Here is a 144,179-nt window from a genome sequence, read left to right as displayed (position 1 = left end):
TATCCGCCTCCGGAGGCCAGAGCGAAAAGGGTGTCGACCCCCTCTGTCCGCCCCGTCACTGGAAGCAAAGGAGAAATGGAAAGAGAGTGTGAAGAAGAGGAGGGTGGCAGTGGTCGAAGTAGTGGGGGTAAGCCCAAGCACCCCTTCCTGAGAACAGAAAGTGAAATAATCTGCCTGCTAGCCTGAAGCGACGATCGCTTCCTCCCTCGCCGTCGGCGCCGGAGCAGAAGCGGCCCTGCTGTCACCATCCTGTCCTGGACGGGACCTTACCGCGAAGGGAGGACGGGAGGGGGGGTCAGGAAGGGAGAGAAAAGGGCCGCGGTCCAAGGCCCGCTCCCCGTTTCCATGGAAACCTCACTCACACGCCGCCGCCCCCCTTCCCTCCCCGATGGCGAAGGAGGGGGGGGGAGTATAGCTGTCAACTTTTCCCTTTTCTTGCGAGGAATCCTATTCAGAATAAGGGAATTTCCCTTAATAAAAGGGAAACGTTGACAGCTATGGGGGGGGGAGGAGAAGTGGGCGAGGGAAAGGGAATCTCCGGGGGCCGTCCACACGCACCTGCTCCCAGGGCGGGCCCCCGCCGGGTACAAGGGGCATTCGATCTCGAGGGAATCCAGCCAAGCGGAGCCGGAGGAGCACAAGGGCCGACCAGCACGGCTCCGCCGAGCAGCAACGCAGCGCAAAGAACAGCGGCGGTGGCAGCACTGGCAGGGGCAGCCCGAGTGTGAGGACGAGAACGAGCCGCCGCCGACTGCTGCTTGCTGCGGGGCCTGCCGGGAAGTGTAGTTCGGCCGCCCGGCCGCCCCCACGCCCACCCCGAGCCGGGCCCTGCCCTGCGGCTTACGCCTCCCCGCCTGCACCGCGGCGAGCCCTGCCGTGCGAGCGGGGCGCTTTGCTCTGAGCCAGCCGAGTCCGGAGAAGGAAAGAAGGGGGGAGGAGTGTTGGGGGGGTTGAGAGGAGGAGGGGCCTCGCGCCCTGCCCGGGGAGGGGCTGGGCGAGGGCCTCCCCTCTTTCCACCCCCCGGGGTTACCCATTCACACGCACAAAACCAAGTCCTCGGGTGGTACTGGGCACCCATCCCAAAAATATGCACGGTTAGCTCTCCACACCGATGAGGTCACGGGACTGGAGAGAGAGAAAAGAGATGGGGTCGGGGTACATCATACATCGCGGGGGGGGGGGGAGTTAGGTGTTTTCTGATGAGAGATCTACAATTTTGGGTAATCAAGCGGGGGCCTGAAAAGATAAAGGGGGGCACAAGGAACCCGCGTGGCGTTAAGGGAGGGGGAAGTGGAAGCCCCGGGTGCGCACGGAGCCCAAGAGAGTCAAGCGGCGTTGCGGGAAAAGGTAAAAGCTGGATCTAGACGGATCCTCGTGAATTCATATGATTTTTTCATTCAAATTAAATAAAACCACCATGATACTGTAGACTATGTCTTACTCTGTAGACAGCATCAACAAAATCATGCATCCACTATTTCGTGGGGCCACAGGAGCGCAAAAGCATGGTTTAAAAACACGGATCCTCATGGATCCTCATGATTTTTGCACTAGATCAGCCCAAAGTCACCATCAGATCAAACATCATGGCCATGGGCACAGCATCCACCACAAAAATCACGGATCCATGGCTTCCTGGCCATACCGTGGCTCAAAAACGTGGTTTTGAAGCACGGATCCTCATGGATCCTCACGCTTTTTGCATCGGGCCAACCCAAACTCACCGTCAAATCACATACAGGTGAAACTCAGAAAATTAGAATATCATGGAAAAGTTCATTTATTTCAGTAATTCAACTTAAAAGATGAAACTAATATATGAGATAGACTCATGACATGCAAAGCGAGATATGTCAAGCCTTTGTTGTTGTTTAGTCGTTTAGTCGTGTCCGACTCTTCGTGACCCCATGGACCAGAGCACGCCAGGCACTTCTGTCTTCCACTGCCTCCCGCAGTTTAGTCAGACTCATGTTTGTAGCTTCGAAGACACTATCCAACCATCTCGTCCTCTGTCGTCCCCTTCTCCTTGTGCCCTCCATCTTTCCCAACATCAGGGTCTTTTCCAGGGAGTCTTCTCTTCTCATGAGGTGGCCAAAGTATTGGAGCCTCAGCTTCACGATCTGTCCTTCCAGTGAGCACTTTATTTGTCAAGCCTTTATTTGTTATAATTGTGATATTATGGCACACAGCTGATGAAAACCCCAAATTAACAATCTCAGAAAATTAGAATATTAAATCAAATCAGCAAAACAAGGACTGCAAATAGAGCAATATTGGACCTATGAGAAGTAGAAGCATGCATATGTACTCAGTACTTGGTTTGGACACCTTTTGCATCAATTACTGCCTCAATGCGTGTGCATGCACACGAAAGCTCATACCAAGAACTAACTTAGTTGGTCTTTAAGGTGCTACTGGAAAGAAAAAATTTTTTTTTTGTTTTGACTATGGCAGACCAACACGGCTACCTATCTGTAACTGCCTCAATGCGGCGTGGCATGGATGCGATCAGCCTGTGGCACTGCTGAGGTGTTATGGAAGACCAGGATGCTTCAATAGCAGCCTTCAGCTCTTCTGCATTGCTCGGTTTCATGTCTCTCATCTTTCTCTTGGCAATTGCCCCATAGATTCTCTATGGGGTTCAGGTCAGGCGAGTTTGCTGGCCAATCAAGCACAGTAATCCCATGGGCACTGAACCAGGTTTTGGTACTTTTGGCAGTGTGGGCAGGTGCCAATTCCTGCTGGAAAATGAAGTCAGCATCCCCATAAAGCTCGTCTGCAGAAGGAAGCATGAAGTTCTTCAAAATCTCCTGGTAGACGGCTGCGCTGACCCTGGACTTAATGAAGCACAGTGGACCAACACCAGCTGATGGCATGGATCCCCAAATCTTCACTTCACACTGGACTTCAAGCATCTGGCATTGGAAACTTCACACTGGACTTCAAGCATCTGGCATTGTGTGCCTCCCCATTCTTCCTCCAGACTCTGGGTCCTTGGTTTCCAAATGAGATGCAAAAGTTGCTCTCATCAGAAAAGAGGACTTGGAACCACTGAGGAACAGCCCACTTCTTTTTTTCCCTTTAGCCCAGGCAAGATGCTTCTGACGTCGTTTCTTGTTCAGGAGCGGCTTGACAAGAGGAATACGACATTTGAAGGCCATCTCCAGGATCCGTCTGTGTGTGGTAGCTCTTGATGCACTAACTCCAGCCTCAGTCCACTCCTTGTGAAAGTCCCCAACACTTTTGAATGGTCTTTTCCTGACAATCCTCTCCAGGCTGTGGTCATCCCTGCTGCTTGTGCACCTTTTTCTTCCACACTTTCCCCTTCTGCATAACTTTCCATTAATGTGCTTCGATACAGCACTTTGGGAACATCCAACTTCTTCTGCAATTACCGTTTGAGGCTTTTCCTCCTTATGGAGGGTCTCAATGATGGCTTTCTGCACAACTGTCAGGTCAGCAGCCTTCCCCATGATTGTGCTTCCTACTGAACCCATTGCAGGTGTTATGGATTGAATAGCTACTGCACCTTTTCACAATATTCTTACTTTTGACAATATTTGCAGCGCACAACCTTGTTATTACCAAAACACTATTTTGACGGAAAAATAAATTTAAAACTACATGGAGGCATCCTCTGTCAAACCACTGGCACCTCTTAGACTATGTTATTGTCCATACTAAAGATCAACGTGATGTGTTCCTTACCAGAGCTATGACGAGCGCCGACGCCTGCTGGACAGATCACCAACTAATACGTGCCACGATGGCTATCAAGATTATACCTCAACGTAGGCTTCAGGGGAAAAAACCAAGGCGCAAAATGAACACTGAAGCCCTTCAAGTTCCCATTGAGCGGGATTGCTTCTAAACGACTCTTAAGGACCATCTGCTTTCAGAATTCCCTGATAACATTGAAGAACACTGGACCAAGCTAAAAACATCCATTATTGCAGTCTGTGAACAAACTATTGGATACCAAACCAAGAAACACCAGGACTGGTTTGATGAGAATGACAGTGAGATTGAATGCATGATTGACAAGAAAAGGAAGGCATTTCAGATCTGGCAAAGGAGAAGAAGAAGAAGAGTTTGGATTTGATATCCCGCTTTATCACTACCCAAAGGAGTCTCAAAGCGGCTAACATTCTCCTTTCCCTTCCTCCCCCACAACAAACACTCTGTGAGGTGAGTGGGGCTGAGAGACTTCAAAGAAGTGTGACTAGCCCAAGGTCACCCAGCAGCTGCATGTGGAGGAGCGGAGACACGAACCTGTTTCCCCAGATTACGAGACTACCGCTCTTAACCACTACACCACACTGGTGATAGAAACTGTGCCACTAAGAAAAAAAAAACCCTATGCCAATGCTAAGAACCAGAGAACTAAAAAACACCTGGTGGATGAAAAAAAAAAAGCTCAAGAGATCCAGCACTTAGCCGACACTCATGATGCACAGAGTCTCTTTAAAGCCACAAAGACCATCTATGGACCAATAAATCATGGCATATGCCCCCTATGCTCAGCAGATGGTACCACACTTCTGAAAGATAAAGAAGCTATTGTACTGTGCTGGAAAGGACACTACGAACATCTCCCTAACCACAACTCCCCCATAGCTGCTGAGGTCCTCTCACAAATCCCGCAAAAACAAATTAGAGATGAGCTTGCAGTATCTCCAAATCTGGGAGAGTTGTGTACAGCTATTAACCAAGTGAAAAACAACAAAGCCAGTGGACCTGATGGGATACCTGCTGAAATCTTCAAAGTGGGTGGAATTGAACTTACACAACAACTTCACAAGCTCATCAAAAAATCTGGGAGAGAGAAGCGATCCCAGCAGACTTCAGGGATGCCAAAATTATCAATCTCTTTTAAAAAAGGTGACAGAACTGATTGCAGAAACTATCTAGGCATCTCTCTGTTAGCTGTGGCCGGCAAAATTCTTGCAAGGATCTTAGCAAACGGTCTCTTAACATTATCCGAGGTGACCCTTCCTGAATCCCAAAATGGTTTTCAGCCTTCTAGGGGGACAGTGGACATGATTTTCACAGCTCAACAACTTCAGGAAAAATGCAGAGAGCAAAACCAACCTTGGTACTCACACCATGCCGCCAGTTCTAGTGGTGCATCCAGCACCTCAGGGGCGCCCCTTGCTTGCTTCTGAGAAGAACTGGCTCTGCATTCCATACAAAATGTTGTTGTGCCTGCTGTTTGCTACAGAGACGGAAGATTCCTTCCCCCAGGTTTTGGCCCTGCTCAAGAACCAGTTAAGCACTTCCATGCCCCATTCGTTTAAACTGCAGAATAAACTTGACCCTTCCATGAATCCCATTGAAATCTATAACATTATTCAGTTGTGTCTCAGCATATTTATGGGAAATGTCACTATTACAAAGAGTTTGGAAGAAGAGTTTGGACTTGATATTCCTCCTTTCACTCCCCTTAAGGAGTCTCAAAGCAGCTAACAATCTCCTTTCCCTTCCTTCCCCACAACAGACACCCTGTGAGGAGCTGCATGTGGAGGAGTGGGGAAGCGAACACAGCTCACCAGATTACGAGTCCACCGCTCTTAACCACTACACCACACTGGCTCAAAGACTAATAGATTGCAGCTTAAAAAATAGCAACAATATCTATCTAATGGAACAGTGCAGCGTACTAGCTAGTGTCATAGAACCATAAAATCATAGAGCTGGAAGAGACCGCAAGGGCCATCTAGTCCAACCCCCTGCCATGCTGGAACACACAAGCAAAGCACTCCTGACAGATGGCCAGCCAGCCTCCACTTAAAAACCTTCAAAGAAGGAGACTCCACTACTCTCCGAGGTGGCATATTCCACTGTCCAACATCCCTTACTGTCAGAAATTTCTTCTTAATGTTTAGGTGGAATCTCTTTTCCCATAGTTTGAATCCATTATTCTGCATCCTAGTCTCTAGAACAGCAGAAAACAAGCTTGCTCCCTCTTCAACATGACATCCCTTCAAATATTTAAACATGGCTATCATGTCACTCCTTAATCTTCTCTAGATTAAACATATCCAGCTCCCTAAGTCTCCCTAAGTCTCTCCTCATAGGGCTTGGATTCCAGACCTTTTACATTTTGGTCACCCTCCTCTGGACATGCTCCAGCTTGACAATATCCTTCTTCAACTGTGGTGCCCAGAACTGGACACAGTATTTCAGGTGAGGTCTGACCAACCAGAATAAAGTGGTAGCATTCCTTTGCTTGATCTAGACACTATACTCCTATTGATGCAGCCCAGAATCACATTGGCATTCTTAGCTGCCACATCACACTGTTGACTCATGTTCAGCTTGTGGTCGACTAAGACTCCCAAATCCCTTTCACAGGTACTGTTGTCAGGCCAAGTGTCCCCCACCTGCGCATTTCATTTTTTCTATCCAGGTGTAGTACCTTACATTTCCCCCTATTGAACTCCATATTGTTGGTTTTGGCCCAGCTCTCTATGTTATTCAGGTCATTTTGAATTCTGACCCTGTCCTCTGGTGTATTAGCAGCCCCTCCCAGTTTGCAGTCATTTGCAAATTTGATTAGCATGCCCTCTATTCCATCATCCAAATCATTTATAAAAATATTCATAGAATCATAGAGTTGGAAGAGACCACAAGGGCCATCGAGTCCAACCCCCTGCCAAGCAGGAAACACCATCAGAGCACTCCTGACATATGGTTGTCAAGCCTCTGCTTAAAGACCTCCAAAGAAGGAGACTCCACCACACTCCTTGGCAGCAAATTCCACTGTTGAATATTGAATAGCACCAGGCACAGGACAGAACCTTGTGGAACCCCAATAGTCATTTTTCCCAGGATGAAGATGAGCCACTGATGAGCACTCTTTGGGTTCAGCCCATCAACCAATTACAAATCCAGCTACATCACAGAAAGGAGGGGCTGAGGGAGGAGTTGTGGTAACCTGAGTGTCCTGTCACCTGGCTGGTTCCCCCTTTCCCCCTCCCCATGAGTACTTTCCAGGTGACAGAGGGGAGTTTGCAGTTTCCTGCCCCCAGAGGGAAGAGCTGATTATTGTCCTTTGTTCCAGTCCGTGCTGAATCCACTCCCATATGCAAGTTCTTTGTGATCTTGATGGTCTTCTGTCTAGGACCATCAGGGTTGGCATAGCAACTGAGTACTTTCCAGGTGACAGAGGGGAGTTTGCAGTTTCCTGCCCCCAGATGGAAGAGCTGATTATTGTCCTTTGTTCCAGTCCGTGCTGAGTCCACTCCCATATGCAAGTTCTTTGTGATCTTGATGGTCTTCTGTCTAGGACCATCAGGGTTGGCATAGCAACTGGGCAGGGCTCCTGTGTATGTGCTGGTATGCTCAAGGGATTATGGCTGCCCTGTATCAAACCTTCCCCGTTTTGTAGTCCTTCCTTCATGGAGTAAAATAAAAGTGGAACAGTGCAAATCCAATGTACGGTTGATTTTCTATTAATTTATAACAGAAGCGTAGCGTATGTAGTGTGTGTGAAGTTTGCACAAACTGAATGATTGGGGGGGGGAGGTTCCTGAGACAGTTCGGAGGGGGAAAGGGGGGACCAGCCAGGTGACAGGACACTCAGGTTACCACCACAACTCCTCCCTCAACCCCTCCTTTCTGTGATGTAGGTGTGATGTATCTGAGGGGTGGTCTTAGGTTACACCCCTTCTGTGATGTATGTATGATGTTTCTGGGGGTGGTCTTGATCTACAGGGTGGCAATTTCAAAAGTCTTTATAAGGCCTTGCACACCATTTTTCTGGGTCCTTCCTCTCTCCTGCAAGTGAGGGGAGCACCCTGTTGCAACAGTTCAATAAAGGCCAAGCCTACAGCTGCTGTTTTGCTCCAAATAATCCTGGTTGGTGTCTTTGTTTTTGTCCAAGGGAGCCCTCGGATTTTTCCGTTAACACAGTAGCTTTGTCTAGCCCACATTTTACTAGCTTTTTTGCAATAATATCATGGGGGACCTTTTCAAAGGCCTTACTGAAGTCAAGGTAAGCTGGTACAAGGGAAAGCAGGATTGTAATTACTGTAAAAATTACTGATCACTTTGGATCAGCAGTCTCAACCTAACCCGCTATGTGGGGAGAGCCACGTGTTCCTTTGGCCACACCTTACGCCAAAGAATAAACGGACATAAATCGGACATCAAGAATCACAAGACAGAGAAACCAGTAGGAGAACACTTCAATCTCCCAGGACATTCTATACAAGATCTCAAAGTAGCTGTTTTACTACAAAGGAATTTCAGAAATAGACTGGAAAGAGAAGCTGCTGAATTGCAACTCATTACCAAACTTAAAACCATGGAGAGACCTGGTCTGAACAAAGACATTGGATTCTTATCTCATTATACATGACAAAGCCATTTTTCACCTTCTCACCCCTTGCTTTTTCCTGTAAGACCTATTGCAGTTGTTAAGAGTCGTCAACAGGCTCATCACAGCTATCTGCCAATCACCCATTCCCACCACCCTTCTGAGTAATACCCCTCCCCACCTTCTCACTATATAGAAGGATCTGGCAACTTCTGTTTCCGTGTATCTGAAGAAGTGTGCATGCACACGAAAGCTCATACCAAGAACTAACTTAGTTGGTCTTTAAGGTGCTACTAGAAGGAAAAAAATTTTTTTTTATAAAGGCACTTAGCCAATTTCTGCCACAGAAATTCTGAACAGAAACACTCTGCAGGTTCAGTCTCCAAAAGAAACTACTCTATGGTCTCTGTGTTGGAAATAGGAACAGATCTTGCTCATCACCAACCTTCCCTCCACAAATCAGTATCACTATGAGGCTGAACTGAACAGCTTGCTTCAGAGTTTTAAGAGATACGTTTCTGTGGTGTAGTGGTTAAGAGCGGTGGACTCTAATCTGGTGAGCCGGGTTCGCTTCCCCGCTTCGCCACATGCAGGCTGCTGGGTGACCTTGGGCCAGTCACACTTCTCTCTGAACTCTCTCAGCCCCACCTACCTCACAAGGTGTCTGTTGTGGGGGTGGAAGGGAAAGGAGATTTTTAGCCACTTTGAGACTCCTTCAAGTAGAGAAAAGCAGGATATAAAAACCAACTCCATGAATAAGAATTCTATGGAAAAGGACCATCCCTGCCATGATGATGAAAACTATATGTTTGGATTTTGCTGTATTATACCAACCTGTGGAATATGACAGTTCACAGTTTCAAAATCTATTTGGCCACAGTGGGTTGACAGTCTGGACACACGAAAACCTCTGGAAGATCTTTTGAATCAATGCCTATGCAAAAGCAGTGGTACCAGTCCTTGCAGTTTCCTTCACAGTAAACCATAGTTAGGTCACCACTGGGCCTCCTGCACCCTTCCTTCAAGAAATATAGTGACCAGCAGCCTTCAAACAAGGAAGGTAAAATATCTGAGCAATAGGTTAGTGTATCCTTCCATGCCTCTGGGCATGATCGAGACACAGTAATGTGACTCTCTTTCAAGATTTGTCTCTTCTTGGGAGGAACAGCATCAATTTCCACTTGAAAATATTTGTCTTGTCCTTCAAAATAGGTTTTCCCACTGTACTGTATTATTTCTTTTGCAATCCAGGGTCTAATGGCAGCCATATCCTTTTGTATGAACTGTAATTGGGCAGCAGAAGTAATCAGATGGGCAATGGTACATGTGAAAGGACCGTAGTCACTGGAATTACCTTGCCTGGGTATATCAGTTGGTGCAAAAAATGACCAGTCTGCAAAACTAGGGATATTTTGAATCCATCTCATACAGACATGCTAAGAAAGATGTTATTGCTGTTGGGATACTGCCAGGGAGATAATGGTCCATCTGAGCCCCCAAGCTCGGTGCCGGACGATCCATCGACCTCCCGTAGTCACGCAGTACCAGCAATTTAGCGACACTAAGCCTCTGGCTTAGTGCACACTCAAACAGCAGAATTCACACAGCAAAAGTTGCACAGCAGGACAGCATATTTACAGTTTATTTGGCGTTGGTCAGAACAAAGAAAACATGACCGTCTGCTCCGACTGCTCAGGCAAGACAGCAGAAAACGAAAGGAACAGATAACATAAACATCCTGTGAACAGGAAATACGCAGGCTGTGACACAAACATCCTGCTCCCTTTTAAGGTGGAACGGAAATATCCTAACATCCTCCCCCTTCCCGTGTAACCTGTAGTACCTGTAGTTCAACCCAATTGCAACCTTTGTACATAAACCTTAAGTTGTCCTCTGTTAACAACCTTAGACAACAGATCAGCAGGAATTTCATTTCCTGGCATGTAGGACACCTGAATGAGTCCTTTCTGAATACACTCTCTTGCACGATGTAGCTTAATCTGCAAGTACTTGGTCCTTTGCTTGCAACTCTCCGAGTTCAGCAAAGCCAAACTGGATCTATTGTCTTGATACACTTGTATAGGACATTTCACAGAAACCCCAATGTCCTTAAACAGTTGCATCAACCATTCACAATCCATGAGTGAAAATGACAGAGCATTGAGTTCTGCTTCACAGGAACTTAGGCTAACTGTCGTCTGCTTTTTGCACAACCAGTCAAACAGGCAGTGGTTGTACATGTAGCATACTCCAGAAGTGCTTGTACCATCCGTGGTGTCACTTCCAAAACTTGCATCTGCAAAGATTTCAAGACCTCCAGTCTTCTGACTGGTGAACCTCAGCCTGTAGTGCATAGTCCCTTTCAAATACCGGGCTATGCGCTTCAGAGCTTTCCAATCCTGAACAGTAGGATTGTTAGCATGTCTGCTAAGCAGGTTAGTGCTTACAGCAATGTCAGGTCTTGAACATCTAGCAATGAAATTCAACTTGCCTAGAATGCATCTGTACAGCGTTGTGTCAGAAAACGCTTCAGCAGTACTGTCTACCTGGTAACCTGTCACCATCGGTGTGTCTGCTGGGTTTGCATCAACCAAATTCAACCTGGTTAATACATCAGCAATTTTCTGTGTTTGGTGTACCAGAAAATTACCTGCTTGGTCCCTCTCCACCTGCAGAGAAAGATAGTTGGATACCTCACCAAAATCCTTCATGTCAAAGTGCTCCTTTAGCTGAGCTAGGGTGCTTTGGTAGAAAGCCTGATTCTTCCAAAACATCAGAAGATCATCAACAAAACATAAACAATACAGTTTGTTTTGCCCCTCCTCCTTGACAAACACACACGGATCAGCTTTGCCCTGGTGAAAACCTAGAGAAAGCAACGTTTCAGTGAGTTTTGTGTTCCAACACCTGGCACTCTGCTTGAGACCATATAAGGATTTCCGCAGTTTACAGACCATTCCCTTCTGTATCTGCATCCCGTCAGGTGGAAGCATGTACAGCTCCTCCCCTAAAATCCCGTACAAAAAAGCTGTATTTATGTCATGATGGGAAACATGCAGTTTCTCCTCTGCAGCGATCTTGAGCATCAGCCGAATGCTCTCATATTTGACCGTGGGTGAGTAGGTCTCGTGGTAATCCTGCCCTGGTACCTGTGAAAAACCTCTGGCAACCAATCTGGCTTTGTGTCTGACAACCTTGCCATTCTGGTCTGTCTTGGCCTTGAAGACCCATTTGCTGCCAACCAGTCTCATTCCTGGGACTACCGGTACCAGCTCCCAAGTTTGGTTCCTTTTCAAGGAATCAACTTCAGCCTTCATGGCATTAAGCCAAGGCTCAGCATCTTTAGAGGTTAACTCCTGGACCTCTTTGAAGCTTGAAGGTTCCCACACCTTCTCTGAGCTACTAAGAACAGCAGTTGCTGTCTTAGCAAACTCATCAGCAAATCTCTTTGGAGGTCTGCCTTTGGTCGCCCTTTCAGACCTGCGAACTAGACGCAAGTCTTCTGGACTTATCTCCTCCTTCTTAGGAGAAAAGTGACCAATGGTGAACAGTGGTTCTTCCAGTTCATTGTCAGACTCATCAGACGGTCTGACTGAAGCCTTTGCGCTCTTGTAGTCTGCTGTGTCATCACTGTCACTGACAGCAGCAGCAGCGCCGCCCACTGAACTGGAATCCGAACTCTGATCATCATCATCATCATCATCATCATCATCATCAGTTTCCTCAGCTTTCTCAGCATGATCTGCTTTTTTCACATCACCTTCATCCTCCTCTGGGTAACTCTGGAAAATTCCCACATTTTCCCCCCACTTAGGATTGTACTCAACACTCCTTGTGAACTTTATGGATTTTGAGTTAGTCATCCATACTCTGTATGCACCTTTTTCGTACCCCATGAACAAACCATGTGCCCCACGCTTCCCAAGCTTGTTGCTTTGTGGGGTGTGTACCCACATGTCAGAACCAAAGATTCTCAAGTGCTTGGTGTTAGGTTTCCTACCAAACATTTTCTCATAGGGAGTGCAGCCAATAGGTGATGACAGTCTGCAATTAAAAGTGTAAACAAAATTCGAGAGAGCTTCCCCCCAAAACTTCTCAGGGAGGTTGGCATCATGCAACAAGGTTTTTATTCCTTGCAGCAACGTTTGATTTGCTCTCTCCGCAAGCCCATTCATCCATGGCGATCTAGGCGTTGACAAGTCATGCTGGATTCCCTTCTCAGTCAGGAAAGCTTCAAACTGCTGAGAAGTGAACTCCCCGCCCCGATCAGTAAACAGACAGCCAATACGTTTACCATGAGCATTCTCCAACCAAGCACAGAATGCCTTGAACCTAGGAAATGCTTGCGATTTCTGCTCGAGCATAAACACATGAATGTACCTGGAAAAAGAATCAATTAGAACCATGAAGTACCTTGCTCCTCCCAAAGAGGGCGCTAGAGGCCCAACCAGGTCTGCGTGAACTAGCTGGTAGGGTTTGGAAGCCTGCCTGCTAGACTCCTTGCCTTTTGGAGCAACCTTCACCTTGTTCTCTGCACAAGATACACATTTCATGTGAAATTTACAAGGTTTGATGTCCAAACCTTCAACCAACTCAGGCATCTTGGCTAGCGCTTGCCAAGAGAGGTGACAAAACCTTCTATGTGCATCGTGAATGCATCCTGCATGAAGAACCTTGTTAGTTTGTGCAACACAACAAGAATCAGCATTAGATATAACAGCATTGTCATCATAAGTTAGACAGAACAAACCATCCAACAACTTTGCATGCAAAAAGTCCTCTTTGCCTTTTCTGATGACACAGACAGTCCTCTTGAAGGTAATCTCAAAACCACGCCTATTCAGCTGTGGGACACTAAGCAAATTGTCCGCAGCTCCTGGAACAAAAAGTACATCTCTGATGGTAGTATGCAGACTTGCAAGTTTCACAGTCCCAACTCCTGCAGCTTGCAAAGTCCTTCCATCAGCCAGGTGGATCTCTCCATCTTGAGGTGTGAAGGAGATGAACAGATGGCGGTCTTTGGCGATATGGCGCGTGCACCCTGAATCCACTATAAACCTCGCCTTGGCCTTCGGTGAAGCAGTGCCAGCAAACAAAACCTTGTTTTCCACTGGCATGGGCTTTTGCTGCTTGCCCCCCTGCTCCTGGCCATCAGACGTGCCTTTAGCCTTTGGTGGAGCTGTGCCAGCAAACATAACCTTGTTTTCCACTGGCGTGGGCTTTTGCAACTTGCCCCCCTGCTCCTGGCCATCAGACGTGCTTTTAGCCTTTGGTGAAGCTGTGCCAGCAAACAAAGCCTTGTTTTCCACTGGCGTGGGCCTTTCACCCCCCTTCTGCTTCGGGCCATCTGCAGGCATCCGTCTCTGTTTACTTCTGGCCTTCCGGCCTCTGCAAAGTTGACCTTGGCTCCCATGGGAAACAGAGCTCTCAGCTGCCAACTCCTTGGCTCCCCCTGGAGGCTGGAATGCTGCCTGGGATGACATCACAGTCAGCTCCCCCTGCAGCTTGCAACCGGTGCCCTCGGCATCCCTGCATTCACTCGCATTCTGGGAAACAGCCAGGACCTCCGATGCAATCAAACTCTGGGCTGGGATGACTGGCAGATGGGCTATCTTCAAAGCATTCCACATCTGACGTGCAGTCGTGTTGCCAGCTAGCGTAGCAATTTCCTCCAGAGAGACGGACAAGACTATTACGTCTATGGCTCTCGAATTCTGAGCCTCCCATCTCCCTGTCAGAGGAACTGGAGGGGCTTCACACACAGTTTGCCACACTCCAAACTGACGCAGCAAACTCTCACACCATTTTGCCCAGGTCTCATAATTGTTCCGATTTAACTTTGGGCACTCAGCAGCTTCAGAGGCTTGGAAAAACTCCATTCCAGCTCTTAACGTCAGCCGTGAGTCTTCTTCACTTCAGAGACTCCTTATCTTGGCACCCATAAATCACGAAGCCTGCTTGGCTCGGCTCCCAGGCCAATTAGGCCAGCCGGACATCAGAGACTCTTGCCGCGGCAAACAGAAAAGCCTCATTTGCTTTTGCTTTTCCACACATACCTCAGCAGTCTGTCGCAGTCTTACTCTCCTGCAAGTGCCGTGAATCTGGGCCCATAACCTGTTGTTGGGATACTGCCAGGGAGATAATGGTCCATCTGAGCCCCCAAGCTCGGTGCCGGACGATCCATCGACCTCCCGTAGTCACGCAGTACCAGCAATTTAGCGACACTAAGCCTCTGGCTTAGTGCACACTCAAACAGCAGAATTCACACAGCAAAAGTTGCACAGCAGGACAGCATATTTACAGTTTATTTGGCGTTGGTCAGAACAAAGAAAACATGACCGTCTGCTCCGACTGCTCAGGCAAGACAGCAGAAAACGAAAGGAACAGATAACATAAACATCCTGTGAACAGGAAATACGCAGGCTGTGACACAAACATCCTGCTCCCTTTTAAGGTGGAACGGAAATATCCTAACATCTGCATCAATCACAGAGTGGTTCAATCCATGTTTGGAATCTAGGTAGAGCATGGTCTTCCTTTTCAAAATGATTACTATCAGTATCCAGTGGACTTCTCTGTCATTTACTGGAATAATCAAAACATCTTTCTTTAGCACTCCAAATCTCAAACAGTTCTTCAGAGCTTGCACTGGCAATCTTTGACATATCTGCATGAAGTGGCAAGTAAATGGGAAAATTGTTCCATCGTGACCTAGCTCTTTGGCCATGATCACCCTGGAGGCAAGAAAGGCATCTATTATGCGGTCATTTATCCAGTTTGATCCTTTCAGTGTGTTTATGTCATAGTCATACACACAGATGTTGCCAACTGAACCCACAAGTCCCATGGTTTGTAGACTGAGTGTGGGGAAGGTACAGTTGTGCCATGGGGGAACTGATGTACAAATCAGTGATTTGTCTAAACACTTCTCACTGTGTGTTGAGAATATGGGGCTGCTATCAAAAGAATCAATATCGGTCACTGTCAAATCCTCTTTCCCACTTTTTGGAGTGGAGGTCATCTGAGGTTGAGTGCTTTCCAGGTGTCTCATAGTCAGTTGGTGATCTTAAGGAGTCCAACCCCTCAGCAGCCCGCACTGAATCAGATGCTGGAGCTACTGTTACCTTTTCCTGCAGTCTGGGGAACTTTCTTCCCGATCTACTCTTCTGTCTTTTATTTCGCTTCAACTGTGTGAGCTGCAACTGGCAAGGCTTCCCTGGTTCTGGTGGCATGCCGATAGATTTTGTGGCAGCTATAATATGGTAACAAGTCCTGGATGATGGGCGCGCACACAATGTCCTGTACAGACTGTGTATGCATGGCAGACTGTACGGATGCTGCGTGTGCAGCAGCCCGTATGGTCGCCAGGAGAGCGGCTGCCCGTACAACTTGTACGGCCACTGTGAGAGGGGCTGCCTGTATGGACGCTACGCGAGCAGCAGCCTGTACAGTCACCGCGAGAGCAGCTGCCCATACGGCCCATACGGTCGCTGCGAGAGGGGCTGCTTGTACAGTTACTGCAAGAGCGGCAGCCCACACGGACGCCGCACAAGCGGCAGCCAGTACAGCAACCGTACTGTCACCCTCCCCCCAGCATGGCACCCCAGGGCACCACCACCCCGCTGCCCCTTCGTATGCCCCTGCAGCCAATCAAATGTACTATGAACAATTTGAAGTCATGCTGGGCACAATTCACCACTAATCCTGTTCTTTTTCTAAAAACACGTGGTGGACTCCAGGAAAGCTGTCAGCAGGCACCATGATGCCCATGGGCACCACGTTGGAGACCCCCTATTTCAAAGTTTGCACTGACAAAATCTGTTGGCAAGAAAACTTGCAGTTAAACCTCCATTTATAATTACCCCCCCCCCCCAAAGCAACCAACTTTTGTCCCAAAATCATTTGTAGCTGAATTGATGCAAGACAGATGATTGTTTTTCATGGTTACTTTGGTGGTCTCCATCTAGTTGGTTTGATAATTTACATTCACAGGTAAGATCATCACAATCTCTGCCTTGGATATTCTTGAAGTTTAGCAGCGTCAAAAATTTCCAGGTGCAGTTTTTCACAGTGGAAGCTATGAATATGAATGTCATTTTAATACAATGATCTTGCTAATGCAGAACCATTTCAGATAGAGTTTTTATTTTGGTCAATCCATGAACATAGGTGTGATCTTACAATATAATTTGGTGGAGTCCATTTAACAATCATGACGATCCATGAGGATCAAAGTATTGAATATAGTGTTTGTTCCTTGGCTGTGCTCTGTGGTTTTTGTGGTTCATTCTGTGGTCATATATATCATGTGTGATTGGATAGTGATTTCAGGGTGACCAAACATAAAAAACCTAAGGATCCATGGGGATCTGTGCTTCATGAGAATCTTTTTACAGCATGGCAGTGCCCCAAATGATCTGGCCATGAGCAGCATAGGTGGTTGGGTAATGAATATGGGGCTACCCAGAAAACTGTGGAGCCGTAATTTTTTAAAAAATATATATATTCAATTTTATAAGGATAGGGAAGTACAGAAAGGGAAAAGGGGGAGGGGATAGATAGATAGATAGATAGATAGATAGATGATAAATAGATTAGAAATTTAAAAGACCTATAAAGATTATCAAATCTTACAAAGTACTGATGATGATGATGATGATGATGATGATGATAATAATAATAATAATAATAATAATAATAATAATATATTTGTACCCTGCCCATCTGGCTGGATTTCTGATAATAATAATGATAATAATATATTTGTACCCCAGCCACTCTGGGCGGCTTCCAAAAAAATGAAATAAAAATACATTAAAAAGTCACATATTAAAACGTCCCTAAACAGGGCTGCCTTCAGATGTCTTCTAAATGTCAGATAGTTGTTTATCTCTTTGACATCTAATGGGAGGACATTCCACAGGGCGGGCGCCACTACCGAGAAGGCCCTCTGCCTGGTTCCCTGTCGCTTTGCTTCTCGCAGTGAGGGAACCACCAGAAGGCCCTTGGTGCTGGACATCAGTGTCTGGGCAGAACGACGGGGGTGGAGACGCTCCTTCAGGTCTACTGGGCCGAGGCCATTTAGGGCTTTAAAGGTCAGTACCAACACTTTGAATTGTGCTCGGAAATGTACTGGGAGCCAATGTAAGTCTTTCAGGACATGTGTTATATGGTCTCGGTGGCCACTCCCAGTCACCAGACTAGCTGCCGCATTCTGGATTATTTGTATTTTCCGGGTCACCTTCAAAGGTAGCCCCACATAGAGCACATTGCAGTAGTCCAAGCGGGAAATAACTAGAGCATGCACCACTCTCGTGAGACAGTCTCCGGGCAGGTAGGGTCTCAGCCTGCGTACCAGATGGAGCTGGTAGACAGCTGCCCTGGATACAGAATTGACCTATGCCTCCATGGACAGCTGTGAATCCAAAATGACTCCCAGGCTGCGCACCTGGTCCTTCAGGGGCACAGTTACCCCATGCAGGACCAGGGAGTCCTTCACACCAGCCCACCCCCTGTCCCCCAATAACAGTACTTCCATATTGTCAGGATTCAACCTCAATCTATTAGCTGCCATCCATCCTCCAACTGCCTCCAAGCACTCACACAGGACCTTCACCTCCTCCACTGGTTCTGAGTTGAAAGAGAGGTAGAGCTGGGTATCATCTGCATATTGATGGACACCGAGCCCAAACCCTCTGATGATCTCTCCCAGCAGCTTCATGTAGATGTTAAAAAGCATGGAGGGGAGGACGGAACCCCGAGGCACCCCACAAGTAAGGGCCCAGGGGTCTGAACACTCATCCCCCCCACTTTCTGGACCCAGCCCAGGAGGAAGGAGCGGAACCACTGAATAACAGTGCCCTCAGCTCCCAGCTCTTCTAGGCGGTCCAGAAGGAAGTTATGATTGATTGTATCAAAAGCCGCTGAGAGATCCAGCAGAACTAGGAAACAGCTCTCACCTTTGTCCCTAGCCTGCCAGAGATCATCAACAAGCGCGACCAAGGCAGTTTCAGTCCCATGATGAGACCTGAATCCCGATTGGAAGGGTTCCAAATGGTCTGCATCCTCCAGGCATGCCTGGAGTTGTTCAGCAACCACCCGCTCAATCACCTTGCCCAAGAATGGAAGATTTGAGACTGGGCGATAGTTGGCCAAATTGGCCGGGTCTAAAGATGTTTTTTTAAGAAGCAGTTTAATGACCGCCTCTTTCAGCAGGTCTGGGAATGCTCCCTCACAGAGGGAAGCATTCACCACCCCATAGAGCACATCACCCAGCCCTTCCCAGCTTGCTTTTATTAGCCAGGATGGGCAAGGATCAAGGAGACAGGTGGTTGGTTTCACGCATCCAAGCAGCCTGTTCACATTCTCGGGGGTAACAGATTGAAATTGATTCCATACAACTTGACCAGACAGGGCTCTAGCACTCTCCCGCCCCGGCCTGCTCCCACGGTGGTGTCTACCCTCCTTCCGAATATGAGCTACTTTATCTGCAAAAAAAATTGCAAAATCGTTGCAGGAGATCTTGGGGTCTTTACAAGGCCCTGGTGGTAAAGGTGGTTCCGTTAAATTGCAAACCACCTGAAAGAGTCTCCTGCTACTATTTTCTGCAGATTCAATATGGCGGTGAAGAAAGTCTTCTTTGCCGTCACTATCGCCACTTGGTAGGCTCGACGTTGAGCTCTAACCTGTGTCCGGTCCAATTCAAAATGAGTTTTCTGCCACCGGCGCGCTAGCCGTCTCAGCGATTGTTTCCTCGCCCTCAGCTCCAAAGAAAACCATGGGGCTGTCCGGGCTCCATGCAATCGGAGAGGGCGCTTCGGAGCCAGACAGATGATAGTCCTGGTTAACTCCGCATTCCAGCGGGCCACCAGGGAATCAGCTGAAAGGCCGTCAACATGGGATAAAGGATGCTCTACCACTCTCTGGAAACCATTTGGATCCATTAAGTGGCGGGGGCGGACCATCCGAATTGGTCCCACCTCCCTGCAGAGGAGAAGGGTCACAGAGAAGTCCAGTTGCACCAGGAAGTGATCTGACCATGGCACTTCTTTTGTTTCACTTTTACTTAGTGTCAGATCACCCACGTCACTAGAGGTGAACACCAGGTCTAAGGCATGTCCGTGACTATGAGTTGGGCCAAACTTATTCAGAGACAGCCCCATGAAGGCCATGCTTTCCACGAAGTCCCAAGCAGCCCCTTGTAAGGTCGTGTTGGCATGGATGTTAAAATCCCCTAGGACAACCAAACTAGGAGTCTCCAGGGGAACATCCACCATGACCTGAAGCAGCTCGGGCAGGGAATCCTTGGTGCAGTGGGGATGTCAGTACACCAAAAGGAATCCTGTACTGCCCCTATTGCCCAACTTCCAGAACATGCACTCAGAGAACTGGGTCTTCTCAGTAGGACGCCTGGTGCAAGTTAGTGACTTCCTAAAAATCACTGCACCCCCCCCCCTGTCCACTTGACCTGGGTTGCTGTGTGTAAGGGGAACCTGGTGGACAAGCAGCAGCTAGGACAGGACCATCTGCTTCATCCAACCAAGTCTCTGTTACACATGCCAGGTCAAGTCCTCCATCCACGATCAAGTCATGGATGGCAGTGGTCTTATGAATCATTGACCTAGCATTGCACAGCAGCACCTTCAGGTCATGTGGGTTTCCCTGGTTGAGCGCAAATATAACATTGAATCACAATGGTACAAAATAACTCAGCAAGCTGACATTTATCAAGAGTTAAACAAAGGTTAGTGTACTAAATATTATTTCCTATTCTAGGTAGTTTGTTATTGGAGAAATACCTTATATGATTATAAAAATCTAAAGCAAGAATTATTTTAAAATATGATTTCATTTCTAGATCAGACAGACAAGATTTCTTCTACTATATATTTCTTTCTTTATCATATACGCACAAAGCTATTTTTAAACAGGAAATATTTTTGTAACTAAGGTCTATTATACAAATCCATACAGATGTTCATTTTGTTACGGTTCTGTTAAGTTGTATACAAATTATAAAGATGAGTCGATTATTTACTAAATTGGCGAATTTTGCCATTACGGCATATTCTGATAGTTTCTCTTTCCATGCATCTATTTCAGGACATATGTCAGATTTCCATATGTTAGCCAACACCACTCTGACTGCTGTGGTCATATAACTAAATAGTTCCACTGACGATTTCACAATACAGTAGCTGAAGGAGTCATTCCCAACAGCATAGTTTTGGGGTCCAATGCAAATTTAGGGGGTTTTTTTACATTTTTTTTTCATTTCGAAATGAACTTTCCTCCAAAGCTTTTTGGTCTTTTCACAGGTCCACCATAAATGCAAGAAGATTCCTTAAGGTCTGTGACATTTCCAGCAATGTCCATTCATTGCATTATTCATCTTCTGTATATTTTTCAAAGTTATATACCATTGAAAGAACATTTTTGTACAGTCATACCTCAAGTTACGGCCGCTTCAGGTTATGTGTTTTTGGGTTGCGGACCACGAGAAACCTGGAAGTACCGGAATGGGTTACTTCCGGGTTTCGCCGCTCACACATGCACAGAAGCGCCAAATTGCGCTGGCGCCTGTGCAGATGTGGCGTTTCAGGATGCGAACGCTGTGGGTTGCGGACGTGCCTCAGTCACGGGTTATGTCTGCAACCCGAGGTTCCACTGTACCAATTTTGTTTTAGGGCTTAACTTGCAGTAAATTTTATTCCTTTATTCATAATTGTTCTCATTGTTCCACTGTAAACTGCTCTTAAAATTTTTGCATCCATTTTGTCATATAAGGTTTTGCTTGTTCGGGCTCGGTGTCATATTTGAGTAATAGCTTATAAATTCTACCCAAAAGGTAGAACTCTGTTATGATGGACTCAAATTCTGTCTTTTCACTGATTTAAATGTTTGCCATAGAGTCTTTCTTGAATCTGGATATTAGTTGACAGTATGTAAGCAGTTTCATATTTTTCCTCCTATTTAATACTTTGGCATGTATTTGATCTGTTCTTGAATATGAACCATATCTTGGTCATATATTATATATAGTCATATATTCTCCTTTCGGCTCTAATAATAATTTTCCAGTGAAGACATGAACAGTGCAGGTAAGGGGATTTTTGTAGTGCAACTCATGATTTTTGTGGTGAGGATCCATGAGGATCCACGTTTTTGTTCCACGGTACAGCCAGGAAGCCGTGGATCTGAGTTTTTTGTGTTGCAGGATGTGCTCCTGGCTATCACATGTGATTTGACAATGAGTTTGGGTTGGCCCAATGTAAAAAGCATGAGGATCCATGAGGATCCGTGCTTCAAAACCACGTTTTTGGGCCACGGTATGACCAGGATGCCGTGGATCTGAGTTTTCTGTGGTGCAGGTTGTGCCCCTGGCTATAACATGTGATATGACAATGAATTTGGGTTGGCCCAATGCAAAAATCATGAGGATCCATGAGGATCCGTGCTTCAAAACCACGTTTTTGGACCATGGAGTGGCCAGGAAGCCGTGGATTCGTGATTTTTGTGGTGGATGCTGTGCCCCTGGCTATGATGTGTGATTTGACGGTGAGTTTGGGGTGGCCCAATGCGAAAAGTGTAAGGATCCATGAAGATCCGTGCTTCAAAACCACGTTTTTGGGCTACGGTGTCGCCAGGAAGTTGTGGATCCGTGATTTTTGTGGAGGATGCTGTGCCTGTGGCCATGATGTTTGATCTGATGGTGACTTTGGGCTGATCTAGTGCAGAAATCATGAGGATCCTTGTTTTTTAACCATGTTTTTGTGCCATTGTGGCACCACGAAACAGTGGATGCGTGATTTTTTGGGTTCTGCCTACAGACTAAGATGTGGTCTAGAGTATCATGGTGTTTTTATTTTGTTTCAATATAAAAATCATATGAATTCATGAGGATCCATGCCTTGGATCCATGTTTTTGTGGTGCTGCAGCGCGGCAAAGTGTTGGATCCACGTTTTTTATAGTCCAGTCTGTAGGCGTGCCTTGCAGGTGTGATTTGACACTGCATTTGTTGGGGTTATTTTTAAAAAAGGGGAGGATCCATGAGGATCCGTGTAGATCCGCCTTTAACCCAGACCCTGCGCTTGCCAATGTAGGCAACGCCGGGAAAAAGGTAAAAGGTGGATCTAGACGGATCCTCGTGAATTCATATGATTTTTTCATTCAAATTAAATAAAACCACCATGATACTGTAGACCATGTCTTACTCTGTAGGTAGCATCAAAAAAATCACGCATCCACTGTTTCGGGGGGCCGCAGGGGAGCAAAAATATGGTTAAAAAACACGGATCCTCATGGATCCTCATGATTTCTGCACTAGATCAGTCCAAAGTCACCATCAAATCAAACATCATGGCCATGGGCACAGCATGCACCACAAAAATCACGGATCCACAGCTTCCTGGCCGTACCGTAGCCCAAAAACGTGGTTTTGAAGCACGGATCCTCATGGATCCTCATGATTTCTGCACTAGATCAGCCCAAAGTCACCATCAAATCAAACATCATGGCCATGGGCACAGCATGCACCACAAAAATCACGGATCCACAGCTTCCTGGCCGTACCGTAGCCCAAAAACGTGGTTTTGAAGCACGGATCCTCATGGATCCTCATGATTTTTGTATTGGGCCAACCCAAACTCACCGGCAAATCACATATAATAGCCAATGACACAGCCTACACCACAAAAAACTCAGATCCACACCTGCCTGGCCATACCGTGGCTCAAAAACGTGGTTCCGAAGCATGGATCCTCATGGGTCCTCATGATTTTTGCACTAAATCAGCCCAAAGTCACCATCAGATCAAACATCATGGCCATGGGCACAGCATGAACACAAAAATCATGGATCCACGGCTTCCTGGCAAAACCGTGACCCAAAAACGTGGTTTTGAAGCAAGGATCCTCATGGATCCTCATGATTTCTGCACTAGATCAGCCCAAAGTCACCATCAGATCAAACATCATGGCCATGGGCACAGCATGCAACACAAAAATCACGGATCCACGGCTTCCTGGCGAAACTGAGACCCAAAAACGTGGTTTTGAAGCACGGATCCTCATGGATCCTCACACTTTTTGCACTGGGCCAACCCTAAATCACAGTCAAATCACACATCATAGCCAGGGGCACAGCTTGCACCACAAAAAACTCGGATCCACGGCTTCCTGGCGAAACTGAGACCCAAAAACGTGGTTTTGAAGCACGGATCCTCATGGATCCTCACACTTTTTGCACTGGGCCAACCCTAAATCACAGTCAAATCACACATCATAGCCAGGGGCACAGCTTGCACCACAAAAAACTCGGATCCACGGCTTCCTGGCCATACCGTGGCCCAAAAACGTGGTTTTGAAGCACGGATCCTCATGGATCCTCATGATTTTTGTATTGTGCCAACCCAAACTCACTGTCAAATGACACATCATGTGAGGAGAATCAGAACTTACAGGGTTAAACAGTTCTGTGTGATGTCTCACATTCTGAGGCGTGGTTATGTTCACATACGGGAATCTTTCTTTGTGTGTGAGTTACTTTCGTTTTTGGCTGAGAGGCGAGAAGGATGCCTGCTCTCTCACCGGGACTGATTTATGATGTTTTTCTTCTCATTAAAGGCTGTTAGAGATTAGCAAGAAGCCTGCGAAAAGTCTGATTTATTAGCCACACACAAGGCAACACTTTCTGCCACTGCAGAACTCTGCTAAGAGCTGCAAAGAGAGCTCAAGTTTTTTCTATCGGCACAGGCGTCCATCGGCACAGGGGAAGTGTGCCGGGCGCCATCTTATCTCAGCACTTCATGGCCATGGACACAGCCTGCACAACAAAAAACTCAGATCCACGGTTATCTGGCAATGCCATGGCTCAAAAACGTGGTTTTGAAGGTTGGATCCTCATGCTTTTTCCATTGGGCCACCCCAAACTCACTGTCAAATCAAACATCATGTACAGGGGCACAGCCTGCACAACAAAAACTTGGATCCATGGCTTCCTGGCCGTACTGTGGTACAAAAACGTGGTTTTGAAACACGGATCCTCATGGATCCTCACGCTTTTCGCATTGGGCCAACCCAAACTCAACATCAGATCACGCGTCATAGTCAGGAGCACAGCTTGCACCACGAAAAACTCAAATCCACAACTTCCTGGACACTCCATGGCCCTTCCTCCTGGGCTGTGTCCAGAAAGTGGTGGTGGGGGGATGAATGTTCAGGTCTCATTATGGGACTGAAACTGCCTTGGTCACGCTTGTTGATGATCTCTGGCAGGCTAGGGACAAAGGTGAGAGCTGTTTCCTAGTTCTGCTGGATCTCTCAGCGGCTTTTGATACAATCAATCATAACTTCCTTCTGGACCGTCTAGAAGAGCTGGGAGCTGAGGGCACTGTTATTCAGTGGTTCCGGTCCTTCCTCCTGAGCTGGGTCCAGAAAGTGGGGGGGATGAGTGTTCAGACCCCTGGGCCCTTACTTGTGGGGTGCCTCGGGGTTCCGTCCTCCCCTCCATGCTTTTTAACATCTACATGAAGCTGCTGGGAGAGATCATCAGAGGGTTTGGGCTCGGTGTCCATCAATATGCAGATGATACCCAGCTCTACCTCTCTTTCAACTCAGAAGCAGTGAAGGCGGTGAAGGTCCTGTGTGAGTGCTTGGAGGCAGTTGGAGGATGGATGGCAGCTAATGGATTGAGGTTGAATCCTGACAATATGGAAATACTGTTATTGGGGGACAGGGGGTGGGCTGGTGTGAAGGACTCCCTGGTCCTGCATGGGGTAACTGTGCCCCTGAAGGACCAGGTGCGCAGCCTGGGAGTCATTTTGGATTCACAGCCGTCCATGGAGGCATAGGTCAATTCTGTATCCAGGGCAGCTGTCTACCAGCTCCATCTGGTACGCAGGCTGAGACCCTACCTGCCCGGAGACTGTCTCACGAGAGTGGTGCATGCTCTACTTATCTCCTGCTTGGACTACTGCAATGTGCTCTACTTGGGGCTACCTTTGAAGGTGACCTGGAAACTACAACTAATCCAGAATGCGGCAGCTAGACTGGTGACTGGGAGCGGCCGCCGAGACCATATAACACATGTCCTGAAAGACTTACATTGGCTCCCAGTACATTTCCAAGCACAAGGGGCTTCTGGTGGTTCCCTCACTGCAAGAAGCAAAGCGACAGGGAACCAGGCAGAGGGCCTTCGCGATAGTGGCGCCCGCCCTGTGGAATGTCCTCCCATTAGATGTCAAAGAGATAAACAACTACCTGACATTTAGAAGACATCTGAAGACAGCCATGTTTAGGGACGTTTTTAATGTGTGACTTTTTAATGTATTTTTATTTCATTTTTTTTGGAAGCCACCCAGAGTGGCTGGGGTACAAATATATTATTATCATTATTATTATCAGTAATTTGTAGGATTTGATAATCTTTATAGGTCTTTTAAATTTCTAATCTATTTAGCATCTATCTATCTATCTATCTATCTATCTATATATCTATCCCCTCCCCCTTTTCCCTTTCTGTACTTCCCTATCCTTATAAAATTGAATATATATGTATTTTTAAAAATTACGGCTCCACAGTTTTCTGGGTAGCCCCATATTCATTACCCAACCACCTATGCTGCTCATGGCCAGATCATTTGGGGCACTGCCATGCTGTAAAAAGATTCTCATGAAGCAGAGATCCCCATGGATCCTTAGGTTTTTTATGTTTGGTCACCCTGAAATCACTATCAAATCACACCTGATGTATATGACCACAGAATGAACCACAAAAACCACAGAGCATAGCCAGGGAACAAACACTATATTAAACACTTTAATCCTCATGGATCGTCATGATTGTTAAATGGGCTCCACCAAATTACATTGTAACATCACACCAATGTCCATGGAATGACCGAAATAAAAACTCTATCTGAAATGGTTCTGCATTAGCAAGAACATTGTATTTAAATGACATTCATATCCATAGCTTCCACTGTGAAGAACTGCACCTGGAAATTTTTGACGCTGCTAAACTTCAAGAATATCCAAGGCAGAGATTGTGATGATCTTACCTGTGAATGTAAATTATCAAACCAACTAGATGGAGACCACCAAAGTAACCATGAAAAACAATCATCTGTCTTGCATCAATTCAGCTACAAATGATTTTGGGACAAAAGTTGGTTGCTTTGCGGGGGGGGGGGGGTAATTATAAATGGAGGTTTAACTGCAAGTTTTCTTGCCAACAGAGTTTGTCAGTGCAAACTTTGAAATAGGGGGTCTCCAACATGGTGCCCATGGGCATCATGGCGCCTGCTGACAGCTTTCCTGGAGTCCACCACGTGTTTTTAGAAAAAGAACAGGATTAGTGGTGAATTGTGCCCAGCATGACTTCAGATTGTTCACAGTACATTTGATTGGCTGCAGGGGCATACGAAGGGGCAGCGGGGTGGTGGTGCCCTGGGGTGCCATGCTGGGGGGAGGGTGACAGTACGGTTGCTGTACTGGCTGCCGCTTTTGTGGCGTCCGTGTTGGCTGCCGCTCTTGCAACAACTGTACAGGCAGCCCTTCTCGCAGCAACCATATGGGCTGTACGGGCAGCTGCTCTCGCGGCGACTGTACAGGCTGCTGCTCGCATAGCGTCTGTACAGGCAGCCCCTCTCACGGCGGCTGTACAGGCTGTACGGGCAGCCGCTCTCCTGGCGACTATACGGGCTGCCGCACGCGCAGCGTCCATACGGTCTGCCATGCATGCACAGTTCGTACAGGACATTGTGTGCGCGCCCATCATCCAGGACTTGTTACCATATTATAGCTGCCACAAAATCTATCGGCATGCCATCAGAACCAGGGAAGCCTTGCCAGTTGCAGCTCACACAGTTGAAGCGAAATAAAAGACAGAAGAGTAGATCGGGAAGAAAGTTCCCCAGACTGCTGGAAAAGATAACAGTAGCTCCAGCATCTGATTCAGTGCAGGCTGCTGAGGGGTTGGACTCCTTAAGATCACCAACTGACTATGAGACACCTGGAAAGCACTCAACCTCAGACGACCTCCACTCCAAAAAGTGGGAAAGAGGATTTGACAGTGACCAATATTGATTCTTTTGATAGCAGCCCCATATTCTCAACACAAAGTGAGAAGTGCTTGGGCAAATCACTGATTTGTACATCAGTTCCCCCATGGCACAACTGTACCTTCCCCACACTCAGTCTACAAACCATGGGACTTGTCGGTTCAGTTGGCAACATCTGTGTGTATGACTATGACATAAACACACTGAAAGGATCAAACTGGATAAATGACTGCATAATAGATGCCTTTCTTGCCTCCAGGGTGATCATGGCCAAAGAGCTAGGTCACGATAGAACAATTTTCCCACTTACTTGCCACTTCATGCAGATATGTCAAAGATTGCCAGTGCAAGCTCTGAAGAACTGTTTGAGATTTGGAGTGCTAAAGAAAGATGTTTTGATTATTCCAGTAAATGACAGAGAAGTCCACGGGATACTGATAGTAATCATTTTTAAAAGGAAGACCATGCTCTACCTAGATTCCAAACATGGATTGAACCACTCTGTGATTGATGCAATAACATCCTTCTTATCATGTCTGTATGAGATGGATTCAAAATATCCCTATAGTTTTGCGGACTGGTCATTTTTTGTACCAACTGATATACCCAGGCAAGGTAATTCCAGTGACTACGGTCCTTTCACATGTACCATTGCCCATCTGATTGCTTCTGCTGCCCAATTGCAGTTCATACAAAAGGATATGGCTGCCATTAGACCCTGGATTGCAAAAGAAATAATACAGTACAGTGGGAAAACCTATTTTGAAGGACAAGACAAATATTTTCAAGTGGAAATTGATGCTGTTCCTCCCAAGAAGAGACAAATCTTGAAAGAGAGTCACATTACTGTGTCTCGATCATGCCCAGAGGCATGGAAGGATACACTAACCTATTGCTCAGATATTTTACCTTCCTTGTTTGAAGGCTGCTGGTCACTATATTTCTTGAAGGAAGGGTGCAGGAGGCCCAGTGGTGACCTAACTATGGTTTACTGTGAAGGAAACTGCAAGGACTGGTACCACTGCTTTCGCATAGGCATTGATTCAAAAGATATTCCAGAGGTTTTCGTGTGTCCAGACTGTCAACCCACTGTGGCCAAATAGATTTTGAAACTGTGAACTGTCATATTCCACAGGTTGGTATAATACAGCAAAATCCAAACATATAGTTTTCATCATCATGGCAGGGATGGTCCTTTTCCATAGAATTCTTATTCATGGAGTTGGTTTTTATATCCTGCTTTTCTCTACTTGAAGGAGTCTCAAAGTGACTAAAAATCTCCTTTCCCTTCCACCCCCACAACAGACACCTTGTGAGGTAGGTGGGGCTGAGAGAGTTCAGAGAGAAGTGTGACTGGCCCAAGGTCACCCAGCAGCCTGCATGTGGCGGAGCGGGGAAGCGAACCCGGCTCACCAGATTAGAGTCCACCGCTCTTAACCACTACACCACAAAAACGTATCTCTTAAAACTCTGAAGCAAGCTGTTCAGTTCAGCCTCATAGTGATACTGATTTGCGGAGGGAAGGTTGGTGATGAGCAAGATCTGTTCCCATTTCCCAACACAGAGACCATAGAGCAGTTTCTTTTGGGGGCTGAACCTGCAGAGTGTTTCTGTTCAGAATTTCTGTGGCAGAAATTGGCTAAGTGCCTTTATAAACATTCAGCTTCTCAAATCGAACACCATCATGAAACTTTCAGGTGTAGCTGTTGGAGGTGGAGGGCAGAGAAGGTGCTAGTCCTTACCTCCCTCCTCCCAGCCCCATGATCAGTTGCCCAATGGGCTGAATTTCAGGGCTTTTGTATGTAAAGGGCAAGCTTGTTCTTTACTTGTTTATACTCTTTAAACTTGGGAACAGATATTTGGCTCCATGATCAAAATGACCAAAAGGGTCAGCTTCTAGAGGACTGGAAAGATCATGATTGTACTTCTCCTACCCTCAGCCTTAACTCCATTGAGTATTTTTTGTTATGAGACTAAGTGTTTGGGGCTGATGCTGTAGCATTCTTGTCTGGGGGCTTGGATAGAAAAACAGAAAAGTGACCCTCACCTAACTCTCCAATGCCCTTCAACAAGAATGCTGTAGGAAATATTGCTAAGCCCAAAGGGAGGCAAGAAATTGCTTCAGCTCACCCTGTTAATGGAAGAGCAAAAGCTATGCGTATGTCATTCTCATTCAGTCTGCTTTCAGGACTGATTTTAGAACCCTCTTATATCAGGCCACATGGTCACTGGAGGTGGCCCCATCATGCAGACTTGTCTATCCACACAGGGACCATCTATTTTTATTTTTTTCTGATACTGGATTTTAAGTTACAGTTACATCTTTTAAAACAGCTGTCAGTATATCACACTGTATTCCACCTGCCTTCCAAAGGAACACGTGGCTCTCCCCACATAGCGGGTTAGGTTGAGACTGCTGATCCAAAGTGATCAGTCATTTTTACGGTAATTACAATCCTGCTTTCCCTTGTACCAGCTTACCTTGACTTCAGTAAGGCCTTTGAAAAGGTTCCCCATGATATTATTGCAAAAAAGCTAGTAAAATGTGGGCTAGACAAAGCTACTGTTAGGTGGATTTGTAATTGGTTGATGGGCTGAACCCAAAGAGTGCTCATTAGTGGCTCACCTTCATCCTGGAAAAAAATGACTAGTGGGGTTCCACAAGGTTTTTTCCCGGGCCTGGTGCTATTCAACATTTTTATAAATGATTTGGATGATGGAATAGAGGGCATGCTAATCAAATTTGCAAATGACTGCAAACTGGGAGGGGTTGCTAATACACAGAGGACAGGGTCAGAATTCAAAATGACCTGAATAGCATAGAGAGCTGGGCCAAAACCAACAATATGGAGTTCAATAGGGAGAAATGTAAGGTACTACACCTGGATAGAAAAAATGAAATGCACAGGTGGGGTACACTTGGCTTGACAACAGTACCTGTGAAAGGGATCTGGGAGTCTTAGTCGACCACAAGCTGAACATGAGTCAACAGTGTGATGTGGCAGCTAAGAACACCAATGCAATTCTGGGCTGCATCAATAGGAGTATAGTGTCTAGATCAAGTGAAGGAATGCTACCACACTATTCTGGTTGGACAGACCACACCTGAAATACTGTGTCCAGTTGAAGAAGGATATTGTCAAGTTGGAGCATGTCCAGAGGAGGGTGACCAAAATGTAAAAGGTCTGGAATCCAAGCCCTATGAGGAGAGACTTAGGGAGCTGGATTTGTTTAATCTAGAGAAGAGAAGATTAAGGAGTGACATGATAGCCATGTTTAAATATTTGAAGGGATGTCATGTTGAAGAGGGACGCGGGTGGCGCCGTGGGTTAAACCACAGAGCCTAGGACTTGCCGATCAGAAGGTTGGCGATTTGAATCCCCGCAATGGGGTGAGCTCCCGTTGCTCAGTCCCTGCTCCTGCCAACCTAGCAGTTTGAAAGCATGTCAAAGTGCAAGTAGATAAATAGGTACCACTCCGGTGGGAAGGTAAACGGCGTTTCCGTGTGCTGCTCTGGTTCACCAGAAGCGGCTTAGTCATGCTGGCCACATGACCCAGAAGCTGTACGCCGGCTCCCTCGGCCAATAAAGCAAGATGAGCGCCGCAACCCCAAAGTTGCCAAGACTGGACCTAATGGTGAGGGGTCCCTTTACCTTTACATGTTGAAGAGGGGGCAAGCTTGTTTTCTTCTGTTCTAGAGACTAGGAAGCAGAATAATGGATTCAAACTATGGGAAAAGAGATTCCACCTGGGCGTGGTAATCCAGTCAGGGAAAAAGGGAGGCAGACTATGTTTAGGGCACCGTTTCCAGCCCCTTCCCCTTTTCGGGGTGAGCATAGTGGATCCTAAAAAGGGCTGCTCAGTCATGGATACAGCTGCTGAGCTGCTCAACTGCCTCATTCCTTGAGTCAGAACGACTGACCGCCCATGTGTCGGTTCATGACTAGGGGCTTCACATTCCTGCCTCCGTAGCCATTTAGTGATCGCCATGGGGGGGAGGGTTTGGGGGGGTTGGGTTGGATTTTTGGAAGACGCCTGTGCATGAATTTATTTTATGTGTGTAGATCAGTGCACGCTGACCAACGCACAGTCTTCGCAGTAGGGCTCTGTTCTGATGGCATGAGTAGTCACGACGAACTGGAGGATCCTATCTGCTGCAGCCTTCATCCACCTTCACAGCCGTTGTAACACACTGCGTGTTATCACCTGCCTGTTCTGCCGTTGAGGACTTCTTGGATCATTCTTTGTCTAGCTCCTTCCCTGTTATGTACTAAGCTTGGATCCTAGAACAATAGGCAAGTAGGATCCTAGAATGCAAGAACTGATTGGCTTGCAGGAAAAGACCAATCAGGCTCCAGGAGGGAAGCAGAATCAGCCAGTCAGACGGGACTCATTGTGTAAATAATGTATATAAAAGCCTGAGGTTTGGGGGGAAATTCAGTCACTGTTTTACAAGCTGCAATAAAGAGAATGTAATCACTACAGGACTCTGGGCATATTTAATTTACTTTGACCTTACTGCTGGGAGTACGAGATTCCCAACGGCTTCGCTCACAAGGGTCATAGGAATGTGCAAGCCCACTCACCATGACAAGTGAGAGAACTGAGATAGATTGCACCGAGCCCTGGTCTCATTAGACAAAGCGTTCCACCAAAAAGGCTCTGGCTCTGGTTGAGGACAGCTGGATATGTTTTTGGGCCAGGGACCACCAGTAGGTTGCTGTTAGATGAGCGTCACACTCATGGGGGGTGTATTGGAAGATAATTCCCACAGATAAGAAAGGTCACAGACTGTTTAGGGCTTTAAAGATTAGCACCAAAACATTGAACCTGATTCAATACTCCACCTGGAGCCAATCCAGCTGATGAACAACCAACTGGATGTGGGCTCTCCACAAAGTCCAATTAAGAACTCATGCATCTGCATTTTAGATCATTTGGAGTTTCTGGAGCAGTCTCAAGGGTAGCCCTGCATATCTCTCTCTCTCTCTCTCTCTCTCTCTCTCTATATATATATATATATCACATTTATACCCTGCACTCCCCGGCTCAGGTGTACAGCAAGTTAAAGTAGTGTAATCTGCAGGTGACTACTGCATGGATCACCATGGCTAGGTTGGAAAGGGACAGGTACGGTACCGATCACCTAAGCTGACATAGATTCAAAAATTCCAGTTTGGCTACATTTGTGACCAATGCCTCCATAGAAACAGAAGCATCTAGGATCACACCGGGTGTGACTATTGCTACAGGTGACTATTGTGCCCCATGAAGAGCTGGGAGCTGGCAAACCGAACCGAAATCATTCTGGCCCAGCCATTGGATGCCCATCTTTGATGGATAAAGATTCAGGCGACTCCGTTTCCTCCATCCCAGCACACCCACCTAAAAACTGGCCAATATATCCAGGGTAGTGTAGCACCCTGCTTGTGGTTAACGCTTAGCTGGAATGAAATATTCAACGCAGCAATAGAGAAATTAAAATAATAATTTATTTGTCAGACAAATAAATGTGAGGCACAGTGGTATATGGTTACCAAGCTCTGGCCTGGCCTCCTGCCATTATGGCCAGCACTTATATTCCCTCAGCCCAGCCCCCTTGCTCCTCCTTTGGCTGCCTCTGTCCAATCAGCCTGGTTAAAATTCCTATTGGCTGTTTGCTAGAACCAATCATAAAAGATACACCCATTTCCTATTACCTTTTATGGGAGACAAAAAGCTATATTTCCTTCTATTTATAATTGGCAAATAAATAGCCATTCACCTCTACAAGGCACCTTAATTACCAGATAACCTTTTGCCCTAGACTAGGCGCCTTAACTAACATTTCATCTTTTGCCCTATTGCCCTATTCACTCCAAAACAGATGGTGGCTAATTTTATCTGAACAGATCTTTTTGTTCACCTTCCCACACATTATCAATGAAAGATCTCCTTCTTTGGAGGTCATATGTGTTTTTCTGCCTGGCAGGGGTCTGGACTCAATGGCCCTCGTGGTCTATTCCAACTTCTTCTATGATTCTATGATTTCTTACTTTCTAAATCCTTTGCATAATTACATTTAAGCCAATATATTTCATACATAACATATATAGATTTTTAGAAGCAAAGATCTTGTCTAAGTAAAAAGGAACTTCGTAAAAGCTAAGTTCTCTAAGTTCTCTAAATTCTCTGAAGCTTCAAAGCAGCTTCAGAGAGAGAGGCCTCTTCCCTAGCCAGCTGCTGTTTGTATTAGCTCTTGCCCTTTTAACCTTAGGAAGATGTGGCTCAAGTTTAATGGGAGGCACAATAATTTATTACTATTTTAATTGTGTTTTTGCAACCTTGATTGTATTCTATCATTTGTATGGTCAGTGTGACCTTTTGCTCCCAGCCTGTTTTATGACCGCAATAAACCAAAGGGGCCTCTGACAAAGACCTTGCCTGCTGGTTCCCTTTCTCGAAAGAAACATTTGTGAATTTAAGCTCATTTTTAGAATACAGGAATCTGATCAAAATATAAGCCTTGATTAAAATGCAGGCTATGATCAGATGCCTCAGTAGCATCTGGCCAGGGCCATGAAGCAGTAGATCCATGATGTTTGTGGTCATATCTGTGGTTATGTACAAGATATTTGAATAAAGGGTGAATTTGGGGTTCCCCAAAGTGAAAAGCGTGAGGATCCATGAGGATCCGTGTTTCAAAACCACGTTTTTGTACCACGGTACAGCCAGGAAGCCATGGATCAGAGTTTTTTGTTGTGCAGGCTGTGCCCCTGTACATGATATGTGATTTGCTGGTGAGTTTGGGTTGGCCCAATACAAAAATCATGAGGATCCATGAGGATCCGTGCTTCAAAACCATGTTTTTGGGCCACGGTTTCGCCAGGCAGGCGTGGATCCGTGATTTTTGTGTTGCATGCTGTGCCCAGGGCCATGATGTTTGATTTGATGGTGACTTTGGGCTGATCTAGTGCAAAAAGCATGAGGATGCATGAGGATCCATGTTTCAAAACCACGTTTTTGGGCCATGGAGTTGGCTGGAAGCCGTGGATCCATGATTTTTGTGGTGCAGGCTGTGCCCCTGGACATGATGTGTGATTTGACGGTGAGTTTGGGGTGGCCCAATGCAAAATAGTTAGGATCCATGAGGATCCGTGCTTCGAAACGTTGTTTTTGGGCCATGGCGTTGCCAGATAACCGTGGATCCGAGTTTTCTGTGGTGCAGGCTGTGCCCCTGGACATGATGTGTAATTTGACGGTGAGTTTGGGCTGATCTAGTGCAGAAATTATGAGGATCCATGAGGATCCGAGTTTTTTAACCATGTTTTTGCGCCATTGCGGCACCACGAAACAGTGGATGCGTGTTTTTTTGGTTCTGCCTACAGACTAAGATGTCGTTTACAGTATCATGGTGTTTTTATTTTGTTTCAATATAAAAATCATATGAATTCTTGAGGATCTGTGCCTCGGATCCATGTTTTTGTGCTGCTGCAGCGCGGCAAAGTGTTGGATCCACGTTTTTTAGAGTCCAGTTTGTAGGCGTGCCTTCTAGGTGTGATTTGACACTGCATTTGTTGCGAGTTATTTTTTTAAAAGTGGAGGATCCATGCGGATCCGCCTTTTACCCAGACCCCGCAAAAACACACACACACCACGTTAAGCGACAGCAATGGGGGGAGAGAAAAGCCGCGCTCCTGCCGTGCGCGGCTGGCTCCACGGAGCAGAATGACAGCAAGGGATTTTCATGTCGTGGTGACAGGGAAAGGGGCCCACTCCCGGACCACGCCCCACGCGTAACAAAAAGAAAGAGGGGAGGGTGACACCACGCCCAGTGCCGCGACTGGGAGCAGGACAGGCCGTTTGTCTGAGGGGCGGAGAGCACAGTGCGCTGTCCTGAGGGAACACCCGGGGCCCCGACCTCACGAGTTCCAGGAACGGGTATGGGAGTGCTTCATTCTCCTCTGCCATGGCTCTGGGTCTTTTTTACCATTGCCATTTGCTCCGCTCCTCCTCCCTTCCCTCGCACCGGCTCGCTCACGTATTTCGGCCCCCTCATCTGCCACTCAGCGCTCATCGGCTGCTTATTGGTTGAGCTGTGCTTCAGCACCGCCTCCCAGTTCAGAGGGGATGGCTCGATTGGCTGAGCTGAGGATCGCTCACTCACAATGTGGTGAAGGGAAGAGGGTGAGGGCTAAGTTGCTGGGCCTTTTCTCGCTCCCTCCCACTTCATCCATTAGGATCCTGAGTGGGGGGACAAGCACTGGTGCGCTTGGCTCAGAGGCCGCTTCCTAAGACCAAGAAAGCGGCATACCAGCAGCGGGGCGGCAGCTTGTTTACTTCAGGATCGTAGTAAAAAAGGGGAGGAGGTTCCCCCGCCTGCTGAGGAGAGGAACTAGGCTTTCCGTTGGGCATCTCGTTCTCAAGTACCGCCTGCTATCCCTGGTTCCGCATTTTCACTGGCCGAACCGCACGTCATTCAAAAAAAACAAGACACGAGGGGGCGGAACGGCCTGATGAGCAAGGATGAAGGGCAGGAGCCGACCAGAGTTTTTTTGGATCAAAGGCGGGCATTCACGTGGTTGCTGTTTCCGGCACGTCATTGGCCCTTGCTAAGCCCCACCCTCTGGTCTTGTCCAGATTCCAAATGAGGCGTGGTCATGAGCTGGTCACGCCCCCTTATTAAAATAGCCAGTAGCCTCCGGGAATAAGCCTTTGTACCCTTCTTGCTCGCTTCCCTTTTAGATTGCAAGGTACGGGTGTCGTTGCACGTATTTGCATGTATTTTGAATAATTAATTGGCATATTTAAATAAGGGCGTGTCACGTGCGACATGTCCTTGCCCTCCCAGAGCAGCGCAATAGCGGCCCCTGTGGCCTCACCAGTGGGGGAGAGATGGGAAGTACTGCAAAAATTTAGGTTCACAGCCGGAAGTGCTGCTGTGTTTGACGGTGCGCAGGGTGCTATTTGCTCTCTGCCGGGGCTTGGCCATCCACGTGGTCAACCTCCCTTCCTGGACTGGAGAAAAAGGGAAGGGGATTATTGGGGTGTCTGAGCTCCCCCCATGGCGGCTGCAGAAGAGGAACATCCCTTGAGGAACGAGCTGGTCATGAGTGAGGACGAGGAGGAGAAGGAGGTGAACTTTGAAGCCCAACCGTATTTATTTCCAAAGCTGTACTCTGTGTGATCCCATGTGTGTGGGAGGGGATGGTTTAGAGCCATCCGCGCGTGGGGGAAGTGCTCTGTAAGCTCGGGGGGCTACCTTTGTTCCCTTCTCGGGGTGCTGCGGTATTCCTGTTGAGACGCTTTAATGCAATTGGCTTTAAGGATTTCTTTGCCCCGTGAACGATGCCCAGGACAGCATGCTATAGGGGTAGCCGAGGGTGAAGGGGGACAATCACGCTGGTTCTTCCCCCCCCCCAAACAAAAGTCCTGCTCCCCAACTACGTCCTGACCCACCCCCCGCAAAAATTCTGGCTACGCTCATGCAATAAGGAATAAATATATTAAAGTTCTGCGAGATTAAACAGCAGAACTGGATTGATGCCTCCTTGCAAAGGCTTGAATGGCTTTTGAAAATTCTACTCCTAATCCTGAGTTTTGATCCCTACATCTGTGTCTCCCCTTGTCCTTTTCTTTTTGCGTTTTTCCTTACGGCCACTCTTCAAAGCTATAAGCAGTGCTTTTTTCTATTAAAAGATGTGCTGGAACTCACCATGAACTCCTCCCTTGTAATGGCAATGGCAGCCACCTGAGAGGTGCAGGAACTTAGTTCCGGCAAGTTCCAACTGGGGAAAAAAGCCCTGGCTATAAGGCAGTAAGTCCAGTGAGCAGGTCAGTCTGATTAGCTGGCAGCTGCATCTCATCACAGGTTAGCACTGCCATGCTAGAGGCTAAACAAAAAATTTTTTCTTCCAGTAGCACCTTAAAGACCAACTAAGTTAGTTCTTGGTATGAGCTTTCGTGTGCATGCACACTTCTTCTTGGTATGAAAGCTCATACCAAGAACTAACTTAGTTGGTCTTTAAGGTGCTACTGGAAGAAAATTTTTTTTGTTTTGACTATGGCAGACCAACACGGCTACCTATCTGTAACTGGAACTATGCTAGAGGCTAGGTATGCTCAGTGGTACCCTTTGAAGTTATTATTCATCTTGTTGCAAGGATGAGTCTGGGTTCAGCCCTCTGTGAGATGGTCCTTGGCCCTTATTCATTGGTAACCTTTTGTTCCCCAGGCAGACAATGAAGAAGCAACAAAGAAGCACCATCAGCTTGTGGATTCTCTCACTGCCTTGGCTGGAGCGAAGCGGTATGAAGGAAGGGAGATAATAATATAATAATAATTTATTATTTATACCCCGCCCATCTGGCTGACTTTCCCCAGCCACTCTGGGCGGCTCCCAATCGAGTTTTAAAAACAATACAGCATTAAGTATTACAAACTTCCCTAAACAGGGCTGCCTTCAGATGTCTTTTAAAGATAGGATAACTGCTTATTTCCTTCACATCTGAAGGGAGGGCGTTCCACAGGGTGGGCACCACTACCGAAAAGGCCCTCTGTCTGGTTCCCTGTAACCTCACTTCTCGCAATGAGGGAACCGCCAGAAGGCCCTCGGCGCTGGATCTCAGTGTCTGGGCTGAATGATGGGGGTGAAGACGCTCCTTCAGGTATACAGGACCGAGGCCGTTTAGGGCTTTAAAGGTCAGCACCAACACTTTGAATTGTGCTCGGAAACGTACTGGGAGCCAATGCAGACCTCTCAGGACCGGTGTTATGTGGTCCCGGCGGCCACTTCCAGTCACCAGTCTAGCTGCCGCATTCTGGATTAATTGCAGTTTCCAGGTCACCTTCAAAGGTAGCCCCACGTAGGAGAGGGGGGGGGAAGAGGGAAAAGTGACTTTTTTACTTCTGGAAAAAATAGAGACAATTATCTAACTCCTGGGAACGGACTGCCAGGTTCACTAGAACTGTTGCACTGAGAGCCGCACCATTTATAGACAATGTAACTTTTTAATGGTTAACTCTGCAAAGGAGATACTTGTTGAAGGTCTTCTCTGGACTTGAAACTGTTGCTTGTTTTCTTGAGGGGGACTTAAGAAAGTTGGAAAAGATTCTTTATTGTAACTTTAATGACTGCTACAGTGTCCCCCTAGAGGAAAATTGAAGCTGTACATCCAGCTGGGGGATTTTTCCATTCTGGACTTTGGGGATTTTCCACGGCAAGACTTGACCGTGGGACCGACCTTGATTCATAGACAAAAGTGTGATGACTGATAGGACAACAAGATCGGGCAAGGCTAGAGTGCAGCAGCCCAGCACAGTTTCCCAGCAACGTAGATCATCTGTTCCCGGCCCTCCTGTGACACAGGGGGAAGATTTTGCACAAGCTGGGTCAAAAGGAATGGCTTCAGAAGGGGATTTTACTTCTGTGTTAAATAAAATTTATGAAAAATTGGAAGGCCTAAGCAAACAAGTTACGGAACAATCAACTAAAATAGACAGGAATACTGCCAGCATTAATAATCTGGGACAGAAGGTGAATTGCAATACAGAATCTATTGAAAAATTGCTGGAAGAATCTGCGTCTAATCGAAAAATAGCTGAGGAAGCAAAAGAAAAAGCAGTGGCTGTAGAGGAAGAAATAAAACCTATGCGCAAACAGATTGGGGATCATCAGTCACTTCTGTCTATGATTGAACTGAGGGAGAAACAGACCAATCTGAGGATCAGGGCAGTACCGGAACTTGAAAAAGATAACCTAAGTGACTACCTTACGCAGGAATTTGGAAAATTTTGGAATTTGGAGCTGGAGAAAGACTTTAAGATAGTAAGTGCTTTCAGACTTGGAAGAGGAGGGAAAAAAAACAGGGTGAGAGACTGTTTGGTTACCCTCCGAACGAAAGAAGAGAGAGATAAAATACTGAGTGCGCACTTCCAGAAGACTTTGGAGATCAAAGACTCGAGAGTGGAGATTTTTAAGGATATACCGAAACATCTATTGGATCTTAGAACCAACTACGGAGATCTGGTGGCCCTACTGAGAAGAAACAGAATTGTTTTTAGGTGGGAATTCCCCCAGGGACTATCTTTTACCTTTAAAGGGAAAAAGTTCAAAATAAGATCAGTGGAAGATAAGGAAAAATTTTTGAGAGACCACGAAGAAGACCTGCAAAAAGAAGTACTAGAAGAGCTAAGAGCTTTAAGATCAGGAGTACTAGACATAGTACCACCACCTTTGGGACTGGACAAACAAAAACAAGTGATACCACCGTCAGAACAAGAAGAACTTTTGGGAGCAGTTGGAGGAGAATAGAATAACCACACCATGTCTCTGCAATTATTAAGTTGGAACATTCATGGATTTAATTCCCCGGAGAAGAGGAAGAAAGTCTTTCATTTATTGAAAAAGGAACAATTGGACTTAATTTGTTTACAGGAAACTCATGTGATAAGGCTTCACAGGAAAGTACTGATTAATAAAAGATTGGGTCAAGAGTTTATTTCATCGGACAAGGTTAAAAAGAGAGGAGTTGTTATTTATGCCAAAGAGAGCCTATCACCGAAATTTGTTTTTAAAGATGAACAAGGAAGATTTGTGGCAATTGAGATTCAATCACAAGGAGAAAAATTCCTGATTGTAGGAGTTTATGCACCAAATGAGGGGAAATCTGAATTCTTCAAGAAATTGCATGAGACATTGCTTGACTACATGGACTACAACATTATTATGATGGGAGATATGAATGGAGTGGTATCTACAAATATGGATAAGTCACAGAGACAGGTTGTAACTAAAGATGGCAGACTACCAAAAACCTTTTTTAAACTGACTGACAATATGGACTTGATTGACATTTGGAGAACCAAGAACCCCCTTGGAAGAGAGGGAACATTCTTCTCTGAAGCCAAAATGACATGGACAAGAATTGACCAAATATGGACAACTAGAGGACTGGCACCTAAGACTCGAAAAGTGGAAATTTGCCCAAAAACTTGCTCCGACCATAATGCGGTGAAGATGGAGATGAAACTAACACCAATCGGTTCCTTCAGATGGAGGATGAATGACACCTTATTTAGAGATCAAGAGGTTACCAAGAAGGCCCAAAAAATCTTGAGAGATTATTTTGAGATAAATTTGAATACCACGGTTGAAAAAAGAGTAATCTGGGACGCAAGCAAAGCGGTCATGAGAGGGTTTCTGATTCAACAGAACGCAATAAAGAAGAGAACTCAAAATGAGAAAAAAGGTAAAACCTTGGAAAAAATAAAAGAAGGAGAGAAGAAATTAAGAGCGAAACCAAAGTCGCAAGAGATTCTGAGAGAAATAAAGCTATATCAAGTACAATATATGAAAATGATAAATCAGGAAGTAGAATGGAAAATTAAGCAGATGAGACAAAAGACATTTGAATCGGCTAATAAATGCGGGAAACTGCTAGCCTGGCAGATGAAAAAAAGACAAAAATTAAACACCATCACAAATTTGGATATGGAAGGAAAGAACATACAGAATCCATTGGAGATTAGAAAGTGCTTCCAGAGATATTTTAAACAACTATATACACAAGGGCCACAGAAAGAGACTGATTTAGACCAATTTTTAAGAACAAATGGATTACAAAAAATCTCTCAAGAAAATAAGATAATGTTGAATCACAAAATTACAGAACAGGAGGTTGAAGGTGCCATCCAGAACATGCAGTTGGGTAAATCTCCAGGGTCGGATGGTCTAACCTCCAAATACTATAGATCTTTGAAAGACTGGTTAATTCAGCCACTAAAGGAGGTCTGCAATGAAATTTTGGAGGGGAAAAAGGCGCCAGAGTCGTGGAAGGAAGCTTACATTACACTTATACCGAAAACTGAGTCTGAAAAGACGCAACTTAAGAACTACCGCCCCATATCCCTGCTTAATGTGGATTACAAAATTTTTGCTGATATCTTGGCTAATAGATTAAAAAAGGTATTAGTTGAAGAGATACATAAAGACCAAGCCGGCTTTCTCCCAGGTAGACATCTGTCTGATAATACAAGGAATATAATAAACATTTTGGAGAAGCTGCAAGTGAACATCAATACCAAAGCAGTTTTAATTTTTATAGAAGCGGAAAAAGCTTTTGATAATATTTCTTGGAATTTTATGAAGAAAAATCTTCAGGGAATGGGGGTGGGCCAAGGGTTTGAAAATGGTATAAGTGCAATTTACTCAGAACAAAAGGCTAAGTTAATAGTTAATAATGTGATGACAGAGGAATTTAAGATAGAGAAATGGACACGACAAGGCTGCCCAATTTCCCCATTGCTTTTTATTTCGGTTCTGGAGGTTTTGCTGAATATGATTAGAAGGGACCGTCTAATTAAAGGTATTCAGGTTGGAGCCAAACAATATAAATTGAAAGCTTTTGCAGATGACCTAGTTTTGACGTTACAGGAGCCAGAATCTAGTACGAAAAGAGTATTAGAATTGATTCAAGAATTTGGTCATGTGGCAGGATTTAAGTTGAACAAGTCAAAAACTAAAGTGCTTGAGAAAAATTTTACACCAATTGAGGAGAGGTTTCAGAAGGAGACAGGTTTAACATTAGTTAAGAAAGCAGTCATATTAACCCCCAAATATTTTACTAAGAATTTACATTTATTTAAAGATAACTATGAGAAATGTTGGATAGAAGTGAAAAAAGATTTGGAAATATGGTCAAATTTGAAGCTTTCCCTGGTTGGGTCGAATTGCAGCTATAAAGATGAATGTATTGCCAAAAATGTTATTTTTGTTTCAATCATTGCAAATTTTGGACAAGATGGACTGTTTCAAGAAGTGGCAGAGAGACATTTCCAGATTTGTCTGGCAGGGCAAGAAGCCTAGAATAAAATTTAAAATATTAACTGATGTAAAGGAAAGAGGTGGATTTGCCCTGCCAGACCTTAAACTTTACTATGAATCAGCAGCATTCTGCTGGTTGAAAGACTGGCTGCTTCTTGAGAACACAGACATTTTGGACCTAGAAGGTTTTAACAACGTTTTTGGTTGGCATGCATATTTGTGGTACGACAAGGTTAAAGCACATAAAGCATTTAAAAACCATATTGTCAGGAAAGCATTGTTCAATGTCTGGATAAGATACAAAGATTTACTGGAAAATAAAACCCCAAGGTGGTTGTCACCAATGGAAGCGAAGGCTCAGAAAAAGCTCAATATGGAGGCCAAATGGCCGAAATATTGGGAAATATTGGAGCAAGAAGGAGACAAATTGAAATTGCAGAGTTTTGAGAAATTAAAAGATAAAGTGCGAGACTGGCTTCATTATTATCAAATAAGAGAGGCCTATAATTTGGATAAAAAAATTGGCTTCCAGGTGGAAAAATCAAAATTGGAAACAGAACTGTTAGATCCCAAAACTAAGATACTTTCAAGAATGTATAACTTGCTGTTAAAATGGAATACGCAGGATGAAACGGTTAAATCTGCTATGATCAAATGGGCACAAGATATTGGTCACAACATTATGTTTGCTGACTGGGAACAGTTGTGGACCACCGGTATGAAATTTACGGCATGTAATGCCTTAAGAGAGAATATTATGAAAATGATATACAGGTGGTACATGACACCAGTCAAGCTTGCAAAAATCTATCATTTGCCCGATAATAAATGTTGGAAATGCAAAGAAAATGAAGGTACATTCTTTCACCTTTGGTGGACGTGCCCAAAGATTAAGGCTTTCTGGGAGATGATCTATAATGAAATGAAAAAGGTATTTAAATATATCTTCCTGAAGAAACCAGAGGCCTTTCTCCTGGGCATAGTCGGCCAATTGGTGCCAAAGAAGGATAGAACCTTCTTTATGTATGCAACAACAGCAGCAAGAATACTTATTGCAAAGTATTGGAAGACACAAGAGTTACCCACCCTGGAAGAGTGGCAGATGAAGGTGATGGATTATATGGAATTGGCGGAAATAACTGGCAGAATCCGAGACCTGGGAGAAGAGTTGGTGGAAGAAGACTGGAAGAAATTTAAAGACTATCTTCAGAAACACTGTAAAATTAATGAAGGTTAAAATGATGTTGGATTGAAAATGAGTGGCATTAGCAACAAAGTTAATAAGAATATGCAATAATGAATTGATAAATGGATGAAAATATAGAGTTATAATATGTTAAGATATAGAGTTAAGATAAACGAAAGAGGGTAAGGATTTGCTGATTTGATTATTTAAATGGGAATACAAAAAGGGGAGGTGTGAGGAGGTCAAGGAAACAAGCTAATGAGTTTAAAGTTACTAAAAACGGATTTGTTTTTAATTCTTTTTTATCTATTTGTTTTTTGTTTTTTGTATTTTTATTCTTCTTTTTTCTTTTTTATGTATTTTTCTATGTTTTCTTTTTTGTATCTTTTTCTTTCTATGTGACTTTTTTCTATTTTGTAAACTTATGTTTTTGTAAAATCTCAATAAATATCTTTAAAAAACAAAACAAAAACAAAGGTAGCCCCACGTAGAGAGCATTGCAATAGTCCAAGCGGGAGATAACTAGAGCATGCACCACTCTGGCAAGACAGTCTGCAGGCAGGTAGGGTCTTAGCCTGTGTACCAGGTGGAGCTGGTAGACAGCCGCCCTGGACACAGAATTAACCTGCGCCTCCATGGACAGCTGTGAGTCCAAAATGACTCCCAGGCTGCGCACCTGGTCCTTCAGGGGCACAGTTACCCCATTCAGGACCAGGGAATCCCCCACACCTGCCCGCCCCCTGTCCCCCCAAAACAGTATTTCTGTCTTGTCAGGATTCAACTTCAATCTGTTAGCCGCCATCCATCCTCCAACCGCTTCCAGACACTCACACAGGACCTTCACCGCCTTCACTGGTTCTGATTTAAAAGAGAGGTAGAGCTGGGTGTCATCTGTATACTGATGAATACCCAGCTCAAACCCCCTGATGATCTTTCCCAGCGGCTTCATATAGATATTAAAAAGCATGGGGGCGAGGACAGAACCCTGAGGTACCCCACAAGTGAGGGTCCAGGGGTCTGAACACTCACCGCCCAACACCACTTTCTGGACACTGCCCAGGAGAAAGGAGCGGAACCACCGTATAACAGTGCCCCCAGCTCCCAGCCTCTCTAGACGGTCCAGAAGGATGTTATGGTCGATGGTGTCAAAGGCCGCTGAGAGATCCAGCAGAACTAGGAAACAGCTCTCATCTTTGTCCCTAGCCCGCCGGAGATCAATAACCAGCACGACCAAGGCAGTTTCAGTCCTATGGTGAGGCCTGAATCCTGATTGGAAGGGATCCAAATGGTCCGCATCCTCCAGGCGTGCTTGGAGTTGTTCAGCAACCACCTGCTCAATCACCTTTTGCCCAAGAATGGAAGATTTGAGACTGGGCGATAGTTGGCCATGTCGGCCGGGTCTAAAGATGTTTTTTTAAGAAGCGGTTTAATGACCGATGGAATTGGCTGGAGAGGGAGTGGTCTTCCCAAACACAGACTGTTTCATGGCCCTGGTGATGGAGACAAAGAATGGTTAGCTTGATTTTCCATTCCTAACTAGGTCAATGTCCTTTTTTTTTTTTGCAGATGGAGGGCAGTTGAATGCACAGAGGCGAGCAGACAGATATCGGAATTTGATCTTTGTGGTGGAGGTGAGAGCTTTCCCCTCAAGCGCTCACAGCATAGCAATCGCTGGCACAGATGAATCCTCTGTTACCGATGGGTCATGGCTAAGAGGGAGCATGTGACCAGATCCATGTACCATTTCTCAATCTTTAGCAGAGAGGCATGGCTTTACAAGTTTGGCCTTCTAGATGTTACTGGACAACAACTCCCATGATCCCTAGAAGAAGAGTTTGGATTTGATATTCCGCTTTATCACTACCCGAAGGAATCTCAAAGTGGCTAACATTCTCCTTTCTCTTCCTCCCCCACAACAAACACTCTGTGAGGTGAGTGGGGCTGAGAGACTTCAAAGAAGTGTGACTAGCCCAAGGTCACCCAGCAGCTGCATGTGGAGGAGTGGAGACGCGAACCTGGTTCCCCAGATTACGAGACTACCGCTCTTAACCACTACACCACACTAGCTATTGACCATGCTCGCGGGGCTGATGGGAGTTGTAGTTCAGCAACATCTGAAGATGCCAGAGGTTCTCCACACTTGCTATAGAACATGGGTAGGCAAACTAAGGCCCGGGGGCTGGATCTGGCCCAATCACCTTCTAAATCCAGGAATCAGCATGTTTTTACATGAGTAGAATGTGTCATTTTATTTAAAATGCATCTCTGGGTTATTTGTGGGGCGTGCCTGGTGTTTTTACATGAGTAGAACGTGTCCTTTTATTTAAAATGCATCTCTGGGTTATTTGTGGGGCATAGGAATTCATTCATTCCCGCCCCCCCAAAAAATATAGTCTGGTCCCCCACAAGGCCTGAGGGACAGTGGACTGGCCCCCTGCTGAAAAAGTTTGCTGACCCCTGCTATAGAACATATGCTTTGCATGCAGAAGAAAGTCCCTGGTTTGGTACCTCCAGGTTAAATGGTCACAAATCAGGTGATGGGGTAGGTCTCTGTCTGAGACTCTGAAGAGCTGCTGCTAATCAGAGTGATGATATTGGACAAGACGATGTTGATACCAAAACAAGGACAAGACCTGACGCTAATTAAAAACTATAGGCCCATATCACTGCTGAACAGTGATTACAAAATATTCGCTGACATTCTAGCCAACAGATTGAAAAAATTATTAAATGAAAGTATACACAAAGATCAAGCTGGCTTTCTGCCAGGTAGATACATACACAGCAGCATGAGGAATGTAATAGATTTACTAGAATACCTAGAAGAAAGATAAGACGAAAAGGCTGCTTTAATATCAATAGATGCGGAAAAGACATCTGACCAGGTGTCGTGGGAGTTCATGAAAAGGGTCATAAAGGAAATGAAACGGGGGGAAGATTATATTAAAGCTTTAGAGGCAATATATAGGAAACAAGCAGCCAAACTTATTCTTAATAATGAAATGACAGAAGAATTTTGTATAGAGAGGGGGACAAGACAAGGTTGCCCCTTGTCACCACCACTATTTATTATGGTACTGGAATTATTGATGAGTGTCATAAGAAATGATAATAAAATAAAAGCTATCTCATTAGGGAAAAAGGAATATAAGATCAAAGCATTTGCGGATGACCTGATTCTGACTGTTGAAAACCCCAAAGAAAGTATAATACAGATAATTGAAAGAATATTAGAATTTTGGAAAGTAGCCAGCTTTAAGTTAAACAAGAATAAAACTAACATGATAGTAAAAAATATGACCAAGCAAGAAAAGGAAGAACTACAGGAGACACTAGGATTAATGTGATGGGATGATGAGCTGCTTGTGCGTAAAATCCCTAGTCCCTCAGAGTTTGGCTATGTACGCAAACCTCTGTCTGCAACGGAGCTCTTAAGCATGGCTCCGTCAGTCGCTGGTAGAATCCGACAGTGGGCGTTTACGGAATTTCTTCCAGCATAAAAGCTCCTTAACGGAAACCCGCCTTCTGGACTCTCGGCGTGACAGTTTCTGGCGAGGAGTGGGTGTCCCTATAGGAGGTCCTGAAACCTCCCCACTGTTTTCGCTGGAAGTGTCTCTGAGCCATCCCGCCGACTCACTTTCCCTTGGAGCGCCTTCCCTCCCCCTGCTGGTTCCCTCCTCAGCTGATAAGTCTCTCTCAACCTCTGGGAGTCCCTTCACCTCCTGTTCTCCCGATGGCAGTTCCCTGACATCCACCTCCCCTCCAGGGCCCCCTTCACCCCCTCCCCTTCCCTCCTCTGTGGGCGGCGAAGGAGCAAAACCCCTGAAAGAACCTCCCTCATCTTCCGAAGTCTCGAACATTTCCCTCCACCGGTTTCTGTTTCTGGTTTCTCATCGGAGTCCATTCCTTCTTCCAACTCCGATTCCGCGAATCCTTCCAGTTCCTCCTCCTCGTCGGTGGTGCCAAAGTACTCCCTCCGAAACCTCGCTACTGACTGAGGTTTCCTGGGGAACCTTTGATGAAACGTTTCGATCAAAGCCTCGTCATTGACCTCCTCTGCCGTCACCCAGGTGTTTTCTGACTCCGGTTCCCCTTCCCACGCTACCAAATACTCCACCTGATTACCCTTCCACCTGGAGTCGATGATTTCCGCCACATGGTTGCTGCTTTCCCTCTCTTCTAAGACTGGTCCCCGTGTGGAAACCCCTTCACCTTCCCCCCTATACGGTGACAGTAATGACCTGTGGAATACTGGGTGCAGTTTTATGTGGTTCGGTAACCGGAGTCTGAAAGCCACTGGGTTGACCCGTTGAATGACCTCAAATGGTCCCAATCTTTTGGGTCTCAATTTCTTGCAACCCCCCTTGAACGGCAACCCTTGGGTTGACAGCCACACCTGATCCCCCACCCTTATGGTTTCACCTTCCCTCCTGTTCTTGTCTGCCTGCCTCTTATATTCTTCTTTGTTTTTTTTTAAAATAATTTTTTATTAGAGTTTTACAAGAGAAAAGAGTAAAGATTTACAGAATAAAAAAAGAAAAACCACAGATAAAAATAGACAATACAAAAAAGAAAGCGCACAAGACACACTAAAAACAGCTAATTAAGAAAAAAAAAACAAATTTAAAAAAAAAACAAATCCATTTTTCTCAAGATCCTCAGAGTCATATGCTTGTATCCTTGACCTCCTCACACCTCCCCCCTTTTGTGTTCCCATTTACATACTTAATTCAGCAAATTCTTACCCTTTTTTCAAATATCTTAACTTTGTGTCATAACATATTATACCCCAATATTTTCAACCATTTATCGATACATTTTTTACATAATCTTATTAGCTTTTGTCACTAGTTACCACTTATTACCAATCCAAGCATAATTTTAACATTCATTAATTTTACAGTATTTCCAAAGATAGTCTTTAAATTTCTTCCAGTCTTCTTCCACCAACTCTTCTCCCAGGTCTCGGATTCTGCCAGTCATTTCCGCCAATTCCATGTAGTCCATCAGCTTCATCTGCCACTCTTCCAGGGTGGGTAGCTCTTGTGTCTTCCAATACTTTGCGATGAGAATTCTTGCTGCTGTTGTTGCATACATAAAGAAAGTTCTGTCCTTCTTTGGCACCAATTGGCCGACCATGCCCAAGAGAAAGGCCTCTGGCTTCTTAAGGAATGTATATTTAAATACTTTTATCATTTCGTTATAAATCATCTCCCAGAAAGCCTTAATCTTTGGGCACGTCCACCAAAGGTGAAAGAATGTTCCTTCATTTTCTTTACACTTCCAACATTTATTATCGGGCAAATGATAGATTTTTGCAAGCTTGACTGGTGTCATGTACCACCTGTATATCATTTTCATAATATTCTCTCTTAGGGCATTACATGCCGTAAATTTCATACCTGTGGTCCACAACTGTTCCCAGTCAGCAAACATAATGTTATGACCAACATCTTGTGCCCATTTAATCATAGCAGATTTAACTGTTTCATCCTGCGTGTTCCATTTTAGCAGCAAGTTATACATTCTTGAAAGTATCTTAGTTTTGGGTTCTAACAATTCAGTTTCCAATTTTGATTTTTCCACCTGGAAACCTATTTTTTTATCCAAATTATAGGCCTCTCTTATTTGAAAATAATGCAGCCAATCTCGCACCTTGTCTTTTAATTTCTCAAAACTCTGCAATTTCAATTTATCTCCTTCTTGTTCCAATATTTCCCAATATTTCGGCCATTTGGCCTCCATATTGGACTTTTTCAGTGCCTTTGCTTCCATTGGTGACAGCCACCTTGGGGTTTTATTCTCCAGTAAGTCTTTATATCTTAACCAAACATTAAACAATGCTTTCCTGACAATATGGTTTTTGAATGCTTTATGAGCTTTAACCTTGTCGTACCACAAATATGCATGCCATCCAAAAACGTTATTGAAACCTTCTAAGTCCAAAATGTCTGTGTTCTCAAGAAGTAGCCATTCTTTCAGCCAACAAAATGCGGCCGATTCATAATAAAGTTTCAGGTCTGGCAGGGCAAATCCACCTCTTTCTTTAGCATCAGTTAGTATTTTAAATTTTATTCTGGGCTTCTTGCCCTGCCAGACAAATCTAGAAATGTCTCTCTGCCACTTCTTGAAACAGTCCATTTTGTCCAAAATTTGCAGAGATTGAAACAAAAATAACATCTTTGGCAATACATTCATCTTAATAGCCGCAATTCTACCCAACAAGGAAAGCTTCAAGTTTGACCATATCTCTAAATCTTTCTTCACTTCCAACCAACATTTCTCATAGTTATCTTTAAATAAATTTAAGTTCTTAGCAGTCATGTTAACCCCCAAATATTTAACTTTCTTTACTATTGTTAGGCCTGTCTCCTTCTGAAACCTTTCTTTCTCAATCGGTGTTAAGTTTTTCTCAAGAACTTTAGTTTTTGACTTGTTCAACTTAAAACCAGCCACCTGACCAAATTCTTGAATCAATTCCAAAACCCTTTTCGAACTAGATTCTGGCTCCTGTAATGTTAAAACTAGGTCATCTGCAAAAGCTTTCAATTTGTATTGCTTGGCTCCGACCTGAATACCTTTGATCAAACGGTCCCTTCTAATCATGTTCAATAGTACCTCCAGGACTGAAATAAAGAGCAATGGGGAGATTGGGCAGCCTTGTCGTGTACCTTTCTCTATCTTAAATCCCTCTGTCACCACATTGTTAACAATTAGTTTAGCCTTTTGTTCTGAGTAAATTGCACTTATACCATTCTCAAACCCTTGGCCCACCCCCATCCCCTGAAGATTTTTCTTCATAAAACACCAAGAAATATTGTCGAAGGCTTTCTCTGCATCTATAAAAATTAAAACTGCTTTAGTGTTTATGTTCACTTGTAGCTTCTCCAAAATGTTAATTATATTCCTCGTATTGTCCGACAAGTGTCTACCCGGGAGAAAGCCAGCTTGGTCCTTATGGATCTCTTCCAATAATACTTTTTTTGACCTATTAGCCAAAATATCAGCAAATATTTTGTAATCCACATTAAGCAGGGATATTGGGCGGTAGTTCTTAAGTTGCGTCTTTTCAGACTCAGTTTTCGGTATAAGTGTAATATAGGCTTCCTGCCACGACTCCGGCGCCTTTTTCCCCTCTAAGATCTCATTGCAGACCTCCTTTAGTGGCCGAATTAACCAATCTTTCAAAACTCTATAATATTTGGAGGTTAAACCATCTGGTCCTGGAGATTTACCCAATTGCATATTCTGAATGGCACCCTCCACTTCCTGTTCTGTAATTTTATCACTCAACATTGTCTTTTTTTCTTGAGAGATTTTTTGTAGTCCATTTTTCCTCAGGAATTGGTCTAGCTCAGCCTCTTTCTGTGGCCCTTGTGTATATAGTTGTTTAAAATATCTCTGGAAACAGTTTCTAATTTCCAATGGATTCTGTATGATCTTTCCATTTACCTCCAAATTTGTGATAGTATTTAGTTTCTGTCTTTTCTTCATCTGCCATGCTAGCAGTTTCCCACATTTGTTAGCCGATTCAAATGACTTTTGTCTCATCTGCTTAATTTTCCATTCCACTTCCTGATTTATCATTTTCATATATTGTACTTGATATAACTTGATTTCTCTCAGAATCTCTTGCGATTTTGGTTTTGCTCTTAGTTTCTTCTCTCCCTCTTTTATTTTCCCCAAAATTTTATCTTTTTTCTCATTTTGAGTTCTTTTCTTTATTGCATTCTGTTGGATCAGAAACCCTCTCATGACCGCTTTGCTTGCGTCCCAGATTGTTCTTTTATCAACCGTAGTATTCGAATTTATCTCAAAATAGTCTCTCAAAGTTTTTTGGGCCTTCTTGATAACCTCTTGATCTCTAAATAAGGTGTCATTCATCCTCCATCTGAAGGAACCAATTGGTGTTAATTTCATCTCCATCTTCACCGCATTATGGTCGGAGCAAGTTTTTGGACAAATTTCCACTTTTCGAGTCTTAGGTGCCAGTCCTCTAGTTATCCATATTTGGTCAATTCTTGTCCAGGTCATATTGGCTTCAGAGAAGAATGTTCCCTCTCTTCCAAGGGGGTTCTTAGTTCTCCAAATGTCAATCAAGTCCATATTGTCAGCCAATTCAAAAAAGGTTTTTGGTAGTCTGCCATCTTTAGTTACCACCTGTCTCTGCGACTTATCCATGTTTGTAGATACCACCCCATTCATATCTCCCATCATAATGATGTTATAGTCCAAATAGTCCAACAATGTCTCATTACATGGTGTAATTATTTTAGTTTCCTCCAGCTGCTCCCAGAAGCTCGTCAAGTTCTTGCGGTGGTATCTTTTTTTTCGATTTGTCAGGTCCCAAAGGTGGTGGTGCTGTATCTAGAACTCCTGGTCTCAGGACTTTTAGCACATCTGTCACTTCTTTTTGTAAGTCTTCCTCAAAGTCTCTCAAAATTTTTTCCTTGTCTTCCACTGATCTGATTCTGAACTTTTTCCCTTTAAAAGTAAAAGACAGTCCCTGGGGGAACTCCCATCTGAAAACAATGCAATTCCTTCTCAGCAAGGCCACCAAGTCTCCGTAGTTAGTTCTCAAATCCAAAAGATGTTTCGGTATATCTTTAAAAATCTCCACTCTGGAATCGTTGATCTCTAAAGTCTTCTGAAAGTGAGCACCCAATATTTTATCCCTCTCCTCTTTCGTGCGGAGGGTCACCAAACAGTCTCTCACCCTGTTTTTCCTCCCTCCTCTTCCAAGTCTGAAGGCGCTCACTATCTTAAAGTCTTTTTCCAGCTCCAAGTTCCAAAATTTCTCAAATTCCTGTGAAAGATAGTCGCTCAAATTGTCCTTTTCAAGTTCTGGCACCGCGCTGATCCTCAGGTTTGTCTGTTTCTCTTTCAATTCGATCATAGACAATAGAGCCTGATGATCCCCAATCTGTTTACGCATAGGTTTGATTTCTTCCTCCACAGCCACAACCTTTTCTTTTGCTTCCTCAGCTATTTTCCTGGTAGACGCAGATTCCTCCAGCAGTTTTTCTATAGCTTTTGTATTTGAGTTAATACTGGCTGTGTTCCCTTTAATTTCAGTTGATTGGTCTGAAACCTGTTTGCTTAGGCCTTCCAATTTCTCATAAATTTTATTCAATACAGATGTAAATTCCCCTTCTGAGGCCATTCCTTTTGTCTCAATTTGCCCTGAATCTTCCTCCTGAGTCACAGGGAGGCCAGGCACAGATGCTCTGCGTTGCTGGGAGACTGAAGTGGACTGTTGCACTCTGACCTTAGATCTTGTTGCTCTTTGTTCAGTCATTCCCCTTTATCTTCAGTCAAGGTCAGTTCCCACAGTCAAGCCTTACAGTGGAAAGTCCCCAGTGTTAGCAATGGAAAATTCCCCCAGCCAGATGCAAACTTCAGTAGTCCTCTAGGGGGACACAGTAACCGCCATAAAGTTCTGAATAACAAAGTAACAAAGTCTTTTCTAACTTTCCGTGTCCCCTCTTTAGTAGAAACATGCAATTCAATCTCAAGGAGACTCTCTAAATGTATCTCCTTGCAGAGTTAAATCTTAAATGTTACAGTATCCATAGATAGTGCGAGTCCAAATGTATCAATCCTCATAAGCCTGGCAGTCCGTTCCCAGGGATTCCGCAAAAAGTCTATTAGACTCCCAGAAGAAATAAAGTCACTTTCTTAGCTTCCCCCCTCTCCTCTAAGGGGGGGGGGTTCTTTCTTTTAATGCTTGGAGTTAAAGCTTTAAAGTCCACTTTAAAGTAATAGCGTTGGAACGTCTTTGCTTTGATCTGTTACAAAACGGAAAGGCGGACTTCCTGTTTACACCTTTCCGCTTCGGTGCCCAATTTTCGCTTTATTTTCCTCTTCAAATCCAAATCTTTTAAATTCCCCTACTCACGGATATTCTTTTTACAGCCAAATCTTCACAGGAAAAAGGTCAGCGCTCTCCGGCAACAGCTACGCGGCTTCGCTCCGCAGACGCAGCAATCGACTCGCAGCACCGCGCCGCTCCCGTTGCGCTCCGGAACCCCTTGCGGGGCTCCCTCGCTGAATCGGGGGGTGCAAAAGGTGCCTGCCGAGTCCCACGCTCGCAGGCTCTTTCTGCCTGCGATTTCTGGTCGGGTCTCCGCTTCGCCGTAGCGGACAGACCCACTTTCTGTGGAGCTTCTCCCTCCTACTCAGAAGGAGACCGCCATTGCCGTTGGCGCCGCCTCCGGAAGTTCTCTTATATTCTTCTTTGGCCCTTTCTAAGTTGAGTTGGAGTTGACGATGGATGGCTTCCATTTCTTCTACAAACTGTTCGGCGGCCGGGACGCTCCATCTCTCCCCTCCTCCCCCTGGAAATGCCCTGGGGTGGCACCCGTAATTAGCCAAAAAGGGGCTCATCCCGGTGGACACATTCTCCGCATTATTGTAGGCAAATTCCGCCAGCGCCAACTTCTCGACCCAATCGTTCTCTCTGTCATTGACATAACACCTCAGGTATTGTTGGAGGATACCGTTTGCTCTTTCCGCCTGCCCGTTGGTTTCAGGGTGTCGGGCAGTCGAAAAATTGACCTCTACGTGCAGTAAGCTCATGAGCTTCCTCCAGAACCGGGACGTAAATTGTTTGCCTCTGTCTGAGACCACCCTCAAGGGGGCGCCATGCAGCCTAAAAATATGTTCTACAAACAATTTCGCTGTCTCCTCCGCCGTGACTGCATGTGAGCAAGCTACAAAGTGGCCCATCTTAGTTAACAGGTCTACTACGACCAGGATGGCGGTTTTCCCCTTGGATTTTGGCAGGTCAGTCATAAAATCTATCGATACCGCCTCCCATGGTCGTTCTGGTGTGGGTAACGGTTCTAATAACCCCGCCGGCGCCCGCCTTTTTCCTTTGGCTCGCTGGCATTGGTCACACCCTCTTACATATTCCCGTACATCTTCCCTCACCTTGGGCCACCAAAATTCCCTGGTAACCAACCACATGGTCTTATGTTGCCCAAAATGCCCCGCTGTGGGGCTGTCGTGCAGCTGTCTGAGTACTCTCCCTCTCAAATCCCCTTCGGGTATATATAGTGCCCCTTTGTAATACAATGCCCCGTTTCTTTCTTCAAAACCTCCGGGGTTTTCTCCTTCTCTCCTTAGACACCTGAGCTTATTCTGGGCGTATTCATCATTCTCCGTTTCCTCTACCAGTTCCCTTTGCCCCACCAATGCCGCCCCACACACCCAGCGGTCCTCTGGGATGATATGTCTCTCCTCGGGTGCTCCCTCCCCCTCCAAATATTCAGGTTTGCGTGAGAGAGCGTCCGCCCTGACGTTTTCTGGACCTGGCACATAGCAAATTTCAAAATGAAACTTGGAGAACTCCTGGGCCCATCTCACTTGTCGTTGGTTGAGCACTCGTGCCATTCTCCAATACTCTAAATTCTTGTGATCTGTGCACACTTGCACCTTATGTTGCGCACCAATTAGTAAGTGTCTCCATCTCCGGAACGCTTCGTGAATGGCGAGTAGTTCTCGGTCATATACCGTGTAGTTCCTCTCGGATTTGTTTAGCTTACGCGAGAAGAAAGCACACGGTCTCCACTCCGACTTACTCTTCCCCGGCTGAAGAAGCACCGCCCCCACCGCCCGGTCTGATGCATCAGTTTCCACTCTCATCGGTTTTTGTAGATCCACATGTAGGAGCTGTTCTTCCGAAGCGAATGCCCTTTTCAATTCTTCAAATGCTTGCTCCGCCTCCGCCGTCCAAGCAAATTTCTTCTTGCTACTGAGACAGTCCGTAATGGGAGCCGTTAAGTGGGCAAAGTTCTTGATGAACTTACGATAAAAGTTCCCAAACCCTAAAAATCTTTGCACATCCTTTTTCGTTTTCGGTGTTTTCCATTCCAGCACCGCCTGGACCTTGCTTGGATCCATGGCTAGTCCCTTGTCTGACAAGCGGTACCCCAGGAATTCCACCTCCTTGGTGTGAAACTGACACTTCTCCAATTTCACCCACAGCTGGTTAGCTTGCAGTTGGCTCAACACTTCCCTGACGTCCTTTACATGCTGCTCCTCATTCTCTGAATATACTAACACGTCATCTAGGAACGCCACGCAATTCTTGTAGAGCAGAGGTCCCAGGACGTGGTTCATGAACGATTGAAAACATGCTGAGCCTGCTTGTAATCCAAAGGGCATAACGAGATATTCGAAAGCCCCCAAATGGGTGAACATGGTAGTCTTCCATTCATCCCCCTTCCTTATCCGTATCAGGTTGTATGCTCCCCTCAGGTCCAGTTTAGTAAAAATCTTTCCCTTCCTCACCCTGGTCAAAATGTCATCAATCCTGGGCATAGGGAAAGCCACTGGTTCCGACACAGCATTTAGGGCCCGGTAGTCCACGACCAATCTCGGTTTATCCGTGTTTTTTTTGTCCACAAAAAACACTGGGCTGCCCCCCACCGCTCTGGACTCTCTGATGAAACCTCGCTTCAGGTTTTTATCAATAAACTCCCTTAACTCCTGCATCTCCCTGTCTGACATGGCGTACAGCTTGCCTACTGGGAGCTGGGCCCCAGGGACTAGATTGATTTGGCAGTCAAAGGCTCTATGCGGTGGTAGTTTGTCTGCTTCCCTTTCGCTGAAGACATTGCTTAGGTCAGCGTATTGTTTGGGCACCTTCCCTTTGTCCGTTACTTCCATCCCTGCTAGGAAGGCCTTTGCCCCTTCTGGAGCCTTCCCCTCTTTGCAGTGTTCCAGGCAAGGTGCTGACCCAAAGGAGACCACTCTCTGATGCCAGCCCACTAGCGGATCATGCAACGCTAGCCAGCTCATCCCCAAAATAATGGGAGCCCCTCCCAAGGTGGCCACATTGAACGCTATTCTTTCGGTGTGCCTGGCCACCCTCATTACCATTGGGACGGTCTGTAGGCTGACTTCTCCTCCCAACAGCTCCCTCCCATCGATCGTGGTCACCTGCAAGGGGTTACTTAAAGGGATGGTCTGTATCTGGTGTTCAGCTGCAAACTCCTTACTCATAAAATTACAGGAGCTGCCTGAGTCCAAAAGCGCCTTTATCTTTAGTGGGTGTCCGTTTGGCAGTTCTAGCAACACCTCTATCACTAGAGCTGGTCTTGGAGGTTCCGGCGTGGGCACTTTTACTGCTCCTTGGCCTGGCTGCTGTGCCCTGAAGGTGGCAGCCAGGTGTTGGCTTTTACTTGCTCCTGGACTTCCTCCTCCTTCCCCCCAACAGCTCCCGCCATCCCTTGCCATTCCTTTCTTTGTGTACAAACTCTGGCAAAGTGACCTGGCTGCTGGCAGAGATAACATTTCTTGGCGCTCTTCCCCTCCTTCTTCCGCCCTTCACTGGGATTTGAAATTGCGCGCGCGCGCTGTTCCAATTTCCATCGGCTCTCCTGGTGGGAAGGTTGGCTCCGGAATCTCTGGAATGCGGAAATCCCTCCAACGCTCCCCTTTCCCTTCCCGCTTCTCCAAGGCTCTCACCTCCTGGCGCGCTCCAATGGTGAGCGCTGATTTGGTCAGCTGGTCCATAGACTCCGCCCTGGGTGCCCGGGAAAGTTCGTCTTTCACCGCCGAAGAAAGCCCCTCTTCGAAAAGCATTTGAATGGGTTCCGCCGATAGATCCCACCCCAATTTATGGATCAGCATGGTAAACTCAGTCCAGTACTCACGGACAGATCGGCTCCCCTGTTTGCAAGCCATCAACTGTCTGCGCACCACTCCCTGCTCAATGTCGCTAGAAAACATCAGGTCCATGGCGCGAAAAAACTTCCTCGTGTCCTTCAGGACGGCATTATTCCCTGCCATCAGGGGTCTAACCCAGTCTCTTGCCCCCCCTTCGAGATGGCCCACCACAAACGCCACTCGCGATTCCTTGTCGGGAAAGTCGTCAAACTGCAGATTGAGAGCATACTGCATCTCTGTCCTGAAGGCTTGATAGTTCCTGGGATCCCCCCCAAACTTCTGCACCAATCCTGGCATCTTTCTTGCCAGTGGGGTCCCTTTTGCCTTTTCTGCATCCTGCACCCTCCTCTCCTCGAGCCTCGCCGTTTGCAGCGCTAGCTGGACCTCCAACACCCGGTACCTTTCCTCCAGGCTTGGACCCGCTCCAGCTCCTCCTGCTTCTCCGGTTCTGGCTGGGTTGCTCATGATGCCCCTCTGCACAAGCTGCTTTCAGGGACTGTCGGATTGCTGTGATGGGATGATGAGCTGCTTGTGCGTAAAATCCCTAGTCCCTCAGAGTTTGGCTATGTACACAAACCTCTGTCTGCAACGGAGCTCTTAAGCATGGCTCCGTCAGTCGCTGGTAGAATCCGACAGTGGGCGTTTACGGAATTTCTTCCAGCATAAAAGCTCCTTAACGGAAACCCGCCTTCTGGACTCTCGGCGTGACAGTTTCCGGCGAGGAGTGGGTGTCCCTATAGGAGGTCCTGAAACCTCCCCACTGTTTTCGCTGGAAGTGTCTCTGAGCCATCCCGCCGACTCACTTTCCCTTGGAGCTCCTTCCCTCCCCCTGCTGGTTCCCTCCTCAGCTGATAAGTCTCTCTCAACCTCTGGGAGTCCCTTCACCTCCTGTTCACCCGATGGCAGTTCCCTGACAATTAACAATAGTAAATAAGACCAAGTATTTAGGAATCTGGCTGACCAATAATAATAGTAATCTATTCAAAGATAATTACATAAAAACCTGGAAAGGAATCAAAAGAGATTTAGAAATCTGGAATAAGTTAAGATTATCGCTTGTTGACAGAATATCGGTGGTTAAAATGAATGTATTGCCGAAAATGATGTATCTATTCCAAATGATACCGATAATTGCAGGAATGGGTAGTCTTAGATTATGGCAAAAAGAGATATCCAAATTCATATGGCAGTTTAAAAAAACCAAGAATTAAACACAAGCTTCTAATAGATAAAAAACATAGAGGTGGACTGGCGCTACCTGACCTAAATTTATATTATGACGCTGTCTGTTTAAATTGGCTAAAAGAGTGGATTGTATTAAAAAATAGTGATTTGTTAGATCTAGAAGGATTTAACAATCGTTATGGTTGGCATGCGTATTTAGCTTATGAAAAAGGGAAAGTACACAGGGGATTTATGAACCATGTCATTAGGAAATCATTATATAAAACATGGACAAAATATAAGGATCTACTAGAACTGAAAACACCATGGTGGGCATCACCTCTAGAAGCAATTACAATAAAAAAGAAAAATATGGAAGTAGAATGAGCAACATATAAAGATCTGATTAAGGAAAAAGATAATAAATTGGTAATTAAAGATTATGAGGAAATTAAACAACACCTTACGGGTTGGATCCAATACCATCAATTGCATGAAGTGTTCAGGACAGATAAGAAAAACAGTTTCTCAAACGAACCTTCATTATTAGAAAAAGTGTTATTACAAAACTAAGGTAATATCAAAAATGTATGATACATTATTGGAGTGGGAGGTCAAAGACTAACAGGTCAAGGAGGTAATGATCAAGTGGGCTTTAGATATTGGGAAAACCATTAACTTAACAGCATGGGAAGAATTATGGAGAAAGAACTAGAAATTTACAGCCTGTGATGTATTGAGGGAAAATCTAATCAAGATGTTTTATAGATGGTACTTAACACTTACCAAAATAGCTAAAATGTACAGTGGTACCTCGGGTTACATACGCTTCAGGTTACAGACTCCGCTAACCCAGAAATAGTACCTCGGGTTAAGAACTTTGCTTCAGGATGAGAACAGAAATCGTGCGCAGCGCTCCCTCTAGCTGTTCTAGCTTCGCGTGAAGCCTCCGCAGGGCATGGGGAGCGTTCATCCCGCTGCCCTGCGGAGGCTTTGAGCGGCTATCCGCAGCTTTTGCGGGAGGTGGGGAAAGGGACAGAGCTGGCAGCTCTGTCCCTTCCCCCACCTCCCGCAAAAGCCAGGGATAGTCGTGCTCCCCTTAAAGAGCGCTCGGCTCTTGTGGGAGAAGTGACAGAGCCACACGCTCTGTCACTTCCCCCACCTCCCACAAAAGCCAGGGATAGCCGCGCTCCCTTTAAAGAGCCACGCGGAGTGTGTGTGCGGCTCTTGGGGAAAAGCCTGCAAGCGCCGCACACACGCTCCATGCGGCTCATGAAAGGGAGTGCTGAGCAGAGCCTGGGATGCATACAGTCTCTGCTCAGCGCTCCCTTTAAAGAATAATTTTTTTTCTTGCGTTCCCCCTCTAAAAACTAGGTGCGTCTTATGGAGCGAAAAATACGGTAAATAAGGAGGCCAGATACAGTACAGGATAAAGGAAGTCTTTCATTTTGTTGTTTGTATTGTTTTATGTTATGTTTATTGTATTTCTGGGGTGGGGTGGGGGGTTTATGTTACGTTGTAAATAAAATTTCCAATAAAAAGGTTTTTAGAAAAAGACAATGCACCCAGATCTGGCCTATCATCCAGTGTTACCATGTGTTGTGCATTGCAGGTGCTAGAGAAAAAGTTCTCCTCTCAGAACTGTTGCAATCAGCTTCCAGCTCACCAGCTCTGGGTTCCATTCAAAAGCAGCTGAAGAAAGCCCAGCACAAAAAAACCATCCAGCTCCCACTGAGCGAGGAGGAGAATGAGCGGGTGATTTCAGTGAGCTGTTTTGGGGGCAGCTGTGCTTGGGGTGGTGGCAGGGAGGAAGATGTTGGCATTGGAGGTAGAAATGTGAAGGAAAGGACACTGGAGGGAGAAACCAAAAGGAGAGGAACAGAGGAAAAGTGTGTGTGTGTGTGTGTGTGTGTGTTGGCACAAGTAGGATAGACTGGCAAATGTACCTTTTCCTGTGGTACAGGTGATTCTCAACTTACACGGTTACGTTCCGCGGTCACAGCATAAAGCCAAAATCACATATAGTCACAGCACGTTGGGTACAGTGATGAGTGGGATTGCCATTTTTCCCCAGATGCACCCTGCCTCTTTCAAATTTTTACAAAATTTGTTCGCCAAGCACGTGAAGCTGAGTGCACGCAGGTTCAATGTGTGTATGTTGCGAGTTACCTGTACATCTCTTAATTTTTGTTGTCAAATTCATTTTCTCAACGTTTGCTCCTAGGCTTATCCTTTTTTAAAAATAAATAAAGGGTCCTATAAATTAATGAGGAATAGGTCCATCAGGGGTTATCGGCTGTAACAGAACAATTCAGAGGCAGTATGCTAGGCGGAGCATAAACAGGAAAAAGCCATCACCATTGTCCTATGCTGTTGAACGTGGAATGTAGAACTAAATGTTTTTGTCTTGTGTGATAAAGCAAGGTATTTTTTTCTGCCTTGTGAAGAGGAGGGGTTCATGGACATGAATTTAACTTGGGTGTGCTGTGTTAATGGTTTCAAATCAAATAGATGGAGCAGAATTGATACCTGGCTACATTGCCAGCTGTCTCTAAAGTATTGAGATTCCAGCAATGGGATTGCATCATATCCTGGGTGAAGTAATGCCTTCCTAAAGATTTTATACTGAGGCTTATGGGCATCTTTATAGTGGGTGCTCTAAAATATGCCTCTGGGAAAGCTCGCTGTAGCTGGTCCACCATATATATATTTATACATATCCATACATGCATATATATGTATTTGTCTCTCTCTCTCTCTCTCTCTCTCTCTATATATATGTATTTCTCTCTCTCTCTCTCTCTCTCTCTCTGTGTGTGTGTGTGTGTGTGTGTATATGTTTCAGACTAGTCAGAGCCAACAGAGGGTCACACTTTTATAGTATGTTCTGCCAGAAGTGGGTTCTGGCTTGACAACTCCCACGTCTCCTTAAAGAAATACCTGTGTGTCACTGGGATCTTCCTGCTGAAGGTTGTGCTTGTCTTATCTGTCTTCCTGCAGGTGGTGAGGGAAGCTGCCTACACTCAGACATCTCAAGCCCTGTCTAAGTGGCATCCAGTGGTGCAGCAAAACAGACGTGCTGAGCAGCTAGTCTTCCCATTGCAACAAGAGAGTGTGAATGTCACAGCCATTGAAGAAGTGATAAATGGATGGCAGGTGGGTGTTGGTTGACCTCAGCAAGAAGTGAGAATTAGGCTTGAGCTGAACCCAGCTGTTGCACAGCGCTCTTGCCTCATGTTCAAGCCAAGCTATGCCCCTAAGAGTGTAGGAAGCTGCTCTTCTACTGTGTCCCATCTAACTTAATATTTTCTGCATTGACTGCCAGCAGCTCTCCAGGGTTTCAGGCACAGTTCTCCCCCAGCCCTACCTGGAGGTGTGTGGGTGTGCCAATCATCTATTGTGGCTTTTGTAGCTTGTGGTCTGGTAGACGGAATTCTGACTTGGCTATTCAACTTCTTAGCTCTGATCTCCTATTTGAGCAGAACTTACCAAGTGGCTGCATATAAGTGACCCTCTCTATCTCAGTTCCTCATCTGAAAAAAAAGAAAAAAAGAGAGACACTTACCTGTTTTATTGTGCAGATTAATACCATATAAGTTGTTAGGCAATCCAATGTTACTATGCAGTTACAGACCCATTCAAAAACAAAGAAAACCCCAAAACCATATAACTTCTAGCATAAAATTTAATATGGTTCATACGTGTATATGAAACAGGGAAAAGAAAAACAGCCCAAACAACACTTAACTGTCAGAATATTTTCATGAAGGTTTTGTTGTGGGAAATGAATATCTATGAACTGTTTCTGTTATTGTTTTATTCATATTAGCCAATAAGCAAGCTAAATAACACTCAAAAGACCTTCCTGGATATTTTAGTCAGACAGGAATAAATCTGCTTTGCTCATCTCTTTAAAAAATACAAAAATAATACCTATTAGGATTTTTATCGCTCCATCCCCACGGAGGGCAGAATTGTTCATTGTAAGAAAACCCCAATAGGCAGTTAAAGCAATTAAATTTGGACCTAGAGAAGATGAGCCAATATTTGGGAACAGTCACATTATCCATATATTTGGAACAACCCTTGAAGCAGTCAGTGGACAAATCAAGATAAATTGGGGAGCAGGTTTTATAAGCAGCAGTCATTGAGAAATTTGCATCAATATCTTTAACCTGAAGTTTAAGAATACTGTATTTTTTGCTCTATAAGACTCACTTTTTCCCTCCTAAAAAGTAAGGGGAAATGTGTGTGCGTCTTATGGAGCGAATGCAGGCTGTGCAGCTATTCCAGAAGCCAGAACAGCAAGAGGGATTGCTGCTTTCATTGCGCAGCAATCCCTCTTGCTGTTCTGGCTTCTGAGATTCTGAATATTTTTTTTCTTGTTTTCCTCCTCCAAAAACTAGGTGCGTCTTGTGGTCTGGTGCGTCTTATAGAGCGAAAAATACGGTACATTTTGCCCAGTAGTGGTACTGAGTAGGAAAAAAATCAACAAAAGTCTGATAACTGTAATTTATTGATACAGGCTTTGGAATTTTCTTCTTCTTTTTTGTTGTTGCTAGAAATAATATATGGCAATTATGTGGTAACGCTATCTTATATGGGTTATCCAGTTCCAGCTGATCTTTATCCATACCTCTGAGTTACTTTTAAAAGACAGCTGAAGAAAAATCTAGAGAATTTAGCCACAGGTGCATTCTTCTGGAAGAAAAGTACCCTTCTGAAAGTTTTATAAGTGTTTACATTTTACTTAAGATGATGTGGCACTTTGAAAACTGGAAAGTGCAACAGAAAAGGAAAAGGTAGCAACCAACCACTTCCCTCTGTTTCTGTGCCCATTCACACTCTGTTGCTTTAACTGCTCTTCCTGCCTCTATCATGCTATTTGGTCTCCATGAGCCTGTTCTTTTATACACCTTTGCCATTTCAGCCAAGGCAGCCCTCCCTCTCAACATGTTTGGAGAGCACTCATTCTTAAAACTTCCTGTCTGTATTGGAACTAAAACCTATCCTTACTAAAGACTCTGAAAGGTGTGGAATTCTCCCTCTCTTGAAAGGAGGGTCCTGTAGAAATTATTCATGAATTGTTCTTCAGTAGGGGTGCAGTATAAGTGTAACAAATGAATAATAATACATTTTATCTATCTATCTAGCTATCTGCCTGCTATGGTTTTTGCTCAGCCAATAACTAACATTCTCTTGGTACGATAAAAGCAGTGAAACAATAAAATAGGAAATAAGTTCTAAAAAGTAGTATTACAATAGTATGCATAGGGACAGAGAAAAGCTAAAACCATAACAACAGCATCTAATCACAAACTAAAACATTTCAGGGGTAAAATAAACAGAGTTTGAATGCCTGGGGGGGTGTTCCTCCCTTTTAAAGGCTTTGCCTGGTTCTAAAACAACATTAGAGTTCAAGCAATCCTCTCTTGTGGAGGGTCTCATGCAAATCGGGGCCACTGCAGAGAAGGCCCTTTTACCTGGTGGTCTTCTCACCATAACTTTGCTGGCATAGGTTTTGCAGAAAAGGCCCTCCAATGATAATCTCAGGGCACTTGTGGGTACACAGTGAGATGAAGCAGTCCTTCAGATACTGCAGCCCTAACCCATGAAGGGCTTGAAATGTCAAAACCAGTCGAGCCTTGGAACTAACTTGGAGCCAGTGAATATGGGAAAGCACCTGTGTAACATGCTCATAACTTCGTTAGTTCCTATGTTGCCTCAAGTTTCCAGATAGTCTCCAGAGGCAGCAATGACAAGCATAGTCTGCGAAGGAGAGGTAGCATCCCTTCACCTACAATCAGACTGGCAAATAAAGTGTTGTGAGGTCGGGGGGTGGGGTCCCCTGTTTTGTTAGTGACCTTTTGCAACCTTGTTGGACTAGTCTTTAGAGTAAGCTGAAACTTACCTCTCTATGTCCATCCTTCCCTCTTCTCACCCGCTCTAAGGCACAAACGCCCCTGGAGCAAGAAATCTTTAATATTCTACACAAAGGAAAGCAGCCAGTGAAGGACCCACTCCTGACGCCACAGGAGAAGTCCTCACTGCAGGCCATGAGTCTGGAGGAGGTGAGTCTAGATCTAGCTGTTTGTTTCCCATTCTCCATCTCTCCCTCCCTCCTGGATCCCACACTGCCTTGCTCTATAAGCTTTTACAGTCAGCCCTTCTCTCCGTTTTTGCGCATTTCAGGCACAGTTGCGACGTATGCAGCACCAGAGGGCTCGAGTCCTGCAGTCCTACTACAAGGCTAAGGCACAACGTCAGCGGAAGATCAAGAGCAAAAGGTAAGCAATTGTTGTAGAGCAGCAGCTAGGAACCTACAGTCCCATTAGTTCTGATAGCCGACCACAAAACTTTCCCCCAACCCCCCACAAGCACAGTTACCTGCTCCATACTTGATATTAAATTTTACATTGGGTAAAGACATGGCTGTGGAAGAACAATTGGGAAGCTGCATAGTATGCTCCCAGTTGTTCCTGTTCCAATAAAGGCTTGCTGTTAGTGCTGATCAGATGATTGGTCACGACAGCAAGGCTTGCAGGGATTGGTTGCACTACAGAGTTCTTGAAGAACTCCTTAGTTCAACTGATCCTTGCCCAAAGCAGGCATTGCTGTAAGTGCTGATCAGCTGACTTAAGTTGGAGAAAATTTGTGAACAGCCATCCAACCCACCTTCACCCTTTTAAGTTGGCTGCCGAAAAGAAATGAGGGTAGGTGGAAAAAGTCCTCTTCTCACTTTTGTGGATGAGCCCTGTTCAGTTCCTGCATAGTTCCTTGCAGCCCAGAAAGGACTAGGCATCTTGCGACTGAGAAGAACCAGATTAAGAACTACCACCCTATATCATTACTTAATGTGGATTACAAAATTTTTGCAGACATTTTGGCAAAAAGACTGAAGAGAGTTTTGGTGGGAGAGATTCACAAAGACCAGGCGGGCTTTCTTCCAGGAAGACATTTATCTGACAATGTGAGAAACATAATAGATATTTTGGAATTATTAGAAGCCAATATTAATACTAAGGCAGTATTAATATTTGTGGACGCGGAGAAAGCCTTTGACAATATCTCTTGGAGCTTTATGAAAAAGAATCTTGAAGGGATGGGGGTAGGCCAAGGTTTTGAGAATGGTATAGGTGCAATTTATTCTGAACAAAAAGCTAAACTAATTGTAAATAATGTGGTTACTGAAGAATTTGCTATTGAAAAAGGGACACGACAGGGGTGCCCAATATCCCCATTACTTTTTATATCTGTCTTGGAGGTTTTATTAAATATGATCAGAGGGGACCAGCTGGTTAAAGGGATTCAGGTCGGAGCCAAACAATACAAACTGAGAGCGTTCGCAGATGACCTAGTATTAACTTTACAAGAGCCAGACACTAGTACGAAAAGAGTTTTAGATTTAATACAAATATTTGGTCAAGTAGCAGGTTTTAAGCTGAATAAACAGAAAACGAAAGTACTGGAGAAAAATCTAACAGTTGCTGAACAGTTGCTGAACTGTTCATAGTGAAACCGGTTTAATGGTAGCAAAGAAAGTGAAATACCTGGGGATTAATCTGACATCTAAAAATGTGAACTTATTTAAAGACAATTATGAGAAATGTTGGACAGAAGTTAAGAAAGATTTAGAAATATGGTCAAATTTGAGACTTTCCTTGTTAGGCCGAATTGCTGTTATTAAGATGAATGTTTTGCCGAGAATGTTGTTTTTGTTTCAAACATTGCAGATTGTGGATAAAATGGATTGTTTCAAGAGGTGGCAGAAAGACATATCTAGATTTGTCTGGCAGGGCAAAAAGCCCAGAATAAAATTTAAGATATTAACTGATGCAAAAGAAAGAGGGGGGTTTGCCCTGCCGGACTTAAAATTGTATTATGAATCAGCGGCTTTTTGCTGGCTGAAAAACTGGCTGCTTCTTGAAAACACAGACATTTTGGATCTGGAAGGGTTCAATAACAGGTTTGGTTGGCATGCATATATATGGTATGACAAGGTTAAAATTCACCAAGGTTTCAAAAACCATATTGTTAGGAAAGCACTATATAATGTTTGGATTCGGTATAAAGATCTGTTGGCTCTCCCTCTCTCTCTCAACATCCCCATGCCCATTTTATCTTTACCCTGTAAGGTGGGTAAGGCAGAGACAGTGACTCAGTCAGGGTAACCTATTGAGCTAGACAGCTAGCAGGGGTTTGAAACTGAGACTTTCTGGCATTAGGCTGATACTCCAAACAAGGGGTGGGGAACTAGTAGTCCTCAATAAGTTGTTGGATTCCAACCCCTATCATCCCTGGCCATTGGTTGTACTGGCTGAAGTTGAGGGGAGGGCAGCAACATTTAGAGTCACAGTTTTCTTGTCCCTTCTCTAACCACTTCACTGACTCTGCTGCAGGCTCTGGCCCTCCAGATGTTGCTGAACTACAATTCCCATCAGCCTCAACAAGCATTGCCAATGGCCAGGGCAAACAGCTCTATTTCAGTGATGTCAGTTAGCTGCGTGTCCTTTCCCTCTGGCCTGGCTGTTCAAACCTCTGACATTGCTATCTTCCTCTTCCTGAAGGTATCACAGAATGCTTAGGAAGATCAGGAAACGCAAGGTGCTGAAAGAATTCGAAATGTTGCGGAAAAGTAACCCTGAGGCAGCTCTAGAAGAGCTAGCTAAAATTGAGAAAGTGCGTATTGAGGTGGGTGCAGCCCTCTTCCTGTGGTACTGTCACGGGGCTGCCAGGGAATGCCCCGGAACTGAGGGAGGGGGTGAAACAGGAGCCTGTAGAAGACACAGGAGAAGCAGAGGAGGAAAAGCAAGGGGGAGGGCCTCAAGCGGCGAGAATGCTCTCTGATGCTGAAGAGCAGCAACACCACTCTACCAGTTCAGGGACAGAGGGAGAGGCGGTGCCCATTCTTTCAGCACAGGACAGGAGGGGGTTAAAGCGTAGGGAACAGAGGTGGCACTTGGGACTTCCCAGGCTCCTCTGCTGGAAGAGGAGCCGAAAGCCCCCACTTCCTGGATCTGCTACCGAGGACTTGGACGCATGAAGCATGTTCTGTACCTTGTAAATACTATGTGAATAAAGACTGTAAATATATCTCTGAGTGAGCAGAGGTATTCCTTGCCAAAGGCTTCTAAAACCATCACAGGTACCGAGATGAGGCCCCTCTGCCTAGTGGAGGGCGCTCTCTTACTGTACTCCATCATAGTGACATTTTGCCTTACTTCTCTGTGCAGGAGAGGATGAGCCTGAAACACCAGAACAAGGGCAAGTGGGCCAAATCTACAGTCCTCATGGCAAAGTACAACCTAGAGGTAAGAGATGTGTGGAGGGAGGAGGCTTTATCAGCCAAAACCCACTCTTAACATGTAATTAAACCAAGGCAGGTGCTTGAGAGATTTGATTGAGCTGAAATGTAGCTTCCAGAAAAGGGTTGGCTGAAAATATCAGGCTATTCCCATAGAAGTGCTTTTTAGAGCACCTTTAACAACATTTGCAAGTGGGTGATAAAAGACCTTTCTTTTGTCCGCTTGCCTTCCCGCCATTGGGTGGATTTACATCCAAAGCCAAAAACAGATGGCAAATCATTTTCTGGCCAGTTGCAATTCATACCCTTTCTCCTGGGAAATTAAAATTCTTACTTGGGAGGGGGAGGAAATAGTAGTGAATTATTGTAAGTTGGGCTGTTAAACATTTTACTTGCTTCCTGGGGGGTTATTAGAGGGGTGTATGCTTTGCTGGTCCTCTTGTGGCTGAAAATACGGGATACTGTAAGTCAGGGGAGGGCCAATGATAGATCTACAATCTACTGGTAGATTGTTGGACAATTTGCAGTAGATCAGCAAGCGTTTCTGACTTCTGATTGTTTAACAACAGCTATGTCAAAAAGAATTCTCCAGCACCAGATTGTTCAAGATCTTATCTGAAATAATACAGAAACAGGTTTGTCTATGCAAACCATCCCAGTATCTATGTTGGCTTTTGGGGTGCAGCAGATAACTGTCTCCTCCCCCTAAGCCTCCATTTTGCATATGGTGACACCTTCAAAGGTAGAGTTGTCATATTTCAAAAAGTGAAAATCTGGACACAAAAGTTGTTGAGATTTTGGGCGGTTGTTTTTTTGCCAGAGTTGTTGAGCTGTGTATGTATGTGTATGTGTGTGACAGACTTTTAAAAGCTATTTTATGGAAAATAGGCAAAAACGGCACTGCTGACATGAGTTACCGTATGTCCAGATTTTTCTGGACATGTTGCCGATTTCCACCTGGACACGGCTTCCAACTGCAGTATTCCAGATATGTCCAGGAAATTCCAGATGTATGGCAACCCTATTCAAAGGCTCTACTCTTTGCACCTGGCTTTGGGGGTTGGATGGACCTGGGGTGGTTCTAGTGAAGAAGCAAAGAATAGATTTTGTAAGCCTAAGGTCAGCAAGTAAAGGCTATTGCCTGCCTGCATTTCTAGGCTAGGCAAGCCATGCAGGAGCAGCTGGCCCAGAACAAAGAACTGACCCAGAAAGTATGCCCGGAATCTGATAGTGAGGAAGGTGGCAACGACACTGATGCAGAGGGGGATCTTGTGCCAAGTGTTGTCAATGAGAGGCCTGCTGGGCTGGATCCAGACAACCCCTGGATGTTAGGATGGCCCCACACAGAGCCCAAGGAGGACCTTCCAGCTGCACCAGAAGACAGTGAAGAGAGTGACGAAGAGAAGGGGCCACCTGCAACCAAGGAGGAGACTTTGCTGCAAGGCTTCGTTGCAGGTCAGCAGGGCCAGGGCCATAAAACAATGCATGGTGTGGGGGAAATGAACAGATAAGGTGCTTTTATTCCTTGTATAATACAAGGGCAGGGTCATCCAGTGAAAATGATAGGCTGTATATTCAGGATATTTTTATTATTTTATTATTATTATGATTAATTTTCATTTCTCATAACAATTATTCAATATTGTTAGGGAACTGCCATCAGCTCAGAGGCGAGAGGTGGAAGGGCAGTTGAGTTACAGGGAGCCTCCGAAGATCCGCGGAGGAGGAAAGCCACGCCTTCAGTGGGGAAGGGGTGCAGGTCTCGGAGGATGCAAGGGAGAGACACAGCTCCGAGCATGAACAAAGCGGGGGGGAGGCAGGTCCCCCTCTGCCCACGCCCTCTCTGCGCAGTCAGTTTATGTGCAGAGAGGGGAGGCGTAGGATGGGGGTCAAAAGACTGCTATGCTGGGGAAAGTTTAAGGACCGCCCACTCCCAGATTCTGCTAGCGACTGAGCAGACATGGAATTGAGACGCTCTGCACTGTAAATGCTTTGCACAGAGCCTTGAAAAGACCAGTGGGAGTCTTGCCTGTTTGCTCTCGAGCAACCACGCTGGCATACATAACAAATATCATCATTTAACATCCGTTTTCTAGTTTCCCCCCTCCCTGTTGACTTCCCCCAACTTCTATTTCTGGTTTGTTACACCAAATGTTACATTCTGTTTATACATAATGTTCTGTTATCACTAATTCTGTTTCTTGTTCTCTGTAAATAAAGTTGTGAATGTTTATTTAAATCCTGCCAACGAGTCCATTTTTTGTTTTGTTTCTGCAAGTATGTTGTAAAGGGTTCCCATTCTCTTCCAAAGTCACTATTGTCCTTTTCACGCAGTTTGTCCGTTAATTTTGCCAGTTCTGCATAGTTCATCAATTTTTCTTGCCATTGTTCTTTAGATGGTATTTCTCCAGTCTTTTTTTTTTTTTAATCTAAGCATGGATGGTTTTTTTAAACTTTTAATTTATTTAATCATTTTTTCAATACAAACAACAATCGCAAAAGACACAAAAAACAAAAACCATAATAACACTAATAATACAATTTGACAATTCAGAATACACTGATACACTGATATACCTATGACTACACCTTTTTAACAATATTTTCCCACCTCTCTCTCCTCCCCCTACTTCCCACCACTATCCGCCTTATCGCTTAAATATTCCTTCCAGATTTCTTCATATTTATCCATTTTTAATTTGCTTTGACATGCAATTTGTTCATATGTAGCTAGTCTGTCCATATTTTCAATCCATGTGCTCAATGGAATCTTTTTCCGGCTCTTCCAATTCATCAAAACAAGTTTTTTCGCTTCTAATATAGCACGGTACACCCATTTTTTTGACCCCTTGTATTTTCCCACATTTCCGGAATATAATTTAGAATTAAATTTAATTCCACTAAATAACAATTTCTTTTTATTACTCTTGCTATAAATATCCTCAACTCACACCAAAATGATCTTATCATCGGGCAGTTAATCATCATATGTACTAAGTTCGAATTTTTACTTCCACATCTCCAGCAGTTGTCTGCACTTGTTATTTTCTTCTGGTGTAGTTTTGCTGGAGTCCAGTAGACTCTAAATATTATTTTCTGTTGAACAAGTCTTAGTCTTAGATCCATAGAGGCTATTTCTGTTGATTTTATACTTGACTCCCATATATCATTTGTTATCTGTACCCCTAACTCTTCACTCCATTTTTGTCTATAATATTCTAAATCATATTTCTTCCTGTTGAGTAGGGTTTTATATAGTGCAAGTGTAGAGTTTTTTGTTTCTGTTGCAGAGATTAAATCTTGTAGCAGCATGGGTGTTTCCGATGCTGCTAGAACGTCAGGGCCAAATTGCCTTTCCAACGTATGTTTCAATTGGATGTACTTCCCTTGTGTTTCACTGGTTAATCCATACTTTACTTGCAAAGTCATATATTCCACAAATTTTTAATTTTCATCAATTAATTGATTCTATGTCAAAATACCTTTTTTATTCCAATTTTGCCAAATTATTACTTGATTTCCAATTTTAAATTTTGGGTTGGCCCATATTGTTAATTTCTCATGCTGATAGGGGTCATCCTTATTATTTTTATTTTTATTCATCCAAATTTTTATAGGTGCTTTAATAGTCTCCAGGATAATAGGATATTTCATAAAATTGGAGCCCAGTTTAGTCCACTCTACAAGAGGTTCAAAGAAACTATATTCGAGAGTAGCCCAATTGGGATTCCTGCTAGCTCTCCAATCATTAGTCTTACTCAGCAGGTAGGCCTGGTGATATAGTTCCAGATTTGGGAGACCAAAGCCACCTTCCTTAGTTGCATTTTATGTAGTGATATTTTTGGTGGCTTTGTACCCCACAGGCACGATCTAAATAGTTGATTTATTTTTTGGAAGTAAAATTTGGGAATATGTATTGGTAATCCTCTAAGAATGTATAAAAGCTTTGCAACAACATTCATTTTGAGGACATTAACTTTTCCCCAAAGGGAGAGGTTTAGAGGTCCCCACCTTTCAATATCAAAAGAAATATCATTTATAATTTGATTCAAATTAAATTTTATAATTTGGTCTATATCTGATGAAATCATTATACCCAACTATTTAATAAAGTCTTTGCACATCCTAAATTGATGGTTTCTATACAATGTAGCCCTTGGCCCAATTGGTAAAATATCTGATTTTGTCCAATTTATAGAATATCCCTATATTCTGCCAAAGGTTTTTATTTTCTCCATAATTTTTGGAATTGTATCTTCTGGTTTTGTAATAAATAAAAGGATACCATCCGAAAATTATACAATTTTGTAATTATCTTTGTTGTGTTTTACACCCTTGATATGCTCATCCTGAATTATTGCTCTTGCTAATGGTTCCAGGCACAGATTAAATAATAACGGAGAAAGAGGACATCCTTGTCTCGTTCCTCGATTTAAACTAATCAAATTCGAAATTCTTCCATTTGTAACAATCCGGGACGTTGGGTTTTTATAAATCATGTAGATCCAATTACAGTATTCTATAGGGAAACCAAATTTACGTAACACAAACCATATGAATTCTTTATATATTCTGTCAAAAGCCTTTTTTGCATCTAATGACAATATCATAAACTCCTCTTCATCTTTGTTTAAATTTATCAAATCTATTGTTAATCTGATGTTATCTGTAGCTTGTCTTGTTTTTATAAAACCTGTTTGATTATTAGGTATCGAGTCTTGAATAACTTTTTGTAATTTTGCCGCCAATATTGCATTCAAAATCTTTGCATCAACATTCATTAACGATATTGGTCTATAATTTGCACATTTAGTAGGGTCTTTATTAGGTTTTGGTATAATTATTATTAAAGCTTTATTGAATGTTGTAGAAGATATACTTTTATGAGCTATTTCTTCATAGACCTCTAGTCTGGGGACTAGTATATTTTTGAATATTTTATACCATTCTATAGGAAAACAGTCTGGTCCAGGTGATTTCCCATTCCCCATTGTTTCTATTACATTCTCAATATCTAATATATTTAGGGGTGCTGACAGCATATCTTTTTTATCTTCTTCAATGCTTGGTATTTTGATATTTTGAAAGAAGTTCTCCATCTCATCCTCTGATATATTTTCTGGCCCTTCATATAATTTTTTGTAGAATTAAAAAAAAAATCATTATTGATATCTATTGATGAGGTCGCTGCGATGTTATTTTCATTTCTTATTAAGGGTATTATTTGGTTCGCTTTCTTTTGTTTTAGACAATTCGCTAGAATTTTTGTTGGTCTTTCTCCCTATTCCCAATATATTTGTCTTAGACTTAGGCTGAACTCATTTTTTTTAGCTAGTATATTATTCAGTTCTAATGTTAGTTGTTGTAGTCTTTCACATGTAACATTAGATGGGTTATTTGCCATATTGCCCCATAGTGTTTTTAAAGAAATTTTTAGATTATTTTCTTTTAATCTTTGCAGTTTGGCTTTGTTGGCAGAGAAGGATATTATCTTCCCTCTGATGTAAGCTTTATATCCTTCCCATTCCATCAGTCTTGATGTTGAAGCTTTGGAGTTATTTTTAAAATATATTTCTCCAGTCTTCCAGTTTTCTGCTATTAGGATTCTTGCTGCCATAGGTAGCGTACATGAATAATGTCCGATTTTTCTCCGGCATTTCTTGTCCTAGAATACCTAACGAAAAGGCTTCTGGTTTTTCCACAAAGGTTATTTTAAACATTTTTTTCAATTCATTATATATCATTGCCCAATTTTTAAAAATAATCTTACAATCCCACCACATGTGATAAAATGTACCTTCCCCTTCTTTACATCTCCAACAGTTCTTTTGTTCTGTTTTGTACATTTTGTTATATAGGCCTCTTTCCATGTTTCTGGGACTTCCCCTGTTTTTAAAATCTCATTCATCATATCTTTTAAGGGAATCACAAGCTGTTCATTTGATTTTTTATAATACTTTGCTGAAATTCCATCTGGTCATGGGGATTTGCCTGTCTTTGCTTGATTTATTTCATCTAATATTTCCTGCGATGTTATTTCAGCATTTAATAATAACCGTTTTTCATCTTTTATTTTTGGGAGATTGCTGTTTTTTATATATTCTTCCATCAGTGTCTTCTTTACAATTCTTTTTTTATAAAAATCTGTAAAGTACTTTCTAATTGTGTAACAATTTGTGAATTTCCAATTGATCTTCCATAAATTTTCCCATTGGGCCATGGTTATTGAATGGCCAAAATCCTGGGACCACCTCACCATTGCCACTGTTACCTCCTCCTCCTTGACTGTCCAGTCAAGAAGGAGTCGATAAGTTTTGGAAAGAGTTTTTCTTTTAGAATTTACAAGATCAGATTCGAATCGGGAAATTTCTGTTGAGAACCCCTTTTGTTTGTCAGATTTAAATTTTTCAAATAACTGATGGTATTGGAACCAGTCTGAGATGTGTTCTCTTATTTCCTCAAAGTTTTTTAATTTTATTTGGTTATCTTCATTTTTTAGAAGTGTTTTATATGTTGGCCAGCTTTCCTAAGTATTTTTCCGTTTTACTGCTATGGCTTCTATTGGAGAAGTCCACCACGGGACTTTAGGCTCCATCAGGTCTTTATATTTTTCCCATACAGCAAAGAGTGACTTTCTTATTATATGGTTGGTAATTTTTTAATGAATTTTCGCTTTTCCATATACCAGGTAGGCGTGCCATCCCCAACGGTTGTCAAAACCTTCCAGATCCAGGAGGTGCGGATCCTGCAATGTGCACCAATCTTTTAGCCAGGTGAAACAGGCTGCCTCGTAGTAAAGTTTTAGGTCAGGTAGAGAAAAGCCTCCTCTCTCTTTTATGACTATTAAGATCAGGTGTTTAATCCTAGGTTTCTTCCCTTCCCACAGGAATTTGGAAATTTCTCTTTGTCATATCTTGAGACAACCAGTATCGGAATCATTTGAAATAAAAAGATTAATTTTGGAAGCACATTCATCTTTATAATGGAAATCCTACCCAGAAATGTTAATTTTAATTTACTCCAGGTTTCAAAGTTTTTTCTAATCTCTAACCAAGTTTTGGTGTAATTATCCTGAAATAAGTTTATGTTCTTAGGGGTGATCCCAATACCCAGGTATTTCACTTTTGAGGAGATTTTCAGGCCCAATATTTTTTTCTAAGTCGTCCTTTTCTTCCGTGGTTACATTTTTAACAAGCATTTTTGTTTTTGTTATGTTCAGCTTAAAGCCTGCCACTTCTCTTTAAAGTACTTAATGAAGGCTTCCCATATTTCCTTTGGTTTGTCAGTGATCTTACCATTATGTTTTATCTTATTTATATAATTTTTTTGCTCACTTTCCCTCATTTGCCATGCCAGTAATTTCCCTGGCTTGTTGGCATGTTCAAAATACTTTTGTTTCATCATTTTAATTTTCCAGCTTATTTCCTCATTAATCAACATTGAGTATTGAATTTCTAATAGTTTAATTGCCTGTTTAACTGTGTCTTTACTGGGGGGTTTTATTAATTATTTTTCTTTCTCTGAAATTTCATCTAAAATTTCTTTCTTTTTCTTTTCTCTTGCCTTTTTCTTAATTGAGTTTTGTTGTATAAACAGTCCCCTCATGACTGCTTTGCTAGCGTCCCATACTGTTTGCAGCCTGGTTCTATTATTAAGATTTAATTCAAAGTAATCTCCCAGTACCTTTTTTGCCTTTTCTAACAAGATTTTATCATCTAATAGATCTTCATTCTATCTCCATCTAAAGGTGTATTGACTTTCTTTCAGAATTTCCATTATTATAGGACTATGATCCGACAATGCTCTGGGATCTATTTCAATTTTTTAAACTTTTGATTCTAATTCTTTTGAAATCCAAACTGCATCCAGTCTGGCACTACTGCCATGTACATGTGAAAAAAAGTTAACTGTTTATCAAGCACATGTTTTACTCTCCAGATGTCTATTAAATTCAATGTCTCTGTCATATCAAAAAAAGTTTTGGGTAGCCTACCTTCTTTGGTGTGTTTTTTCCTAATTGTTCTGTCCATCTTTAATGATGGTACCCCATTCAGATCTGCCATTAGTATTACCTTCTCATCTGCAATCTCCAAAAGATCTGTTTCAAATTTTTGAAAGAATTTTGATTTATTTTCATTTGGTGCATATATTCTCACCAATACTATCTTTTCTCCTTGGACTTTGATTTGTACCATTAGAATCCTCCCTTTATCGTCTTTTTGGATTAGCTTGGGTTCAAGTGCAGGTTTAATGTAAAATACTACACCACGTCTTTTAGCATTGTCTGCTGAAATAAAATCCATCCCTAATTCTTTTATTAATCAGAATTCTTTTGTGTTTGTTTGCTACGTGTGTTTCCTTCAGGGGAAAAAAGCATATTTTGACTGCTGTAAGAAGCAATCATTTTATTTAGCTAGTTGACAAATGTTTGCATTTATTTTAAAACTCAAAATAATTAGAAAAAAATGGATGTATTAAAATGATATGCCTGGGTAGGCTTGCTGGGGGGGGTGTATTCAAAAAAGTTGATTAGTGAAATGTTTGGGTCTGCTGATATTAACCATGATGGCAATATGGAGCATCCACATTCCAAGGCAATGTACCCTTGAGTACCAGTTGCTGAAGAGCAGCAACGGAGAGAGAGCTTTGGTTTTCCTACCCTGCAGGATGCTGGGCTAGAGTGATGTCTGATCCAGCAGTGCCCTTCAGATGCTATGATAATTTGTGTCGTGTTGTTGCTTCAGGTCTTAACGGTGAGGAAGCAATGCCCAAGATGACGGACGTGCTTTTACCAGCACCTCCAAGTCATGTGCCAGAGGGGCCACTCCTGAGTGAGAAGCTGGAACGGCTTCGTACCTTAGAGGATATGGAGGCCATGGAGCCAGAGGAAGTCCCACGGGAAAACAGAATGCTGGAAGTCAACGTTGCTGAACTTCAGCAGCCTCTGGAAGCTGAGTCATCGCTACCGCCCAAGGATAGCAAGACCCAGACCTCCAATAAGACAGCCAAGCACAAGGCTCTGATTGATCTGAAGGCAGTGTTGGCTCAACCACTTCGTCCCATGCAGTGTCCGTTTTTGCCTTCTGCTGTACAGGATGAGGTGAGCACCATTAGGAGGGGTTAATCAGGGGTTCCATGGATCCGGAAGAGCTAAGTGCTAACGCTTTACTTGCACTGTGTCCCTTCAGGCTAACGACATGGGAAGTGTTCATCTTTGAAAGCTCCCCAATGGGAGAAAGCTAGTGTGTCAGGGAGAAGGTTTAATCTCCTTGGCGTGTTTGTTTTCCAGCTGCAGGGAGCCTTATCCCAATGCATCAGGGAAGAGACCAATGGTAGAGAGTATGCTTTATATTAGGGATGGGGCGGGGCTGTGGCCCTCCAGATGTCATTAGTCAACACCCATCAGCTCCAGTTAGCATAGCCAACTATGCTAAGGGTAGTTGTAGTCCAATAACATCAGGAGGTCCACAGGTTCCCCTTGCATCACATGTAGAAGAGCTTTGGTTCATTCCTTGTTTTGTTTCTCGTTAAAAACTGATTTTGGGTAGCAGAGTTGGAAGCAGTATTTGCCTAGAGTTATTGGAGAGCCAGCACTGAGCTAAAAGGGCCAACTGTCTCACTGTATGAGAAAGCCAATCATTGCCTTCACAGATTAGCTTTTTCAGAGCAGGCTAGCCCAGTTCAGAAATGAATGGCAAACTAGGGTTTGTTGTTAGAAGAAGAAACCTGAGGCTCATGCACTCCTCCACATGTATGAAAGGAGGATGAAAGCTTCTACTTTACCCCTTTAAAAAAAATGTTTTTATTTGAATGCACACACATTTTGTGTGTGTGTATGTGTGTGTGCACGTACACACACACATACATACATACATACTAATAGAGTATTAAGAATGAATAATAACCTGGTGAAAGCACCTAAACATCAACAACAGCAATTACAAAAAACAAAAACTAGGCTATTAACATTAGTACGATTTATATGCCTAGAGAAACTTAGACATTAAAATAGGAGTAACTAATAATACAATGATACCTCTGTTCTCAGACAAAATCCGTTCGCTTTTTCAAAAACCGATGCACGGCTTCCCATTGGATTCAAGAGCTTCTTCCACTCAGCGGAAGCCATGTTGTACGTTCAGGTTCCGAAAAGTGTTCGAAAACGGAAGCATTTACTTCCGGATTTTCGGTGTTCAAGAACCGAAACGTACAACAACGGAGGTGTTCGGGAACCAAGGTTCCACTGTATAACCAAAGGGACATTACAGTGGTGCCTCGCAAGACGAAATTAATTCGTTCTGCGAGTTTTTTCGTCTAGCGAATTTTTCGTCTTGCGAAGCACGAAATCCCATAGGAATGCATTGAAAATCAATTAATGTGTTCCTATGGTCAAAAAAAGTCCAAACAAAGCCAAATTTGGTACAACAAGAGTTTATTAACTGCTCTTTAAAGTCACACATACTGTAAAGAGCATTTGAAAAATTGCAGGAACAGTAAATTAAGTTTCTAAACATGACAGAAAAACATTTAAAAATCAACAAAGTGTACAGTACATTTTCTAAGACTCGGGGGGACCACTTGAAGAAGGTTCCTCTTCCACTCTTTGCTTCTTGCTGAAGAACCTGTCCATGGTCTGCTGCTTCATCCGCCTTTTCAGCACCTCCCTGAAAGGCGACATGACCCTCGTATCAAAAGTGTTCGCAAGGTCATGTACCACGTGCTTGTCAGGGTGGTGCCGCTGTGCAAAAGCCTGCACATCCTTCCACTTCTAGCAAATGTCCCTCGGTTCTTTGGAGGACAGCCGTTCCTCAGTTGCTTCCTCCTCTTCCAGCGAGGCCTGCTCCTGCGCAGCCTCTGCCTGCAGTTCGACCAACTCCTGGGTGGTCAGCTCGTGGTCGTGCTCCTCCACCAGCTCGCTGACGTCCTCCTCTGTGACCTCCAGGCCCATGGTCCTCCCCAAGGCAACAATGTCCTGCACCACTGTTGACTCTGGTGCATCAGAGTCACTTGGTGCCACACAGTCCGGCCACAGGCTGCGCCAAGCGCAATTCAAATTTCTCTGGCTGATCCCGTTCCAGGCCGTGGTGATCATCTTCAAGCAGGTGACGATGTCGAAGTGGTCCTTCCAGAATTCCCGCAGGGTGATGGTGGTGCAATCAGTCACCTCGAAGCATCGCCTGAAAAGCTCCTTGGTGTAGAGTTTTTTGAAATTGGCGATGACCTGCTGATCCATCGGCTGGAGCAGTGGCGTGGTGTTAGGCGGCAGGAACATGATTCTGATGAAGCTGAACTCCTCCAACAAGTCCAACTCAAGGCCTTTAGGATGAGCAGGAGCATTGACCATCAGAAGCAAAGCCTTCAGCGGCAGGTCGTTGTCCAGCAGGTACTCTTTGACAGCAGGGCCAAAAGTAAGATTGACCCAGTCCACAAACAGCACACGTGTGACCCAAGCCTTGCTGTTGGATCGCCACATGACACTCAGCTGCTCCTTGTCGACCTTGTGTTTCTTGAAGGCCCGTGGGTTCTCCGAGTGGTACACCAGCAGGGGCTTGATCTTCAGGTCGCCGCTTGCGTTGGCACAGAAGAGCAGGGTCAGATGGTCCTTCATGTGCTTGTGGCCAGGCAACCTGGCCTCCTCCTGTGTGATGAAAGTCCTTTTGGGCATCCTCTTCCAAAACAGCCCGGTCTCGTCGCAGTTGAAGACCTGCTGTGGAACGTAGCCCTCCTTCTTCACAGCCTCCAGGAACTCCGCTGCAAAGTCTTCAGCCGCAGGAACATCAGAACTGGCAGCCTCTCCATGCCTGACCACGCTGTGGATTCCAGATCTTGCCTTGAACCGGTCAAACCAGCCTCTGCTTGCCTTGAAGACTTCTGGCTCGCCTGAGGTTCCTGGCTGTTCCCGGATGAGGTCTGCGTGCAAGGCCTTGGCCTTCTCACAAATGACGGCCTCAGTCACTGTGTTCCCTGCACGCTGCTTCTCTTCTAACCAGATGAGCAGCAACTTCTCAACCTCCTCCAGAACAGCTGGGCGGTTCTTCACGATCCTGGTGACTCCCTTGGCTGCATCAGTCGCAAGGATCTTCTCCCTCATCTTCAGGATGGTCCCGATGGTCGATGGATTCCTCCCATACTCCCTGGCGAGGTCTGTCACACACATTCCACCGTCGTGCTTCCGGATGATCTCCTTCTTCATTTCCAGCGTCACCTTCTCCTTCTTCCTCTCGCCGGCCTCTGCAGCAGCAGTCTTCTTGGGTCCCATGGCAGCACAGCTCCTACCTTCGCAAACTCAAAAAAAAAAAAAAAAAAAAGAATCAGTGCTTCACATCCAAAAAATTCAAAAGCACCCAGCCACCCACCACACAGAAATTCAAACCCAGAACCAAGTCCTTGAATTCCAAACACCCAACCCAAAATCCAAAAACCCCAAAAAAAGTTTTAAAAGTTTAACTTACCAAATGGCTGCAAAAGAAGTTTTGGAAAAGCTTCAAAAATCACCAAAGTCTTCTAAAACCTCAAATGGCTGCAAAAGAAGTTTTGGAAAAGCTTCAAAAATCACCAAAGTCTTCAAAAACCTCAACTGTTCCCCCAGCACCCACCCACCACACAGAAATTGCAAACCCCTCCCCAACTGTTGCAAACCCCTTCGCAACTGTTCCCCCAGCCCCTCCCCAACTGTTGCAAACCCCTCCCCAACTGTTCCCCCAGCCACCCACCGCACAGAAATTCAAACCCAGAAATTATTTTCAAAAAAAAAACAACATGGCCCAATGGTCACAGAAAATCAGAAAAATGCAGAAAAAACCACACAAGCTCCCAGATTCTTGCAAACCCCTCCCCAACTGTTCCCCCAGCCAGCCACCACACAGAAATTCAAATCCAGAATTTTTTTTAAACAACAGCAGAGTGGCCCAATGGTCACAGAAAATCATAAAAATTCAAAAAAAAAAAAAAACCACACAAGGCGATGGATGCAATGTATTCCAGTGAAGTGGAGCAAAATGTGACTCGACGGGAATTGATGGGGTGCAAGCAGGGAAGCCAATCAGTTAGAGACTACTGGTCGCGCTTTGCGATGTTGATCCACCGGCTAGGGTGGAATCTGGACTCTGAACCCATTCAAATGTTGTTTGAGGAGGGGTTGTCCCCAACTGTGAAGGACGAGCTTTCCCGCGCGCCCCGCCTGCAGTCGATGGATCAGCTGACCAAGGCTGTGCTTGCGATTGGAGTGCGGCAGGAAGCGCGGGCTCAGGAGAAGCGCGAAGGGAGAGGGGAACGTTGCCATGACTACAGCATTCCTGAAATACCAAGGCAGCCTTCCCAGCCGGCTGAGCCAATGGAAATAGATGGAATTAGATGGAAATAGATGGCGCGCGCGGGGTTTCAAACTCCAGTGAAGGTCGCAAGAGGGAGGGAAAAGATTGGAAAACCAACAAGAAGTGTTTCCTCTGCCAACGGCCAGGACATTTTGCCAGGGTCTGCCCTCAAAGAAAGGCCTGGCAAGGGATGGTGGGAGCTGCTGGCTGTGAGGAGGAGGGGGAAAAGGGACAGGCACAGGGAAACGCCAACGCTTGGCTGCCAATCAGCGGGCACAGCAGCCAGGCCAACAACCAATAGAAGTGCCCCAGCCAGACCCTCCCAGGGCAGCTATAGCCATAGAAGTGGTGCTAGAACTCCCGAATGGGCACCCAGTCAAGGTGAAGGGGCTGCTGGATTCAGGCAGCTCCTGCAATTTCTTCAGCAAGGACTTCGCTCTAGAGCACCAACTCCACCTGCTGCCCCTGGATTTTCCCTTGCAAGTGACCACCATCGATGGCAGGGAAATTCTGGGAGGGGAAGTGACGCACCAGACCCCACCAATGAGAATGAGGGTTTCCAGGCACACGGAGACCATTGCCTTTCACGTAGCCACACTGGCAGGACCCCCAATAATATTAGGGATGAGCTGGCTGGCACTACATGATCCAGTAGTGGCATGGCATCAGCAGTCGGTCACCTTTGGGTCAGCTTACTGCTTGGAACACTGTCTAGGGGGGGGGGAACCCAAGGATGACCGTGGCCAGGGTGGCTGGGATGGCTGTGGAGCCAAAAGGGGAGGTGCTGCCACAATATGCTGACCTGCAGGAGGTCTTCAGCGAGAAGGAGGCGGATAGGCTACCCCCCCCATAGGCCCTTTGACTGCCAAATCAACTTACTCCCAGGGGCTCAGCTGCCGGTGGGTAAGCTGTATGCCATGTCTGACCGGGAAATGCAGGAGTTGCGGGAATTTATTGACAAAAACCTGAAAAGAGGTTTCATAAGAGAATCAAAGGCGGTGGGGGGCAGTCCGGTGTTCTTTGTGGACAAAAAGGATACTAATCAGCCTAGATTAGTCGTAGATTTTAGGGCCTTGAACCTTGTATCAGAACCCGTGACCTTCCCAATGCCCAGGATTGACGACATTTTAACACGGGTGAGGCAGGGGAAAATATTTACTAAGCTGGACCTCCGGGGAGCGTACAATTTGATTAGGATGAGGGAGGGGGATGAATGGAAATCCACCATGTTCACCCCCCTGGGGGCCTTTGAGTACTTAGTTATGCCATTTGGATTACAGTCGGGCTCCGCCTGCTTTCAAGCATTCATGCACCACGTGTTGGGGTCCTTGCTGTACAAGAACTGCGTAGCCTTTTTGGACAACGTCTTAATCTATTCTGACAATGAGAAGCAACATGTCAGGGACGTCAGGGAAGTGCTAAAGAGACTGCAGAAGCACCAGTTGTGGGTCAAGCTGGAAAAATGCCAATTTCACGCAAGGGAGGTTGAGTTTCTGGGGTACAAGTTGTCAGACAAGGGCCTAGCTATGGACCCCAGCAAGGTGCAGGCGGTGCTGGAATGGAAGGCCCCCAAAACCCGGAAGGACGTGCAGAGGTTCCTAGGGTTCAGCAACTTCTACAGGAAGTTCATCAAGAACTTTGCCCACTCGACAGCACCCATCACAGATTGTCTCAGTAGCAAAAAGAAGTTCGTCTGGACAGAAAGTGCCCAGCAATCCTTTGAAAGACTGAAGAAGGCGTTCGCTTCGGAAGAGCAGCTCCTGCACGTGGATCTGCAGAAGCCCATGAGGCTGGAGACCGACACGTCAGACCGAGCCATCGGAGCGGTATTGTTGCAGCCAGGGGCCCAGCAGAGCTGGAGGCCGTGCGCCTTTTTCTCGAGGAAGCTGAGCAAGTCGGAGCAAAACTACACAGTGTATGACCGCGAACTGCTTGCAATTTATGCAGCATTTCGACGATGGAGACATCTGCTAATAGGGGCGCAGCACAAGATCCAGGTGTGTACGGATCACAAGAACTTGGAATACTGGAGGACTGCGTGAGTACTCAACCAGAGACAGATTCGATGGGCACAGGAGTTCTCCAAGTTTTCCTTCGAGATCCGGTACGTGCCGGGAGAGGAAAACGTAAGAGCAGATGCTCTCTCCCGGAAGCCGGAGTACATGGAAGGGGAGGGACCGCCGGAAGTCAGACACGTGTTCCCCGAGAACCGATGGGTGTGTGGGGGAGTGTTGGTTGGGAAACGAGAACTGGCCGGGCTTATTAGAAACGACGAATTTGCTCAAACTAAAATCAGGGAACTCCGGGACGGAAGGGAAAACCATGGAGGGTTTGAGGAAAAGGAAGGGCTACTGTACTACAAGAGGGCGCTGTACGTACCGGGGGAGACCTTGAGGGGAAGGGTACTCAAACAACTCCACGACAACCCAACAGCATGGCACTTTGGTCAACACAAAACCATGTTGCTTGTCACCAGGCAGTTCTGGTGGCCAAGGGTAAGGGAAGATGTACGGGAATATGTACGGGGGTGCGACCGCTGCCAGAGGGCAAAGGGGGAGAGGGCTGCCCCCGCAGGGTTACTGGAACCCTTACCCACGCCGGGAAGACCCTGGGAGGTGGTGTCCATTGATTTTATGACAGATTTGCCCAAGTCAAGGGGGAAGACAGCAGTCATGGTAGTAGTCGATCTACTGACAAAAATGTGCCATTTCATAGCTTGCTCACATGCGGTGACGGCAGAGGAAACGGCCAGGTTGTTTGTGGATCACATCTTCAGGCTGCATGGGGCTCCCTCGAGGGTCATCTCAGATCGCGGGAAACAATTTACTTCCCGGTTCTGGAGGAAGCTCATGAGCTTGCTGCAGGTCGAGGTGGGCTTCTCGACGGCGAGACACCTGGAAACCAACGGGCAAGCAGAAAGAGTGAATAGTATACTCCAGCAATACCTACGCTGCTACGTCAGCGAGAGACAGAACGATTGGGTAGACAAACTAGCGCTGGCTGAATTTGCGTACAATAACACTGAACATGTGTCCACGGGAATGAGCCCGTTCATGGCCAATTATGGGTGTCACCCCAGGGCTTTCCCGGGGAGGGGGGAGGAAGGGTGGAGTGTACCTGCGGCAGAGCAGTTTGTGGAAGAAATGGAGGCCTTGCACCAGCAACTTAAGATGAACTTGGAACGGGCTAAGGAAATTTACAAGAGGCAGGCAGACAAGCACCGTCGGGAAGGGGAGACCATACGGGTGGGAGACCGGGTGTGGTTGTCAACCCAAGGGTTACCCTTTAAGGGAGGGTGCAAGAAGTTGCAGCCAAGGCGGCTGGGACCTTTTGAGGTAACACAGCAGGTGAACCCCGTGGCATTCAAGCTCAAGTTGCCTGACAGCATGAAGATACACCCGGTGTTCCATAGGTCCCTACTCTCACCGTACAGGGAGGGGCGGGGATTCCCGGGGCGAGAGGGAGAAGTCACCACACACCCGCAGGTAGAGGAGAGGGAACACCACAACCAAGCCACGGAAATACTCGATTCAAGGTGGCGAGGGCGCCAGATGGAGTACTTGGTAGCTTGGGAGGGAGAACCCAGGTCAGAAAACACGTGGGTCCCCGCGGAGGCTATCAATGACGGGTATCTTGTGGAGGAGTTCCACAGCCTGTTTCCAGATAAGCCAAAACCACTAGCGAGATTCTGGGAGGAGCAATTTGGTACCACAGACGATGAAGAGGATTTTGTGGGTTTTCCTGCCTCCGAAGAGGAGGGAGGAGAGGCGTCAGAGGGAGAAGAATCAGACTGGGAGGCCCACCCCGCGGGAAGAGATCGGAGCGGGTGGGAAGCGGGTTTTGAATCCTCAGAGGATGGCGACAGCTCCTTCCGGGGATTCCCCGCATCGTCGGCCGAGGAAAGGGATGAAGTTGGATCAAAAGGTCAGGCCGGGGGTGGAGGGGGTCTTGGGGGGGAGGTGGATGTCAGGGAACTGCCATCGGAGCCAGAGGCGGAGGCAAGGCTCCCAAGCGATGCTGGAGAAGGGCCCAGCAGGGAGAGAGAGAGCTCATCGGCTGGGGAAGGAAATCAGCGTAACACCAGGGATAAAGGGGGGCAGATGGGGGAATCGGCGAGGGGGCTCCAGGACTCCTCGCCGGAGACCAGCGGGGAGAGCACGGGTCCTCCGCTACCCACACCCACCCTGCGCAGAAGACTTCCGCGCAGGGAGAGTAGGCGGAGACTTGGCGTCAAAGAACTTTTGTGCTGGAAGAGGTTCAAGAAACGCCCACTGACGGATTCTGCTAGCGACTGAAACAGCCACGAAGTGAAGGGCTGTCCAGACAGAAAAGGTTTAACCAGGCAACCTAGCCAGGAGTGGCGGCAACTTACGCACGAGCAACCCCTATAACCATTACACTTACCAAATGGCTGCAAAAGAAGTTTTGGAAAATCTTCAAAAATCAACAGAGTCTTCAAAAACCTCAAAAAAGGCTACCACACCGCGTGCTATGAGTTGCTCCTCGAAGTCAAGTCGCAACTGCACCTCTTCAAGCAATGCACCCTGGGTATTAACGGTTTTACGAAAAAGGAAACAAACTTGCAAGACGTTTTCGTCTTGTGAAGCAAGCCCATAGGGAAATTCGTCTTGCGAAGCACATCGAAAAACGAAAAACTCTTTCGTCTAGCGAGTTTTTCGTCTTAATAGCCATTCGTCTTGCGGGGCACCACTGTATTATGCTTTCACTTTTGAATTAATCACAGTTCCCTGTTAAGTCCAAACTTGAGGAACTGTGGTTAGATGTCTTCAATATGCTAGTTTATTTTTTAACGAGCAGCAGATAAAACAAATTTCTGTTCCACAAGTTCAGACATAACAGGGCTTACAAGCAGGTAATTTCAACCTGCTTTCACATAAAGAAGGGGAGAGAGGAAGGGACAGCAGCAGCACACTGACAATAATAGAATCGTAGAAAGGAACCATGGAAGGAACCGTGAGAGTATTCTAGTCCAACCCCCTGCAATGCAGGACTCTTGCCCAACGTGGGGCTCGAACCCACAACCCTGAGATTAAGAGTCTCTTGTTATGCAAGTGTATTGTTATCTGATCAGCCTTCCAGGTGGTGTTTGACTATGGCTCCCATTATCTGTAAGCATTGGGTTTGCTAACTGGGGGATGATGGGATTTGGAGCCCATCAGTATTGGGGGGGCACATTGGGGTAGGCTGCAATGTGACAAAGCATGCTTTGTCATTTAGTTTGAATCATGCCAGCATGTCTCAAGCAGACAGCTTGTGTACTACAGGAAAGTATTTGAGGACCAAACTGCTCCAGAGAATTCTTGCAAGCGAGCTGAGTCACATGCTGCTGGGAAAGGGAAGGAGGTGTTTTAAAATCCAAACACCAGAGCTCCTGGACAGTCCTCTGGGCAGAGAAATTCCTTCCTGCTCCAAATCCCTGCACTGAGTCAGACTCTGTGAGCAGAAGCAATTCAGCAATCTCCTCGAATGAGCTTTCATTGGATGCAGTTCCTTGCCACACAGCAGTATCTTGCTCCTTGTTGGTTAAGGATGCAAAGTGGGGAGGAGACTCATTTGTCTGTTCTCTTCGTTCATTGTACACCTGTCTTTTGGCTCCAGCAGGGCCTTCAAAAAAGCTTAACAGCACTTTCCGTAAAACAATTACATTTCCAATTGAGCATCAAGATCACTGTTAGATTATACTCTTCCTGTGTTAGTTACCTATTGTCTGGAAATCCTGTGAGACTCCTTGTCCACCTGCCTGCTGATCTTTTTCTCCCTTGCAGCTAGAGATGGGCAAAGACCAGCGACAGGTGATCCGGGAGGCCTTTGCAAGTGACAGCATTGTTGCCAACTTTATGAAAGAAAAGCGTCGGGCAGAGCAAAACAGCAAACCGAAAGTTATCAATCTGGTGCTTCCAGGATGGGGCGAGTGGGGAGGTGCAGGACTACGGCCGAGTAAGATGAAGAAGAGACGGTATGTTCAGGGTGGAAGCTTAATGGTCTGTCACTGCCAACTGTTACCTGCTTCACCTCCCTTCTTCCTTTTCTTTTTTGCCTTCTAGGTTCCTTATCAAACCAGCAGCTGGGTCCCCAAGGAAAAACAGGCACCTGCCCAATGTTATCCTGAGTGAACAGCGCAATATTTTAGCAGGGGTGCATCAGGTGAGTTTATCACTCTGGCCTAGGAGGCTGCTGTTCACGCTTTCAGCTGCAGAAACAATGTGGGGAAAAGAAGATACAGTATAAATGTTCTTAGACTCATAGAATTCTAAGATGTTAGAATTGACTTCTTCTTAATTATATAGTTGGAAGGGACCTCAAGGGTCGTCTAGTCTAACTCCCTGCAATGCAGGAATGTAATTAAACTCTGTGAATTTAACTGAGGAAAGACCATAGCTCAATCAGGAGAGCATCTGCTCTGCATGCAGAAAGTCCCAGCTTCCATCCCCTGCCTCGCCAGTTTAAAAGGATGAAGTGATGGGGAAGGTGTGTGCGTGGATTGCTGAGAAGTAGACAGTTCTGGGACAGATGGATAAATAGTCCAACCTGTTATAAGGCAAATTCCTATGTACTTGATTGGGTATGTACAGGCAACACCCTGTTTGCATGGGGTTGTGTTCTGGGTTATTGCACGCGTCAGCAGTTGCGCATAAGCCCATTCTGCCCTTTTCTGGGGCCAAAAGCAGCACGCATGTTGGTGGCCAGACGACAGTCAGGTGTGCAGAAAATGGTCACTGCCTGTACTGTGTACCTGATACCAATTCTTTTCTTTTGGTATTTTTTTATAAGGATTGTTTTATCTGCCTGAAGGTTGATAGAGCAGGTTGGAACTACAAAATAATAAAATGCAAGCAGCTCACCAAGACTTTGTGCACGTGCCCCCTCACTCCCAGGAACTGCCTGCTTAGCTGTGTGTTGTTCCTAGCCTTCCACTTTCAGGGTGCCATTAAACTACTTCTTCGCTACACTGCAGGTGAACCAGCTGCCCTTCCCCTTTGAGAACAGCAAGCAATTTGAACGCAGCATCCAAGCACCCATGGGCCCCACTTGGAACACCCAGCGTGCTTTTCAGCGTCTGACAGCTCCTCACATTGTCACCCAGCCTGGCCACATCATCCAGCCCATCAGTGCTGAGGACAGTGAGCTGCTCTGCAAAGTGGAAAAGGCAAAAGCCATGGGAAGGGAGCCGGATTTGGCACTATCATTGTCACCCCACAATCATCACCCACACCATGCCTCAAAGAGGAAGGCTCGGCGGAGCTAAGTCCTACAGGGGCTCTGCCATACAGGCCAGACTCCTTGGGCTAACTGGCACTGTTGTCTTCTTATTTTCTTCAGTCAATTTTATTGATTTTCAGTATATAACACAGAAACACATACAACAAATGTCTTCGTTTCCCATCCCTCCCTCCCTGCCTCCGTTTGAGAAATTGAGAAATTTATTACGGCCATAGGCCCATACAGGTAAAAACAACACCTGCCTCCATTTATTCCCACAGAACAAATCAGTTTATTAAATTCTGCCAGAGTCCATTGAGTGAATCAGGTGGATGCCGGTCATCAGGGTTATCATTTTGAAAACCCAATGAAAGGATGACAAGTTTCAGTAAAGTCATCTATGTCTTCTGTGCTGTTCAGTGCTTGTACTCTCCTTGTTCATTTTTCCAGTAAGGCAAATTGTCTGTGCATCTTGCTTCCACACAGAATTCTGTAAATGATCCAGTCTCTTCCATTTCTGTGCCACCAAGTGGAAAGTGAATCAATTAACTATTTGTATAAAATCATGGAACAGTAGAGTTTGAAGGGATCTCCGAGGGTGACCTAGTCTAACCCCCTGCAATGTAGGAATCTCAACACGCTGTCCCTTGTCCAATTTGAAACCATACCAGACCCTGCTCAGCTTTACAAATGTGTTAGTAGTTTTGTTGCTGCAATTGAAATTAAGCTTTTCTTCCCTGGAAATGGTTAACAGGCCTAAACTTGATGTGCATTCTGCATGTTGCCCCTTGATGTTGCTTCCCCCACCCCCACCCTGTGAACAACTTTTGCCAAAAAGGATGCACATAAGTCACATGTGGAACATTGTACCAATTGTATTGCAAGCTTACAAACACAAGTATGATAATGATTTATTAATATAGCTGCATGTTAGTGGTGTCAGATGCCATTTATGTAACAGCTTAAATATAATCACTCATATGAGTTGAGACTGATGCTAAGGGTTTTTTGGCCCATGAATTATTCCAATCCATGTCTTCACTTTCTATGCTAAATACATTTTGTTAAAGTTTGTGGGTCGTAAATCCTTTGACTCATGGAGTTTGCTGCAATGGCACTGCAATAAATCTGATTTATTGGCACTCTGACAAACTTTTTTAAAAAATAAATTTTATTTTCAATGCAAAATTATAACAAAAATTACAAACATTGAATCCAAACTAATACTATACAAACAAGAAAAAAAACTGAACGCAAAAAAGAAAAGAAAAAACAAAAGAAAAAGCACACATCTACAAATAAAACCATATATTCAGTCTAATCTAGTCATTACATACATATACACATATTGACTTCCTTCCTTTGTTCTAAGACCTCAAAATTTTTACTCTTACTAAATTGTTGTGTCTACTGTAGATTACTTCTATCTTTATACTTTTTTACACCATTTTTTCTTTTTCTTTAAGCCTATAAAGCCTCATTCATTATATATGCTTACTCTAGAACAATGCTTTTTCATATACTCTTTAGCACATCCCCATACTTTTAATAATTTCTGGTCCTATTGTCCCCTTATGAATGCTGTGAGTCTTGCCAGATTTATATATTCACAAAAATTAATTTGCCATTCTTTCATTGACGGAATTTTTCTCCTTTTCCAATTTTTTGCTATAAGCATCCTGGCGGCTGTTGTTGCATAAAGGAATACTTTCCTTTGATTGTCAGGAATATCGTTTGTGATTATGCCTAAAGGGAATGCCTCCGGTTTTTTACTGAAAAATATTTTAAACATCTTTTTGATTTCTTCATATATTTCATTCCAAAATTGTTTAATAGGTTGGCATTCCCACCACATATGAAATATTGTTCCTATTTCTTTCTTCCATCCCCAACAGGTATTTGATTTTAATTTGTAAATTTTTGCCAATTTCACTGGAGTTAAGTACCATTGGTACACCATTTTCATCAGATTTTCTCTGATTGTGTAACATGCCGTAAATTTAATATCACATTTCCATAATTTCTCCCACTGGTCCAGCTGAATTGTGTGACCTATATCGCATGCCCATTTAGTCATAACTTCTTTTACTTCTTCATCCTTTAACTCCCATTCTAATAATAAATTATACATTTTGGATATACTCTTTTTCGAGTTTTGTAATAATACTTTTTGTATTTTGATTCTTCTTTTTCAAATCCTATTGCTTTATCCTGATTAAATATTTGGGCAATTAGATGATACTGTTGTTGGGATACTGCCAGGGAGACGGAGGCATCAGGCAGGCCCCCAGTTGTCTCTGGACGATCACCGGTCTCCCGTGGAACAGCATCAGTCAATTAGCGACACGAGCCTCAGAGACATTCCAAGGCCCGTGCACACCCTTTCAGCAGTCTCCACAACGAAAGGTGTAGACAGGAGAGCATATTTACAGCTTTATTCAACGTAGTTCAGAACAAAGGAAAAACATGACTGTTTGCCTCCGTGTCCAGAAAAACAGCCGGAACAAAAGCTATATATAAAATGGAAGTTCCCAGCAGACAGTGCTGGGAGTAAACAGGCATGTGATACACAACAATCATGCCTGACCCTTTAAGGTGGAACGGAACTATATCCTAATATCCTCCCCCTTTCCGTGTAACCTGTAGTACCTGTGGTTCAACCCAATTGCAACCTCTGTACATAAACCTTAAGTTGTTCTCTGTTAACAACCTTAGACAACAGATCTGCAGGAATTTCGTTTCCTGGCATGTAGGACACCTGAATGAGTCCTTTCTGAATACACTCTTGCACAATGTAACTTAATCTGCAAATACTTGGTTCTTTGCTTGCAACTCTCCGAGTTCAGCAAAGCCAAACAGGATCTATTGTCTTGATACACCTGTATAGGACATTTCATAGAAACTCTGATGTCCTGAAACAGTTGCATCAACCATTCACAACCCATGAGTGAAAATGACAGGGCATTGAGTTCTGCTTCACAGGAACTTAGGCTTACTGTCGTCTGCTTTTTGAACAGCCAGTCAAACAGACAATGGTGGTACATGTAGCATACTCCAGAAGTGCTTGTACCATCCGTGGTGTCACTTCCAAAACTAGAATCTGAAAAGATTTCAAGACCTCCAGTCTTCTGACTAGTGAACCTCAGCCTGTAGTGCAAAGTCCCCTTCAAATAGCAGGTTATGCGCTTCAGAGCTTTACAATCCTGAACAGTAGGATTGTTGGCATGTCTGCTAAGCAGGTTAGTGCTTTACATAGCTGTACTATGTCAGGTCTTGAACATCTAGCAATGAAATTCAGCTTGCCTAGAATGCATCTGTACAGTGTAGTGTCAGAAAACGCTTCAGCAGTATAATCTACCTGGTAACCTGTCACCATCGGTGTGTCTGCTGGGTTTGCATCAACCAAATTCAACCTGGTTAATACATCAGCAATTTTCTGTGTTTGGTGTACCAGAAAATTACCTGCTTGGTCCTTCCCCACCTGCAGAGAAAGATAGTTGGAAACCTCACCAAGATCCTTCATGTCAAAGTGCTCCTTCAGTTGATCTAGGGTGCTTTGGTACAAAGCCTGTACAAAACAGAAGAAGATAATCAACAAAACATAAACAATACAGTTTGTTTTATCCCTCCTCCTTGACAAACACACATGGATCAGCTTTGCCTTGGTGAAAACCTAGAGAAAGCAATGTCTCAGTGAGTTTTGTGTTCCAACACCTGGCACTCTGCTTGAGACCATATAAGGATTTCCGTAGTTTACAGACCATTCCTTTCTGTGTCTGCATTCCATCAGGTGGAAGCATATACAGCTCCTCCCCCAAAATCCCGTACAAAAAAGCTGTGTTCACGTCGTGATGAGAAACGTGCAGTTTCTCCTCTGCAGCAATCGTGAGCATTAGCCTAATGCTCTCATACTTGACGGTGGGTGAGTAGGTCTCATGGTAATCCTGTCCTGGTACCTGTGAAAAACCTCTGGCAACCAATCTGGCTTTGAGCCTGAAAACCTTGCCAGTCTGGTCTGTCTTGGCCTTGAAGACCCATTTGCTGCCAACCAGTCTCATTCCTGGGACTACTGGGACTAGCTCCCAGGTTTGGTTCCTATCCAAGGAATCAACTTCAGCCTTCATGGCATTAAACCATGGCTCAGCATCTTTAGAGGTTAACTCCTGAACCTCTTTGAAGCTTGAAGGTTCCCACACCTTCTCTGAGCTACTAAGAACAGCAGTTGCTGTCTTAGCAAACTCATCAGCAAATCTCTTTGGAGGTTTGTCTTTTGTGGCCCTTTCAGATCTGCGTACTAGACGCAACTCTTCTTCACTCACCTCCTCTTTCTTAGGAGAAAAGTGGCCAATGGTGAACAGTGGTTCTTCCAGTTCAGTGTCAGACGCATCAGATGGTCTGATTGAGGCCTTTGCGCTCTTGTAGTCTGCTGTGTCATCACTGTCACTGACAACAGCAGCAGCACTGCTCACTGAGCTGGAATCCGAACTCTGATCATCATCCTCAGCTTCCCCGTCTTTCTTATCATCATCATCATCATCTTCCTCATAATAATAATAATAATTTATTATTTATACCCCGCCCATCTGGCTGACTTTCCCCAGCCACTCTGAGCGGCCCCCAATCAAGTGTTCAAAACAGTACAGCGTTAAATATTAAAAACTTCCCTGAACAGGGCTGCCTTCAGATGTCTTTTAAAGATAGGATAGCTGCTTATTTCCTTCACATCTGAAGGGAGGGTGTTCCACTGGGTGGGCGCCACTACCAAGAAGGCCCTCTGTCTGGTTCCCTGTAACCTCACTTCTCGCAATGAGGGAACCGCCAGAAGGCCCTCGGCGCTGGATCTCAGTGTCCGGGCTGAACGATGGAGGTGAAGACGCTCCTTCAGGTATACAGGACCGAGGCCGTTTAGGGCTTTAAAGGTCAGCACCAACACTTTGAATTGTGCTCGGAAACGTACTGGGAGCCAATCCAGATCTCTCAGAACCGGTGTTATGTGGTCCCAGCGGCCACTCCCAGTCACCAGTCTAGCTGCCGCATTCTGGATTAATTGCAGTTTCCGGGTCACCTTCAAAGGTAGCCCCACGTAGAGCACGTTGCAGTAGTCCAAGCGGGAGATAACTAGAGCATGCACCACTCTGGCGAGACAGTCTGCAGGCAGGTAGGGTCTTAGCCTGCATACCAATTGGAGCTGGTAGACAGCTGCCCTGCGCCTCCATGGACAGCTGTGAGTCCAAAATGACTCCCAGGCTGCGCACCTGGTCCTTCAGGGGCACAGTTACCCCATTCAGGACCAGGGAGTCCTCCACACCAGCCCGCCCCCTGTCCCCCAAGAACAGTACTTCTGTCTTGTCAGGATTCAACCTCAATCTGTTAGCTGCCATCCATCCTCTAACCGCCTCCAGGCACTCACACAGGACCTTCACCGCCTTCACTGGTTCTGATTTAAAGGAGAGGTAGAGCTGGGTGTCATCTGCATACTGATGAACACCCAGCCCAAACCCCCCTGATGATCTTTCCCAGCGGCTTCATATAGATATTAAAAAGCATGGGGGAGAGGACAGAACCCTGAGGCACCCCACAAGTGAAAGCCCAGGGGTCTGAACACTCACCCCCCAACACCACTTTCTGGACACGGCCCAGGAGAAAGGAGCGGAACCACCATATAACAGTGCCCCCAGCTCCCAGCCCCTCTAGACAGTCTAGAAGGATGTTATGGTTGATGGTGTCAAAGGCCGCTGAGAGATCCAGCAGAACTAGGAAACAGCTCTCACCTTTGTCCCTAGCCCGCCGGAGATCATCAACCAGCACGACCAAGGCAGTTTCAGTCCCATGGTGAGGCCTGAATCCCAATTGGAAGGGATCCAAATGGTCCGCATCCTCCAGGCGTGCTTGGAGTTGTTCGGCAACTACTCGCTCAATCACCTTGCCCAAGAATGGAAGATTTGAGACTGGGCAATAGTTGGCCAAATTGGCCGGGTCTAAAGATGTTTTTTTAAGAAGCGGTTTAATGACTACCTCTTTCAGCGGGTCTGGGAAGGCTCCCTCACAGAGGGAAGCATTCACCACCCCGCAGAGTTCATCGCACAGCCCTTCCAGGCTCGCTTTTATCAGCCAGGATGGGCAAGGATCAAGGAGACAGGTGGTCGGTTTCACTTGTCCAAGCAGCCTGTCCACATCCTTGGAGGTAACAGTTTGGAATTGATCCCATGTAACAGGACTAGACAGAACTCTAGCAGTCTCCCGCCCTGGCCCTGCTCCCACGGTGGAGTCTACCTCCTTCTGAATCTGAGCAACTTTATCTGCAAAAAACTTTATAAAAGCACTGCAGGAGATCTTGGGGTCCCTACCAGGTCCTGGTGGTGCAGGTGGTTCCAATAGATTGCGAACCACCTGAAAAAGTCTCCTGCTGCTGTTTCTGCAGATGCAATGGAGGCGGTGAAGAAGGCCCTCTTCGCCATCGCCATTGCCACTTGGTAGGCTCGACGTTGAGCTCTAGCCCGTGTCCGGTCTGATTCAGAATGAGTTTTCCGCCACCGGCGCTCTAGCCATCTCAACGATTGTTTCATTGCCCTCAGCTCCGGGGAAAACCACGGGGTTGTCCGGGCTCCATGGAATCGGAGAGGGCGCTTCGGAGCCAGACAGTCAATAGCCCTGGTTAACTCCACATTCCAGCGGGCCACCAGGGAATCAGCTGAAAGGCCAGCAACTTGGGATAAAACATCCCCTACCACTCTCTGGAAGCCCATTGGATCCATTAAGTGGTGGGGGCGGACCATCCAAATCGGTCCCACCTCCCTGCAGAGGGGAAGGGTCGCATAGAAGTCCAGTTGCACCAGGAAGTGATCTGACCATGGCACTTCTTTTGTTTCACTTTTACTTAGTGTCAGATCACCCACGTCACTAGAGGTGAACACCAGGTCTAAGGCATGTCCGTGACTATGAGTTGGGCCAAACTTATTCAGGGACAGCCCCATGGAGGCCATGCTTTCCACGAAGTCCCGAGCGGCCCCTTGTAAGGTCGTGTCAGCATGGATGTTAAAATCCCCCAGGACAACCAAGCTGGGTGTCTCCAGGAGCATATCCGCCACAACCTGAAGCAGCTCGGGCAGGGAATCCTTGGTGCAGCGGGGAGGTCGGTAAACCAATAGGAATCCTGTACTGCCCCTATTGCCCAACTTCCAGAACATGCACTCAGAAAACTGGGTCTTCCCAATAGGACGCCTGGTGCAGACTAATGACTTCCTAAAAATCATTGCAACCCCCCCTCCACGCCCACATGACCTGGGTTGCTGTGCGTAAGAGAAACCTGGTGGGCAAGCAGCGGCAAGAACAGGCCCATCTGTTTCATTCAACCAGGTCTCTGTCACACATGCCAGGTCAAATCCTCCATCCACAATCAGGTCGTGGATGGCAGTGGTTTTATTCATCCTTGACCTGGCATTGCACAGCAACACTTTCAGGTCATGTGGGTTTCCCTTGCTGATTTCGGTATCCTTCCAGTCAGGACCAGACCCGGAGGCAGGAATAGTCCTCAAACGACGACTAAACCTGCCTCCTCGGTAATGACATGGTCTGGTCTTAGTATAACTCCTCCTTCTGCCCATGATCACTGAGATCGGGTGTCCCAATACATCCCCCCCTGTGGAACCTGCCCCAGCCATTCTATTGGCTGAGGCCCACTCCCAGGCAGCCCTGACCCTTCCCCTTAAAAAGCAAAATACAAACTATATAATAACTTAACAGAATAATAAAAATAAAAACAAAGCAAGAAACAATAGTGCTCAAATTAAACTACTCCCCACCCTGACTAAATACTTATCCCGCCCCAAGCAGAAATAAAATAATAAAATAATATTATAAAAAACAACAACCACCATTTAAGGTGCAGCAAATTAAAAGCACTTAAAACATTTAAAACCATTTTTGTCCCTTGGTGCAGGTAGCTGCTCAGGCCTCTAAACTGTAGTGGTGAGTGCAGGCCCCGCCCCCTAGGCCAGATGGAGTTGGCAGGAGAGGGAGCGGTCCTCCCAGCACTCACGAGAGCAGCAGCAGCAGCAATCATCTTCATCCTCCTCTGAGTGGCTCTGGAAAATTCCCACATTTCCCCCCCCCCCCACTTAGAATTGTACTCAACACTCTTTGTGAACCTAATGGACTGAGAGTCAGTCATGAATACCCTGTATGCACCTTTTTCATACCCCATGAACAAACCATGTGCCCCACGCTTCCCAAGCTTGCTGCTCTGTGGGGTGTGGACCCACATGTCAGAACCAAAGATTCTCATGTGTTTGACGTAAGGTTTCTTACCAAACATCTTCTCATAGGGAGTACAGCCAATAGGTGAAGACAATCCCCTGTTATACATGTAAACAAAATTAGAGAGTGACTCTGCCCAATATTGCTTCAGCAGGGCTGAAAAAAAAAAAATATTGCTCAGGAAGATTGGCATCATGCAACAAGGTTTTTAGGTCTTGCAGCAAAGTTTGATCGCCCTTTCACAAAGTCCGTTCTCCCAGGAAGACCTAGGACTTGAGAGGTCATGCTACATTCCCTTCTCGGTCAGAAAAGCTTCAAACTGCTGAGAAGTGAATTCACCACCTTGATCAGAAAATAAACAGCCAATGCGTTTATTGTGAGCATTCTCCAACCAAGCACAGAACGTCTTGAACCTAGGAAATGCTTCTGACTTCTGCTGGAGCATAAACATATGAATGTACCTGGAAAAAGAATCAATTAAAACCATGAAGTACCTTGCTCCACCCAAAGAGGCAAGTGGACCAACCAGGTCTGCGTGGGCTAGTTGATAGGGTTTGAAAGTTATCAAGAACAAGCCATCTATAAACTTCACATGATGACACAGACGCTCTTCTTGAAGGAAATCTCAAAGCCTCGCCCAGTCAGCTGTGGGACGCTGAGCAAATTGTCTGCAGAATCTGGGGGAAAAAAGTACTTCGCTGATGGTTGTGTGCAGATTTGCCAGTTTCACTGTCCTGACTCCTGCAACTCTCAACGTCTTTCCATCAGCCTGTTGGATTTCCGCATCTTGATGTGTGAAGGAAATAAACAAGTGCCAATCTTTCGTTACGTGCCTCGTGGCTCCAGAATCGACAAGAAATCTGCCTTTGGCCTTTGGATAAGAAGTGCCAGGAAACAAAGCCTTGTTTTCCACCGGCTTGGACTGCTGCTTGCCCCCCTGCTCCTGGCCATCTGCAGGCTTTTGTCTCTGTTTACCTCGTGGCTCCAGAATCGACAATAAATCTGCCTTTGGCCTTTGGAGAAGCAGTGCCAGCAAACAAATACTTGTTTTCCACTGGCTTGGGCTGCTGCTTGCCCCCCTGCTCCTGGCCATTTGCAGGCTTTTGTCTCTGTTTACCTTTCGCCTTCCGACTTTGCGAAGGTGACCTTGATTCTCACAGGAAGAGAGCTCTCAGCTGCCGACTCCTTGGCTCCCCTTGGAGGCTGGAATGCTGTCTGGGATGACGTAACAGTCAGCTCCCCCTGCAGCTTGCAACCGGCGCCCTCGGCATCCCTGCGATCACTCTCAATCTGGGAAACAGCCAGGACCTCCAACGCAGTCAAACTGTGCTGGAAACGCAGCCAGATGGGCAACTTTCAAAGCATTCCACATCTGACTTGCTGTCGTGTTGCCAGCCAGTGTTACAATTTCCTCCAGAGAGACGGACAAGACGATCACGTCTATGGCCCTTGAATCATCGGCCTTACATCTATCTGTCAGAGGAACTGGAGGGGCTTCAGAAACAGTGTGCCACACTCCAAACTGTCTCATCTGGCCCTCGCAGTACCTTGCCCAGGTCTAATAGTTGTGGCCATTAAGCTTTGGGCACAGAGCCCCATCTGAGGCTTGTAAAAGCTCCATTTCAGCTCTTTACTTCAGCAGTGAGCCTTATTCCCTTCAAAGCTCCTTATCTTCGGCAGGTCGTAAATTACGAGGCCTGCTTGCTTCTTTCTGCCAGCCTAATTACTTGGCTCAGACTTCAAAGACTCTCTGCCGTGGCACAGAAAAGCCTCCCTTTTCCACATACCTCTGTTGCTGCCAGGATCTCAGCAGGCATCACCAGTCTTACTCTCCTGTAAGCGCCGTGAATCTGGGCCTGAAACCTGTTGTTGGGATACTGCCAGGGAGACGGAGGCATCAGGCAGGCCCCCAGTTGTCTCCGGACGATCACCGGTCTCCCGTGGAACAGCATCAGTCAATTAGTGACACAAGCCTCAGAGACATTCCAAGGCCCGTGCACACCCTTTCAGCAGTCTCCACAACGAAAGATGCAGACAGGAGAGCATATTTACAGCTTTATTCAACGTAGTTCAGAACAAAGGAAAAACATGACTGTTTGCCTCCGTGTCCAGGAAAACAGCCGGAACAAAAGCTATATACAAAACGGAAGTTCCCAGCGAGCAGTGCTGGGAGTAAACAGGCATGTGATACACAACAATCATGCCTGACACTTTAAGGTGGAACGAAACTATATCCTAACAGTTGTAAACATGTGGTGCAGTATTGGGTCGCCTCTTCGTATGGTCTTAATTTTAATTGGCCCTGTTCCTCCCTCAGGAGCTGCTGGTATGTCGCCAATCTTCCTATTGTATTTTCCTTTTTAACCGATATTACTTCTAACGGTGAAACCCACCATGGGGTTTTCGGTTTTAACAACCTTCTATGTCTCACCCAGACCTTATATAATGAATTTCTAATTACATGACTTAGAAATTCTTTATGCACCGCCACTTTGTTGTAAATTAAGATAGGCATGCCAACCGTATCTGTTGTTCCATCCCTCCAAGTCTAAAATGTCATTATTATCTAATGTAATCCAGTCTCTGATCCAACTAAAGCATGCTGCATCATAGTATATTCTCAGGTCTGGGAGCCATTAACGCGTTACTTCCTCCCATAACCTGTTAAAGTTTGTGGCTCGTAAATCCTTTGCCCATGGAGTCTGCTGCAACGACACTGCAATAAATCTGATTTACTGGCACTCTGACAAACTTCAATGGCACCCACACGCTTCCACTCGTGCGCTGCCACTCTTCTCAGTTGTCGGACGATAGCAGAGTTCACACGCAGCGTAAAATGGCTTTGTCTGTGTTGACGTGGTGTCTTCAATAACTCAGCTCGACACCAGTGCTTCTATTCTATCATTCTTTATTCAGAAGCATATAAACAGAAAGGAAAAATCTACAGAATCTAGCTGCATGTTCGCAGCTTTCTGTCTCTAAAAAAATGAAACTACCTTGCTCACATTCTCAGACAGACTGCTCTCCAAAGAGAGCTCAGCCCCCACAGAGCACAGATCAAAGGAAAATGCCCGGGTCATGTGGGCAGTGCACCCAGTGAATCAGAACGCTTCCTGGAGTGTTAACTCTTGACTGTCCAGAACCACAACAAGTTTCCCACAGCCATTTTACAGGATCATGTTGTCCAATTGTTAATTGGCTGAGTATTTTGAAGAGCATAGGTTTTTATTGCATATTATCATTCTAATTGCATTTTGTAGATGAACCGCATCATTATACTTCTGGAAGTGTTGGTAAATCACTGTCAGTCTTAGGTCTTTTGCCTTGATGGACAAACCTTACCAATAATTTTAAGAGTTTCAGTCAATATACAAATAGGAATAGTCTGAAATGAAAACAATTTTTGTAATACCATCATTTTTACCGATAACACTCTTACCATTCATGATAGGTTTAACTTGGGTCTATTACTTACGGTCTTTAACAATATTTTTAGTAATGGTAAAATAGTACTTTTAATGAGTTTTACCCAAGAATTCCTAGATATTTTACATGCTGTGGACGGATCTTAAAGCCTCTGATCACTTTGAATGTATCACAAGGGAGGAGGCCAAGATGGCGACGGAGGTAGCAGCCTAATTAGAGCCTCCGACTTCAACTAAGCGTTTTTATTCATTTTAGCCTCTTCAAGACCTCAAAACTGCACCTTAAGGACCTTAAAGACTATTGGCTGGCTGTCTTGTCGCCTCGTTTTAATTAGTTTATTCTTTTATTCTTTTATTGTTTATTTATTGTTTTACCGCCGCACTGTTTACTGATACTGCTACACCGACTTACAACCTTGGAGCTCCCGGACGACGGATTGGCTTGAAATATAGCCAAAGAAGCAGAGGAAACCGCTGAACTCCACTGAGCCTAACTTCGATAAGATAAGTCCAAGAACTCCCCCATGAATACCCTCCCGCCCTAAGTTAAGGCTTAAAGAGGGAAAGGTAGGGAGGCTCCCTGATCCAACAGACTGGATACCGGTTTTCCAAACTTTACCTCTACCTTTATTTCTACAATAAAGTACCCAATAAGGGAAGCTTTCAACTTAGAGAATGGTGTTCACAAGACAGAGCTATAAAGAGCTGGGAATCCCCCTCACCAAAGTGGCTGAACCCTCTACAAGAGGAAGGCAGGTGAAAATCTCACAATATTTTAAACCGAAAACAGACAAAATAAATAATGTTGACAAACGACACCCCCACGAATGGTCCATAGACCGCACCAGGTACGGGGAGCCTATGGAAACAGACGAAGAAGGGATGGGAGTCAATCTGGCAACGGAAATAAAACAAGTTGCCATAGAAGATGAAACCTCAGTGAATCAACCGGGGCTGGAGCAGGAACAAGAGCCACAAGAGGAAAACCCAGTAATTAAGACAGATGAGCCCTCCCAAAGACCCAGGCCCTGGGAGAAGATGGGGTTTCACACTGTGACGAATGAGGACCTGGAGGACACAAGAGCCCAATATCTGGACTTGGAATGCCTCCCCTACACACTAACAGGGCTATATAATGATCTGTTAAATGAACAGAAGTTGCAGATAGGCAGAGAACTGGGACACATCAAAGACTTCCTCTCAGAATGCTTGGGCCTACTTACCACCCTGACTGAAATAACTAGGAGAATTGACAACTTGCATTCATATAAAGTTCTCTCTAGCACACCAAACGATAACAGCATTAAGGAAAATAACACCCGACATGATGGGGAAAAAAGGAAAACATCTAGGATCAAAGCAAACCAGAAGGGAAACTTAATTGACCCTAAGAAACCCCTCTTAAAGGGGAAGTGTCCCAGGAATAAAGAGAAGAAGCCCAAGAACGTAAAAATGGGAAGGAAGACAAAGCTCACATCTCGAACAAAGAAAATGAACTTCACAAGACTATTTAAGCTATTAGAGAATTCAAATACAACGAGCCCAGCTAACCCAGTTCTGCCACCCCTTGATAAAAGCCGAAGCCCAAATAAAAACCTCCATAAGGCAGGGCTTTTCAATTCAACAGAGGAACTCCATAAGGCTAGGCTTCATAATTCAACAGAGCAACTAGCGCTCCCGAATGGAACCGCGGGAAAATCAAGGGAAAACCCGATCCCTAAGCAAGAAACTACTCCTAAAACAACATACTCTCGCAGAAATCTAATTCTAAATAAACAAAAACTTATCATCCTACCTGCATACATGCACAAAGATCTCCTTTCCCCAGCACAACAGAGAATCTATATTCTCAAGAAAACTGAATTAGCCGTTAGAGGGCTCGTCCCAGCAGAAAACATCATTAATGTTAAATTTCTGCCATCAGACAAGGACCTAAACAGAGTTGTGGTAACATTCAGAGACTGGTACACAACCAAACTAGTTTCAGACAATAAGGACAAGCTACAAAGGGTTGGATTGCAGGTGACTCGCCTATTCGAAGTGTCCGGTACTCCCACTCCTCTCATCGAAACAATCAAGACTGATAAGATAAAAATAAAGCCGTCAATGTCTATGATGGACGAGAACTGTAAGATGCTTCAACTAGAGGCAGATAAAGCCCCAAACCAGCTGGCTAAAAGACCAAAAACCCTATCCCCAAATCACGTACCAGACGAAAGCTCCAGCATAGAGAAGGAAAACCGCTTCATAGCAACTATTGAACAAATACATAAAGCTCAGGACACACTAATTGAAAGATTAGCATCCATAAGGAAATCTATTACACTCCTAGCCACACCCGTCACCAGGGAATTTAACTATGCAACTTATACCACAAAACCTTTATCCAACAGTGAGTGAATACTAAGGCTATTCCTATCGCCAGAGGAACTCGGACCTACGGAACCACCTATAACAAAGAAAACAATAACACATCAAGCTGAAATAGCGGTACCACCAGGCAAGAACGGTTCAATCTTTGTGGACAACCTAGGAGCCCTAGACACCATTCACATGGATGACTGAAATAAGGACACGAGGAAAGAACGCCCATCCAGGACACTAAAATATGTCCAAGTACACACCGTGCCAAAATGTCCCACTACACATCCCAAAAGGGACATAATGAATGATAAATCCCAAATTGGCCATAAACCTAAGTTTGATTGTCCCTTGAGATGTCTGACAATCAAAAATCACAAGCTGACCACCTGTACGTGGAACATCGCAGGGTGGGGAGCTAAAAGCAAAGATCCCAATCTAATGGACTTCCTCACTAAATTTGACATCCTATTCATCCAGGAAACCTGGTCGATAGACGAGCTCTACCTGGATAATTACCACTCGTGTATAAAAAGAGCAACACCTAGTCAAAGAGGGGGCAGACCCAAAGGAGGCTTAGCCTTACTGTTCTCAACACAGATACAAACTAATATTACCCAACTACCCTCCAATGATGAATGGTTTGTAGCAGCAGTTTTAGATTTTGGACAAAGCAAATTGCTATGCATAAACTTATACTTACCTATATGTCGACGGCAGGCACAAGTAGAACAACTATGGAAAGAAGTGGAAGCCCACGTGGTGCAATGGAGGAGACAACACCCGTCAGCCATGATATTACTAGCTGGTGACCTAAACGCAAGAGTGGGCCCCAACGACAACGCCCTATATGCACATTTTCTTTTTTTTTCTTTGACTTCCATTTTTTTTATAAATATTTATTCGATTTTTCAATTTTATACAAAAAGAAAAGAAAAATATTAAAAACAAATCAGTTTCATATCAATTTTCAATAACATGTTTCTTTGACTTCCTCATACCTCCCCTTCTTGTTTTCTAGTTCAAAGTGATTTTCCAGCAAATCCTAATCTCTTAACATTCCTTTTAACTAACACCTTATTTTCCAATCAACTTTTTTTTAAAAAAAATATATTATAACTTAAACAATATTTATCCCATTTCTTTTTATCATAACAGCTAGAGACCACATAAATTCAATCCAGCATCTTTCAAAGTTCATTAATTTTGCAATATTTCTGTAAATAGTCCTTAAATTTCTTCCAGTCTTCTTCTGCCGACTCTTCTCCCTGGTCGCGGATTCTGCCGGTCATTTCTGCCAGTCCCATACAGTCAATCAACTTCATCTGCCATTCTTCCAGAGTGGGTAGATCTTGCGACTTCCAGTGCTTTGCTATAAGTATTCTTGCTGCTGTTGTTGCGTACATAAAGAAAGTTCTATCCTTCTTTGGCACCAATTGGCCGACTATGCCCAGGAGAAAGGCCTCTGGTTTCCTCAGGAAGGTATATTTAAATACCTTTTTCATTTCATTATAGATCATCTCCCAGAAAGCCTTAATCTTTGGGCACGTCCACCAAAGGTGAAAGAATGTACCTTCAACCTCCTTACATTTCCAACATTTGTTATCAGGCAAATGATATATTTTTGCAAGCTTGACTGGTGTCATGTACCACCTGTATATCATTTTCATAATATTCTCTCTTAGGGCATTACATGCCGTGAATTTCATACCGGTGGTCCATAACTGTTCCCAGTCAGCAAACATAATGTTATGTCCAACATCTTGTGCCCATTTAATCATAGCTGACTTAACTGTTTCATCCTGTGTATTCCATTTCAGCAGCAAGTTATACATTTTTGACATGATCTTAGTTTTAGGTTCTAGCACTTCTGTTTCTAGTTTAGATTTTTCCACCTGGAAGCCAATTTTCTTGTCCAAATTGTAAGCCTCCATTATCTGAAAATAATGAAGACAGTCTCGCACTTTGTTTTTTAGTTTCTCAAAGCTCTGCAATTTCAGTCTGTCTCCTTCTTGTTCCAAAATTTCCCAATATTTTGGCCATTTGGCCTCCATATTGAGCTTTTTCTGGGCTTTTGCTTCCATTGGTGACAACCACCTTGGGGTCTTATTTTCCAATAAATCCTTGTATCTGATCCAAACATTAAACAAAGATCTCCTAACAATATGATTTTTAAATGCTTTATGTGCTTTAACCTTGTCATACCACAAATATGCATGCCATCCAAAAACGTTGTTAAAACCTTCTAAGTCCAAAATGTCTGTGTTTTCAAGAAGCAGCCAGTCTTTCAACCAGCAGAATGCTGCTGATTCATAGTAAAGTTTGAAGTCTGGCAGGGCAAAACCACCCCTTTCTTTTACATCAGTTAAGATCTTATATTTTATCCTGGGCTTCTTGCCCTGCCAGACAAATTTAGAAATGTCTTTCTGCCACTTCTTAAAACAATCAATCTTGTCCACAATTTGCAATGTTTGAAACAAAAACAACATTTTAGGCAATACATTCATCTTTATAGCTGCAATTCGACCCATCAAGGAAAGCTTCAAATTTGACCATATTTCAAGATCTTTTTTCACTTCTAACCAGCATTTCACATTGTTATTTTTAAATAAATTCCCATTTTTAGCTGTCATATTGATCCCCAGATATTTCACTTTCTTCACCACAGTCAAACCTGTTTCATTCTGAAATTTCTCTTTTTCAAACAATGTTAAGTTTTTCTCTAAAACCTTAGTTTTGGACTTGTTCAGTTTAAATCCTGCCACCTGACCAAATTCTTGAATTAATTCTAAAACTCTTTTGGTACTAGATTCTGGCTCCTGTAATGTCAAAACTAGGTCATCTGCAAATGCTCTCAATTTATACTGTTTGGCTCCGACCTGTATGCCTTTAACCCTTCTAATCATATTCAGCAAAACCTCCAGGACGGATATAAAAAGTAAAGGGGAAATTGGGCACCCTTGTCGTGTCCCTTTTTCTATCTTAAATTGTTCCGTAACCACATTATTTACAATTAATTTGGCCTTTTGTTCAGAGTATATTGCACTTATACCATTTTCAAAGCCTTGGCCTACCCCCATACCCTGTAAGTTCTTTTTCATAAAACTCCAAGAAATGTTGTCAAAGGCTTTCTCCGCGTCCACAAATATCAAAACAGCTTTAGTGTTTATGTTCACATCTAACTTTTCCAAAATATCAATTACATTCCTCAAGTTATCAGATATATGTCTTCCCGGTAGAAAGCCCGCTTGGTCCTTATGTATCTCTTCAATCAATACTCTTTTCAGTCTCTTGGCCAAAATATCAGCAAAAATTTTGTAATCCACATTTAATAAGGATATGGGACGGTAGTTTTTAAGTTGAGTCTTTTCAGTCTCTGTTTTCGGTATAAGTGTAATGTAGGCCTCTTTCCACGATTCTGGTGCCCTTTTCCCTTCCAAAATCTCATTGCAGACTTCCTTCAGAGGTTGAATTAACCAGTCCTTCAAAGATCTATAGTATCTGGAAGTCAACCCATCCGGTCCCGGAGATTTGCCCAACTGCATATTTAAAATGGCACCTTCTATCTCCTGGTCTGTTATTTTACAGTTCAACAGTATTTTACTTTCCTGTGAAATTTTTTGTAATCCATTTATTTTCAAAAATCCATCAATGTCCCTTTCATTCTGTGGCATATAGTTGTTTGAAGTACTTCTGGAAACAGTTCCTAATCTCATTTGGATTGTTTATGTCTTTTCCTTCTACTTCCAGGTTTGTAATTGTGTTTAATTTTTGTCTTTTTTTCAGTTGCCAAGCCAGTAATTTCCCACATTTGTCCGCCGATTCAAATGTCTTCTGTCTCATTTGTTTAATTTTCCATTCTATTTCCTGATTCATCAATTCCATATATTGTGTTTGATAGATCTTTATTTCTCTCAGAATCTCTTGTGACTTCGGCTTGGCTCTCAATTTTTTCTCACCTTCTTTAATTTTCTCCAAAATTTTATCTTTTTTCTCATTTTGCCTTCTCTTTTTTAATGCATTCTGTTGTATCAAAAACCCTCTCATCACAGCTTTACTTGCATCCCAGATTACTCTTTTTTCCACATTTGTTGGCAGATTTAATTCAAAATAGTCTCTTAAAGTCTTTTGGGCCTTGTTATATACTTCTTCATCTCTAAATAAGGTGTCATTCATCCTCCATCTGAAGGTGCCAGTTGTTGTTTGCTTCATCTCCATCTTTACAGCATTATGGTCAGAGCAAGTTTTAGGGCAGATCTCCACTTTTTTTATCTTTGGTGCCATTCCTCTAGTAATCCAAATTTGGTCAATTCTGGTCCATGTCATCTTGGCTTCAGAGAAAAATGTTCCCTCTCTCTCCAGAGGGTTCTTAGTTCTCCAAATATCAATCAAGTCCATGTTGTCAGTCATTTCGAAAAAGGTTTTTGGTAGTCTACCATCTTTGGTGACTACCTGTTTTTGCGCCTTGTCCATATTAGTAGATATAACTCCATTCATGTCCCCCATCAGGATTATATTGTAGTCCATAAAATCCATAAGAGTCTCATGCAACTTCTTAAAAAATTCCGACTTCCCCTCACACCTACTATCAAAAATTTCTCTCCTTGGAACTGAATTTCAATTGCCAAATACCTTCCTTGTTCATCTTTGAGGATAAATTTCGGTGAAAATTTCTCCTTTACATATATCACCACTCCTCTCTTTTTGACTTTGTCAGACGAAATAAACTCTTGCCCTAATCTTTTATTGACAAGTATTTTCCTGTGTAGCCTCGTTACATGTGTTTCCTGTAAACAAATCAAGTCCAATTGTTCTTTTTTTAATATATGGAAAACACCTTTTCTCTTTCTAGGGGAATTCAGTCCATTACAATTCCAACTTAGAAGTTGCAGAGACATGATTAGTTAATTAATTTTCCCTCCCACTGCACCAAGTTGTTGTTCTTCTTCTGTCGGTAGCTTGTCTCTCCCTGAGCCGGGGCATCCAGCTAGTAAATTTGCTATCTCCAAAAGTCATTTTCCTGACACCGATGGGTCCTCACCAGATTCCACTTCCTTCTGTAGGTCCTCTTCGTGATCTTTCAGAAACTTGTCCTTGTCGTTTACTGCCCTTATTCTTATTTTCTTTCCTCTGTATTTAAAAGACAGGCCTTGGGGGAATTCCCACCTGAAGATTATTTTGTTTTTTCTCAACAAAACAGCCAGATCTCTGTAGTAGGCCCTTACATCCAAAATATGTTTAGGTATATCTTTGAAGATTTCCACAAAGGTGTCCTCAATTTCCAAAGTTCTTTGATAGTGTAAGTTCAAAATTTTATCTCTTTCTTCCTTTGTTTTTAAAGTAATCAAACAATCTCTTGCTTTGTTCTTTCCTTGTCTTCTGCCAAGTCTAAATGCACTCACTATCTTAAATTCTTCTTCCCCCAGGTCCTTTTGCCAAAATTGTAACAATTCCTTTGTGAGAAATTCTGCCAGATTATCTTTCTCACTTTCTGGCACGCCTCTGATTCTTAAATTCCTCTCCTTTCTTTGTAACTCTATCATGGACAGTGTCAAGTCATGCTCTTCTAACTTTTTATATACCGGTGGAATCTTTTCCTGAGCAGCAGTTGCAATTTCCTTAGCCTCTTCAGCCAGCTTTCTAGTTGAGGCCGATTGCTCCAGTAGTTTTTCAATAGACTGTTGTCAGGGAATCAGGAGCAGGAGCACTGGGGAGAGAGGATTGGGAGAGCGAAGGGGAAGAATCCGAGGGCAGCGTAGGGGAGTATGACAGTGGCCCGAGAGATTCCATGAGCTTCTCCAGCGAATCAGAAGATTCCCAGAAGGGGGCGCCGATGGTCAGGGCAAGGGGGGTCCCAGGGGGGACGCACCAGAAACAAGGAGCCAGAGGAGAACCCCAAAGCAGCAGTGGAGGATCGGGACCAGTTTCCCCACCAGAGCGTAGTGGGGGGGAAGAGTCACATGTGTCAGGGGCAGTGTCTCCTCCAGAGAGGGAGTCAGGGCTGACCACGCCTCCAACGGAGGGGAGGTCAGTTGCAGCTAGCCCCCCCGAAGGGGGAAGCAGTGACAGCAGCAGTGGAACGGTCAGGAGGAAAGCTGCTGGCTGGGCGCGTGCGCCAAGTTCAAATGTGCAGGCGCGCGGAACAGCAGGAGACCCGGATGGGGAACCAGCTCCTAAAGCCCGCCGGAGGGAGGGAGAAGGCTCAGGGGAATCAGCGGGAGAAGAGGCTAGAAAGGGCGGAACCCCGGCGGGCAGGCGGACCCAGAGGAGGAAGGAGCAGCGGAGAAGGTGGAGCAAGGCTAGAATCTTAAATTGGTGTCAAGGGGGAGGAGACTCAGACAGAGCATCAGTGGTCTGACACTTTAGACGTGGGGCTGCGCGCTGCGGCTCTGGAAGTGAAACTGAACTTCAATAAAGACTTTTATACTTAACAACGAAGCAGCGTTGGTCCTTTGTGAGCTGGGACCTAGGGTAGCTCTGACAGTATGCTCCGTCCCCTATAAAAACCTCGCAGCATGAGTTGGTGCAGCGAGGGGCAAGACTTGGTGTTTTGCGAGCTCACGAAGATAGGCAAAGATGACTACAGAGAGCCAGGTGAAAGAACTGCAAGAAGCAGTGACGACGCTTTACGCAGAAGTAGCAGCATCCAGGAAAAGAGAAGAAGAAGCAGTAGCGCTCTGCCGGGATCTGCAGGCAAGGTGGGACCGTTGGGGGAAAGAGGGGCTGCCAGGACCCAAACCGGAGGGAGTTGGCCTCGGGAAGAGGGGGGGCAGCCTAGTAGCCCACTTCGATGGGAACCTGCAGCAATACCCTAACTTCAGAGCTGACGTGGTTTACGCACTCAATTTGCTTCGGAAGGACTTTAGAGATGAGGAAGAGAAAGTGGGCTTCATAATCACTCATTTGCATGGGGAAGCAAAAGCGTGGCTGCGGAATTTGTGGCGCGAAGAAGACCCCGCCCTCAAAGATTCCGATGCATTTATCAAAGCTATGGACGCTTGCTTTAAATCTACGGTAGATGTAGATGTTGCTCGGAGGGAAATGCATGGACTACAGCAAGGGAAAGCGACGGTGAGGCAATATCACTCACGCTTTTTTGCCTTATTGAACGTGCTGGGCTGGGAGAAGGACTCTATTGCTGTCAGAGACCTGTTCTGGGAGGGGCTAAGTGGAGAGGTGAAAGATGAGCTGGCAAGAGGGGAACGACCGCGAAGTACCCAAGAAGTTGCCCAAAGAGCGTTGGCGATTGGTGTGCGCCTGGAAGGACGCCCTTGGAGCAGGGAGGAAGGACGTAAGGCAAGCAGCCCAGCCAGGACAACCCCTTTCTTTCCCAGAGAGGCGGGGCAGGCGCTGTCCATGCCTCCTTTGGGAAGGGGAGAAGAGCCGATGGAGATTGGTGGTGCCAGGGCTCAGACTGCCAGCAGAGCCCAAACACCGGGAGCAGTCAAGGCGAAGGCTCCTAGAGGGACCAGGAAGTGCTACATCTGCGACAGTGCTCAGCACATGGCCAAAGAGTGTCCCCAGAGGCTCCAGAAGCACACTGCAGCCTCAGCAACAGTAAAGGGAACAAGTCAGCAGCCGAAACAGCCGCAGGGGGAAGAAGAAGCCTGGTTGGAAATAGAGCCACTGGGGCCCAACCAGGCAAGTCAGTGAAGCAGTCCCCAGAGATTTTACAGCCCACAGACCCCCTCCCACCCAAACCAGTGGTGCAACTCACCACATCGCTCCAGTTGCCCAATGGACACACCATGCAAGTACCAATAACCATTGACTCTGGGAGCAACGCAGACTTTATAGGAGTGGACTTTATCAAGCAACATCGCATAGCACTCATGCCAGCCACGATGCCCCTAAACGTCGTCACGGTCGATGGCAGGAAGCTACTGGGAGGAGAGGTGGTACAGCAAACACCACCGATGGTGATGCATATTGGAAACCACCGCGAAGTCATCAGCTTCAACGTCACCCACCTGTCAGACACGCCCATAGTGTTGGGTATGAGTTGGCTGGATAGGCACAGCCCGGCATTAGCATGGTACCAGCGGCAATTGACCTTCTGCTCCTCCTACTGTGCAGAACACTGCATCCAGACCCGCCAGGAGGAGGAGGGGCAAGAGGATGAACCGCAGTTACACCTAGGCATGGTGCAAGCGGTACCCAACAAGTACAAGGAGTTTTTGGAGGTCTTCTGCGAGAGGGAAGCGGATAACCTGCCTCCCCACAGGCCTTACGACTGCAAGATTGACCTCCTGCCGGGAGCGACGCTGCCGACTGGGAAACTGTATTCCATGTCTGAAGACGAACTGCAAGAACTCAGGGAGTTCATAGATCACAACTTGAAGCGGGGGTTCATCCAAGAATCTAAAGCAGTGGGGGGCAGTCCCGTGTTTTTCGTGAAGAAGAAGGACACGCCCCAACGCAGGCTCATAGTTGATTATAGGATCATAAATTCCAAAACAAAGCCCGCAGCATTCCCCATGCCCAAGATCGACGACCTGCTCGCGACGGTGAGGAAGGGACGGATCTTCACCAAGTTGGATCTACGAGGGGCGTACAACCTTATACGCATGCGGGAGGGCGATGAGTGGAAGACAGCCATGTTTACACCTTTAGGCACCTATGAATATCGCGTAATGCCTTTTGGTCTGCAAAATGGCTCCCATACCTTCCAAGCTTTCATGCATCACGTGTTAGCGGGACTCCTCTACAAGAAGTGCGTCTGCTTCCTGGACGACATCCTGGTCTTCTCGGAATCGCAGGAGGCTCACGAGAGGGACGTCAAGGAGGTCCTGCAGAGGCTACGGGAGCACAGACTTTACGCCAAATTAGAGAAGTGCCAGTTCGACATGACGGAGGTGGATTTCCTGGGCTACAAGCTGTCCGACTAGGGACTCGCCATGGACAGCACCAAGGTCCGCGCGGTGTTGGACTGGAAGAGCCCGCGCAATCGGAAGGAGGTCCAGAAGTTTGTCGGCTTCGCCAACTTTTATCGCAAGTTCATCAAAGGGTTCGCGAAGGAGACGGCGGCCATCACGGACACTCTCAGCTCCAAGAAGAAGAAGTTCACCTGGACGGACCAGGCGGAGCAGTCCTTTCGGAGACTCAAGCGTCTCTTCGCGTCCGAAGAACAGCTGCTACATGTAAACCCCAGCATACCAATGAGGGTTGAGACGGACGCCTCGGACAGAGCGGTGGGGGCCGTCCTGTTGCAGCAAGATCCGCAAGGGGAATGGAGGCCGTGCGCATTCTACTCCAGGAAACTCAGCAAGGCGGAACAAAACTACACCATCTGGGACAGGGAGTTGCTGGCCATTCATGCAGCTTTCAAGGCGTGGCGGCACTTCCTCGTCGGAGCCAGGCACACAGTGCAAGTCCGCACGGACCATAAGAACCTGGAGTACTGGCGCACGGCGCGGTTCCTGAACCAGAGACACATTCGCTGGGCGGAGTTCTTTGCGGATTTCGATTTCCGGATAGAATACATCCCGGGAGACAACAACGTCATGGCAGATGCACTATCCAGGAAGCCGCAGTATCTCGAGGAAGCGGCGCCGGTGGTGGCCAAGCACATTTTCGCACCGAAAGCGTGGGCGTGCGCTTCAGCTGCCGTGGACCTGGACGCGGTGCGTCAAGCGCTGCAGACGGATTCGTTCGCACAATCCAAGATGGAGGAGGTGCGAAAAGGCACAGCGAAGGACGACGAGTTCCAGATACGAGACGGACTGCTCATCCGCAGAGGGGCTCTCTACGTGCCCAGAGACGACCTCCGCGCGAAAGTCTTGCAGCAGCTACACGACGCGCCCAGCGCTGGGCACTTCGGCAAGGACAAGACGGCGGAATTAGTAACCAGAGACTTTTGGTGGCCCAAGGTGAGGGGAGAAGTCGCGGATTACGTCTCCAGGTGTGACACCTGCCAAAGGGCCAAGCCAGTACACAGGAAGCCGGCGGGTCTACTAGAACCCCTACAGACGCCGCTCGAACCGTGGGAGAAAGTGGCCCTGGACTTTGTCACAGATCTGCCCAGCTCGCGAGGCAAAACAGCGGTGCTCGTGGTCGTAGACATGTTCACCAAGATGGCGCACTTTATTCCGTGCGCGAAGGTGGCCACAGCGGAACAGACCGCCAAGCTGTTCATAGACCACGTGTTCAAAGCTCACGGCTTGCCGCGGTCCATCCTGTCCGACCGGGGTCGCCAATTCATCTCGAGCTTCTGGCAGAAGCTGCTGGGCATCCTGAACGTCAAGATCAACTTAGCGTCGGCACGACACCCGCAGACCAATGGACAAGCGGAGAGGGTCAACGCCATCATGCAGCAGTACCTGCGATGCTACGCCAATCAACAACCCTCGACCTGGGTGGACTACCTACCGCTGGCCGAGTTTGCCTACAACAACACGAAGCACGGGTCTACAGGAGTGACACCGTTCTTCGCCAATAATGGGCGGCATCCCAGAACTTTCCCGGGGTTAGAGACGAAGGGGGAGGGGGAGCCAAGGGGAGCAGAGCACTTAGCAGCAGAGTTCCAGGAGGTCCACGAGCAACTCCGAAGGCAATTGGAACTGGCGAAACACGCCTACAAAATGCAGGCAGACAAGCACAGGAGGGTCGGGGAGGACATCCAGGTGGGGGACTGGGTCTGGTTAGCAGCCCAGGCAGTGCCGGCCAGGACGCTAGCTAAGAGGAAGCTCAAGCACAAGCAGCTGGGACCTTACCAGGTCGCGGCGCAAATCAATCCAGTGGCCTTCCGGTTGACACTCCCGGAGGGCTCCAGAATGCACCCAGTCTTTCATAGGTCAGTGCTCACACCCTACAGGGAACCCCACAGGTTTCAGGCGACAGGGAACGCGCCAGACCCACTTAACGAATCTCCGAAGAGGGAGGGGTCACGGAGGGCGACGCCACTCAACGAGGTCACGGAGATTTTGGACTCGAGGTGGGGGGAAGAGGGGGTGGAATACCTCCTCGCCAGGGAAGGTACCCCAGCCAGCGCCAACAGGTGGGTACCGTGCTATGCCGTGGAGGAGCACTATCTTAAAGACGAGTTCCATGCACTCTTCCCACACAGACCTATGCCGGCAGAGTATTTCGACGACTGGCTCTTCACACCCACACTGTCAGCCAGTACGTTCCAGGGTTTTTCATCAGCTGAAGAGACGACGCCGGACACTAGCTCCTCGGAGGGGTCTCTCTCGGGGTTTGCCACAGACCGCTCCTATTGGTGGGACACTCAACCGGAGGTGGGGTGGCGCAGGGAGCTGCTGCGGGGACCTTTGCAAGCAGTCTCACCAGAGGTACCCGGGGGAGGGGAGGACATGGACGTGTTGGGGGAGGATCCTGGATTCGAGCACATCAGCAGAGAGATGGAAGCAGAGGGAATCGACGTCGACGAGCCCGTTGCGGTTGGGCCGGATCCAGTGGACCGGCTACACACCAGGGGGGAAGAATGGTATCCCGCACTCACACCCACAGGACTGGAGCACCTGGAACCCACACCCGAAGAGGGGGAGGGGGGAAGGGGGGGCTTCGAGGGGGGGATGGATGTCAGGGAATCAGGAGCAGGAGCACTGGGGAGAGAGGATTGGGAGAGCGAAGGGGAAGAATCCGAGGGCAGCGTAGGGGAGTATGACAGTGGCCCGAGAGATTCCATGAGCTTCTCCAGCGAATCAGAAGATTCCCAGAAGGGGGCGCCGATGGTCAGGGCAAGGGGGGTCCCAGGGGGGATGCACCAGAAACAAGGAGCCAGAGGGGAACCCCAAAGCAGCAGTGGAGGATCGGGACCAGTTTCCCCACCAGAGCGTAGTGGGGGGGAAGAGTCACATGTGTCAGGGGCAGTGTCTCCTCCAGAGAGGGAGTCAGGGCTGACCACGCCTCCAACGGAGGGGAGGTCAGTTGCAGCTAGCCCCCCCGAAGGGGGAAGCAGTGACAGCAGCAGTGGAACGGTCAGGAGGAAAGCTGCTGGCTGGGCGCGTGCGCCAAGTTCAAATGTGCAGGCGCGCGGAACAGCAGGAGACCCGGATGGGGAACCAGCTCCTAAAGCCCGCCGGAGGGAGGGAGAAGGCTCAGGGGAATCAGCGGGAGAAGAGGCTAGAAAGGGCGGAACCCCGGCGGGCAGGCGGACCCAGAGGAGGAAGGAGCAGCGGAGAAGGTGGAGCAAGGCTAGAATCTTAAATTGGTGTCAAGGGGGAGGAGACTCAGACGGAGCATCAGTGGTCTGACACTTTAGACGTGGGGCTGCGCGCTGCGGCTCTGGAAGTGAAACTGAACTTCAATAAAGACTTTTATACTTAACAACGAAGCAGCGTTGGTCCTTTGTGAGCTGGGACCTAGGGTAGCTCTGACAACTGTGTATTAGAGTTCACCTTTTTCCTAATTCATTAATACTTGAAGTATTCAAATCAATTTTTGCTGAAGCCTCAGCTACTTGTCTATTTGTCTCTTCCACCTTATTAGCCAATTTCTCCAAAGTTGCATCAATCTTGCCCAATGCTTGAGCCAAAAGATCGTCAGTTGACATAACTTTTGGTTTTACCTGTGGGGCAGCAGCTCCCACTGTACCCGCTGCACCAGCTATTGAAGGCCTTCTCTGATGTGTAGTATCAGTCTTGTATTGTCTACCGGACTTGGTAGTTTTTTCCTGTGTCAACTCTGTTTTCCCTTTATCATCTGCCATAACACTCACATACAATCCCAAGGTCAGTCCCACGCTTGGAGAGTTTGTTTTGAGAAGAAATTTTCCACAGCAGTTACTTGTTGACTAGAATGTCATTGCAACATAGTCACCTCTAGGGGTCACAGTTCCAACTTCTTATTGCAACTTTATAACAAGTAAAGTCCTGATATATTCCCAGTATCTTAATATCAAATTTTCAGTCCTAAAAGGTTACTTTAATTTCCAATATAGTTCTGTCAACACTGTATCCTTTGCAGAGCTAAATCAAACCTTTTTTTTTTTTTGCTCTTGCAGTTTGACAGTTCCCTCTAATCGGCTCCCCTGTCATAGGCAATCCGTTCCCAGGTTTTAAAGTCCGCAGATATACTTTAAATTTTCCTTTCCTTGCAGGACAAATATCTTTCAAATCTCACCCCACTGTTCCTGCAAACAGAGGGGAAAATTTCCTTTTTGGTGCTGGATTTTAATCCTTTCAAAAACACGTCTTTCTCAGTCACAGCTTTACAGTCTCTTTGCTTTGATCTGTTAACAGTCCGGAAAGGCAGACTTCCTGTTTTTACCTTTCCCGTTTCGGTGCCAAATTCTTTAAAAATTTCTTCCAAATGTATGTCAAAGTCCTACTCACGGGTAGTTGTTTTCGAGTCCAATTGTCCAGTGAAGAAATCAGCGCTCTCCGACCCTGGCTATGCGGCTTCACTTCACGGAGACGGGTAGGCAGCTCTCAGCTCCGCGCCACTCACCCCCGGTCCGATCCGGAGCCTTTAAAAAGGCTCCTTTGCAGCGGGGGGGGGGGCGCAAATGGAGCCCGCCGAGCCTTCAGCTCACAGGCTTCCCCACCTGTGATTTTTTTCGGGTCCCCGCTTCGCCGTAGCGGTAGAACCCCAGCTCCACGAAGCCGATTTCCTCCGGAGATCAGAGGAAATCCACCATTACGGTCGCTGGCGCTGACCGGAAGTCCTATACGCACATTTTCACCAATGGCCTCCAGAAATGGAAACTATCCCACCCCTAATGACAAGATCATCCTACGATAAGACATGCAACATTGGAGGACTACATTTAGCACAGATGGCCTACAAACAGAATCTACACTTACTGAATGGGGCTATACAAGGAGATTATCCTGGTCAATATACATATTGGTCAGGACACAAACTGTCAACGATAGATTATTGCATTGTTTCCCAGGACCTGATCCCTAGGATATCAAAATTCAACATTACAGCAAGAGCTGAAAGTGATCACCTACCTTTATCCCTCGTGTGTGATTTACCCTTTGATCTGCCCAAACCACAACACAGATATCAACCAGATCTAACACCCGGAACAGGCCTCAAGAAAATCAGATGGAATGGACAAGTGAGCGAGCGGATATCTAACTGGTACAAATCTGAGGAGAGCTACCGTCTCTCAAAAGCAATTATGAAAGGGTGCTTAGAAATAGAGGAGAGCGCCCTGAACATGATGACAACATATGAAATGCTTATACAAAAAATTCAAGAGTTTGTTGTAAAACCGAATTCCAAGTCTCCCCACCATAGGAAAACTTCCAGGGAGTAGTTTGATCATGAGTGTATAACCTCCAAGAAATCACTGATCCACTCCTTCATCTGCCATAAGGATAATCCAACAGAGGATAACAGACAAAAGATGCTTGAAGCCAAAAGAAGTTACAAAAAACTCCTGACACAAAAGAAAAGATACGCAATGAAGTTATTATGGCAGCAACTGATAGAGGCCTCCAAATCAAGTAACCCATCATTATTCTGGAGAATTGTAGCTGTACAGCCGGATAGGGGCCTATCACAACTATCCTGCTGCATATCAATGAAAGCCTGGGAAACACACTTCCATAATCTTTACGAGGAATCTAGCGATGAGTCCTATGCATTAGACATACTGGAAGATCAGATACACCCATGACCAGCAGTCTCAATAACAGAGACTCATCTGCTGATTGACCAACTAAAGAATGGGAAAGCCCCCGGAATTGACTGTATACCAGCGGAACTTTTTAAAACCAATGCGAACTGGTGGGCCCCCTTGCTAGCCTCTCTGTTCACATATATAGATAGAACTGCACAGATTCCATACGACTGGGGGACTTCCATCATTATTCCCATTTACAAGAAAGGCTCGAGGGACGATCCCTCCAACTATAGACCTATAAGCCTCCTGAATATAGTAAGTAAATTATACGCTAAACACCTCAGCGAGAAACTGTGCGAATGGATAGAAAGAGCGAAGATTCTTGATGATGCACAGGCAGGATTTAGACAGGGGAGATCCACAATGGATCACTGCCTGATCTTACAGCACCTAGCTGAGAAATACACGTCGCACCACAATCACCACCTATTCGCAGCATTTGTAGATTTTAAAGCAGCCTTTGACTCCATCCCAAGAACCCGACTCTGGGACAAACTTAACAAATCATCCATAGACCGATGTCTGCTGCTACTAATATACAAACTGTACAACAACACACGACTTCGTATAAGATGCAGCCAAGAAGGTCAACTCTCTAATTTCATTAGAACAACAAAGGGAGTTAAACAAGGATGCATTTTGGTCCCCTTTTTGTTCAACATCTATATAAACTCCCTAATAGACCACCTACAAGGAGCGGATGTCGGAATTCAAGCCTTCAGTCAGAGGAATTGGCCACTCTCCAGGTGCCCGGCTTGGATTCCTTGTTGATCTCCCCCGTCTCGACTCCCGGCAAGACAAGGCCAGATCTCTTATCGGCGATCCTTCCCAAACGTGAGAAGAACAAACCATTCCTCCCCCCCCCCCCTCATTCCCAGGGAGGGGAGAGAGACAGACAGAAATGTATTTACATGCCTTTATTTCTGTCTTTCCAGCAGTACAGAGAAAATGTGTCTGCACTCTCTTTACATCAACAGCAGAGAGAGAAAAACTCCTCCCATGTACTTCCAGTACAGGGTCATGTGACACTCTGAGCTAACATCCGGTGCTCAGTGCACAGAATAGACTGTCCCTTTGTTCCCACGGTACAGTCCCAAAACAGCAAGATCCTGTTTGGCTTTCCAGCCATCTGGAGCACTCAGCCAGCATTGCTCCTTTTCGTAACATCCTCCCCCAAAAGAATCAATGCGTGTTGCGGCAAGCAAAGCGTGATCCAGAGAAGAAAACAAACAGTTGTTATACACATAACACTCTCCTGTTGTTACAGTTCCACCCTTGGAACTCCTCGCCACTGGTTTCCCCAGTGTACCTCTCTGGTTGTCTGGCTTCCAAGGAATGAGTGCATCTGCATTACCTTGGCTAGCAACTCTCTGTTGTGTCTTTGTCTCTGACTTAGACACAGCTCCAACCTGTCCTTGGTTGTGTACAACAGCAACACATGCAACAGCTAAGTTAGCAAACTCTTTTGAGTACCTTTTGGGTGGTTCACCCTTTGTAACTCTCTCAGACCTTCGTATGAGGTGCTGATCCTCTCTGCTCACTGGTTCTGTCTCAGGACTCTTAGGAGAACCAGTTCCAATAGTAAACAGTGGTTCATCCTTCACCTGTGAAGGTCTATCCATTGTGTGAGATTTCCTCTCAATGACTGTGACAACCGAGCTCTCTGAGCTATCACTGTCGCTCTCAGTACCACTGTAATCTGTAAAATCATCATCATCATCTGAATTGTCCTCTGTGGGAAATGTGTGTACTATCACTCTCTCCTGTTCAGGAGCACTCTCTAGAAATTTTGTGAGAATCACCTGACCAGATTCAGACAAAATTACTCTGTAGAGACCCTTTTCATATCCCACAAAAATGCCTCTGGCATTCTTTACTCCACCTGGAGCTTCTGTCCTCACATGAGACCCAAAAACCTTGAAATGGGCAACAGAAGGTTTTCTATGGAACAGTTTCTCAAAAGGAGAACTTCCCAACTCTTTTGAAACCTGTCTCAACCACATATAACAAAACGACATTAGCGACTCCGCCCAGAACTCGTGGCAGATGTGAACTAAGTAATTGCGCATTCATCCCCTTTTGCAATTCTTTGTTCACCCGTACACAGACACCCCTGTTCCACGCTTCCGCTGAAACAGCAACCTTGTGTCTTATCCCTTTCTTCTGCAGGAACTCCTGAAAATCCTGTAAAAGAAAAATCTGCTTCTCATCTGTTAAAAGACAATCAATGTTAGCATTATGCATATTTTTAACCTTGTCACAAAACTCCTGAAACCTTTCCAAGGCTTCTTGTGGCCTCTGTAACACATAAATCCAGACAAAGTTTGAAAAATGATCCACACACACAAGATAAAATCTTGCATTGCCTCTAGATGGTTCTAGAGGACCAATCACATCAGCATACACCCGCTGAAACGCTCTGTCGACCCTGGCCATCTTCTCGGCGCTCCTTTTGGTCACACCTGCAAGAGAAATCAAGTTAGACTCAGAATTACATTCCATGTAATCACTTTGCTCATAAGTCAACAAATACAGTCCATCTTTCTCTCTGGCAGAAAGATACAACTCTCCATCTTTGAAGATCTTGCAGCTCTCAGCATCATAGGACAGTTTCAGTCCTTTCTTTGCAATCTGCGAAACACTCAGCAGATTGAACTTCAATTCAGGAACCAAGTAAACATTGTGTATAGTCAGGTTCAGACTCTTAAGATACACAGTTCCAATCCCGGTCGCGTCCAGCTTCTGACTGTTGGCTTGTTTCACAGCGAAGCTTTGCTTCTTAAACGTTGAAAAGAGCCCTCTGTGTGGGGACATATGAACAGAACAGCCCGTATCGATTATAAACGAGTGTTCAACATCTGGCGTGGTTCCTTTCGCCATCAAAGCCTTTGCAGGTTTCACCGAAGACTTGGTATGACCTTTGCCTGCTTCCTCAGGCTTTGCTGAGCGGCCCTTAGCTCCTTTTGGCTGGCGTGGCTTCTTGCAGTTCCGCTGAAGATGCCCAGCCTGTCCACAATTGTAACATCGGACAACGTTCAAAGCTACAGCATTCTCTCCAGTAGCAATATCAGTGGGGGAATTAGAACTCCGTTCCTCCCTCCCCCTGTCCTTCACTTCCAGAGCAGCAAGGCAGTCGTGTTCATTCAAAACAACGGCACACACCCTCTCCGCGGTCAAATCTTGAGCCGGAAGGGAACCAAGCTGACTGGCAACTGTTTTGTAAGTCCGATTCAGGCTGTTTATCATCATGAAACAAAACACTTCCTCCTGTAGACGGAAATTGCGTTCCACCATCTGTTGGCGCAGATATTTCATTTCCGTCAGGTGCGCTTGAACATCTCCATCAGGCGCAAGCCTCAGATTGGTCAGCTTCTCAAAATACAGCAACGCTGAAGAACCAGCATCCCTCTGATGTATTCTACGCAGCGTCTCCCAAATCTCTCGCGCATACTGTAAATTCTGAATATGCACCAATTGGCTATCTGAGACACACAGAATTATAGCCGTCCTGGCCTTTAGATTCTGTGATTCCCAACCTCGCGTTGGAGCTGCAGGAATGGGGTTATCAATCACATCAAATATCCTCTGATTCTGCAGCAGGGCCTTCATCTTTACAGACCAAGATGAATAATTGTCATTAGTCAGTGGAGGTGGGTAAGGTAAGCCTTTCCCCTTTTTGGCATCCATCTTGAATCCAAGTCTCAGCTCTCACTCTCGAGCCAGTAAAATCCAAAAGTCTCTTTTGGGTTGTTTACTGCCTTCACTGGCAGGCAAACTGCAAGCTGTCTCAAAGTCAAAACAACTTTGAGTTCCCAGGCTCTCACTGAGCCAGCCCCATGTGTCAGTAACTTTCCACTGTACTGACTGTCGTTGCCTAGCAACTGTGCATACCTTTCTTCAGATAGGATTTCTTATCGACCACAAATATTCCTGGTATGCAAGCCTTTGCTCTCAGAGCTGTTTTTCCAAACGCAGCTCCTGTGAACCAGAGAATGAATCAATCTGCGTTCACACTTCTAGCCCGATATTCAGCATACCTTTTCGGGGCTCCGATGCTTGGAAAACACCCCCTCTCGGTGTCCAGCCGTCTGTTCAGCTTCTGGCTGCAATGCAGACGTTATCTTCTTTCCTTGGTGCAGAGGATGGCACACGATCCATCAACCTCTCACCTCTCATGTTGATTCCCCTGGATCAGATAACCACCGGCCTCTGCTACCAGTTGTCGGAATTCAAGCCTTCAGTCAGAGGAATTGGCCACTCTCCAGGTGCCCGGCTTGGATTCCTTGTTGATCTCCCCCGTCTCGACTCCCGGCAAGACAAGGCCAGATCTCTTATCGGCGATCCTTCCCAAACGTGAGAAGAACACACCATTCCTCCCCCCCTCATTCCCAGGGAGGGGAGAGAGACAGACAGAAATGTATTTACATGCCTTTATTTCTGTCTTTCCAGCAGTACAGAGAAAACGTGTCTGCACTCTCTTTACATCAACAGCAGAGAGAGAAAAACTCCTCCCATGTACTTCCAGTACAGGGTCATGTGACACTCTGAGCTAACATCCGGTGCTCAGTGCACAGAATAGACTGTCCCTTTGTTCCCACGGTACAGTCCCCAAACAGCAACATCCTGTTTGGCTTTCCAGCCATCTGGAGCACTCAGCCAGCATTGCTCCTTTTCGTAACAGCGGATACACACACCCCAAAATTAGTAGACAAAAAACTACCTATCCTACTCTATGCAGACGATGCGGTTATATTGTCCCAGACACAGATGGGCCTCAAAAGAGCTCTTAACAGCTTATCCCAATATTGTAGAGAAGAGAAACTAGCAGTGAACTACCAAAAAACAAAAATCATGGTTTTCTCTAACAAAAGGAAAATATACAGATGGAATTTAGACAATCAGGAGATTGAACAAGTGCCATGCTTTAAATATCTAGGAGTTATATTCCAAGCATCAAGGAAGAAGACTGCCCACATAAATTACAGCTCCTCTACAGCACAGAAAAGTACAACAGCAATCCTAAGATTCCATCGTACAACGGGAGGAAATTTCATTCCTGCTACAATTAAACTATTCGTTGCAAAACCAACAGCACAAATACTATACGGCGCACCACTCGTCTCCCTCTCTAATCTAGACCCATATGAAAAGATACAATCAGGTTTCCTTAGATCACTCCTGCAAACACCTAAATGCGTCCCAAACGCCGCCCTATGACTGGAAGCGGGCTTACACAGCATTAAAGCCAAAGTATGGATAAGAACCTTATGCACTTGGCTAAGACTTAACAACTCGCCGGTTGGACTACTTTCCCTGATGCTTCTTGACAAATTCCAATCTAGTTGGTTGAAGGGCACTCTCAGAAAACTGGCCACATATGGTCTCTCCCCAGAGTATTTATTAAGTTTAGAAAGGGGAAGGGCCATGAACATAATCAAAGAAAGACTCAGGGACATTGAAGCCCAAAATGACTTTAATCAACTTCCGATAACTTATAAACTTCTATACAACCCCCAAAGGCCCCATCTGGCAAACTATCTCAAAGTTCTAGACAACGCTAAACACCGATGGGCATTTTCCAGGGCCCGCTTTAATGCTCTCCCTTCAGCTCTTCTAGAGGGAAGATACAATAAAATACCGATCCAACAAAGATTATGTCCCTGTAACAGCAATGAAAACGAAACCATTGGGCATGTCATCTTATACTGCCCATTATATCGAGACTCAAGAAAAGAGCTGATCGAACCGATTCTGAGGAAAATACCTCGTAGTACAGACGACACCTATATCAGACACCTCTTAGCTGACAAAGAGCCCGAAATTATCAGGCCCGTGGCAAAGTACTGTTACATTGCAACAAGAATAAGACGAGCAATGATGTCAACAACGGAGTCCAAATTGTAAACATCGAAGGAACGATAATAAACAGTAGCGACACCTGAATTGAATTTTTAAAACTTTAAAAGTCGAAACCTGGTCATAAATATAAGCACCAATTCTGTGAATTGGCCATATTTCTACTGTTATTTGTAGCACAATACTACTTTTAATGTCATATTTTTATAAATTGCTTCCTGGTCACTGACCGTATTAAAGATATTTGATTTTTTTTTGTATCACAATTTACAGGATAAACTAAAACACAACTACTTGTTCAGAGATAGCCCTGCAATTTTTTTTTTAAATAATTTTTATTAACTGGCCAATCACATCAAATTAAATCACATCACATAGATTCCAAATTACAAAGCCAAATTTTTAAATTTTGTTGGGGGAACCCATACTTCAAGATCCAAAGGGGGATTCAGATCATCTTCTTATTACTGCGTTAATGTCCAAATCAGTCCCAATCAGTCCAAACAAAATTCATAATTCTATTCAGTCTTATCTTGGTGTTTCCACATCATATCTTGTTCATATAATTTCTATTTTTCCTTTACGATCTCTTCTGTTAGTCTCCTTAAGCTGATAAGCAAAATAATAATCCTGTGTGGATTTCCCGTTCCTCCACTAAGTCCAGATGGTTTCCATATATCTCCTTCGTAGATAACATCGCTCTTTCCATCATAAATTTGGCATTTTTCGCTCTTGAGTCCCACCGAGACGTATGTAAACAACTCTATTTCTCTCTTTCTCCTCCCAGACCCAAGAGCTCCAACAATGCCTCCCAAAATGGCGACGGCATTTTTAACTGCGTCATTCCAAAACTCTTAGCTTTCCAGCTTCGTCTTGAAACATTGCTTTGGTTCGAAAGTTTATTTCCACACAGCCTTAAATCCACAGCTTAAGTCCTTAGTTCCTGACTCATTTGGGGAGGGGATTCTTGTTAAATCACATAATGAAAGGCAGGTGTTTTTTTTTCCCCTCCCCCCTCAAGTCATACCGTATCTTGACGTATCTTCTCATATTTTATTCTTGTCTTGTTATCAGAGATCTCTTCTGTCAGCAGTCTTTACTCCCCTTTTTCCTTGAAGCATGTGCAATTTATCTCATCCAAATTGTTTCTTTTGAAGATGCTTGCAACTAGCAGCGCGAATCAGGGACGGCGTTCAGGAGTGCCGAAATCCCACAGGAGGGCTTTGTGCCTAGTGCCCCCACCCCCACAAATTCGGGGGTGGTATAGGGCACAGCAGGCAAGGGCCGTCCCCCCCACCATCCTGGGGGGGTTAAGGAGGCTAATTACCCCCATCATAGCCTCCAAATTACCTCGTGTGGGTCGGAGAGATGTTATTGTCAGCCATCTTCCGATGCGCCACCTAGTGGCCCCCGAGATAGCCCTGCAATTTTACCATATGCTTTCCATCTCCCTTATGGCCTCTGGCAGTGATTATTCTGGATCAGAGATCATCAGTGCGATATAATCAGCAAATAAATTGAGAGGGTAAGTCTGACCATTGCGCAGATGACGTCACCACCACCCTGTCTTTTTAAACAAGTGTTATTTGTTTTTTGAGAAATCAATAAACAAATTTAACAAAATACAACTTGCCAGTTGTTCCCTCAATGTCAAATTTTCAATGTCATTTTCTCCTGCTAACTCAACAGCCCATATGCGCGTATATCATGAGGCAAGTGTCAGACCCATCACCAAATTTCCAGCATTTAGCTTTTTGAGGCCAACTGAAATTTATTCTAGTGTTTAGCTTCCGCTTAACTGAAGAAGCTAGCTGTCTGTGAGTTCAGCCAGTTGTGTTTTGTTGGAGGGAGAGAAGGGAAGGTGGGATAGGGTATTCCATGTGAAGACATAGGTTTACTAGCCACGAATTTGGTGACAGGGTTGGTTGATTTAAAAGTGCAAGCTTGTATTGAAAAATATGTCTAATACCTCTCTCTTTTTCATAAGCAAATTACTTTAAAAATAATGCAGTTGGGTTTGTTCATCTCTTCCAAGATTAAATGTCATACTCTACTCAACCTACTATGGGGAAAAGCTATAAATATACTGCTACTTCAACAAGCTCAAGGGAAATAAAGCTATTAACATGTATTTATCTCCAATAAAACTTCTACATTTGATTGCATCATGTGTGGGATTGTTGTTGTTGTGACTTCCTGAGCTGTAAATCTAAGAATCGGTGCTGAAAACTTCCTGTTAATATTTGCACATTAAAAATGCTGTTAATTCACCAATGGAGGCAAAGGCCCAGAAAAAACTAAATAAGGATACCAAATGGTTGAGATATTATGATTTATTAATAGAAGAAGAAGAAGGAGGTTACAAATTAAAACCATTTGATCAAGTTAAAGATAAGTTAAACTGGTTACATTATCACCAGATTAATGAATTGTATAAATTGAATAAGAAAAATGGTTTTGCTTTTGAAAAATCTAAGTTGGAGACAGAGTTATTGGATACTAAAGGTTAAAATTTATCTAAAATGTACAAGTTATTGTTGGAGTGGCATACAAAACATGAACAAGTTAAATCTGTGATGATAGATTGGGCAAGCGATGTAGAACATAATATAATGTTTTGAGGATTGGGAAAGATTGTGGAAGAAAGGGGTCAAGTTCTCCGCATGTACTGTGTTAAAGGAAAATATACTGAAAATGATGTACAGATGGTATTTGACTCCTGTAAAATTAGCAAAGATATATCATAACTGTGACAATCTATTTTGGAAATGTAAAGAAAAGGAAGGAACTTTTTATCATATGTGGTGGACCTGTCCCAAGGGGAAAGACTTCTGGGAAAAGATTTATAATGAATTGAAAAAAAATGTTGAAATATACATTTATAAAGAAGCCAGAGGCCTTTCTTCTTGGAATAACAGGTTTGGAATTGCCCAAGAAAGATGTTAAATTATTTTTGTATGCCACAACTGCTGCTCGTATTTTGTTAGCTAAAAAATGGAAAACCCAAGAATTACCAACGATAGAAGAATGGCAGATGAAGATGATGGATTTTTCGGAGCTAGCCGACCTAACCGGAAGAGTCCGCGACCAGAAGGAGGAGGAGTATCAGGAAGAGTGGATTAAATTTAATGATTACTTAGTTAAATATGTTAAGTTAAATTAACTGAAAACAGCTTGCAGATACTTAATTGGCTTAGGATTTTATTTATGTTAAGTGATGAATTAATATGTTTAATTTCATAAAGTGAAGATCTAAGGATGCTAATGTTTAAGTTAAATTTTATAAGAACTGTGATTTGGAAAACCGTTAAAAGGATGTGCAATGAATTCAACCAAGGGGAAGCGAGGAAGTCACTTAACAATGTTAATAAGTGTAATTTTCAATAAGGTTATGATTTATGTTTGTTTGTCTTATGTGTTTGTTTATAATGTTGTGAAAACCAATAAAAAATTGGGGGGGGGGATGCTGTTAATTGTGTGCATGTGCGTGTAGAAAACAACTACACCTTATAAACAAAAATGGGAATGAGAGTGCAGAATACAAATAATTACAAATGACACTTCTATGGCAAATTGTTCCTGTGTTGGCTCTAAAGACTGAAAGCATATTTTGCAAATCAGCACTGTCACGCTATGTGTTTCCATTGCCCCTGCTGCAACATATGAACAGCCTGCTATAGAGATAAAGAGTGTTCAGGTATTTGCCTGAACTCTCAAACTCTGTATCCAAGGACAAAAGCAGGGGTTTGCATGGCAGCCCCACTCCCAAGGTGCACTGTGCCCAGTGTTAAGTTGTTGGGTTGAAATAAACGACAGACGAGAGACGAGTAGCAAGTGTCATATGGGAGGCATCTCCCGAGCAAGTCTCGGGGAGTCCCTTTTATTGAATATTACAGCATTGCCACATATAAGCATTAATCATGAATAGATTAAAGGGTGGGAAAGGGAACACAGAACTAGACAGGCATGAAAACCTCCTTATTAAACTATAACTAGTGATTGATATAGCGAGACTTAAAAGAACATAACAATCACGTTCCGTAGATGTGGTCAACTATGCATTAAGAACAGGTCAGGGTACAATGTTTTCATGAACTCAATGTGAACTGAACATTCTAGGGTGATGAGGGAATGTCTCAGCTTAGAACGGTTTTGCCCGAGTCATGTGCAGAAGCAAAACTTCCCTTCATCTCCCCCTTTCTTTTTTGATTTAAAGGTGAGTGGGACAAAAATACTTCGGGATACGTGGTTTGCCAGCGCATGCCCGAAATAAGTCCGTCCACATCTCCCCTATTATTTACTGTTGGTGCTGCCATTTCGCAAAGTAGGCAGCAATGATTTTATTGGGTGGCTGAGGAGGAGAAAAACACTGAGACCAAAGGCGTATGAGACCAGGAATGCATTGGATGAAGCAACATAGCAAAATTAATATACATATGATGACAAGAACATATTGAAAGAGATTGCGAAGCCAATTCATATTTGGCAACCAGCCAGTGAGCCACTGGGTGAACGAATCCCAGAGGCCAGAAAATCCAACATCCTGTTTGATGTGGTGTGTGAGATTTTGCAAATGAGAGATTTGCTTTTGAATAGCTTTGGAATTATCAGTAATATTGAAACAACACATGTCATTCACTTGCTCACAACCATAATGATGAAGCATTAATAAATAGTCAATGGCAGCACGATATTGTAAGAGTCCATGCTGAAGTTCACTCTGTTCTTTATTCAAAAGGTGAAGGGCTTGTGAAGTAAAGTTCAGAGCTTTTGCTGCGGAGCAAGCTAAAGAGTTAATGTTCATACTTTTCCGTACAGCCAATCCAGGGACTCCTAAAAGAGAAACGGCTAACGAAATGTATTCAGATCTGCTAGGAAGAGAAACAGAATCATCACAATCATTAGTTAATTCCACAGAGCGGCGATATCGAGAGCGGGACAAATGATGCTTTTTGGGTAAAATGATAGACAAACGGCTTAAGCAGCAAGGTGTGCCATGGCTAATGTTTGCTGGAATATAATTGAATGTATAGCCTGGGCACGACCAGAACCAGCCTTCAGGCAGCTCTGTATATTTATATACATAAGACATATTTACATAAGTAGAGCAGTTAAAATTATCCTTGCCCATTTTCACACAGTTGGTTTTTGTGCAATTGACCATACGGGCGCAAGTGACATTAAAAGAAGCCACGTATGGGGTCAACAAATCAATGGCCAGAGGTGGGCTTCGGCGCACTTGGTTACCCCAGTTGTGGTAACCGGAATAACCAAGGGTGCGGAGAGAATCATTTTGGGGTAGGGATGAATAAAACCAGGTATCATTTTGCATATCGAGAGGGTCATGGCAAACAGGGATAAGGCAAAAGCCAAGGATTTCACCTATTGATACCTGTTGGGTTAGGCAAAAGGAAGAAACATTGAGGGTTTTTGCAAAAGATTCCCATACATTTATTGGTGTGGAACCACCGCTATTAGGAGCAGAAGCAGAGAGGGGCAAAAACAAAACACTGAAAATGAGCACTATCATGGAATTTATATTAAGGCAGGAAATGAGACACAGAAGCAAATTATCAGGGGTTGCTTCTAGCTGCTTTTCCTTTCTAAGCTGTTCAGCTTGAAATGAGAGTGATTTTATTTGGCCCCACGACACTGGTCCATTACGATTTCCCCGCTTGCGATTCCTGGGGGGGCTGGGCACCGCATCCTGGGCGATCTGGAGTTGACAGTCGAACTGCGGTATCGGATTCTGCAGGGCCTGTTGCCATGCCATGGTAGAGGCGGACGCAGCGTGCGGGAACCCAGCGAGCACCCTGTGGAGTAGAAACTGCAGCATAACCCTTTCCCCAGGTAATCAGTTTTACTGGTTCACTCCATTCGTTGGAGGGTAATATTTTATAACGGACCAGCGGGGCTGGAAGTATCTCTTTTTGCTGAAAATGCTTTTGGAGGCGAGTATAAGGTTGATGATCCTGTATAGAGACATTCAAATGATTAAGAGTAAATAGAACACTAGCCAACCAGCCTTCCTTTTCTGAAAGTGAGGCTGGGACTCCGGCCTTTTTTCCCTGTCGAATTAAAGCAGTTTTTAAGGTGCAGTTAGCACGTTCAACAATAGCTTGGCCTTGGGAATTGTAAGGGATGCCAAATAAATGGCGAATATTCCACGTTTCACAAAACTGAGCAAAGGTTTTCGCACAATACGCTGGGGCATTGTCAGTTTTTAAGGAATGAGGCTTCCCCATGACTGACATGGTACGAACAAGATGATTGCAAACATGTTTAACCTGTTCTCCCCTTTGAGGGGTGGCCCTAATGAAGCCAGAAAATGTATCAATGCAGACATGTATAAACTTCCAAGGTGAGAAAGGGGAAAAGTGAGTCACATCCATTTGCCACAACTGGTTGGCCTCCAGCCCACGGGGATTGACACCAGGGCTGGGGTGGCCAATCTGATTAGAGCATTGAGGGCATTGTTGGATAATTGCACGAGCCGCATCCAACGGAATTTGGAATTGGCGGCTAAGAGCTTTCACATTCTGATGATGGAAAGCATGACTTTCAATGGGGGAGACAGGCAAAGCCCTAAGCAAAGAGTCTGCTTTTGCATTACCATCAGTGAGAAAGCCTGGGAAGGGTTGGTGAGAGCGAATGTGCACCACAAATAGTGGGTGAGAGCGGTTGGAGAGAAGCAATTGTAAGGACAGAAAAAGGCTCAATAGATTGTCATCCAATAAGGGACTTACATAGCTGCCCTGTAAACGAGTTATAACATTTGCAACATAAAGACTATCCACTACCAAATTAATTGGCTGTGAGGAGAAATGATGCAGAGCTTTAACGGCAGCTGCCAACTCAGAACGCTGAGCTGATTTTTGTGGGAGAGTATAGAGGCTGTGCCATTCCTCATTTTGTTGCCATGCACCACCCCCCTGGAGGGGGCTCCATCAGTAAAAACAGTAGGGGCACCCAAAGGGACAGGAGACAATATGGAAGAGAAAGATAGGGAAAATTGTCTACCCATTTGCAGGCGAGGGTCGGCGGGCACATGACATCCCACAGAGCCGACAAAATCGGCTAAAGCGCACTGCAAATCCATGCTAGTGGAAAAAACAGTCTCCCATTGCTCTAGGGGCATGGGCACAATAATTTGGCGGCAATCAATACCAAAGAGACTTTTGCATCGACGGCGACCCTTGCTGATCAGCTGAGCAAGGAGATCCACTAAAGGAGTCACCGTGTTTTTCGGCGTATGATGTAAATAAAGCCATTCAATAATATGAACTTTTGATGGGCCTAATTGAATAAGGGCCGCAAAAGGTTGGACAGAATCTGTCATTATGACTACATCTGGCAAAACATTAAGAATTGCTCGGTCAACCCAGTGGAGATGCATAATTTCCTTTAACTGGGCAACGGTTTTTTGTTGAGAAGAGGTCAAGGTAATTTGCTCACCAGGAGATTGATGGCCTTTTAAGGCTGAAAAGAGCGGCCGCAAAACTTCAAGAGGGATTTTAAAATATGGTCTTATCCAATTAATATTGCCCAGCAATTGTTGTAGCTGGACATATTTCATTGTTTTTGGAGCATGAAGCTCAGGGACTATGGGAATGGAATAGCTAGCTATCATTTTGTGTCCCAGATAATGAAAAGGAGAGGATTCTTGCACCTTTTCGGGAGCAATTCGCAAACCATAAATTGACAAACAAGCTACCATATCATGTTTCCATGGGGGGGGGGGGGAAGGTGGGGGCCAGCAATTAATATATCATCCATATAATGAAAGATTAAAAGATCAAGTGGGCACAAGATATTGGTCATAACATTATGTTTGAGGACTGGGAACGGTTGTGGACCACCGGTATAAAATTTACGGCATGTAATGCCTTAAAAGAAAATATTATGAAAATGATTTATAGGTGGTACATGAGTCCAGTCAAGCTCGCAAAAATTTACCACTTGCCTGATAATAAGTGTTGGAAATGTAAAGAGATTGAAGGTACATTCTTTCACCTTTGGTGGACATGCCCAAGGATTAAGGCTTTCTGGGAAATGATCTATAATGAAATGAAAAAGGTATTTAAATATACCTTCTTGAAGAAACCAGAGGCCTTTCTTCTGGGCATGGTCGGCCAATTGGTGTCAAAGAAGGACAGAACATTTTTTATGTATGCTACAACAGCAGCAAGAATACTCATTGCAAAGTATTGGAAGACAGAAGATCTACCCACCATGGAAGAATGGCAGATGAAAGTGATGGACTATATGGGACTGGCAGAAATGACCGGCAGAATCCGAGACCAGGGAAAAGAGACGGCGGAAGAAGATTGGAAGAAATTTAAGGACTATCTTAGGAAACATTGTAAAATTATTGAAGGTTAGAACGATGTTGATTCAGAAATTAAGTGGTTAAAAGCTGTAATGATTATGTGATTAAGAAAAGAAAGTTTAAAAATTATACAGAAATTAGGGGAAGGATTTGCTGAATTGACTTAATTAGAGAATGGAATACAGAAAGGGGAGGTATGAGGAGGTCGGGAAAGTAAGTTTTATGAATATAAGGGATTGAAATTATACTTGTTGTATGTGTTCTGTTTGGTTTGTATGTATTTTTACTGTTCTTGTTTTTTGTTTTGTTTTTTCTATTTTATATAAATTCCTAAAACCTTAATAAATATTTTATAAATAATAATAATAATAATGAAAGATTAAAAGGTGTGGATACTGAAGACGGAAAGGCTGGAGGGCTTGATTCACATAATGTTGACACATGGTAGGGGAATTCAGCATTCCTTGCGGTAGGACTTTCCATTGATACCGTTCCGTGGGCTGGCTGTTATTTAACACAGGAACAGTGAAAGCAAAGAATTTACGATCCTTCTCCTGTAAGGGGATGGAGAAGAAACAATCTTGCAAATCTATTATAGCCAATTGATAAGAATGGGGGATCACATTCGGATTAGGCAGACCACACTGCAAGGGCCCCATGGGTTCAAGGATTTCATTAATTTTCCTTAAATCCTGGAGAAATCTCCATTTCCCACTTTTCTTTTTTATGACAAAGATGGGGGTATTATAGGGGCTAACAGAGAACTCAGTATGGTCTGCCAATAATTGTTCATTCACCAATTCTTTTAAAGCAAGTAGCTTTTCCCCCGTTATGGGCCATTGTTCCACCCATACAGGGGTGGTGGATTTCCAGTTGAGGGGGAGTGCAAGCTTACTCATTAAATTGAATGGTAGCTTGTAATTGTTGTAGCCGGTCTCTGCCCCACAGATTGAGGTGGATTTTCAGCACACAGGGCTGGATGTATGCAATGGTTTCAGAGCTATCAGGCAGAGAAACAGGCAGCCACTGTACACTTTTGGAAGAGGTTTGAGGTCCACCCACACCCCAAACTGCAGAGGCAGACTCAAGGGGCCACGTGGGGTCCCAGCAATTACTGGAAATGATAGAAATGTCTGCGCCCGTGTCAATCAAGCCTTCCCGAACTTTGCCATTGATTTTATACTTACGAAGAAGTTTCTGTTCACCGATCCTCCGGATTACAGCTAATAGCTGTGGAGAGAGGGGAGAAAGCTGGTGCAAATTACTATCCATAATAGAAACAGTAGGATGAGAAGGGAGCACTACCAAATGCGCCCAAGACTCACCCTTTTTTAACTGCATGGGCATATGGCTCCAAAGTGGAACCACGATTGTGCCCACATAGTCAGGATCTATGACTCCTAGAATAACCATGATTCCTTCTTTGGCCGCAGAGAATTTGGGTAAAATTAAACCTGCGACCTTAGGTGGTAGTGGGTCCACCAATTGGGTGGGCATGAGCACAATTTCACCAGGTAAAACAGCGTCTTTGGTTTCCTGATTGATTAAATCAATGGTGAAATCAGAGGGTATATCCTTAGAGAAATTTTCAATAGTGGAAACTGACGGCGGAGGGCTCTCTATTTGTCCTGGCCCGAGAGCTGGGCCCCCATGGAGTTTCCCGAACTCCTGCACTGATTTGCCCAATGATAGCCTTTACCGCATTTAGGGCATTTTTTGGAAGGTTTAGCCTTATTGGCATCACCATTCCTGATTGCTCCCCCGCCAGGGGCTCTGCATTGTTTAGCAAAATGACCTGGGCGTTTGCAATTGAAGCAATTGCCCGTGGGCTTATTGCCAGCCTGGATGGCACCGGCAAGCAAAGACATTGCGTGGCTCTGGCTGCCAACATCTGCACAGGTTTGAATCATATCGGCCAGGTCATATTTGGGGCGATGTATGATTGACTGCAAAGCCTTTTTGCAATCGGTGTTTGCATTTTCAAAAGCCAATTTTTTCATCAATTCATTTTGAGCTGTAGGGTCATCAATCTGCCTGGTGATTGATTCTTTCAATCTATCTATAAATTGGTGGTAAGGCTCCGAATGTTGTTGCTTAATATTAACGAAGGAGCTCAGTGGTTGCCCTGAGACAGGGACTTTCCGAAAGGCGCGTTGCACACAGGTCGCGGTGCGACTAAAATGTAAAGGTGTTAATTGCGCCTGGGCAGGTATATTATCATACAGACAAGCACCAAAGAGTTGAGCGGCTGAATGCTGTGGATCAGCCAGGGCCGCTGCGCTATGCTTAAATTCGCTTTTAAAAACCACATACTGAGCAGGAGATAAAAGCATGCGCATCAAATCCTTCCAATCTTGAGGTAGCATTGTGTAACCATTTGCGATTCCCTCCAGCATCCCCAGCACATAAGAAGATTTGAGGCCAGAGTCAGTAATGGCTTTCCTTAATTCGCTCAGAATAGAATAAGGAAGCGCCTCGTACATTATCTGTTGTTGCGCAGTGCCGGGGTTCGTATAGGAGATAGGGAAAGCAGATGGCATTTCCCCAGCCCATCCAGCCTCTTCCTCTAAGGAGAGGAGCCCTTTCTGCCGAGCTTGAGAAAGCGTGGCGCGCACAGCTCCGGTGGAAGAACACGCAGGGGCTGAGGCAGGCAAAGGAGGGATGGGGGGGTGGATGTGGGCTGAGGCGTAGGGAGGGGTTGGCAAGGTTGCGATGGAGGCAAAAGTTTTGGGTAAGGTGGGGGATTGTCTGCAGCGGCTAAAGGAGCAGGTGCCGTCGGAGATGCCTGTGGTCCTAATCTAGCGACGGCATCTGCACACTTCTGCCAAGTGAGCAGACAATGAATCGGTGCCCTCGGTTCTGCAAAGAGGTTTTTCCGATCTTTTGCCAAGCTTCTGACCCCAGAGAGCCAGATTCTGGGTACCAGGGGCATTGGCAAGCAATCTCACATAACAATTGTTCAATTTCATTCAAAGAAATATGAGCACCCGCCACCCGCTGTCTAACGAGATGGAGCAATTCCTTGGCATGCTCCTTTTGGAACCTAGTCAGTCCCCCCCCCCCCATACTCACGAAGTAGTGCGCTGAGACTTTTCCAGTCAAGTGAAGTACAGGGATGGCTGCGAAGGGATCTGGCACGTCGGGGTCACCAGATGTTGGGTTGAAATAAACAACAGACGAGTAGCAAGTGTCATATGGGAGGCATCTCCCGAGCAAATCTTGGGGAGTCCCTTTTATTGAATATTACAGCATTGCCACATATGTGCTTGTTGCTGATTGGTTAACACAAGTACAAATTAACAATTAACTCAAGGCAGTGTCAATTTACTCTTGGCAGAAAGCCAAGGTCTGCTTGACCTAGAAACTACTTACTCTGATTGGTTAACGACCAGCACTCAACTCTGTTATCTAGGAGTGCTAGCACAGTTTGGGTTAGGTGTGTTAGGAGTAGGAGTGCTGTGTATGGTTAAGAGAGAGAGAGAAAGAAAGGATTTATTTTGCTTTGTTTCGTATGCAGAAACTCTGCTGGTTTTATTTTTCCTTTTAATAAATCCTGTAAATAGTTATTCTGAGTCTAGCTGACTAGTCATTTCCACCTCAACTAGCTTCTTCACTGTGCAGGAAAACTCTGCTACGTTTGGGCTAAAGCCATTAGAGCTATGCCTGACACTTCAAAGTTCCATGAGGTTATGGGTATTGTGCTGCCAGCCTGAGTTGTGGTGGTGTCAGCATCAACGGTGTTGGTTCCAGTAGTTCCAGAAGTTGTTGTTCCCGTTGGTGCAGCAGATGGACACTGGCTGGTTCCTGACTGTTGTGAGCTGGTGACGCAGTGGACACAAGGACAACAGCTGCAGCGTGTGAGTGCTGGGTGCTGTGGTTCCTGTTTTCTCTCTCGGTGGTCGTGAGTAGCTGGTTCCGGGTTCCAGGGACATCGCTCTCAAGATGGCCTCACAACCAGTTCAGATGGCTTTTGAGCGTCTGAATGACTCCAGTTACTTGCTGTGGTCGGAACGCATGCAGGCAGTGCTGCAGAGGGATCGTCTCTGGCAAGTGGTGAGTAAGTTTCCTGCGAAGCCTGATGATGAAGACCTCGATAAAGACCAAAGAGCAAGGGCCACAATTGTCTTGGGGCTGGAAGATTCCCAGTTGCCGTATGTGAGGGGAATCAAGACAGCTAGAGGTGTGTGGCAAGCACTTAAAGAACTCCATGTGCGTGAGACAGCGGTTTCCAAGCTGTTCATTCGCAAGTCATTGTACAAGGCAATGTTACAGCCTGGGGTTACAATGCAGGAACACCTACACAGTTTACAGTTAAAGTTTGCTGCGCTACAGGAAAGAGACTGTGCATTAGACCAGCAGGAGAAGGTGGCTATTATTTTGAGTTCTCTCCCGGAAAGCTGGGATAATTTAGTTTTGTCTCTAGAAGGCATACAGGAGCGTGATTTATCAGTCAGTTACGTTACTGGGCGTTTGATTGAAGAATGGCAGAAGAGGCAAGAAAGGTCGTTTGCTGCAGAGGCTTCTGCAGGCGGGCGGTTTGGAAGGAGTTCTCATGCCGTGCCAGAGGTGAAGCAAAAGCAGCGTACCGATGAGGAGTCAGCGTTTGCTGTTAGGCGTTGTTTCCGATGTGGGTCTTCAGCGCATCTAAAACGACAATGTCCGGAGTTGGTCAAGTCTCAGTGGCCGGTGCAGGAGCAGAGACGAGATCAGCAGCAGCAGCAGCAGCGTAAAAGGAAATTCTTCAAACGAAAACAGTCGGCTCAGCTGGTGACCGCCGAGGTCAAGATTGCTGATGAGAAACAAGCTGTCTGGGTGGTCGATTCGGGAGCTTCTCGGCACATCGTAAATTCAGATGAATTGTTTGTTTCCAAGAACTCAGCACAGCGCAGCCAGGTGGCTCTAGCAGACGGAAGTACTTCCGAAGTGATTTCGGGGGGTGCAGTTTTTGTTCCTTGTCTTCGTGAATGCCTGCAAAATGTACTTTGTGTGCCTTCATTAAGGAGCAATCTGATGTCTGTAGATTGTTTGCTAAAAGCTGGGTTTAAAGTGTATTTTGAAGGAGACAGTTGCATTATTAAGAAGGCTGGTGAGACTTTAGGCACTGCTAAGTCAGAGGGAGGCTTGTTTTGGCTTAAAGCGGGATCTCAAGTTGCAGCAGTAGTCAGTAAATCTCAGCCTGCAGTGAATAACAAAGCTATACATGACAACTGTGTGCACTTATTGCATAGGAAAATGGGGCATGCTGGCTGGAAAAGTGTACTAAAAATGTCTGAATTGGCCGATGGGGGTGATTTAAAGAGTTGTAACAAGTACCTTGATTGTAATATTTGTAAAAAGGTTAAAACCCACAGAGTCTTTTACCCCAGAAGTGACAGAGTTAGTGAGTCACCGCTACAGCTGGTTCACATGGACGTAATTGGTCCATTTGCTGTAAGCAGGGGTGGATCGCGTTTTTCATTAACAATTGTGGATGACGCCACGCGTTACTCTTGGGTTTTTCCCATGAAGAATAAGGGTGACGTGTTCACTAAGTTTAAAGGCTGGGTGGCATCTGTGGAAAGATTTCTGTCCATTAAACTCAGAAGGATTCAGATGGACAGAGGTGGTGAATTTATGTCAAATGCTTTTAGAGATTGGTTACAAAAGCGTGGCATTGGGCATAGAAAAACGAACGCCTTTTCCCCAGAGGAGAATGGCGTTGCAGAGCGAAAACACAGATCTTTACAAAATATGATGTTTGCCATGCTTGATGATGCTGATTTGCCCATGTCTTATTGGGGGGAGAGCATGCTCACCGCGTGTTATCTCCAAAATAGGCTCTTTCATCAAACAATAGGTACAACTCCGTACTTTAAATTGTTTCAGAAAAAACCCAAAATTGACCATTTGCATGTGTTTGGATCAAAAGCCTGGGTATTAATTCCAAAACAAATGAGAAAGAAGGGAGATCCTAAGACCAAACAGTTAGTGTTTGTAGGTTACCAGGAGCTGGGAAAAGGTTTCCGCTTTGCTGAAGGGACAAATGGCATTGTGATCTCCAGGAATGCCAATTTTTGTGAACATAGTGGCTGGAAGAGACTACATGCCAATACTGAGGTTTGGTTTGAACCTTCCCAGGAGCTTCATGACTCTGAAGGTAAACATAGAGAATCAGAGTCTGAGGGGGAGGAAAGTTCAGATAAGAGCTCTCAAGAAAGTGGAATTAGCCAGAGACCAGTTGCTAAGCAACAAAAGAGAGGTCGTAGTTCTGAGGAGGAAAGTGGGTCAGAAGAAAAATTTTCTCCCAGAAGATCTAAAAGACAAAACAAAGGAGTGCCTCCGGTGCGTTTTTCTCCAGATACTGCAAATGTGTTTAGTGTAATTGCAGAGCCCAAGAGTTTTCAGGAGGTGTTAAAGTTACCAAAAGAGGAGGCAGAGCTCTGGAAACAGGCAATGGAGGAAGAGATGTCCTCTCTGAATGAGCACAAGGTCTTTACACCAGTAGCAGCGCCTGAGGGGGCAAAGATTGTAGGCTGCAGGTGGGTGTACAAACTTAAACCTCTGGTGACAGGAAAGTACAAATACAAAGCTCGTTTAGTGGCTCAAGGATACTCTCAGAGGCCTGGAAAAGATTATGACGAGATTTTTTCCCCTACTGCTAAGGGGGACAGTGTAAGGCTGATTCTAACGCTTGGAGCAAAGAGAAAACTCCTGTTAAACCATTTTGATATCCAGACTGCATATTTACATGCATCAATATCAGAAGACCTGTATCTAGCCGAACCGCCTGGTTATGAGACAGGTTCCAATAGAGTGTTGAAATTAAACAAAGCTCTATATGGTCTCAAATAGGCTGCAAGATCTTGGAACAAATGTTTCCATGAGGCTTTAGTGTCATTTGGTTTCAAGCAGAGTACAGCTGACAATTGTGTTTATGTACGTGGTACAGGCAGTGATCAAGAGTTTTGTCTGATTTATGTAGATGATGTATTGTATGCTTGCAAAACAGATAAACAAACTAAAAGGTTTGCCAAGCAATTGTCCAGTAAGTTCAAAATGAAGGACTTAGGCCCGGTTAGGACATATTTAGGGTTGGAAGTGTGCTGGGCCCAAGATGGCAGCTGCCTAATTAGTCAGCAGAACAAAGTTAAACAACTACTGACTACATACGGGATGCAGGATTGCAAAGGGACAGTGGTGCCTATGGATCCAGGTTTCATAAAAACACTTCATATAGATGAGAGTCCTGAATTTGAACATCCTGATGTATATCATTCTGTAATTGGAAGTTTATTGTATCTAGCACAGTGGTCCAGACCTGATATTAGTTACGCAGTAGGCATATTAAGTAGATTGGTCTCAAAACCCACACTAAATGCCTGGAAAGGGGTAAAACAAGTTCTGAGATACCTCAAACAGACAATTGGCTATATGTTACAATTAAATTCTTCAGAGGATGAAATGTTGAGTTGCTACTGCGATAGTGACTGGGGAAATTTGCCAGATAGAAAATCTGTCACAGGACTAGTCATAATGGTCGGTGGAGCTTTAATCAGCTGGCGGTCACGCAAGCAAGACGTTGTAAGTGTGTCATCAACGGAATCCGAGTACGCCGCATTGAGTGAATTGTGCAACGAGGTGATTTATTTCAAGCATTTGTTAGCAGATTTAAATGTAAATTGTGGAGAACCAGTACGAGTTTACATTGATAATCAGGCTTGTATAACCTTAAGTAAAACAGAGGGTTTCAAATCACGTTCCAAACATATCTCTGTAAAATACCAAAATGTACGTTGCTCTGTACAAGACAATATAATCACATGTACTTATGTATCAAGTGAAGAAAATGTAGCAGATGTATTAACTAAACCATTGGCAAAGATAAAGAACAAGCAAATGTGCAAGGGTTTAGGTTTGCTGGAAAAATAATCTCCTACATAGGTGTTATTTGATGTTAATTGTCCAGCAGAATCTGTGAGGGGGTGTTCAGTTTCTGTTAATTGATTCTCATGAAAACTTACAGATTCTGGCTTCACACAAGTAACTCAAGGCAGTGTCAATTTACTCTTGGCAGAAAGCCAAGGTCTGCTTGACCTAGAAACTATACTTACTCTGATTGGTTAACGACCAGCACTCAACTCTGTTATCTAGGAGTGCTAGCACAGTTTGGGTTAGGTGTGTTAGGAGTAGGAGTGCTGTGTATGGTTAAGAGAGAGAGAGAGAGAGAGAGAGAGAGAGAGAGAGAGAGAAAGAAAGGATTTATTTTGCTTTGTTTCGTATGCAGAAACTCTGCTGGTTTTATTTTTCCTTTTAATAAATCCTGTAAATAGTTATTCTGAGTCTAGCTGACTAGTCATTTCCACCTCAACTAGCTTCTTCGCTGTGCAGGAAAACTCTGCTACGTTTGGGCTAAAGCCATTAGAGCTATGCCTGACACTTCAAAGTTCCATGTTTGGAACATCATCTAGGGTGATGAGGGAATGTCTCAGCTTAGAACGGTTTTGCCCGAGTCATGTGCAGAAGCAAAACTTCCCATCATGCCACAGTCATGTGCAGAAGCAAAGCTTCCCTTCATTAAGTGGGAAGGTATATCAGAGTCCTCAATGTGAGATATTCTATGTTCAAGAAAACAGAAGTTTTTAAAAAAGCCCTACAGACCTTTCTTGCTCCACACAAGGGAGGTTGGGGACACAGCAAGGGTGCTGCACGAAAGGATGTTCAAGCATGTCCACTTTTGTCTGCTGCTCAGAGTTACATGATTCACACAACCAAGTTAATGCCTGTAGCATTTAGGACAGGTGTCAGCAAACTTTTTCAGCAGGGGGCCGATCCACTGTCACTCAGACCTTGTGGGGGGCTGGACTATTTTGGGGGGGGGGGGAACAGAACAAATTCCTATGCCCCACAAATAACCCAGAGATGCATTTTAAATAAAAGGACACATTCTCCTCATGTAAAAACACGCTGAATCCTGGACAGTCTGTGGGCCGGATTTAGAAGGCAATTGGGCCGCATCCTGCCCCCGGGCCTTATGTTGCCTACCCATGATTTAGGACCTGGAGAGGAAACTTAACCCTACACACGCCCATGGTCCCAATGGAAATCACCTGCCAGAAGCTAATGGTTGCATGAAATGTGAGCTGCTCTTTGTACCAATGGAAGCTCCCCCCCCCAATTTTTTAATTGATTTTCCAAAAAAAAATTAAACAAACAAATCTCAGCCGTTTTTAAACCAATCTTAGTAACGTTGTTAAGTGACTTCCTCATATCCCCCTAGTTTAATTTCAATGTATATCATTTTAACGGTTTTCCAAAACCAATATTATAATAAAATTAACTTAATCTCTTAACATCTTTCTTTCTTTCTAATTTGGCATTAAACATATTAATTCATAACATTACATATTTAAATCCTAAGCCTATCTGATATTTGCAAGCTTCTCCAATTAAGTTAACTTGACATATTTAACTACCGTAAATAGTCTTTAAATTTTGTCCATTCTTCCTGGTACTCCTCCTCATTTTGGTCGCAGACTCTTCCGGTCAGGTCGGCTAGCTCTGAAAAGTTCATCATCTTCATCTGCCATTCTTCCACAGTTGGTAGTTCTTGCGTTTTCCACTTCTTAGCTAGTAATATTCGAGCAGCAGTTGTGGCATACAAAAATAATTTAACATCTTTTTGGGGCAATTCCAAACCTGTTATTCCAAGAAGAAAGGCCTCTGGTTTCTTTATAAATGTATATTTCAACATTTTTTTCAATTCGTTATAAATCTTCTCCCAGAAGTCTTTCACCTTGGGGCAGGTCACCACATATGATAAAATGTACCCTCTTTTTCTTTACATTTCCAACATAAATTATCTCTGTTGTGGTATATCTTTGCTAATTTTACAGGAGTCAAATACCATCTGTACATCATTTTCATTATATTTTCCTTTAACACCGTATATGCAGTGAACTTGGGAATGGAGTTGAGAGACGACCTAACCTGGGGAGAGAACAGCAAAGACCTGGTGAAGAGAACACAGCAGACGTTATATTTTCTGAGAATCCTCCGGAAAAACAATCTCTCAAAGGACCTGTTGATGGCATTCTACCATTGCCCTGTGGAGAGCGTACTAACTTATGGTCTGTGTGTGTGGTTTGGGAGCTGCACGGCCAGGGGAAAAACAATGCTATCCAGGGTTGTAAAGACTGCAGAGAGAATAATTGGGTGCACTCTTCCCACCTTAGATCAAATCTATGCTGCCAGGTGCCATAAGATAGCGGCAGAGATAGCACAGGATAGTACGCACCCCGGAAATGATCTCTTTCAGCTTCTGCCTTCTGGAAGAAGGTATAGGGTTATAAAGGCCAGGACTAGCCACCTGAGAAACAGTTTCTATGCAAATGCAATTCTGGTTCTAAATGCAGCATAAGGGGTCTCTATAGTATAGTGTATTTTAAAATGGGGTTTTAGAGTTTTTAGGGGGTTTTAGAATGTTTTATGTAGTTTTATGTAGTTTTATGTAGTTTTGTGGTAGTTTTATGTAGTTTTTATGTAGTTTTATGTAGTTTTTCAATTTCATTGTTCTGCATGGGACAATGACAATAAAGATATCGTATATCGTATATCGTATATATTGTATCGTATAACTTGTCTCCTTCCACAATCTTTCCCAGTCTTCAAACATTATATTATGTCCCACATCTCTTGCCCAATCTATCATCACTGATTTAACTTGTTCATCCTTTGTATGCCATTCCAACATTAAATTATACATTTTAGACAAATTTTTAACTTTAGAGTCCAACAACTCCGTTTCCAACTTAGATTTTTTTGAAGCAAAACCATTTTTTTAATCTAATTTGTACAATGCATTAATCTGGTGATAATGTAACCAATTTATCTTATCTTTAATTTGATCAAATGGTTTTAATTTATAACCTTCTTTGTCCTCCAATAGCAAATCTGAATATTTCAACCACTTGATATCCATATTTAGCTTTTTCTGGGCCTTCGCCTCCATTGGCGAGAGCCATCTGGGTATCTTCCTTTCTAAGAGATCTTTATATTTTATCCATACATTGTACAGAGATTTCCTAATTACATGGTTTTTAAAAGCATTATGGGCCTTTACTTTATCATACCATAAATATGCATGCCATCCAAACACATTGTCAAATCCCTCCAAATCCAAAACATCAGTATCTTCTAATTGTATCCATTCCTTAATCCACAAAGCGCCGCCGCTTCAAAATAGATTTTCAAATCTGGCAGGGGAAATCCCCCTCTTTCTTTAGAATCTGTTAGTAATTTATATTTAATTCTGGTTCCCCCCCCCCTGCCAGATGAATCTAGATAAAGCTTTCTGCCATTCTTTAAAACATTTCACATTATCTATAATTGGGATTGCTTGAAACAGAAATAACATCTTTGGCAATACATTCATCTTAACCACCGAAATCCGGCCCATTAATGACAATTTTAAATTTGACCATATCTCTAGATCTCTCTTAATTTCATTCCATAGTTTCTCATAGTTATCTTTATATAAATTTAGATTTCCCCCTGACAAATTCACTCCCAGATACTTAACTTTTTTCACAAAATCTAGGCCCGTCTTTTCTTGTAATAGTTTTATTTCATCATTATCCAGATTTTTCTCTAATACTTTGGTTTTGCTCTTATTTAAGTTAAATCCTGCTACCTATCCGAATTCCTGTATCAACTCCAGTGCTTTGACTGCACTGGAGTCTGGATCCTGTAATGACAGTACTAAATCATCAGCAAAGGCTTTTAATTTATATTGTTTGGATCCTACTGTAATACCTTTAATTTGTTCATCTTTTCTTATCATATTTAGCAAGACCTCTAGTACTGAAATGAACAACAGAGGGGGAAATGGACACCCTTGCCTGGTTCCCTTCTCAACTCCAATTTCCTCTGATACCACATTATTTATAATAATTTTAGCTTTTTGTTCATGATACCATTTAAAAAATCTTGAGCAATCCCCATACTTTCAAAATTGTGTAACATAAAACTCCAAGATACATTGTCAAAGGCTTTCTTTGCATCAATAAACATTAACATTGCTTTACAGTTCTTCCTTGCTTCCAACTTTTCCAAAATATCTACAACATTCCTGATATTGTCTTTCATGTGTCTTCCAGGCAGAAAACCTGCCTGGTCCTTATGTATATATTCAGACAGAACCTTCTTTAGCCTGTTAGCTAATATATTGACAAAGATTTTATAATCCACATAAAGCAGGGAGATTGGTCTGTAGTTCTTGACATTGTGTACCAATGGAAGCTTTTTTTGGCAGGACCACACAAGGGACGGTAGGATTAAGCTCTCCAATTCCCATGGTCTGGAGGCTGCTATTTGCATATTTAAAAACATGCATGTTGAGAATGTAAGAATAGCCCAACTGGATCAGACCAGTGACCCACCTAGTCTACCATCCTGTTCTCATGGTGTCCAAGCAGATGCCTGTGGGAAGCTTGCAAGCAGGACATGAGCACAATAGCACTTTCACCTCCTGCAGCTTCCAGCAACTGGTATTCAGATGCATTTCTGTTTCTGATCATGGGAGCAGAGCAGAGCCATCATGGCTAGTACCCATTAACAGTCTTCTCCATTAATTTGCCTAATCCAAGTTGGGCCATCACTGTCTCCTGGGGGAGCCATGCGATAGACTTGCTAAATATAGTTTCCATCCTCTCAAGTTCCCATTTTTGGAAGAAGGCAAGATGTCTGGCTAGGAATGCATAGTTACCCCTGTGAATTGCCAACATCAAGTCCACTGGGTGATGTTTGTTCAAATGAGGACTTCCCCCTTCCTACCTGCTGCTCCTTTTTTTGTTTTAAACTCTCCATTGCCCCAACACTGGCAAACAAAAACAACCAAATGCAACATAAAAGCAAATTCCATGCTGGGAATCATTAGGAAAGGGGACACCAATACAGCAACCAATATCCATTTATTGTTACAAATCTACAGTGTGATTGCACTTGGGATACTGTGCAGAGTTCTGATTACGGCACCTCGAAAAGGATATCACAGAGCTAGAAAAGTGCAAGCAAAATGATTAAGGAGCTAGAACAAAGGCAAGGGGGCAAACATGACAAAAGGTATATAAAATTAAGCATGGAATGGAGATAGTGGGCAGAAAGGAACTTGCCTCCCTCTTGTAAATACTAGGGCCCACCCAATGAAGCTGAATGTTGGAAGATTCAGCACAGACAAAAAGGAAGGATTTCTTGACAGAGCACATAATTAAAATATGGCATTTGCTACCACAATATGCAATAGTGGCCCAACCCACAACTTGGACAGCTTT

General features: G+C 44.8%; 2 protein-coding genes and 1 long non-coding RNA gene across 3 annotated transcripts; 2 read left to right on the top strand and 1 right to left on the bottom strand.

Moving 5' to 3' along the window:
* Nucleotides 1–36,143: 36,143 nt before the first annotated feature.
* Nucleotides 36,144–88,236, top strand: LOC310753829 (U3 small nucleolar RNA-associated protein 14 homolog A-like). The gene is made up of 14 exons (XM_083595180.1): nucleotides 36,144–36,496; nucleotides 37,595–37,668; nucleotides 44,937–45,001; nucleotides 59,821–59,963; nucleotides 61,209–61,364; nucleotides 64,160–64,279; nucleotides 64,401–64,495; nucleotides 66,776–66,899; nucleotides 67,442–67,519; nucleotides 68,670–68,967; nucleotides 76,257–76,612; nucleotides 86,612–86,802; nucleotides 86,891–86,990; nucleotides 87,802–88,236. Exons 1-14 carry the CDS (start codon nucleotides 36,425–36,427, stop codon nucleotides 88,090–88,092), a joined length of 2,163 nt encoding a protein of 720 aa, XP_083451306.1. The 5' UTR covers nucleotides 36,144–36,424; the 3' UTR covers nucleotides 88,093–88,236.
* Nucleotides 78,061–85,530, bottom strand: LOC310753834 (tigger transposable element-derived protein 1-like). Its single transcript, XM_083595194.1, has 2 exons — nucleotides 85,230–85,530; nucleotides 78,061–80,032 (listed from the first exon to the last, which is right to left on the bottom strand). The coding sequence occupies exon 2, from the start codon at nucleotides 79,769–79,771 to the stop codon at nucleotides 78,281–78,283; it is 1,491 nt and encodes a 496-aa protein (XP_083451320.1). The 5' UTR covers nucleotides 79,772–80,032; nucleotides 85,230–85,530; the 3' UTR covers nucleotides 78,061–78,280.
* A 48,720-nt stretch (nucleotides 88,237–136,956) lies between the features above and the next one.
* LOC310753680 lies at nucleotides 136,957–138,787 on the top strand. The gene is made up of 2 exons (XR_014543443.1): nucleotides 136,957–137,394; nucleotides 137,861–138,787. It is a non-coding gene; the product is annotated as an uncharacterized lncRNA (long non-coding RNA).
* Nucleotides 138,788–144,179: the final 5,392 nt, after the last annotated feature.

The sequence above is a fragment of the Podarcis filfolensis genome, assembly GCF_964270895.1.
Source record: "Podarcis filfolensis genome assembly, chromosome: W".
NCBI classification, from domain to species: Eukaryota; Metazoa; Chordata; class Lepidosauria; order Squamata; family Lacertidae; genus Podarcis; species Podarcis filfolensis.
The sequence above is the reverse complement of the archived record's forward strand: the minus strand, read 5'-3'. Positions and strand labels throughout refer to the sequence as shown.

Excerpts from the sequence above, each read along its gene's own strand:
- LOC310753829 (XM_083595180.1), top strand. The coding sequence starts at position 36,425 with ATGGCGGCTGCAGAAGAGGAACATCCCTTGAGGAACGAGCTGGTCATG. Across the intron at positions 45,002-59,820 it reads ATTTGATCTTTGTGGTGGAG|GTGCTAGAGAAAAAGTTCTC; the intron begins GTGAGAGCTTTC and ends TGTGCATTGCAG. Across the intron at positions 86,991-87,801 it reads TTTTAGCAGGGGTGCATCAG|GTGAACCAGCTGCCCTTCCC; the intron begins GTGAGTTTATCA and ends GCTACACTGCAG.
- LOC310753834 (XM_083595194.1), bottom strand. The coding sequence starts at position 79,771 with ATGGGACCCAAGAAGACTGCTGCTGCAGAGGCCGGCGAGAGGAAGAAG.